This window comes from Alosa sapidissima, chromosome 21 (genome assembly GCF_018492685.1).
Source record: "Alosa sapidissima isolate fAloSap1 chromosome 21, fAloSap1.pri, whole genome shotgun sequence".
Classification (NCBI taxonomy): domain Eukaryota; kingdom Metazoa; phylum Chordata; class Actinopteri; order Clupeiformes; family Clupeidae; genus Alosa; species Alosa sapidissima.
Genome location: NC_055977.1, coordinates 22048637 through 22169410, shown reverse-complemented (window position 1 = coordinate 22169410; position 120774 = coordinate 22048637). Strand labels below are relative to the sequence as shown.

The following is a 120774-nucleotide window of genomic DNA, read 5'->3' as shown; positions in this document are numbered from 1 at the left end:
AGAAGAGATGAGAGAGGAAAAGGGATGATGCCACCATGTGTGTTGCTACTTGCCTCTTTACTTCCTGTGACTGTGAGAAGGGAGGTGGTGGTGGTGGGGGGGGGGGGGGGGGGGCTCAGTCTCTCTCTTCTTGCCAAGGTGCTATGGCGCCATCTAGTGATGAATACTGGCATCTGTTTTTTTTCTCTTTCATCGCCGCCGTCCTTATTTGTGTGGCACATGCATAGGCCACATGAGCAGTGCCGTCTGATGTCTGTGTGTGTACACACACACTCAGACACACACACACACACACACACACACACACACACACACACACACACACACACACACACACACACACACACACACACACACACACCTACTAGGCCTGCTGAAATAAAGATGGAATGTGAAATACATTTACCTCAAGGTTTTTTTCTGGGCTGAATGGATGACTCAGACCCAGAGCACGAGACTGAAAGAAGCCCAGTAAAAATCGATGCTGATTTGAAGATGCTGGTTGACTGCGGCTCTGTGAGAGAGAAACAGAGAGAGAGAGAGAAAGAAAAAAAAAGAAAGAGAGAGAGAGAGAGAGAGAGAGAGAGAAAGAAAAAAAAGAAAGAAAGAAGAAAGAAAGAAAGAAAGAAAGAAAGAAAGAAAGAAAGAGAGAGAGAGAGAGAGAGAGAGAGAGAGAGAGAGAGAGAGAGCAGAAATGAAGAAATAGCAGATGGGGGAGTTGGGGAGTTGAGGGCTTGAGGGGTGAAGAGGGTGTGTGTGTGTGTGTGTGTGTGTGTGGGGGGGGGGGGGGGGGGTGGCGGGGTTTCTGAAGGGGGCGGAATCGACAGCTGAGAATAAACTGCGAATGTAGGGCAGCAGGCAAATCTACACCTCTCAATTGAGCTGCTTCCCTCTGCTGCAGCACTCATCTCATCCCTCGCTTTTCCTTCTCCCCTCTGGCGAGGGGGCTGAACCGCTGAGCGCGGAGTGGGCAACGGCGGGCTCGACGAGAGGGGCCACGGAGGAATGCTGGGTTTTATTTCTCGTTTCTCTCTCTCTCCCTCCACCTCCTCTCTCTCTCTCCTCCTTTCTCGCCATCCTCTCTCCATCTCTCTCCCCATCTCTCCTTCACACTCTCTCTCTCTCTCTCTCTCCTCTGTGTTTCTCCCTCCCACTGCATGCTCCCTGGATCTTAACTACACTCAGAGAAATCAGCCTCCGCGCAACACAACAGCCTGCCAATCATCCATCTCTGCACGTTACATCGCCCCTTCCTCCCCCCAAGGAGCGGAGAGGAGAGAAGAGAAAAGAATAGAGATGAGGAATGAATGTGTGCTGTCTGAGCACACGTGTGTGTGTGTGTGTGTGTGTAGACAAATGTGAGTAAGTGTGCATGAGTGTGTAGACACTTGTGAGTGTATGTGCGCGTGTGTGTGTGTGTGTGTATGTGTGTGTGTATGCAGGTGTCGATGAGGAAGGGATCGGCGTGCATTGGTATGTCCATCTCCACCCACCTCTCCTCGGTGGTCTTTCTCTGAATGAGAGAGTAAGGAGCAGTGAGGGGGAAGAGGGGCAAATTGTGCTGCGTGGTGGGGGCTAGAGGGGGACCCATGGTGGAACATAAAGCTCTGCTCTTATCTACTCTCCGCATCCCCTGCCTCTCTGGGTACCAGCTCAGGCACTCTCACTCCAGACCACCATCCATTAGTGCAACCTCTGCAGCCAAGTGCACATTAGAGAACATTCTAGAGTGTTAAGTAGCATTTAGCCCATATGTTTTTATGATTTGGTCTGACGTGTCCCTGCTTCGGTAGATGCACAGTAATGGGTTTAGCTTCTGAGGCTACGACTGGTCTTCTTAGTAATGTCCTGAGATGGTCCCAATCTTAATAGTACTTTGAAGTTTTAGTGTGTATGCATCAGTGTGTGTGTGTGTGTGTGTGTATGCATCAGTGTGTGTGTGTGTGTGTGTGTGTGTGTGTGTGTGTGTGTGTGTGTGTGTGTTTGTGTTTGTGTTTGTGTTTGTGTTTTTGGTGTGCGGTTGGGGGTAAGTGAGTGTGTGAGCTTATGTGCAAAAAAGGGAAAAGAAAAACAATGGTGACAGGGACATAGAAATGCAGTCAATTAAATGATATGCCCCAAAGCCTGCAGGCAGTGCAAACACAGCCAGCCAATTAGGCTCGCAAAGCGGTGCTAAGCGGTGCAGCTAGGAGAGGCTAAAACTCATTACATGTCAATCATGTCTGTCTCATGCACCTCTGGACTCCACGAGAGAGAGAGAGAGAGAGAGAGAGAGAGAGAGAGGAGAGAGAGGAGAGGAGAGAGAGAGAGAGAGAGAGAAGGAGAAAGAGAGAGAGAGATTGAGTAACAGTGTAAATGACTGAATGAATGTAGAAAAAAATGAGACACTGACACTTGAAGCTATAAGATAAAGAAAAGGAAAAAGATACCTGGGAGAGTGAGAGAGAAAAGAAGTGACAAAGAAAAGAGAGACAAAAAAGAAAGGGGTGGAAAGAGATTTAAAAAAAAAGAAAATAACTAGAAGAAAGTGAATGGAAGAACATTTGAAGAGGAACAGCCATCCCCTCAGTAAAATAATGCTCGATCTATAAAAAAAGAGACTCTCAAGGTTAGCCAGCTGAGCGGTAGCCCTCTTCCACATGGCTGGGAGCCCGGACCCAAAGAGAGGACCGACGCGACGAAAACAGCCTGACCAACCCACATCCGTCGTCACTTGCTCTGTTTTCTGTCAGGCTGCATAACGCAAACCCCCAGCCCACCCCACCCCTTCATCTGGCCCACCCCCGACCACCTCCAAAATAAAATCAGCCCTCGCCCATTAGAAAGCCATCTGTGGCCGCCGTAGGGCCAGGGAGGGAGGGAGGGAGGGGCAGCTGTGGTGATAAGACCCTTTGGCTTCTCCGGAAAGGTGCGGTGCAGCGTTGTGCCCTGCAGTGTGGTAGTGGTGTGGGGAGAGGATGGAGTGTTTAGCCTTTAGCACCGATCACATGGGAACCCTCCAGAGAGGAGAGCCCTGTGAAGGGACAGTGAGGTTCTGAGGCCTCTCTCCACCCAGGGGCACTGACCCACAGAGAGGGTGAACCAAATGTCGGGAAAAGGGAAAAAAACTTAAACTCGGAGGCAGTGGCCTTGATATGAGGCTGGGCTGGTTTGGGAGAAGTTGGAGAAGGTTCCTGGCAGAGTCCAGCCAGTGAACCTTTGGTGAACTCCCGGAAGCAAGCAGGCCAAAAAAAAAGAGGAAAAGGCCTAAATACACGGATGGCCACAGAGTATGACACAAGTACTATGAACAAACAAAGAAAGGGTTTAAAAACCCAGACTGTGGAATAAAAGATGGACGCTCTTTGAGTCTGTGTCTATGTCTTTAGTTGGTCTCTGGTGAGTCATTTTGCAAAAGTCGTTGGCGCGAGAGGGAATGGGAGAGGGATGAGGTGGGCCTTTATGTTGTCCGGCAGCTGGGGCAGAAAGCCTAGGAGATGAGTAAAGCGGTCACACTGCTCAAGCGCTGTGCTCTATGTGTTTGGAACGCTCCCCTGGACAAAAGGGATTCTGGGATTGTGTCCGCAGTGGCAAGTCGTCTGCCGACACAAAGACTAATTCTCGGCGCACTGCCCTACAATACACACTTGCGCTCCACTGAACAGACATGGCTTGGTCAAAGAGATGGAGAGAAAAAGAAAGAGGGAAAGAAAGAGATAGACAAGCAAGAGAGAGAGAGGGAGAGAGAGAGAGAGAGAGACTGTGTTTCTGTCCACAGCAGCTTTGTTCTGGTTGCTTTAACCTTAGCAAGCTCTGGCTACATGCTTCTGGGAGACACATTGGGCATACTGACTAGCTCGCTCACTCTGTATGCCGATTTTCATGAAAACTTTGGTTTATATTTAAAAAAAAAAAACTCTTTTATTTCTCACCTTTTAATGATTATTGCAATGTGGTCAGGGAGGCTCGTTTTTAAAAAGAATCATGCTGAACTTAGCTCTAGCAGCTCAAGCGATTAGCAGGTGTTAGCGCCATGGCACTGCTTCTCATGGGGCATCCGTAAATAGCACTCAGCGCTAACGCTAATTAGCCCCTCTGACACCGCATAATATTCATACCATTGGTGCAGCAACAGGAGGGCACAGCCACCATATTGACCCTTTCCCTTCAGTGAAACTCCATCTTAGCTAACTAACTTCACCTTAAAAAGAGGGCATTCAACGTGGGGTTGCTAATCACCTGTAGCAGCCTTCTGTAATGTTACACCAGCATAACACATGGGGTCAGCAACACAGACAACCTGCTGTGGCTTGCAACCAAAAACATGTTAAAAACAAAATTAGCAAGCACTTGTCTCTTCACCTGTTATTGACTTGTCAGTCGTGGAGCTGCCAAGAAGGTTCAGTTTGCAGTGCTTCAGTGCTGTGCTGTGGCTCAACTCTGTCATAGTGTGATGGGGAGACAGGAAAGTGGGGAATGGATGTCTTATCATCTTGATATTGATTCTGAAGGTGGTGCTCACCGCTCATATCCAACCTCTGGGCTCACACCAATAATCTCAGCCTCCTCTCCATGGAGCACACTCTTGCCTCGGTTCCCGTGCCAACGGAGCAGTGGGAGTGTGTGTGTGTGTGTGTGTGTGTGTGTGTGTGTGTGTGTGTGTTATGGTGCCACGGTAGGTGAGGAGGTGATGTTGGGAGCAAGAAGAGTCATTAGCAGTGTAGTTAGTGTCAACATCCTCTTTGTCGCTGTGGTGCAAAAACAAATCCTACTGAGGGGGATGACGCACCAAACACACACACACACACACACACACACACACACACAACCTCGGCCGCTCCAAATCCCTGTTCCGGCAAAAGTGGCTCGGCTCTCAAAAGCAGAGAGTGTGGGCTGAGTGTGTGTCGGCCACAGATAAGTTTATCTGCTGACACAGGCATGCGCACACTCACTCATACATACACACACACACACACACACACACACACACACACACACACACACACACACACTCCTATCCTATCACACTAACCTGTCTGAATCACACACACACACACACACTTACTCCCAAACCACTGACTTGTCAAATGAAGTGCTGGGGCAGAAATAGTGGAGTAGGTGTAAAGTGGGGATGCAGTCTTGATGTAGGCCACTTATTCAGACCCACTGCTTCCCTGTAACACCACCCTGTGCCCTCTTTATTAGTCTGAAAAAGAGAGGTTACAAGTCACGCAAGACCTAGATAAGGAGCATTTGCAATTCAAAACAAGCAGAAAGAGGAAAGTGGGAGAAAGACAAACAAATAAACATAAATTAGGAGAGGAAAGTGGGAAATTGTGGTGCGGATTTCCATTAGTGGCCTAAGGCTGTAGGGTACTAGGGAGGGTTGCGTGGGCATCAAAACATCATGTCACAAATGACCACACACACACACACACACACACACACACACACACACGCACACCAGCAGGATTCAACAAAACCAGACACATATGTATGTAATGCACGTCTCCGTTCTAGCATTTGATGAGTGTGAGAGGGGTGAGTGTGTGTGTGCGTTTGTGAGAGAGAGAGAGAGAGAGTGAGTGAGATAGAGAAAGCGAGATGAGAAAAATAAGACTCAGGGGTACAATACAGGGATGGGAGAAGTGGGGAGCGAAAACTGCCCAGAAGAAAAAAAGGAGGATGGGAGGAGGAGAGGGGGAGTGTGGGAATAAAAATAAGGAGAGACAGGAGGCCGAGTGGTGTGTTTCAGACCCCATATTTCTACTGCCAGCGCCTCGGCACCACTGGAACGCAGAGATGCTGGGAAGCGGAAGAGGAAGAGGGGGGGGGGGGGTGGGTGGTGGGGGGTGGGGGTGGATGCTAACGGCCAGTAGAGGCAGTACCCTGAGGGCAGAGAGAGAGAGAGAGAGAGAGAGAGAGAGAGAGAGAGAGAGAGAGAGAGAGAGAGAGAGAGAGAGAGAGAGCACAAACAGCACTGATCTGATCTAGCCGGAGATTAAGTGTGGCTTTAATCCCCGCTGCCGGGCTTTGCGAGGCGAGCTCTGGAGATGGAGGGGAAGAAGAAGAGAGATGAAGGGGAGAGGAGAGAGTGAGGAGAGAGGAAGAGCAGGACGGATGCCCGCCTCGGCATCCGGAGGGCAAATGAGCTCGTGGTCGCTCAGGCAGAAGAGGCGATTAGCAGACAGAACTCATTAGGGCCTGCTGCTGCCCGCTAGCCCAGAGTGGCACATCCCAGCAGGCGGGCACACACAATGCTTTAACCTTTCGCACTGACGTGGTGCTCTGGACAACCTCAGGGGTGCCACATGGCAAGCTCTTGAGGGAAAAGCATACCAGTTTCTCAAAGTTTGTTTCTGCTCAACTGTCTGTGTTTCCAAACTATATCTGTGTGCTATCTTTCCAGTTGTTGTCTTCTATGTGTCTCATCATGCAATTCAAATGAGCTTTAGCAATTATCTCAAATCACTGGAAGGCAAAACAAAAAAAAAAAGAAATAAAAAAAGCTAGGGGTGCTGCATTTGCCATTTCACTTCATACTGGGAGGCTTTCCGCTGCTGTTTCAGTAGGATTGGAGTTTCAATGTTCCACATAATGGAGAGACAGAGATTAGACGGTCTGGCATCTGAGAACCACAAATGATACAGACAAATAGGACCTGCTCAGACAATACTAATTTACTACTACAGGTTTAATGGTGTTTATACAGCAATACTGGGAGACACAAAAGCCTTAGAAGCTCTTAAAATGTACTTCATTTTCATGATGACATACAGCAACCCTTCATCTGAATCAAAGTGGCCCTGACTGTGAAAACACACAGAAAACTCTCTCATGCTCTTATTCTGTTGGCATGTGGCAGAAACTGCTTTAATAATCCTTGAATCCACACCCAAATTGACTTCATATTTCTTCAAAAACCAATCAAAATTGAAAGGTTTCTGTTTCATAGGGAATGCGGTTAAAAGCAGTTATGCGGAGACGTGATCACTATCAGCAGGCGGAGACAAGCAGCCCACAGCCCTGACCTCTATCCTCCGCTACACACATTCTTCACATCCATCCTTTTCAATCGCCTTCCACCAAACGCATTCACCTTTCATAGGAAAAGGAATACTTTTGTATGAGCGTGTGTGCACCTTGGGAGTCTAATCCCTGACCTTAATATTGCTTCAGGGCCTTCCTCCCTCCCCTACCTTGAGCTACGGGAGCACTGTGCACGTTCCCATTCACTTCCAAGGAAACACAACATGAATCTTTTGGAGAAAAGAGAGAGAAAGGGAGAGCATACAAATGGGTGAAAGAAGGGAAAATAAATCCTTCCAACATAAACAGGAGGTGAATGAGGTCAGATGGGTACTCATGTTTACCGTTAAAGCGATATTTTTATGGCCATGGCTACCCTGCGGCCACGACCAACTCGGCTCGTTCCTAACTGCGGGGTGGGGGGGGTTACGGAGTGTGTATAATTTAGGACTGGAGCATTTGTTTTCTTTGCTCGCGGCTGTTTGCCTCGGCGTGTTGCCGGAGATCCGATCTGGAGCAGGCTGTTAAAGCCCCTCAGGGTCCTCTAAAGGCGGAGGGTCCTTCTGTAACTTTGCTTTCAGGCACTAAAGAGGACCACTAACGTGGGCCGACTGCGCCGTGGCAAAAGAGAAAAAACACAGAGGCTTGATCAATAGCAACATTTAAATAATCAATGAGACAGCGCGTGAGGCACCCAGCCAAAAGAGAATGAGAGGAGGAGATGGAGGGAGAGAGGGAGGGGAGAGAGAGGGATATGGAGGGAGAGAGGGAGGGGAGAGAGAGGGATGAGAGAAAGAGTAGAGAGAGCTTGCAGATTTGCACATCATAGGCTGACAATCATTCATGTAGACACACATATTCTCTCTTTCTCACACAAACACACACAAGGGGTTTCACAACCACTGATTTTTACCAGCTTTTTTTTTCATAACAGTTGCTGACTTTGCTTAGTCATTATGTACCGGTACAGTGCTGGTGCTAACATCGCTGCTGGTTTCCCATGTGGCATATTTGTTAATGTGTAATGCCTCCTGTACTGATCCTTGTGTTGATGTATGTGTTTACCCAGTGTGCATTGCATGTGTATGTAACTATGTTGCCCTATATTGTGGTTTATGTGTGTCTGTGTCTTCCGCTCCATTAAATCGCTCATTCTAGTTGAGATTAAGTTAGCCTCCTGCTGCAAGCTACTTTGGTGTCAGAAGTGGGATAGGCCCAACCTGGGGCTCGGAGACCCAAAAGTGAAGTTCTGCTCTGTAGAAGACTGTCGAGGACCATCTGATGACGAAGACTACTAGAATTATACCAAGAACCCTTTTAAGGGCTAGTCATCTTGCTGACCAAGCTGCGACAGGAAACGGAAGGCCCTCCAGCCCGGAGAAGGATCTGTGCAACCTTCCCGGAGAGTCGCTGTGTCATTGTCACAGATGTTGCTGTTGCCGTCGTCATGGCATCAGGCATCCCGGACTGCACCTCTGCTTCGGAACTTGGACCCCGATGTCAAGGCTTTAGTTGTCTTCAGATTCCCTAGAGAGTGTGAACTCTGGGGCGACCTCAGAGATGACCGCAGCGCCCGGGTTCCCACAGTGAGCTGCGGAATCAGAACCTCCAGAGTGACAGCCCGCCAGCGGAAACGTGTGGTGGAAATGTTGTCGCTGCCGTTCCGGCTGCCTCTGGCGCTCAGCCAGTGGCCAAGAGGACAGCGTCCAGCCGTGGTTTCCTGGGAGCTTCCATAAAGTGCCATTTGTGGACTGTTTGAAGTTTGGATTGCACACGTTCCTGTTGACGTAAGTCTGCGCAATGTTTTTTCCTGTCTTGTGTGTGGGCAGATGCTTTTGTGTGTTCCCGAGACTGCCTGAAGGAAGGGCTTCTTGTGACTCTTCGCCAGTGAGGCATCGTTGTGTTCATTTGGCAGCTGGAAGCCCTTTCAATCTGGGGGGGGGTGGCCGACTGGTAGGACCAAGTCGAAGCAGCAAGAGCAAGGAATGCTCCAGGGTCTACTGGCCCCCTGGATGTCAGCATACTTGGGGCAGGGGAACAGTGCTACAGAGCTGTCACAGCCAGCTGAGGGGCTACCGACGGCTCGGGGGTCCGATGACGGCCTGGAGGTCCAGCTGCAAGTGGGATTCTTGCTTCAGGTATCACAGCTGCACTGATGGATGGGACTGAGAGGTCTCATCACCATCATGGCCTGCGACCAGAGGGGTGTTGGACTGGTTGCGATTGCCTTGGACAGCAAGGGGAGGGGTATTGTAGCATTGGTGGGTTTGGCTAGCAATGCAGTGTGAGTGTGAATGTGATTATGTGCAATTAGTCATGTATTAAGTTGTGTTGATGTTTCCCTTGTCATTAGTTGTGTATTAAGTTTTCATATTCATGTTTTACCATGTGGTATTATTTGCTTACATGGAGTGCTTCATGTGGTTGTGCCTCCTGTACTAATCCTAACACACACAGACACACACACACACACACACACACACTTCTCCCATAACCAGTTCATTTTTCTCAGTAGCCGTCACAGTTACCAACTCATCATGTTCTTCACCTCAGTCATACTCTCCACCAACACAGCATCTATTGCTGTGATCAAACTCCTTTTGCTCCTACACACACACACACACACACACATACACACAGACACACACACTAACAAGCACACACACACACACACTAACAAGCAGCCACGAAAAAATGGACAATCCATTCCTGTCACACCTCCTACAGGCCTGATGTTAATCAACAAGATCATTTTCACAATGAGGTCTCCATTATTCTGCCAGGAAATATGCACCCGGTATCCTCTGTGACAGCAGGAAGCTGCAATCTTTAAATCATATACAGTATTATTTATGTGTTTATCTGTTCAATTCCCACATCTATCTAGCTCCTACTCCCACCACTATGCGCTCTGCATACAGCCCTTTGGGATAGTGAGTGGTGCCACACTGCCACCTTGTGGCCAACAAGAGGACTGCATGCAGGTCCAGAAGTTGATAAAGTTTTGTGTCCAAGTTTGGGGGGGAGGGGATGGGGAGGTAGGCCGGTGGCTACTGTATAGCTCAATAATGTCACAGTTGCACCTTTCATGACATGCTGTCAGTCCTACTGCAAACAACTTCCTCCATCCCCCTCTCGCTTGTTCACTCTGTCTTTGGAGTGTGTGTGTGTGTACGTGTTCACCGAAGTTGTGTTTTTCTCGTCTCTGAGTAGAGAAGCCCTTGAGCACAACTGCAGAGTTAACACTCTCCCCGTCCCACACCGCTAAAATTCTATGAATCAGTGTGACCCTTACAAATCTCCTCAACCACACACACCCACACACACACACATACACACGTGTGCATACACACATGTACACTCCAATGCATACCACCCCCTCTCAGGCGTGAACTACCAGAGACCTATTACAAAAGAGGCGCTAATTAAGTTCTGGCCGGCGGAAGCTGCCGAGTGAGAAAGTGAGAGAGGAAGAGTGTGTGTGTGAGAGAGAGAGAAAGTGGAAGAGCGAGAGAGAGAGAGAGAGAGTGAAAGAGAGAGAGAAACCGAGAGAGTGAGAGAGCGAGAGAGAGAGAGAGAGTGTGAGAGCGTGGCTGATCTTTTTCATCAGCGTCTGGGGCTTAAGAGTGTTCTGTAATTACCACTGCCGATAAATCCCACTAATGAAAAAGACACAGGGGCTGAGCACGGGGGAGGACTCCTGTTACAATATAACAACAGAGACGGAGGGAGGGGAGGAGAGGAGGGGGGGGGGGGGTAAAAAGGGGCAGGAAGCAAGAGGCAGACAAAAAAGGAAGAGGAAATTGTGTGAGTACATCTGACTGTGTTAGGTGGGGGGTAACTGGAACTGAATCCAAAACTAATAGGAGCAGAAAGAGAGAGAGAGAGAGAGAGAGAGAGAGAGCTACAGAGGGGTCTATCTGTGTAGGGTGGGGGTGGGGGGAACTGGAACTGCATTTAAACCTGATAGAGGTGGAAGAGAGAGAGAGAGAGAGAGAGAGAGAGAGAGAGAGAGAGAGAGAGAGATAGACAGAGAGAGAGACAAAGAGGGGGAGGAATAGAGAGCCAGTGTGAGGGAGGGAGAGGGATGGATTGGAGTGGAGAGGATGAGAGTGGGCGGGTGGGCGCTAATGCTCCTGCTGTGGGCCTCTCTCTGGAAGTCCAGCACTCAGCCGTGTCCAGACTCGCTCACACCAGACACAACAACGCTAATTACAGTCACTCATGTTGTTGGCAACAAGTATTATAACATCAAACAAAATGTATTAATGTACTAATGTTGACACACACACAACTATAATGTTGACACACACACACACACACACACACGCACACACAGACACAGGCACACACACACGCACACGCACACGCACACACACACTCAAAGAGGGGGTATCATCTTGGAGACTCTGGTCATTTTGCAGGAGGACATGATCCCTGCTCCAGAGTCACAGGGCAGACACCATCAGTGGGTCAACACACCCTCGGACAATCACTCCAGTGTTTCCCCTAGAATTTTTTCCAGCAGCGGTGCTATTGATTGTAGGAACCCCCCCCCCCCCCAAAAAAAAAGAAATTTTTGAAAAAATGACTCCTTCAATGGTGACTTCTGGTGGATTTTGTGAAAGAAATGGACAGATTGAGTGTTACAAATTATGACATAACCATCAACACAAGCATTTACAAAGCATGATTATTGCAGTACTTGAACAGGATTATTCATGTTTTTCTTTCACCTTTTTCATTTACATTATTAGTAATTAGCCACCATGGGCGTAGATTTAGGGTGAGACGCTAAGGACTAGTCCTAATCAAAAATTTAAGATGACAAAATTGTCCCCACCAATATTTTAGCGAACTTATTTGTACTGCTGATCATTCCGACAGCCAGCACGACAATACAAGAAACGTCAGGGTTATCTGACACGCAGGCTACACGCATGGAGAATGCCAATGCACAGGCTACTTTGCAGTGCCAGTCAAGCGAGCAGGTGCGTCAACGACAACGGTAAGTTACCAGGGCTGTCTGCAAATACATACCCCATAAAAGGCCAAAGTAAAACATTTTTATATTGAATTTGACTGACAGAGCTTTCAATTCGGCAGCCGTGGCCTACTGGTTAGCGCTTCGGACTTGTAACCGGAGGGTTGCCGATTCGAACCCCGACCCCTCATTGCTACCCGAGCGCTGCTGTTGTTGCAGGCAGCTCACTGCGCCGGGATTAGTGTGTGCTTCACCTCACTGTGTGCTGAGTGTTCACGGATTGGGATAAATGCAGAGATTATATTTTCTTAAATGCAGAGATTAAAATATACTTATACTTACAATTAACCACATTATAATCAATCATAATTGTGTATCTGTGCCGAATTTCGTAATTCAAGTCCAGTGTAGAACTGAATAAGAAAATCATAAGGCTGTATATCTTGAACTTCCAGTATGTGAGAAACTTGACTTGCCTTAATATCTCCAACCTCAAGTATGCAGCTAATAAGGAAATATAATTGTTATTTAATTAAACAAGGTGAACTTCTCCCCACTGTGCAATGCAGAAAAGGATGCTACAAGGAAGGGAATTCAAACACACTCAACATCTTACCATCTATTGATGTCATTGTGGTTCATTGAGATATCTGACATTTCTTCTGTTAATTGGCTTGGATACAAAAGGACATTGTTGCCTTTGTCGGTGTCCTTATGTGAACTTGCACAGGTAACCTTGCTCATCTTTACTTGCTTACGACTTCACACCAGTGCTTCAGGGCAGCCGTGGCCTACTGGTTAGCGCTTCGGACTTGTGACCGGAGGGTTGCCGGTTCAAACCCCGATCAGTAGACACGGCTGAAGTGCCCTTGAGCAAGGCACCTAGCCCCTCACTGCTCCCTGAGCGCCGCTGTTGTTGCAGGCAGCTCACTGCGCCGTGATTAGTGGGTACCTCACTGTGTGTTCACTGTGTAGTGTGCTGAGTGTGTTTCACTAATTCACAGATTGGGATAAATGCAGAGACCAAATTTCCCTCACGGGATCAAAAGAGTATTTATACAGTACAGTAATGAGTAATACATAATACAATTTTGAAGTAACTTGCCCAACACTGATGACAACCATCACTTTCTATGTATGTCTGTGTTTGTGTGTGTGTGTGTGTGTGTGTGTGTGTGTGTGTGTGTGTGTGGAGGGTCAATCAAATTCTATGATTGCCACTGATGTGAATGATCTCACAAATCACACAAACCAAATCAAGTTTTAAAAAAATCGCAAAAGTATCGAAATTGAGATTCTTCACTTAGTATTGGTATTGAAACACTAATGTTGGTATTGTGACAACAGGAGTTGGGGATGTGTCCCCACCAAAGCTGAGACCAAACCTACGCCCCTGTTAGCCACTGTACACTGTAGGCTAAGCCACTGTACAAACTATTACTATTTAGAATGATTTACGATACATGAAAAAATAATTGATGTCCTAACTGATGTCCTATTTTTTTAATTAAGGCACTAAGACAAAAGGCAAAAGATGTTTTTTATTCCTCCCTTTAGTCAATTTCAGCATGGGTGTCTTAACTTTTGCACAGCACTGTATAAACTATATAGACTTCTCTTTCATGTCATTACACTGTATTGGTGCTATGCAAGTCGAATTGAGTGCTTGTCACTTTAAGGCCGTGACGGCCCGTGGGGCTTGCTTGATTCTCACGGTTTTAAGCTAACTTAGCAGCGTTGTTGTGCATGGTGCATAAGAATATGTGGATGAAATGAATTATGTTTTCCATGTCATTTGGTAAAATAAATGCTCAAAAACTCGAAGAAAATCTATCTTGGATTATAGGAAATAAGTGTCTTGTATCATTTCTATAATTTTGGTGAGCTCTACAGGAATTACAAACTATCAGATGTAAATGGTTGCGTATCCTATTACTCAAATTCAATTAAACCCACCAATAGGCTAGCTAGACCTTAGTTTCACAGCCTAGGTATTTTAGCAACACAGGGCTTGAAAGCATTGCCTGTATCACAAACAAAAACGAAACAATGCGTGGAATTTATCTGGGAATAGGCCTTCAACGTTAGCCTACTATTATTTGTTGACATCAAACCTGAACGAACGGCAGCTGTTCCTGAAGTTCACATGTTTTTTTTTTTTTTTTTTTTTTTTTTTAAATTAGGCAACTTTTTTTGCAGTGGAGCTTGAATTCCAGTAGCGGCGCTGCGCCGCTGATGAATACATTGTAGGGGAAACACTGCACTCAGACGCACTGTATAAAATAGCTAGTGCTCTAAAAGGAGGCAGAGCGAATGAAGGATGGAACCGAGACAAATGGATGGAGGGAGAAAATGCTAGAAAATAGCAGCCATCATCTCCCCCTGAAGCCTCGTCCTGTGTTTGCAAAGAACAAGACAGAGCTGACAGGCAGAGATCTGGGTGATGAGAGGGAAAGGACTGAGGGAATGAGTGATGCGTATGCAGACAGAAAGACAAATAGAGAGAGAGAAAGAGAGAAAGAGAGAAGAGAGAGAGAGAGAGAGAGAGAGAGAGAGAGAGAGAGAGAGAGAGAGAGAGAGGGAGGGAGGCTGGAAGCATCCCCGGCTCCTGACCGTGTTGCTGGGAGCCGAGCGCTCGGCTGGAGCCGGAGGCCATAATTAGACACAGCGGTGCAGTAAACAAGTGGCATCGGTGTGCATCACTAGCGTCCGCATCACTGCAGCAGAGAGAGAGAGACAGAGAGAGAGAGAAAGACAGAGAGAGAGAGAGAGCAAAGGAGAGGGAGCACACAGCAAAGGCACCTAGACCTCTGGGAATCATATCTGCCTTCTGTGCACTGCAGGGGAGAGAAGGTAGTGTGGGGAGGTAGATAGGAACTGTGGGCAGTTAGCAGTGTGTGTGTGTGTCAGGAATCGTTTGATGGAGGATCTTGTCAAAAGCTTGTGGGGATATAGGGTTTACAGGGGAGCACATGTGTGGGGTTGCCTCTGCTGTGTGTATGTGTGTGTGTGTGTGTGTGTGTAGCATTTTTGTGTGTGTATAGAAATGCTACCGGATGTGTGCTTGTGCGTGAGGACATTTAGGGGTTCCTGCATAGCATATGATATGAGTATATGATTGTATGTTTACATGTGTATGTGTTTGTGCACACAAATGTGTGCTCATGTCTGATATGCCAGTACTGTATGTGTGTATGTGTGCGTGTGTGTGTGTGTGTTCTTACAAGAGTGTGTGAGGCAATGGATGAGACACCCAAAGCTTGGCTCAGCTCGCAGGCTTAAGATCGCCCTCCTCTGTCTCGATCTCGTTAGCCCCCCGCCTGGGGTATCGCCGGGCCCAGGTAGCCGGGGCAGCACCCTCCACTGCCTCGACTGATCCGGGAATCCGGTGAGGAGAGACCCCCGGGGAAGAGTGGGGAAGGGCAGAACGGAACGGAGCTGGAGGACGCTGAGCCCCTTTCTGACCACAGAAAGCCCTTGCCACAGAAACCAGATGAAACTGTTCATTAGCGAGAGCGAGGGAGAGATGGAGTGAGACAGCAAGAGAGAGAGAGAGAGAGAGAGAGAGAAAGAGATCTGGGTATGAAATAAGTCTACGTCGTAGTGAGAGCTTTTACACACTCTGCGATAAGTAAATAAGGCAATCATTACGTAAAGGCAGGATGTGGGGGAATGGGGGGTTGAGAGAGGGGGGTCTTGGTGGCGGGTGATCCACCCGGCTGCTTGTTAAGGAATGAATTGACATCTTCCATGCAGTGGTGCGGTTCAGGTCCCAGTGCTATATGAGAGGACGGTGTTTAAATATCCATTAAGGCAGGCTAATTTGCGGGAGTTGCGGCGAAGTGGGGGTCTCGGGCACTGGAGAATCTGGGACCTCCTGCGCTTACAGTAGTTCAGCTCATTTGGTAATGATCTTTAACGAAGACATCGTTAAGACATCACAGTGCAGGCAATCGAGTCGTCTGATGGCGAGAAAGCCGGGACATGCGCTGAGGCAAAAGTTGCGGTCAAGGTTGCAACATCCGGCTGATAGTATCATTGATGAGCCCATGTCAAGGCATCAATCAATTCCTGGGGTCTGAACTTGCACTGACATTAGGTTTGTATTGGGGACTGTTGTACATAGTGAACCAATTTAAATGAAATGATGATGTGGTCTCTTTAATATGGCTGTTGTGTGTACACCACTAAATTTTTTAAATAACATTCCCATTTCACAAAATAATAGCAAGCAGTAAACAGTACATAATGAGCATGTAGTATGCTTTCCGTAAAAAGAACATAATGTACTGTATTGCCCTTGGCTGTGATCAAGAATGTAGAATATATAGATTCTTACATCGCCTCTGCTTTTGCACTTTTAAATTCTAAATATCTTTTCATTTCTATTCAAAAGGGTCCTCAAGGGTTTAAAATAGCTTCCAATCACACACACAGGACATGGAATCTTGCTGCCTAATGAGGTTAAAAATCAGATAGCCTACATAAAAAAGCTGGATGTTGACATTTTCATACGCTATGAGTATATCACCTCAGGGGCCCAGAGGACTTGGTGTTCCTGCTGATGTGTTGTGCTCTAAGCATCTCGGTGGTCCATGAAGACTCTTAACAACTCTGCTTTGTCTCCCTGTCCCCGTGACATGCAGGTCCAGGGAGTAGTAAAGGTGTCGTCGACTGTGCAGTGTGGCGTTTTATAACACCCGTACGGGACGCCGTTTCCGTCGTGGCACCCCGCCTCCACGCGGTTGATGAGCTGGCACTCTGAACTACTCTCCAGAGCAACCCTGTAAAACAAATAAAAGCAACATCAAGCCAACTTCCCGGGCCAGGGCGTGTTTGTGCTGCTGGTTGGGCGGCAGAAATGACATGCCACCTTAGCGCCAATCCCCCCCCCAACACCACCCCAATACCCCCCCCCCCCCCCCCAACACACACGCACACGCACACGCACACACACACACACACACGCACACACACACACCGTGGATCCTCACTGCTCGTGTGCCGCCGTGTCTCTGCATGACTCGCCCACTGCTGTGAAAGTTTTTTACAACTCTCTACCCCTAGGAAACAAGGAGGAAGCTAGCACAGTTAGATAGAAACACACACACACACACACACACACACACACACACACGCGCACACACATACACACAAACACACACACTGAGAGAGAGGGTGAGCGCTCCATTGCACTCAAATTTAGTGTCTGGGAGCCAGAGTGGGATGATTACGCCCAGCGTGGTCTTCAGAGAGCGGGAGAGAGCGGGAGAGAGAGAGAGAGGGAGACAACAAGGGGACGCCTCCTGCTCCTGCTTGTCTTTCCTCTCTCTGTCCTCAGCAGGCCTAGAGAATCAAGAGGCCTTCTTGACATTAACCGTGGAGCACTATTACATACCCTTGAGGGTAACATCTTTATAGTTTATTATTTTGCACAGTGTTTACTGTTGTGCTTTGTTACACAAAAGGAAGTATCTGATTTAATCTTTTTTGTTGCAGTCACATTGGCCAATTATCATATTACTTTTATTTCAGTCAGAATCTTTCACACTTTGTTGTATAATCAAATATGCGGGAAGGCAGTGGGATAGTAGAAACGTTCCAGATATTCCCTCTATTCTCTACTCCTCTCCCTAGACAACCAGCTGGGAGCATGATAACAGTCATGAACACGGAGAAAACCATAAGCCCATCTAATAGAGTAGACTGCAGCGGGATAGGAAAATAGACATAGGTAGAGCCCAGTAGGTGAAAATCGACAGTAAAAACCAGTTTAAATAAAAACAAACTCAACAATCTTGCAATTTAGCAGCAGTATCCCACCTTCTAAGCATACCAAGAAGCGCACAGCTAAATTTGTATGTGTGTGTGTGTGTGTGGGGGGGGGGGGGGTTATGAAACATTGCTTCAAAAAGTGAGGAAGGAGGACAATATGAACTTGATCTCCTGGCTCCTGGAGAACAGGTCAACTCAATCCATCATTATTACATGAAACCCTGCTGACCACCAGTAAAGGAAATATGGCTGCAGGAGGCTTCAGTAACAAGCTCCAAGCACAGGCCTTTAGACTGGTCCAGTCCATTGGATTTGTTCATGCATGACTTAGAGATAAATAACACTGGGGGACCACCTTCACTAGAAAAACAATCCTGGTCAAACAAACATGGACAAAAAAGAATTCAAGTCATAGTCAGAGTCATCGTTCGTATGCAAGTCAAGATTACAGTACATAAAAGAATCCTCTCCATACACCAGCAGACTACTTGATAATGGCTGATTCTTTCACAAGAGTCTGGCTCTGGATATACTTCTACCTCATTTAGTGATAGGTGCTAAATCACTAAATAACCCCATGGACATTCACAGAGAATGCCAGATAACATTAATCTAATCACTGTAACAAATGGCATTTGGGTAAGATTTACTGGCATTAAGAGAAGAGATTACATGAGATTTATTACTTGTTTTCTCTCCTCTAAAATTCTAGGTGCTGAGAAAGTTTGGAAAGAGGAATACTGGAGCACATTTGATGGAGAAGAAGAGGGAAATTGAAGGGCCTGGACTAAGCATTCATTCCCTGCTAAGAACACTCCGGGGGGTTTGGTAACCACTCTCAGTAGCAATCTGTCATACACACCGACAAGGGAGATCGACCCTACAGTATAGCAATGAGTGTGTGTGTGTGTGTGTGTGTGTGTGTGTGTGTGTGTGTGTGTGTGTGAGTAGGTGACTGAATGGGTGAATAAGAAAGAGAGAATGAGAGAAAGAGAAAGAGACCGAGTTTGTGGGTGAATGAGTGTGAACAAATGTGTCAAGCAATCAAAGGCGCGCACACACACACACACACACACACACACACACACACTTTGATAGCGAGAGAAGCTGCCACCGGATCATTTCTCAGCTCCTGGGGAGGCTATGGTTGGTCCCTGTGCTCGGATTACAGGGAGTCTTAATCCCTTTCTTTCCTGCTCTCCCCCCCTCTCTCTCTCTTTCCCTCTCTCTCTCTCTCGCTCTCTGGCGCTAATCACACGATTGATGATGGAGCTCCACCCCCCACCCCCTTTGCAGTCTAGAAGACTCATGAGGTAGCAGACCTCTCTCTGGGCAACTAGCCAGCTGTGAAAGCTTCAATGTATGTGTGTGTGTGTGTGTGTGTGTGTGTGTGTGTGTGTGTGTGTGTGTGTGTGTGTGTAAGACATATTGCTTGGGAAAAAAGGTGACCTTGCTGGAGGCCTGGCCCTCATTTCCAATGCATAGCTGCAGAGCTTGAAGCCAAGCTGATGTTTGAGCCACACTAAGCTGCGAACATGGAGGGGTTGAGAGGCTACTTTGTGTAAACAATGAAAGTTCCTCTCTTGCTCAAGCACCAATTAACACCAGCGAAAACAACACGAACATACGGACAGGGGCTAAGATTAGGGGATATCCTGATGCCCGAGAGCCTTGAACTTCCAACTACATCTGTTTTGGCTTATTGTAGAATGGACAAAGAGAGAAAGAGGGAGAGAGAGTGAGAGTGAGAGAGAGTGAGAGAGAGCAAATACAATTTACCACCATTATGCGCTAACTAACCTGCTGTTTTTGCACAGCTACCTGGCGTGACCTCAACAGAAATGCATGTCAAGGGAAAGCACACTGCAGATGCTCAGCCCCTGAACAGGCTGGCCTTCAGGTGTAGGTCACATTTAGTCTCATTAGTGGAGTACTGGGGGTGGTGCTGGTGGTGCTGGTGCAGGAGCAGGCATCTGTGTGCTTGCTCATTACTGAAGCTGGGAAACAAAACTACAGTATACACTAACAATCATGACATGGTATGGCGCACACACGCACGCACGCACGCACGCACACACAGAGTCTAACTGACCACACTGCTCCTGCATATGTGAGAGGCCTTGGCCAGAACCTTGGCTCGGTTACTTTACATTAGCTGGCACAGTTTACATTGGTTTTACAGTTTTACTGTTCTTTGAGTGTGAATAGAGAAATAAATGCACATACATTTACCATTACTGTCCAAAGACTCACACAAACTGACACTCTCCACAGATCTTTTACATGTGTGATCAGGTTGGCTCAATAATGATTGTGTCTCATTGTGTGTTTTGGGTAACTTCCTTCCTGACAAAGGGGTTCTCTCCCAAATTGTTTGGTACACAAGTTGCCCATCGCTGGACAAGTATAGGACTGCAGCCGGACTGTTCTCCCTTGACTGCCAGAGAGGACCCTGCACAGCAGTACTACCAGAGAGGGTTGAAGTGGTTAGTACTCAAGGATCTTTGGTACTACTGTCCTAGGTATGGCATTAACTCCACGTCTATATGTAAAGCATAAAGTGAGCATGGTTAGTTTAGCCATACTGTTCAAAGCGGCTCAGTTTTTAGCATTACTCTCTTAATCTTTGCTCCTTTGTTTCTATAGTTGATGGGATTCCCTTCTCTACTGTTGTTTCTGGGTTACTCGCTGGGAGAGTGGATAAGGCCAACATAAACAAACAAAGCCTCTGTCTGCATCCATTCTGTTGGATAACCTGAGCAACCATCCCTGCAGTATTGCGATCTCCAACCATCTAAATTGAAGTGGGTTAGTAAAACTCACAAGCCGGGTCACACATGCGCGCGCGCGCACACACACACACACACACACACACACACACACACACACACACACACACACACACACACACACACACACACACACACACACACACACACACACACACACACACACACACACACACACACACACACACACAAATACTGTCTCTTCAACTAAGTTGGACACACTACTGGTCCGATGCTAATCAACACTCAAAAACTTCAGTTCAAATGAGACATGTTGACCATTGCCATAAATTAGCAATAAGAAACACTGCATTCCCACTAGGGTACCGGCTGTTTGTGTCAACTGGGCACATTTTAAAGCCAGGATGTTCATTATTGTTATTACCTTAATAATGACCAGTGGACAGAGAGCCTACCTAGGCAAAAAAGGGGGCCAGGGGAGGCCAGTGAAGGGGGATCAGATGGGGACAGTCTGCCTCCTGGGTGGCGCGCTGCCCACAAAGCCACTCACCTTCATGGGCACCAGTGCGACGATGGCTGGGCAGTGCCGCTGAGCTCCATCCCTCTGGGCAAGCACTTGGCCACCGGCCGGCCGCCAACCTTGGCACTCTTCCTGGGAGTTTGTTTTATGTGGTTTTCCATCTGCAGCGGTCTATCAGAAAGATGGGAGAGGGAGAGAGAGAGAGAGAGTGAGTGACAGTCTGATAGACGGAGAGAAAGAGGGAGGGTGAGACAGTGAAAAGGCAAGACAGAGGAAAATAAGCAAACGTAGCATTTATCTGGTCGTTGTGATTTCAAACTCAGTGAAAACAAACCATTTTCAACCCTGGGTACCTTTGGTGAAGCCGCGCCAGATGTGTGCCATCAATTTTTAGTTATTTATCTAAGATTCATTAATTATTTACCTTAACACCATTACAGGGAAATGTCAAACACTGACAGGACGTATAGTAAATACACGTTGACGTGAAGTTAATCGGACACAGAAAGGTGAAAAGGGTGGTGGGAATTAAACAACGAGAGAGAGAATGAAAGTGGACGAGGAAGACATGTATGGGTGTGAGGTTGTCTAAGAGGGTAAATGTTTGGCATATCTTACAAAAGCAAGCAATGACTACGGGGAAAAACATTTTGTGTCTCAAATACTGTAAGATCAGTCTCTCTACAAGGCAGGATTTAGGAGACAGTCAAGGGAATGAACAAAGACATGCAAAGAGTGAAACAAGACAACTGGAAAACAAGAGTAGGGGGGAAAGTAGAGTGTCCGCTACTGACAAACCATGAAAAGAGAAGGAGAGGAGTGAAGTGAAGGAGATGGCAGAGTTATCAGAGTCTGTGAAATTGAATGTGATCCAGCTGGTTGGTGGTTGGCCCACACCACTCCACGACGCGATCAATGCCAGAGGAACCGGAGTGATTCAGCAGAAAAACCTCATCCAGGCACAATCAAGAGTCCATTCTGACAACTTTCCAACAAAAGCCTACAGTCTGCTGTTGGTGGGGGGTCTGGAAAGCTGCTCCTACAACTACAATGGCGGACTTCATCACACTTAACTTTTCCCTTTTAGTGTGATTTCCCTTTCTTTCTTTGAAAAGTTTCTCCTCAAAGTATTCTGAGTCATTTTGCACTAAAGCAGCACAGCAAAAATATATAGGGACCAACAACAACAACAGGGTAGAAATGAACCCCTCTAAGAGAGAGATGGGGGTTTCATGGAGAGGACCTGAGGGCTGTGTGTGTTCATGTGTTAGGTGTGTTGAATCTGTGTTGCGAGAAGATGTGTGTGTGTGTGTGTGTGTGTGTGTGTGTGTGTGTGTGTGTGTGTGTGTGTGTGTGTGTGTGTGTGTGTGTGTGTGTGTGCGCATGTGCGTGTGTGTGTGTGTGTGCCTGTGTTTTCTTGTGAGGGATGCTGAGAAACACCAGCTTAAAAGCATCCTGGTTCAAAAGGCCTGGACTCGGCCCTTGCTCCCGGCTCAGAGGGGCCTGACCTGGATTAGAAGACAAGAGGAGAGAGGGAGAAAAATCAATACGGCAAGCAGTGCTACACTCGTTTGAGATCGGCCCGACCGCAACACAGGGCTCAGGGCAATGTCTGGGCGGCCGATGACTGTTTGAAATGGAACCTGAATTGAAAAGGCTTATATTGGATGGGACAGCGAAAGATAAGACCTCTGTCTTCCATGACCCTGATTTTCCCCCTTCATTGTATTTGTTTCAAATTGTATTGCATTGTTACTCTAAGGTTGTGACAAAAGATATGAGTATTATCTCTTTGATGAGTGTGATATATTCATATATACCAATTATTGTCACTATGCCTCTACTGGTCTTGCTAAATTATCGTTTAAACATTAATATTGTTCACACTGAAATTGGCCCTCAGAGTTAGTCTTATATTGCTAGACAGTCTAGACCAGGGGCCAGATCAGGCCAGACAGCAGATTTCATACGGCCCCCCAGCCCCCAGATGTTTTGAGTAGGAAGGGAAAATTAGAAAAAAAGATATTAACATCCAGTTGTCTTCAACAATGTGTAATAAGCAATATCTCTATGATATGATAAATTGATTAATTACAGCACTACAAACCATCCTCAGGAAAGAAGAAGTGTAAAAACTAGCATGGATGTAGGGCATTGCAAGAGAGAAAGAGCAGAATATGACAGCAGTACATTATTTGTACGTGTTTGCTCATAAGTGATATTATCATATAACACTCTGATACCCATGCAGAAAAATGATAATGTCCATGACAATGACGGCCCCCCACGAGGTCTCATTCCAACAAATCCGGCCCACTACCTAATATGAGTTTGACACCCCAGATCTAGACAAACAAACCTATCTTAGAAGATTCATCTGGATTCAAGTCATTTGTGTGTGTCAAATTAATTGAGTGACACAAAAACAAAATACATCAAGCCTATTGGACCCAGAAGGTAAACAAACCATACTGTAGTATGTTACCAACATCCACACATCAGTGACTTCCACAACTGTCTGCACATGAGACATTTTCACTAACTATTTTATTTTGCCAGTAACAGTTTAACCGGTAGCAGTTAACTGGGAGTAGCTGGGAGAGTAAGTATTATTAATTAAGGATGGAACTCCTGCCCTTTTTTTTCTAGCTGGCTAGAGAATTCCACTTATATTCCATATTCCAGAGGTTCTCTGCTATGTAAGGGTGGCGTAGTGCAACAGGTCATAGCCTAAATGCAACAGCGCCTGTTTAGGCCAGAAGAGAGAAAAAAAACCCTGCTTACACGCTATATTAGTCAGACAATATGTGGCCGTGTCAGAACAAAGTAAGCTATCGACAGTGCTGGGTCACAAAGCGGCAGGTGCGCACCTGAACAGTAAATAATGTCCCACGACTCGTGCGAGAAACCCAACGCTTCACGCTCGAGTAATCAAGCCTGCAAAAAAAAAGCAGAACTCAGCAGGAGCTGGCACGGGGGGAACTGGATCTCTCTCTCGCCCCCACCCCATTTACCCACGCTGCCTCTGTGCTGCTCTGTTCGAGACGAGCAGCAGCGGCTGGAGAGGTGCCATCCGATGATCAATAACATTGACAGCTTCTGCGGCAGGCACAGAGGCCCATTAGGCAGGCCTCCAAAACAGGCAGGCGGCCACTGTCTTTCCAGACGCGCCACTAGGCCCGGGCTCTCTGGAGCGCCTGACCTTGGGACGCATGACTCGGCTGCTTGGCTGGAGCTACTCTGCGACGTGATGAGGCGTGTTTTGGCTTTTTTTGGCCCCTTTTTCGCCGACAGTTAGCAGACGTTTTTGTTTTGGATTGCCATATATTGTGGTGATAGTGTGTGTTTATCAGTGTTAGGGGGCTCTGGGTGTTGGCCAGGCTGCTGAGCCTCAGCCACAGAAAGACAAAGAAAGGCATTTAAGACCTTAACTTGACTGCTTCAGTTCAGAATGGATTTGCAGTACAGTGATCAAGTATTCAATTCAATGCCATTTACTGTACAGAGAATACACTTTAACCACATTTACTTGGGCTCTTGGGCAATTAAGCACTTGGCTATTGTTGGCACCTACCACCATTTTTAGTACAGTGGATGTACTGGAAAGGGTAAAGAATTGTTTTTCATAGCTGGATCTGTTTTTGCAGACAGTGCCATCATTTCAATGAATTGAGTCTTGGGCGGTGACTGCTAACCTAAAAAATCCAGAATTTGTACAAAAACCTTCTTAGTTTCCCAAAAGTAGAGGTTTTGTTCTCTAGACTAGAGCTCTTTTAAAAAGTGACTGTCAGAAGGGATTATTAGTGGTAGGCTACGCACCTGTGCCAACAAAACACTGAGAGGGATAAGATCTGTCTTCTTCCAGCGGCTGAGTGACAATCTCGGTCTGCCAATGTCCCCCCCCCCCCCCCCCCCCGTTTCTTTCTTCCTATAATTGTTGTTTATTGTTTTGTTTGTTTGTTCACTTGTGCTTCCGTTCCCCGACTCCCCCATCGTGACCTGTTTAGGCGCGAGATGCACACCACAACAAGATTCGACTGCATAAGCAGAAATAAACAGGAGGCAACTTCTCAAAGTCACAGGCCCTGAAGGAGACGTAAGGAGTACAGGAAGCACAGAGGTACAGAGAGAGGAAAGGGGAGAGAGTTCGAGAGAAGGAGAGAGAGATTGGAACATTCAGAAGATTGTGTGTGTATTTATAGCTGTGTATGTGAATGAGGAAGTGTGTGTGTGTGTGTGTGTGTGTGTGTGTGTGTGTGGTGCGTGTGTGTTCGGTTCCACAGCAGGCTCTGTTTACATGGATAATGAGCAGTGGGGCTGCGCCCTGTGCCAACACACACAGCCCCTGCATGACTAATGGCAGCCGGAGTGCAGAGGCCCCGGGCTCAGGGGTCCGGGTCGGCACTGACCGGCCCCTTGGGGAGGGGACAGGTGAGCCCAGGGCCGGGAGCCCACTGCACCCTTGGCTCACCTGTACTATATCCATCCAGCACAGGTGGAGTCGTGTCAAAGTCACTCAATGCATGTATGCCAATGGAAAGTTAAACTGACTGTACTTGGAAATGTAAAATAAAACAAAGGTTTCATCGATACAATTGGTAAGCATCTAGTATCATATCGAATGAGCGGTTTCTTGTCAACTTAAGCTTTACTGATGCCATGGCTTTAAATTTCCACATAATCAAAACCACTCGAGCATACACCTACACAAACATCACAATAACAATGAAAGATAAACTATAACTTAGCCTAATGCTACTACTTGTTTATTACTTGTGGGGCAGCCGTGGCCTACTGGTTAGCACTTCGGACCAGTAACCGGAGGGTCGAACCCCGACCAGTAGGCACGGCTGTAGTGCCCTTGAGCAAGGCACCTAACCCCTCACTGCTCCCCGAGCGCCGCTATTGATGCAGGCATCTCACTGCGCCGGGATTAGTGTGTGCTTCACCTCACTGTGTGTACACTGTGTGCTGTGTGTGTTTCACTAATTCACGGATTGGGATAAATGCAGAGACCAAATTTCCCTCACGGGATCAAAAGAGTATATATACTTATACTTATACTTGGTCATGACATGCTAATAAGGTCCAGTCAAGTGTCCAGCAGTCACTGAAGCCTCTGAAGTCTGCTGGCACCTCCTTCACCAAAAGTTTGTGGATGGTGCTGCTGGGGTCCTGCGTCTCCTTCCCCTCCGGCTGCACCAATGACAGACACCTGAGAGCAGTGAGCCAGTGACTAGTGACAAAGACAGACCCAGACAGCATGTCTGACTCAGTGGCGTGATAGTGATAGAGAGGAAGACTCTAATGGAAAGGGAGGGAAGAGGATGGATTAGGTGAAAAAGGGGAGAGGGAGGAAAAAAGAAAGGGATGATGCAAGAGAGAAAGGCTAAGCACATTGGTAGGGGTATAGAGAAAGAGAGATGTTAGAGAGAGAGAGTTGTAAGACAGAGAGAGATGGAGAGAGAGAGAGAGAGAGAGAGAGAGAGAGAGAGAGAGAGAGAGAGAGAGAGAGAGAGAGAGAGAGAGAGAGAGAGACGGGTGTCATGGCCTGTCAGACTGGCACTGTGAAACGGTGCTTTCAGATCTCATCACTCTGGCAGCAAACGGGCTGAAGTGACCGGAGATGGGGAGTGTGCGGTGAGAGAGAGAGAGAGAGAGAGAGAGAGAGAGAGAGAGAGCTGAGCCCTCTTCCCCTGGGTCCCTCTGTCAGACACACCTCCACACCACTCCTTTCCTCTCCTCTCTTGCCACCTCCTCACTCCTCTCTGGCCAGACATGAGAACACAGCCCAGGTAAGGGGGGATAGAGACTAGAGAAGGTGAGGACGAGAGGGGACTGCAGACATGAGAAAAGAAGATGGGGGAAGAGAGGGAACATGGTAGAGGAAAAGAAGAGGAATGGTGACTGAAGATGGAATGAATGTAGAGAGAAAGCAGAGGATGGGAGGATGACAGAGGATGCAGGAAGCAAACAAATAAAAGAAATGCAGAGGAAAGAAAAACAGAGGAGGGGGAATTTACACTTATTAGTTCATTTTCATGTAAGAATAATTACTGTTCTGCTTCTACTAATTAGTATGCTTTTATCATGCGCCATACACACCCTCTATCTGACAATAAGAGAGAGCATGTCAGCTGGGAGCAGCTGTCATTTAGCGGGACTATTCAGCGACACACTGAGAACGGGAAATGAGGTGCCCCAAAATGACATCGGTAAACAGCCCTTTCAAGCATTTCAGTCACCATGAGTCAGCCGTGTAATGACAACAGTGTTTTCTAATTGTTGCTGCCGGAGCTGAACTTTGACGAGGTGCGAATTTGGCTGTCGCTCACATGTGTGGTTAAAGTTCTTAATGGAGAGAGTGGGAGAGGTAAATATGTGTGCAAGTGTGTGTGTGTGTGTGTGTGCAAGTGTGTGTGTGTGTGTGTGTGTGTGTGTGTGTGTGTGTGTGTGTGTTTGTGGGTGGAGGTTGCTCTTAGGTGCAGCAGCAGCAGGAGGAAATGGAAGTTTTGTATACCGTATGTGTGTGTTATGGTGGTGGCGTGTGTGTGTGTGTATGTGTGAGGATGGTGGTGGTGATGTGTGTGTGGGTGTGGGGGTGGTGGGGGGGGGGGGGGGGGGGGGGTGATTGGGACGATCAGTGCTCTGTGCTCAAGGACACACAGCAATTTCAGTTTGGTTTATTTCTTTCAGGCCATGTGCACTCGCCAGCTCTCTCTCTCTCTCCCTCCATCCCTCTCTCTCTCCCTCCATCCCTCTCTCACCCTCCCTCTCCCTGGCATCCTCACTGCAATGCAGCCATCAATCTCTTTTACGCCAGCCTCACAAGTGTATGGAGTTTACAGCGAATCAACTCTTTCTGCGCGGCTATCAATCTGCACCTTGGCGCACTGGGCACACTGCTCCGCCTCCACCCACCCCACCCCACCTTTGCCTCCACCTCCCCTCCCTCCTCCTCCCCTTATAAACCTCCCTTTACACCCAGTCAGTCACCCACATTAAGGCCGCCATCTTAACTATTCCGCGTTACCTCCCGCGTCCTCCAGGGGGCTTCTACTGCAGACAGGAGAAGACAGGGAAGTGGAACAGAGGCCAATGTGTTACATACTGAACACATCCTGAGATGCCCTGTGTTCCCTTCTGTATCACTGTCTGTGCCCGTGACTCAAGATGGTGGGTTGGCTGGTTTTGGAGTGTACCAAGTGGGCACCGGGGCCCAGACTTCTCCTCAAGTGCCAAGGGCAATAAAGAGGCATACGGCCTCCTGTCTCCAGTCCAGCCGCCCCCTCGGCCCCCCTTCCCCTTTGATGCCACTGTCCTTTGCAGAGCCATCAGCGTTTTTCCGCCAGCTTATGCTGATCAGTGCAGTAATTAAGCAAATGTCAATTAAACGGGAGGTTGAGTGGGGGGAAAAAACGCAGAACAGATGCTTGTTTTAAAACATCCATCGATCGACACTGCGCCATGCCATTTGTAAATAATATCCAATTACAGCGACATCCCCTCAAACTATGGTGGAAGGAGAAAAAGAGAGGAAATAAAGCACAGCGCAGCAACACCCCCCCCCCCCCCCCCCCCCCCAACACACACTCCTCCCAAAACTCACAAGGTACCTTAATTAGCGGCAAACTTTGGTTCTGTGGCTGCCTAATCGAGTGTGGAATAAATACCAATTATTTGGGGCATCCTGTTGACACGGAGGCGAGACTAAGCACTCTCCACTCATTCCCCCCACCACCAACATCATCTCTCTTCTCTGCCACAGGCCCCCATAGCAGTTACCATCTCGCTCCTGGGGGTCAAGAGAGGAGGAAGAGGACAGAGGTGGGGGGGGGGGGGGGGAGTGTAGTGTTGTGGTAGAGGGAAAAAAATGAAGGGATTAAGAAGAAAAACACCAACAGCTGGCATCGTAATGAGGAGAAGTGACCGCCCCCGGCCTGAGGCAACCGCAGACGGCGTCCATGCAGAATGGCTAATCGCGGCAGGAAGCCCTCGCTGTCACTCAGGCAGTGCCCCTATGTGGACCTCCCCTCCTTGCCCATACTTACCTGCTCCTGTGACACCATGGTCCTTTGTGTGACCTGTTGCTTCTCTTTAGCATGTTAATCGTTTAAGATGCAGGCTAATTGTAACTGAGGCAGACTGCGCTAGCGTGCTAGTTGCCCATGTAAATCCTCACAGCCCTAACCTTAAGAACGCTTCTAACCGCTGAGTTGGAAGCCTGGGCTTTTAGCTCAGTGGTTAGAGCGTTCGTCTCCCATGCCGGTGTGTGTGTAAAGGTGGCGGGTTCGAGGCCTGTGAGCGGCGAACGAACCGACCTTGTGACATAATGGAAGATGGGGTTTTGGTTGACAACTACGCTGGTGTGTTCAGTCTAAAATAATTAGGAGAACATCAACTGCATGCTCAAAGGGTTTTCTGGGCAGATAGAGAAATGATCATATTCTGTGTCATCTTCATCTTTAAACTTTACTGAACTCCTAGACTCCTCTCAAACTCTGTTCCGAGAGCAGTGGAGCTCTTCTGCCCCCTGCTGGCCTTGTTGGTGGTCTGCAGCAGCTACGGCTGAGCCACCATCTCCCTCCCCTCGCTCACTCTGGGGGCCATTATTACATTGCTGTGTGATTTTTATGGCACCCAGAAGATCACTCAGGGCACTGCATCAAACTCCTCTGAAAAACATCCCTGTTGGCCTGTTAGTCTTCCTCAGTCAAAAAACAATTTCCCCTCACAAAACCAACTCTTAAAACATACATTTAATGGAAGTATGTTTTTCAAGTGTAGCCAAATAGACACACACTATACACATACACACAGACAGACGCAGCCGCACGCACACACACACACACACACACACACACACACACGCAGGCAACACACAGATTTTTTCTGTGACAGCAACTATCTCATAGGGCACCCTCATTGCAGGAGGGAATGGAACAGGCAGAACTAAACGAGTTTGACAAACCAGATGGATGGAATGGAATAATTTGGAACTCATTTAGACTTCATCTGCGACCCCCTACGAGAACATTGAAGAATGAGGAGAATGGAGACAAACACCATGAGAATACACGATGGAGAAAAAAGAAACTCCCTCAGCAACACACACAAAATATGATGCATTTCAGCAGACCTGAATTAACCCCACAAACATTTTACTCAGCTCTGTACTCTCAGCTCTGGATAGACTATTCACAAAATGGTTGAGGGGTCAAGTCATAGTTTTCATTTCAGAAAAAAAGAAAGCATTGTTGTGTGTGTGACTGATTTTACAGCTGGACACGGGAAAGAAAAGGAATAAAGTGAACTATATATAAAAGCTAAAAATGGGGCAAATCAGGAGTGTCTAGTAAGACCATGCTGTCAGCACCTGTAATGACCTCTGGTGGATAGAAAGAAATTACTTTTTAAAATGATGCAATGCCACCACAATCCCTCACTGATCAAGCATGGCTTTTTGGCTTTCTGTCAACAATCCATGGTATGATTCACCAAGAAATGCCATTTGAAAGATGCTTGTTTGGATGTCTGAGAGGAGGCTTCTCCAACTCCAACTTTCTGCAGAGCTCTTAGTAATGTTGACTAGGTTTGGGTATCATTTCAAATTTGATTGGTTCCAGTTCATGGACAGGCACTGTATACAGGCAGGCATTGGGCGGAGTAGGTTCTTTGACTCCGCCTCGTCCATTAACCCTTAAAGGAGTACCGTCACACCGGTGTGACGGGAATGTTGAGAAATGAACATTCTAAAGAATATCTGGGTTCATTGAATTCAACATAGAATTTTAGAACTTTCAATTGTTGCGGAACTTAGAACGTTCAAAAACCTACACCTTTAAGGGTTAATTCCGTATCGGGACACCTCAGTGCCTGTTATCCCTAACATTTCATTTACATGATGGAATTAGAATGGATGTCACACGTCCAGACCCTAAGCATAGCATGTAATGTAGCCTAAATGGTCAGTGTGTGTACAGTAAATGCCACAATGACAGTGAGATACATAACCTAAAATAATAAATCAGATTATAAAGACTGGTGATTGGTTTGGTGCCCAGAGAAGATTATAACAAAAAGGTTGAAAAAGAGGGGGGAGAGACGAAAGCCAGGAAAGACAGAATTCAGAAAGACCTATGACCTCCACATGGGACGAAGCACGCCAACCTCTGACTCATAAGGACTACACAAGAACACAGAAGACCTGCTAAAGCTGAAACCGTCACTTTTCCAAAGCGGCAGGGAGGGGGATTTTCCAAAATGGATGGAGGAGAAAATAATGTGAAGGACTGTGAGGTGGGGGGATTTATGTCCAGGCTCAATTGTTATTCCACACATCTACTGTCCCTCTGCACACAGGCTGTTCTGGCCCTCTGGCACGGGGGTAAAATTGTTGATTTATGATCCACAGCTGTTTGCGAGAGAGGAGATGAGATGGATAGCATGTCTGTGTGTGTGTGATGGTGTGTGTGTGTGTGTGTGTGTGTCTGGTGAGGTGTTTGTGTGTGTGTGTGTGTGGGGGGGGGGGGTATCTACTGTATGAATTCATTTGGCCTGTGCATCTATAACATATGCCATGAGTGAAGAGGAGGCTGTCTTTAGGGTGAGTAGGTAAGCTATTTGGTGCTATCCGCATTGAAATCATTTTACAAATGGATACAGTCACTTGGATAACTCCTCTGAACATCCTCTGATGTTGCTGCCTAGGGGGTTTATGTAAAGTTGTTGAAGTCAATAGTATTCCAAAGGCCCTTCGATAACAACTGAACATTATCATTATTTGGGTGATTTAACAGTAATTGAGTCTGATTGTAAATACTGCCTGCAACTGAAAAGTCACAGAACTAGTCTGAAGTGGCATTTACCGTTTATCTCTGAGCTGTATGAGATCTCATCCACACACCATGAATTCAACACAGACCTTTAGTCTTGGCCTTAGTGAATTGCTGTGACCGAGCCATTGGGAAACTATCCAACTAACCTGAAGGCACAGGATAACAAGCAGTCGAATTCTTACTTAAGAGCAAACAAACTGGCAGCAGCCGTGGGCAGCCAAAATGAAAGGAGATCAATACAAGTCACAATAACACTTTTCGCTGCAAGCGCTACAGCAAAGAGAAATGTTTCCTTGGGCCATGTGTGTGTGTGTGTATGTGTGTGTGTGTGTGTATCACTATTAGAGGGAGAGCAGATAGCCAACAAACGTTCAGAAAAAGTCCTGTTGGCAAATTTGAGGAAAAGTCAGTAGGGCTATTTCACACAATTTGAGGGTGCTGAATTCAAATATTTTGTTTACCAAGCTCAATTTTGAGTTTTAAGCTTGCTAATTAGCATAATTCACATACTTTTTGGTTTTGCCATCAGATATCATAGGAATTGCAAAAAATAAGGCATTAATATACTCTTTATGTATCAGATATGTTGTAGGACAGGACAGGAATTACCCCAATGACCCTCAAGTAGCAAGTGAAAATAAGCTAAAATTAAAATATAAATTGAAATAATAGATAAAAGTCAGTATGACGTTTAGAAACAAAATAGATTCCTTGATAATAAATTGATAGAATAGTACTGTAGGTGACTGCTCATTTTTCTGTAGAAAGTCCTGTCACTAACTATTATGAACAGTTGTCAGTCTTTAAAGTAAAAAATACAGTGTAAATCCTCTGTAAAGGCGATTGTGCTTGCCTAGTTAAAACATCTCACTGCAGAAAAATGGAAGAATGTGCATGTTTGAGGAGTGCTGAAGAGTGCTATGGAGATTGCATTATTTGCAAAGAATTTAGACAAGATATCCTTTATAGTGCAACAAAAAGAAACATTCTCCAGTGCATCATTACTGCATATGATGCTGTAAGGAAAGTGGACCTAGGACAAATCCTCAGCTATGAACTGATTAATGTCCCTGTACTGTAGCTATTGCAGATAATGATGGTTATTTGTGAAGTGGAAATAAGTCTATCCTCACAGGTGCTGTCTAGCAATGTGGAATGTCCAGTAGTGATCACTGCAAAAACTGCTCATTCAACAATGGTAATAGATGCTCAAGATCTAGTTACAATATGTCTTTAGGACACCCATCTGACTACAGCACATTTAAGGGTATGCAGGAAAGTTTGTGAGAAACTTTCGTATTGTTATTTGGTATTTGTTATGTGGTAGCAAATGATAGCAAAAAAGATAATGGTGTATAGGCCTATCTGATTAAGACATGAGTGGTTGAAACATACTTATTAAATTACACTGGGAGCAAAGAAGACCATCTTCACTTTTTTTCCCCTTTGCAACGGTCAAAGAAATCCCATAAACACGGGAAGGCCTAGGATAGCCTACATCAGATGGCCTTAAGATTAGGCTCTTCTGCACAGCATTAAGTGATTTGCATGCAGTAATTTGAACACTGACCTTGATCTACCCTACTTTGGCTATTTAAAGGTAATTTATTGCCAAAACACCACACAATATAAATGAGCTGTAACAAACAATAAAGGACTTAATCACACACAAACTACTATTTTGCTGACTACAAAAATAATAACTAGATGTACCGCAGAGCAGTACAAAATATGACCGCCGCCCAGTCCAGCACATTTTTTCCACAAAAATACGGTCTCACTAAATTGCATTATCCACACTCAATTCTCACTGGTATCTGCTAGACAACAAGTACCAAGACATGATTAGTTCATAGATTTCACATGTAAAATTGATTTTATACAACCCCACCCCCATCTTGCCTGTTCATAATTCTGAGAAATTCTTGAATTGTGTGCATGTGTGCGTGTACACGTTTATGTTTATGTGTGTGGGTGTGGGTGTGTGTGTGTGTGTGTGTGTGTGCGTGCTTGTGTGTTTGCCTGCGTATTTGCCTGCGTATGTGTGTTTGTGCATGTGCATGCATGCGTACATATGTCTACTGTGTGAGTATGTGTCATACGTATGATTACTGTGAATGTATGTGTGTGCGTGTGTATCTGTTTATGCACATGTATGCACATGGAATGGGTTAACATGACCCCTGGAGGCAAACATACGGAAAAAATTGGTCATCCTAGGCCCTACGGTTCTCAAGATATTCACAGAAAACTGTGTCTGCCTTACCCTCCTTTCGGGGGGTCCAGTACAGCGGAGGGGCTACAGATCAAAACGAAAAACGATGGTTCCATGCTATCCATGTGGGGTTATATGCCCACCAAGTTTCGTGTACCCCGGTCTTTCAGTGCCCCGGGAATCCTTGTTGGTGTATGGTCACTAAATGTACACATACATTATTTTATTGTAAGGCCCCCCATGAACGAAAGTTCACAAAACTTGGCATGCATTCAGAGGGTGTCATAATGATCCTACACTTTCAATTTCGTGCAGTTTTGACCATGTCAGCCAGAGATATTGTGATGAAAACACCTAATTGTTTGCTTTTTAATTTTTAACTAGGTGGCGCTATACATGAAATAAGTGGTAATGGGATGGGTTGACATGCCCCCTTAAGACCAACATACAAAAAAAAAGGTGGACCTCCTAGGCCCTACGGTTCTCGAGATATTCACAGAAAACTGTCTCCGGCCACCTACAGGCCAGTTGGTGTATAGTAACATAAATGAATTTATTATGTGGCCCCCCATGAACGGAATTCCACGAAACTTGGCGTGCATTCAGAGGGTGTCATAATGATCCTACAATTCCAATTTCGTGCAGTTTTGACTATGTTAGGTCACAGATACCTGCGATTACAACACCTCATTTTTACTTTTTTGTGTTTAACTAGGTGGCGCTATACATGAAATGAGTGGTTATGGAATGGGTTGACATGGCCCCTTGAGATCAATATACAAAAAAAATGCTCCTCCTAAACCTTACGGTTCTCGAGATATTCACAGAAAACTGTGTCTGCCCTACCCTCATTTCGGGGGTTGCAGTCCAGCGGGGGGGCTACAGATCAAAACGAAAAAGGATGGTTCCATGCTATCCATATGGGGTTATGGGGACTCCTCCTTGAACAATGTGTCCACATCTTCATCTTAAAATAATAATGAAATAAACTGAACTGACCTGTTCCTCAGTTTGTCTGGCCACACCAGTGAAATGAAAACGCCATGATTATTTTGGTATTTGTCTGGATTAATTTCACTCTCTATGAGAAAGAAATACTCCAAATGTAAATTTTCTGCCTGAGCTCTCATTGAATGCTTTGTGAGTGCAGTCACTCCAAAGGGCTATATTGAAAAGCCATTCTAGCTCTATACTACATGTGTGATCCTTCTCTGGAACGATTCCACCACAAGATGGCACCATCCTGCGATAGCCTATTCCCTGCCTTTAGGATACTTTCGGGAAATCTATCACAAAACGTGCATAGCTTTTCAAACGTTTTCTAAAGGATACGTGTCCATGTCATGGCTACATTTAACCTGCAAGGTATACATTTGTTACAGTTACACCGTCCGTAAGCCTGCCCTGCAGTGCTCCCTTTTCTCCTAGAGGGGGTAGTGTGGTGTCACAAAATCAGCGTGCTTTACACTTATTCCGGTAGTGGTACAACCGGCATGGTTTTGAGAATAGTTCCGTTTCATTGACCAAAACTTATTTGGAGAAAAATCGCGAAACTAAATGGAAATCCTGGTGAAATACTACACTTGTCTAATAACACCAACACTTACTCTTGAATATTGTTTATAGGCTTTGACCGAAGTTAATGCACACATCATGTTGTATCCCTACGAGCGCATTTCAAGGTTACTCGGTGGAAACAGCATGGTACGGGGCATGTTGTTTCTAAATTGTGTGTAGACTTATCAAATTATTTGTACATATTCTAATTTGTTGTTTTATATTAAATGTATTTCATATAGTGCAAATTGATTGGTCATCACACTAATGTCAGTTAGATTATACGTGTAAGTTAACCTCAACGCAGTCAGTAATAACGGTAGAAGACCACCATGAAGATCAAACGGCAAAAACAAGCCAAGAAAACCATAAGTTTCTACAAATATAACTTCAGTTTTCGGGAACCTTTTCAAATATTACTTGACGGGACTTTCTGCCAAGCTGCGCTCATCGGGAAAATACAGATCAAAGAGCAAATGCCAAAGTATCTCATGGGAGAGGTGCAACTCTGTACCACCAGGTAGGCTAGGTTTGGCAAGTAGGCTAATTGCTTTAATCAGATCATCAGATGCCAACCATTTCTCACCTTCATGTTGTTATCTGTGCACTTCTTTTTCAGTTGCGCTCTGAAAGAAGTAGAATCTCTGGGGAAAGACCTGTACGGCGCCAAACTCATTTTACAGCGATTTCAGGTCAGGAGATGCCCACACTTCGATGAACCAGTTCCAGCGTCGGAGTGTCTCTTATCCATGCTGGAAGGCACTAACCCACATCACTATTTCATTGCCACACAGGTACCCATGAATTTAAATGAAAAGCTGCCTTACTTGTGTAGGTGCGGATTTTTCTATAGGACCATTTGTGTGTATTTGTTTGTGTCTTTTTGCTTTATTTCTGACTCTGGCCCCCCTCTCTGATACAGGATAATGAACTGACAAAAGGCCTCAAGGAAATACCAGGTGTGCCAATTATGTATGTCATCCAAAACACCATGGTGTTGGACAAGCCCTCCGAATGTTCCCTCAAACGTGTCCAGGCTGTCCTTGCCGGGGAGATGGTGACTCCAACTCAGCAGCAGAGCATCAGCAAGCTGAAGGAAGCACAAGGAGTCAACGCAGAGGAAGGTGTCCGACGCAAGCGTAAGCGAAAGTCGGGTAACCCAAATCCACTGAGCTGCATGAAGAAGAAGAAGAAAGGGCCCACACAACCCAAACAAAGCACAGATGGAGAGAAGAAGACTAAGAAATCTAGAAAACGGAAACGAAAACCTGCTGTTGCCGGAGCAGGAGGACAGACTGTCACAGCCAACCCAAATACGCTCTAGTTTCAGGACCAAATGGATCAAAATGTGCACGTGGACTTTGAATGTCATTTTCAAAATAGCACCCAGATGGAAAGGTGTGTGTGTGTGTGTGTGTGTGTGTGTGTGTGTGTGTGTGTGTGTGTGTGTGTGCGTGCAAAAACAAGACTGAAACAGCACATGGTTTGATGTTTTGGTAACTAAACCCGGATATCAAAATGTTGTAGGTTCATGGGTTTTCTGCTCACATGAAGTGCTTTTAGTCATGAAGTAAGTGGAAATTGAATCACCAATAAAGCTACTTGCTTAAAGCATTTTATTACAAAAACATATTACACAGTTGCTTGGATTCCAGACTACAGGCATTATAGCAAAACAGTTCCTCAACATGTAACAATTAGCTTATACTGGCAATGGTATCTCCAATGATATATTTTGGTTGTTTTAACAAAATAAAAAATGACAGGCACATCAAATAAATGTAGGTATGAACTATGGAGTCATTGTCACATTGAATGAAACTGTCTAAAGGTCACATCTTTGTTCATGAGAATTCTTTGAGAACCAAATAGCACCAGGAATTAACAATACTAAATAGTGCTGACTATGAGGAGAGGTTAACTGTTTCACAGAACACAAATTATCTCAGGTTAAATGACAGTGGGTGGACAACAAAGTCAGTCTAATCTTATAGCCTTACACAACTGGGGCAGCCGTGGCCTACTGGTTAGGACCTCGGGCTTGTAACCGAAGGGTTGCCCAGTAGGACAAATGTGGGCGGGGGAATTGGTTGAGCACCGCTCTCCCATGCCCACATCCATGGCTGAAGTGCCCTTGAGCAAGGCACCTAACCCCTCACAGCTCCCCGAGCGCCGCTGTAGCAGGCAGCTCACTGCGCCATGTTTGTGTGCTTCACCTCACTGTGTGTTCACTGTGTGCTGTGTGAGTTTCACTAATTCACTGGATTGGGATAAATGCAGAGACCAAATTTCCCTCAGGGGATCAAAAGAGTATATATACTTATACGACTGCTGTTTTGTAGATCCATAGTTGTGCTTTGCCGGCCACAATAATAACAGTAATAAGTAATAAGTAATTAACTTTGTGAATGCTACCAACATTCTGCAAAGTGACATGCAGCACTGAATAAACCTCCAGTGCATTAGGTAGAAGGTGCAATGTGTAGTGTTTTTTTCTGTTGAGAAAGGTTTCGGTAACAATGCAAGGACAATATAAAGGCGACAGATATTAGTCATCCCATGCACTCTATGTACGCTATTGATTTTGCGCTGTATCTGTATATCTGGCTCTACTTGTCAGGCCACAAAAGTTTTAAGTAAATAACTTACAGGTGTAATAAATAACAATAACAAACAAATGCAAAGGGGGATTGATGCACACGGACATTATCGTGCCAGTATGACATTATTGTAAGTCTGGAGACAACACAACTAGCTTATACTGTGCATTATTAAATTAAACCAATAGACGTGACAGCCGTCCATGTAATACTACTATGGTGTAGTAGTCATTAAAAAACAATACTTTTTGTCATGTCACATGCAACATGAAGATATAATCTCCAACAATCAGTGGTTTTAAAAGTTTGAAAAGTCCAAGGCTGAGCATAAACACAATCTAAAGCATTTTGCCCATGCTAATTTTACGGTATGCAATTCCTGTGGAATTTAAGCCATAAGTCAGCCTGTAAGACAAATGCTGGTGAGCAAAGAAAAATGTACCTATTTTTCTTAAAGATGAGTTTAAAAATCCAGGGCTAATACTGCATGCTTATTGTAAACACTATTTGAGTAAAAACTTCTTTTAAAACATTTTTTTTATCATAATAAAAAATGTCCAATCCTGCATTCAGACTGAAAACATAAGACTTCTGAACTCCAAGCTTTAAAAACAAAGCACATGGACAACGGGCACTTCATAAACCAACAGAAATAAAACATTCTGAACAGTAACAACAGTTCACCATAGAGAGAATCAAACCCCAACAAGCAGGAGTGGACTTAGGAGGATGGGTGTGGACAAGACGGCTAGACGATATGAAATCGCGGACCAGGCGTGGCAATGATGTCGCTGTAGGGCTCGGCCTGCGAAAGCTCCACGGCCTGCTGTTTCTTCAGAACCAGGAAGCTGTAAAACTTGGCGGCAGCCTGCTTCTTGTTGTTGTTCCTGCACAGTTCCAACAGGCTGATGGACTCGGCTCCAGTTTTGGCCAAAACCCTCTACACAGACACCAGATAGGGTAAAGTTCAGTTTCTTTTTCTCTACTGACTTGCCTATAACGGCAAAATGTACTAGGAGATCAATTGCGCTAAATAAAATAATTCTCGATTGGACAATAGTCAAATGAAGCAAAATACTGTGTACGATACCTGAAGGCCATGCAACATCTGCTGGGTTCTCTTGTTCCACCGCCTCTCCTCCTGATCCTGGTCACCACCCTGACCCTCCTCCTCCTGAAGAAAAGAGAAAAAGAAAGTTCAGAGTCAAGGTATAAAAATAATTTGTGTTTGCCTGTGCACTCCTAAACTGAAACATTTAGCTGTGTATCAGTGTAGTGCAATTTACCTGTGTATCGCTGTATCATAGTAACTCCATGACAATGGACAATCTATTCTACAGTATATGACACAAGCACAGACAAGTACGGTTGTGGTAGTGTAATGGTTAAGGAGCTGTGCTAGTGTGCAGTAGCCTGAAAGTTATGGGTTCAATTCCTGGCTTCCACCATTGTGCCCTTGAGCAAGGCACTTAACCGCAAAATTGCTCCGGAGACAACGTAACCCCTTGTAATATAGCTGACATAAGTCACTTTGGACAACAGTGTCGGCAAAATTAACAAATGTGAATGTAAAATGTCCACTGAATTGTGCATGATGACGTCTCACCTCTTCCTCTTCGTCATCATCCTTCTTGTCCTTGCTCTTCTCACCCAGCAGGTCCAGCTCTGGGATGAGCTGACTGAGGTTGGGTGTCTCCTCTGGGGGAAGCTCCACAGGTTGCACAGGCATCTGCGTTGACACTATGGAAGCCCGGTCATCATCAATGATCTACTCACATGAGGAAAGCGGTAGGAAACAACGGTAGTTAGCACTCAACTTTCACATAAATGATTTACCTCAAATACTACAAATATACAAATATAGAATATGATTAACATGAGAACTGTATAAAACTATCCATTATTCTGGAATTGTTCACTTCAGTACAACAAATGGCAAATCCATATGCTCAGAACCCCGTTCACTTACAGCAGTAAATACTGATGTGCATGATCATAGTAGCACTTACGGACATGTTATCCTGGACCTCCTGGGCTTTGCGCTTCTGGCCCCGATGTGAGGAGGGAGGGGGCATCATGGACTCGTCCAGGGTCCTGCTTCCCTCCATGGCCGATGTCTGCAGCACGCTAGGCTCTTCCAGGATTGTCTGGTCTGGGTGCGCGAAAAGATTCATTCTTAAAATATGCTTTATTAATACTTAATGTAATTTCCTGGTGAGTAGGCCTACTGGTGAATTAAGGGGTGATTTGGATCAATTCATTTATCAGAATGTATACAATATTAATGACAAGCAAGGCAGAGATGTTTAATCTTTCTGGACTCTGAGTGAATCCACATGGAGTAACCCTGTGGCTAATCCTGCCCATGGAATTATCGACTTTTACAACACCGCTTTGATCTGTCATGCAAAATGTTATTTATATTAAGCACATGTTAAGCCACTCATCAGCTATCAACTGAAACATTAATATGTAAAGAATATTTTTTTATATTACAGCAATATAATATACATCACTACCGGTAGTCTGATTGTTTTCCAATCAGAAAAACGCTAAATAAATAAATGAAACATACGATGCAAACAAATTCAGATTCACCACACAGAAGCAAGCACATGGTCAAGTAGGCTTGGTTATTATTGTGGATGTGAGCACATGAAGACTGATTGGCCACAAACCCACCAATGATGTCCCTCTGCTGGCCCATGGCTTCCTCCCGAGGAACCTCTGGGTTCTCCAGATCCTTAAGGAACTCGTCCAGGCTGTCGGCCTCGCCCCCTTTTCTCCTCTTTCTCAGCTCATCCGGCACCAGAGGGGTGAGGCATCGCGTAAACATCTGTGCAGACACGACACACACACACATACAGTAAGCACACAGGCTACTCAACTACTGAGCTGAACTACACAGCAAGACCTGCAGAGTCCTAAAAATGTAAAAGCAGAGTAAAAGTAATAGCACTTCCCAGCAGTAATTCATTATGGATATTAACTGCAGCTAGTGGACACAGGAGTTAAAACACAAACTATGGTATTACAATGTCATGTGCAGACAATTAACAAATTTTCCCTATTGAATCCAACATGAATCTTTCATGGAGTCTGGAGTTCTACTTTAGCTCACATAATACAGGCTAACTGAGCTTCTAATGCAAACATAGCACTCAACTAACAACACAAGTCAACCAAGTATAAAACGAGGGGCAATGAGGACAAATGAGGGTCAATATCCTTAAGGCTATGCAATGCATTATGTGTGATTACCCTGCATGACACATGAGTTACGTCGTCACAGCAGAGAGCCGCGTCCCCTGACCTTGAGGAGTCTGCCGTTCCACAGCGGCTGTGCGGGGAGGGAGAAGAGCTTCTCCACGCCACCCGTCTCTTTCCACATCATCAGCTTCTTGGTAGGGGGCGCCAGGTCCAGTGTGGTGACGATGTCCGAGTAGTCGCTCAGCTGGGCCCGGATGGTCTTGCTGTCCAGCTCCTTCACGCTGTCCACGATCAGCTTCCTCTTCCTCTTGGCCTTGGTCTCCTTCACTGTTGTTGAGCCAGAGATACAGTGTAATGGAATGTCAAAGGAGAAGCATTAGCTTTTTCTCAGGAACATCAAAGTCCTTTCAAGAGCTTTCAAGCATATCTGCACATAAACTGATTGCGGGCCTCCTGGTGCTTGTATGGTATGACATACTGATTAAAGCACGGAACAGTACAGTCATGGGGAAAAGTGCACTATTAGAAAATTCCCCTTTGTAAAAGCCCTATCCCCTCCTTCAGATGAACTTTACAGACTTTCCAAATTGTTCTTTCATTTAGGTTTCAACAGGAAGTGCCTTCCAATGCTCTGAAAAAGGAGTTGGCGATCCAGTTTTGAGAAAGAGGCTGCTCTGCGCTCTGACCTGTGATGTCGATGGGCTCCAGGGCGAAGGCCTCCTCTTCGTTGTGCACCAGTGTGGTCTGCTCCGTCTGGTCAGTCATGACAGGCAGCTGCCCCACTGGTCCAGAGTCGGGACTATCAGGGCCTCCGGCTGCAGGATCACCCATCAGAAAATACACCCATTCATAACCCAAAACATGTCAATCCTAGTCTATGACTGCAATTTGTGAGAGACACCAAATTCAAACCTTTACATTCCTAACTACTAGTGACCTACAATCCCCTTCATACAATCCTAATGATTATACATGATCTCACTCTGATTCTTTTCACCTTTCACTCTTTTACATTTCACCTTTTACCTTACACCTTTTCAACTTTCTAGTTTCAGGTTGGAAACTGGCATAGGAAAAGAGCATATTAAGTTTGTTTATTATTGCGCTTCGCAACCAGATAACCCCAAGGGCTAATCTTTTTAAGGGTTAAGGGTGCCATAAGTATATGGGTAAATTTTAGGATCAGAGATCCCTCCCAGCGAATCCGCTCACCTGACATGTTGTCATAGTCATCATCATCATCACCGCCGGGTTCTCCCGCTGGCATCATCACGTTCTCTGTGATAGCTGGAGGGTCATCAAAGATGCCACCACCATCCTCATTGCTCAGGAGCTTGTCAACTGGGAGACGTGTAAATGTTCAGCCTCTTCATCGCATTACTGACTGAGAATCACTCTTCTATTAATTCATTTGGCCTCAGTATGTGGGCATTTTTAACTTTCAACAGAGCTCATTAAAGACAAGGTCCTTAGGAAATGTGAGCTTAACACCTAAACTCTTGGATTTAAGTTAAACAAGTTTACACACACACAGAAATTCATTTAGTTAGTGCTTAATTGTCTGAGATAGGTAATGTATGCATAATTGTTTTTCTTCCAAACTTATGCACACAAACATCTAAATCAATTGGCCATTGTTTATTTATTTATTTTTACCCAGCATGCCTCCTTCGCTGCTCTCCATGGGATTGTCACCAAAGTCGTCCTTGTACTGGTCAAACTCCAGGTGGTTGGACTTGTCAGTTATCTGCCCACTGCTGGACTCTGGCTCTAGGAGCAGGTTGGAAGCAGACGCTCCATGGATAATGTCATCCTCAAAGGCGCTCGCTTCTCTCATCATCTCACGGTCATCCATCCCAAAATCAGCTGAAGGAGCAAAAGAAAAAGGTTGGTTTAAACATAATTCAACCAGGAAAGCAGGCATCACAAGACAAAGATCTTTCATGCATCTTTAGTTGGTCTAGAAAGAGTTACTAGCAGTAGACGATAAGGAGCACAGATGTAGTGCTACATACCAAAGTCATTCTCCTGAAGCAGGTTGAGGTTACCAACCTCCTCCCTCATGGTGATCTCTTCCACACGACTTTGATTCAGACTGAACTGCTGCGCAACATCTATGTCACTGCAAGACACATCAAGCCATCATGAGTATTCCATACTACATAATAATGTCCAATACTCTAGCAGTTGAGGAAAATGAAGAAAGCCCACTCACTCCAGGTCTGGCAGCTGGTCAAAGTCATGGAACTCCTCTGGCAAGGTGATGGCGTTGTAGGCAGCTTCACGGTTCTCCTCCGGTAAGTCCACAACACCTTAATTTCCAAACCATCATCAAACACCAGTCAAAGACATGCCTAAAGAAGATGTTACCTTACCTAGCACTGAATAAAAATGCAGTTCTGTGAAGAATTATTATAAAGAAGTTTCTCAGTTTTCCCATAAATGGCATAATGGCATAACTCAAACTGGGGATTTCCTAGGGCTATGTCAAGCTTTTTAAATCCATAAACAATTAATTAATCTGAACATACCTGGTCGAAACGCCATCTTGATCTTGATGAAGGCCTCGTTACAATCTGCCAGCAGATACTTAGCCTTTCTGTGGTAGATTCTCACTACACCAAGGAGTAAGTGACCGGATGTCCGTAAAGCCATCTTCACCTACAAATGAAATACATAACTTGACAACTTGACTAGTATCAGACTGCATGTATCTAACAGAAAGAAATATGTTTGTTATTTGTATTCGGCAGACATATGTGATGATTGTCAAAATTTATTATTCTATAGGTTACTGGTTCCCATAAGGACTAATGATTCCCAACATTTTCACAAGAATGCACTTGAGGCATGTCCATTTTAAGCATACTACAATGTCAAAGTACATGTTGCAGGACTTCATAAGTGTTGCATCATACTAATATTTTGGCACAGACTGAAGAGATCCACCTTACATGCAATTTTCTGAGGACCTCACCTTGGGAGAAATGATGCTCTCTACACTGCTCTCAAGGTTGCATTCAAACACATGGGCCTTGGTCAGCTTCTTATCCCAGTGGGCCGCCAGCCAAATTTTGGCCAACGGCCCACGCTTGCTGAGAACGAAGTGGGCGTAGAACATTGTCCTGGCACCTCAGACCACCAGGTGGTAGGGGTGGGGGACACCAAACCTGAGGAGTGGAAATGGCATCTTAACAGTTTGCACGACTGACAACCTACAGTTAAATGATAAGGCCTAGTTCCAAGTGTAAACAGACAGTAACAGCTCTGTAACAGTTCCTGCCCATCATTTAAAATAGGTTAGCCTACTTAAGGCTGAATTTTACACGTGACTTTTATCTGTGAAATGTGGTGTTGATCAGTGATCAGACTTTGTGTTGACGAAATCTGGCGTTTGCGTATCGGCACAAATAAAATCACTAATGTTTTGAAGATTAACAAGCGCTATTTGAATGATAGGTTAGACGCATTAGTTGACGTCATACCATCTGAATATCCGTCTAAAATTGTGGATTAGGACATCATACCATAAAAGCGACTGACACTGTAACCGATATGCTGCAGAATTTGACAGCAGTGCCCACAGCTGCGTCTGACAGCGGCCAGTAATGTCGCGAGGTTGACCGACTCGCGCACGAATAAAACCATGCAGTTCCATTTACACAGCCAGCAGTAAGGCTATCAACTCGCCACATACGAAAGAAACGGAAAGGCAAAATACCTTGCTTGCTAGATATCTATTGCTAGCTTTAAAAGCAGCGTCGGCGTTCAGCCTCAGCTGTCACTAAGTGGATACGTCAGCAAGCCATGCTGTATAACGTATTTGCAAGACAAAATGAAAACATCGCAACCATGCATGCAATAACATTGACACGTTTTATTGCATCAAATAACTAATTTCGCCGGGTTTACCCTTCCAGGCGGCCGCAATGTGGCTTTCCACCACCCCTCCTCCTACAGAATCACCAAAATAAGCAAAATGGCGCTGTCCCCCTGCTCTCCATCCGCCCGCCGAAAGGGGGTTTGAATCTACAGGATGTTTATGGTCTAATGTCATGCCAGAGTAGGCGTGGCAGATATAAGCCATGTGCATGAAGAAAATAATAAATGTCTTAGCCTAATGTGTGCCTGTCTGTATGTAGGCTATGTATCTATGTATGTATGTATGTATGTATGTATGTATGTGTGTGTGTGAATACACTAGGCTTATTATTATTTGCAAACATGGGTTCCATCTAAGCCTTTCTAATAGTTATGGAATAGCCTACTAACCACATCAAGCAAGTCCCCCCTGCTTACATCCCAACCACTAAGTGGCAGTGACAACACGCGCATCTGGCAGATTTGCGAGCGGAACGCTGTAGGGAGTAGCCTATAAGTAATTGTTACAAATTGTAACAAAGATACAATCTAGGGTGACGGGTTAGTGTGGGCAAAGAGTATAGAAGTAACAAGAGGCGAAACTCAATAGAACGTTGTCAAAACTGCAACAGAGTTTCGCCTCTTGTTACTTCTATACTCTTTGGTGTGGGTTAGATATTTTTCCAGTTGTGGCAGACAACAGTTGTTTGAGCTCTTTATGAGCTGTGGCCTATATGTATTTATGATTAAGATGATCGGCTAGGCTTCTTTACTGGTTGTAGGCTAGGTCTCTTGTGAATCACACACACACCATTTCATCATCCCCCTCCCACCCACACACCATACCACCACCACCCCTTACACACACATTTATTAGCTTTAACATATATCATTTTTATACCATTTACCTTTTACCATTTACCTTTTAAATTTATTTAAAAGGTAAATGGTAAAAATATTAGTTGTAACACTGATATACATTTAAAACAAAAATACATAGGCTATTTAGTCATCATTTTAAGAGCAAAATCTTAAACAAATAGAGTTGACACTCAAATTAAATTCTGTTGAAGACTCTGTTAGTCATTGTCAACTCTGTTCTCCTTAATCTATGTAGAATTAACACATAATTGATGATAACAGAGTTGACATTTCCCATCATTTTGGAGCTTAGTTCCACAACCTCAAATAGTTACCGCACGATAAAACCAGAGTGTCATGGATTTTAATATTGATTTTTTTTTAATTGAACGAGAGTGTCACTCCAATAACGCAATAACAGAGTTGACTGGACTATTGCCCTTCTGCTTTTATTTGCTATTACCATTTGCTTTTGTTTATGTAAAGCACATTGAATGACCTCTATGTATGAAATGGGCTATCATGCTTCATATTAAAAGTCTTTGTGGATTTTAAGCAATTTTATAAGAGTTAACATAGTTGGCAAGAACTTTGAGACAGACAAAAATTATATATTTGTTTAAATAGACTTTCTATGTAACTGATGTTATAACAGTTAGTAAATTCATCTCCGAAAAATACACTGTTAGACTTAATAACATTATTAGCTAGTAATCAAGGATCTTTGGTTCAGCCTTATCAAATTGAACCTTAAATTGGTAATATTATAATCACATACAATTAAGCTTGAACCCTCTCTGGCTGAACTCAAGCACCCCTGGCCACCCTGTGGTGGCGCCCCTGTTCCAGAAATATTTGCCTTTGAGAAAACGAGTCTGTTGTCCTTCCCCTCACATTGTGTTAGTCCAGGGGTGACACATCGTGTGATGCCATCACCCGATCATGTGGAAGATCATAAGATGTAAGTCATCATGACTTGCACCACTCCTTCAGTGCTTTGTTTTCTTTGGATTTTTACCTTTATCATTAGAAAGTCATTTAAAAAGGCAAATAAACAATAACATGCTTTTTGTGCAGCAACGCATATGTTGATGCAGTAATATATAGGCCTATATTTCAATTACTTTGAGTTATTTAAATATATTATCATATTCAATTGCCTTTTTTTGCTCACAAATGACAGTCACAGTTTCACAAATTCATCAGCAGCTTTCTATGAAGAACAGATTCTAGAAGGTGTATTTGCTCTTGAGAAGACATTGACATGTAACAGGGCGCACAGTGCTGTAACACAATAGACAGCAAATGCAGAACAAAACCGGAACAGTATTTGGCGAGACATAAAGAGCTGACATTGTCCCTGCAGTATAAATGATGTCTGCATGGGGTCTTTGGTCCCTCCTCCCCTTTCCCTGGACATGGGGACATTATCTGCTGATGATGACCAAGCAGATTCCAAGGGACTGCTTGTAGTAGTGCCACCATCACAATAAATGGCAAGGGCTGACTTAAGCAACGGCCAAGCCAAAAACGCAATGAATCAAACCAAATTCACAATCGTCACCAAGTATATCACCTAATTGAATTGACAGGCTCTGTCTGCGTCGACACAATTAGTCTTACTTCTCTGACCTTTAAGTTCAATCCCAGAAGTTCGCTTCAGTGGCCACAGTTTAAGTGCAACAATATTTCAGGCATTGGTAGACTACACTTGTCATAAAATGTGAGTACTTTCATTTAGTGTGACCTTTTCATGGTTTGTGTATTGCTGTCGGAGGAAATAAATATTGAGAATAAATTAACCCTGAGGATGGAGTCATGTAGGCCTATAAAATGTAATCTTATAGAGATGTGTATGTACCGGTAGTCTTATAATCTTACATACATAGAGTGTTGCAGTTGTGCAGTAGAAATGCATGGAACTGCAAATTTAGAGGTGGACTGGACATATATGATAAATCATTAGATTCTAAAGTGTGAGTTTTCTTGTTGTAAAAGACTTAGGGAACATTCTTTTGATGTACTTCAATTAATTATACAGCTTAAAGTGTCCAAGGCTTACTTTGTGTGTCTATAGGAGACAGCCATGGAATTGCAGGCAACTTGCCAAAAAACAGTGGAATCCCACTTCTACAGAAACTGGGCTGACTTCCACTAACAAAGGCGTGATTTTGATTGCCTTGCACTTTCCAGCCTCAGGAGCCCCAGGGATGTGCTTATTTTCCTCTAGTGTGCCAGTGTAACTGATGGGCAGACACTGTTGAGCCATCCATTACAGTTTTAAAAGTGACCCAATATTCCTCATCCACCCCATGCGGACTGTATGTCAGCAGCATATGTAAAGGAATGCTCAATCCCTGCCCACTTCTCACAGAGGGGGAAATGTATGGGAGCACATTGTATGGGCCGAGGCAGGATGAATGAGAGGTAGACGGAGAGAGTGGGGAGTGAGAGCAACAGAGAAACGGAGGGGGAGAATCTTTTCAGTTCTTTATGAAGCCAACAATGGCCTTTGTCCACAATCTCCCACCATTCTTATTGGGGTTACAAGAAGGAGGGAAAAAGGGGGGGGTGGGTGGGGGTTTGGCTCGCCATAGTAACAGTGACAAAACACGTTGGTCCCAGTGTTGGCAGGGAGGGCGATGAGAGAACAAGCTAAAGAAGTGCTCAGAGACCACGGCAGCAGGAGAGGCTGAAAGAGGGATAGAGACTGAAGGAGAGGGGTGCCACAGTGAGTTGACAGAGGCACGTGATGGGATAAAAGAGAAGGAGAAAGAAGAAACTTGAGAGTTTTTAAATCCAACGAAGAGCTGGCAGGAGCGACTGACCGGACAGAAGCAAAGAGAATACGTACATGCACACAGCTACATGCATATTCATTTACTCTGAACAAGTGACAACAGCAGCTGTCACGGTTGAGAAGAGAGATTTGGCCAGAATGAATCCAGACACACAGTGTGAGGACATGCTGTCCACCATGGTCTTGGAGAACATCAAAAACAAACTCTTGCATGCGTTTAGGGCAACAGGAGAGGCGCGGACTGTCCCGGACTGCTCAGGTGCCTCTCCCACCTGCGTTGGGAGAAGTTTTCAAGCCAATGAAGAGCTGAGAAGAGCAAAAATTGACGGAGCAATTTCTTGGATACGATCTGAGCTGGTAAGATATTTTCACAGTGAGGAAACACTTGAGATTACTTTCCTGTTTCCTTCCCTTTCCTTTATTTTCCTGTGTGCTACACTTGAGAGATGTGAATTAACTGGGCAAACTGAACATTTCACCATGTTGTGATAGTATTAAAAAATCTGGATTGGTATAACCAGAGCCATATAAAGGCCTTTATATGCCTCTGGATATAACTATATAACTATACTAGTATGTTGTACATTTTAATTGTGTTTATCTGCTGTTATCATGTTATCATGTTACTATGTTATACTTTCTTAATTGAAATGTTCATGTCATGGGTTTGTCTATTGAAAAAGCTGGGACTGGCTGCTTCTTAGGGGGGGGGGGTGGTGGAGGTGGTTGAGCCAGTGTGGGGTTGGTTAGGCGTGAAGTCCTGAGTTGTGCTCCTGTCACTGGTGTTTAGCTGGAGATGCGCTCGCAGGACCGGCAGCTGGCCCAGACGCTGCTGGGGCTCAACAGCGAGATCCAGAGGCTGAGGAGGGAGAGCAGCGCCGCCGCCGCCACTGCACCAGACCCAGAGGGTGGCCAGAACCAGAGCCACTGACCCACTCACCCGCGCAGGGCTTTCCCCTACTCAGAAAACAGAGAGGACGATTGGGAATAGCAGACTTAGGATTTGGTGAAGGCATTGGATACAGAGAGGGTATGTGTGTGTGTGTGTGTGTGTGTGTGTGTGTTTGTGTTTGTGTGGTGTGTGTGTGTGTGTGTGTGTGTTTGTGTGGTGTGTGTGTGTGTGTGTTTGTGGTGTGTGTATTAGAGAGAGAAAGAAAGAAAAAGATGGTGCGTTGGCAGCACTGACCGCAGAGTGCCCTTTTGGCAGTGCCCAAATGAACTGGAAGAATGCTTGCGTTAAAATGCCAGCATGCTTCAAAGGGCACACTGTTATGGAACCTTATTGTTAACCTGCCCGTTATGCTTTTATTGGACAATATGTTTTCCCCCCTAATGGATTAATTGGTGGACAGTGGACAGTTATGCGAAAACCATTGAGTCTGGACACGTTGCTACTGTACCTGTTGTATGATCCTCATAAAGACAAGAATTTTGAAGTGAATAATCAAGACAACATTTTTGGTAATTGTATTTCTAGCACCCAAAATAAGCATGTGTATTGTATTAGAAATGTAAATAGATTAAGACCAAAAATGGACAAGTTAATTTATTTTATAATACACATAAATGTTTACTTTGTGCAACAGAGCATCAGTCAAACAAGTGGCAGTGAACACTCTGTCCACCTGTCCTGAACATTTCCCACCATAGCTGAAAGCAGGTTGTCATCCGACATAATGGATTAACTCTTTTGCGGACACCACACAATGTCCATGTCCCAGGGGAGGGCAGCCTTTCAGTGAAAACAGATCTGACATGGTTTTATTGTCACTGCCATGGCTGTGTAATCGCTCTTTCTGCATGTTCCCTCTTTGCATTGCAGGGAAACATGATACTGGCCCAACAAGGTCGTCAGTATGATCCACACAATTACTGTCAATTTAACATCCAGAGGCTTTTTCACTGTAAGGCTGTTGGGATTCCGTCTTGGGCCAGTCAAACAATGCACCGTTTTGTCACTGAACACACAGCATGGTACAATTAAAATGTCACCCCCCCCCCTCCACTCCCACCTCATTGTGTGTATAATGCAGTGGTCTTTGGGTGGAATGTAACTTTACAATGTATGTATTTGTCATGTTGGTTACGGAAGACAGCACTGAAACATGAAAGAATTTGTTATTGTCACAGTATGACTGAGTTATGTAATCATTACAAAAGTTACATACAGTGAATGTATAATTTCTCTTGCCTGCTACATGTATTTGAATTTATGCTACTTACACACATCCAAAAATGAAAAACATTAAAGTGTGTGAGATTACAGAATCAAGCTCTCTCCTAATTACAATACTTACAAACTGTACACGTTCACATTCACACAAAAGCATCAGGCATAATTTCGCTGCCTTTTGTCACCAGGAAAAAGAAGCATTCCATCATACCACAGATTACACATGAGCTGCCTCTCCAGAGTGGCGTTGTTATAGCTACTGAGAATGAGAAAGATAAAAATGTGTGGATATTCTATTCACTGGGATGTGACTTCGATTAGATCACCATGGTCAAACTGTACATACTGTTTCAAACCCCAATAATTATATTTAAAACTGTCCAAATATGTTATCTGTGAACCAATACATAATCTTGATGGGTAGCTATTTTAGATGCTATCCGATTAATGTAAGCAAGGCACAGGTCAGAAAAAAGGATTGTTAAGGCCGTAACAAGCTATCCACGGAACATGTACCTCTATCTATCCAGCTAATATGGACTTGTCATGTAGGAAAATATAACTTATGGGACTTCCATCATGATTGGAGTGACTGTAAAGATGAACACATCTGGGCTAGCAAAATGCTTAGGGCAGAGAGCTGCGCCTGCTGAGATGACGTTTGGGTGGGGAGCCCCACAGCGAACACGGCGAGCAGGGGCTGTGGTGAGGATACAGGCAGGGGGCAGAGGGAAGGTAGCAGTCCATCTCTCCAGAGCTGGACAGTGTGCTGCCACTGTCCCCAGCATCGCTGCCCGAATCCCAGCTCGCCTCCTCATCCTCCTTGTTCTCCTCCTCTTCCTCCTCCTCCAGCTCCAACTCAGCCTCAGCACACTCCAGCTTCAGCTCCTGGATGCCCGCATGGAGGTCCATCAGCTGGCGGATGAGCACCTGATCCTGTGACCGCATCTCAATCTGCGGGGGATGGACACAACCAGCATGGTGAAGAAAAGAAGGGGGAAAAACATGGTCACAGCCATGGATATAATGAATGAGTAAACACAAGACAAAGACGCGACTCTAAATAAAGCCGGCAATGAGACAGACAGGGCCTGTTAAGCAAAAAAAACAACAAAAAAAACGAAAGAGAAACTAAATGTATTAGACAGTTTACAAAGTTCATGTCCTTTTACTGGGGCGAGAAAAGTGTTAAGACCATTTTCAGGCTGACAATACCTCTTTCAGATGCAAATCTTTTTTTCCCCTGGCATTCTTCATTTTTTATGGTGGCTGAGGCAGTCTAATTGCCTCTATTGTGAGAATATAGTATCCTGAATAAGAGTGAGTTCGGTAAACTGAGTTTGTCTCAGCCCGAGGAATGTCAGAGCAAAAAGCGCCAGAGAGTATGGAGAACAGCCCAAAAAAAAAGAACAAACTCTCTTTTACGGTTACAGAGATCAAAATAACAGTGTGCTTATATGTGTTTTTGTGCAGTGTTTATGTGTGTGACAAAGAAAGAGAGAGAGAGATTGAGAAAAACAAAATGGGAAAGAGTGAAAAACAGTGTTTGTGTTTTTGTATCTTTTTGAAAGAAATTCAAACTCACACAAAACCTGTTTAAAGACATGCCAAAACAAGTGCTTGTTCACTCTGGAGTTGTGCTCTCTCTTTCTCCTTTTCTGAGAAATCTCTTGAAGCCAAGGCTTTAAACTTGATCAGATGCCATAAGGCTGTAATTAGTAGCACTTCTACTTGGACTGAGTCATAAAGGACCGTCGGAGCACATACAGTACATCATAGAAAAGAAAGAAAAAACTCAGCAACAAAGAGAGAGTAGTCCTGAGAGGGAGGGAAACCTGTTGGTTGAGATGCTGAAATTCTGTATATTTTGGGTGACTTCTGCTAGAGAAGGGTTGTTTGAAACATGTTCTGAAGAACAGAAACTTAATAATCAAATACCTATCACGTATATGAATATGAATGGGTGCACTGAAACACAATTTCATTAGATCCTGGAAGGATTTGAAAAAAGACAAACAACCAAGATGACGGTTCCAAAGACCAGACAAGACAAATAAAAACAAATCTAGATTAATGGGATTTTAACATGTCTGTAAACACATGGTTTTAGAAATCCAAATGTGTTGTAAATAGAAAGTGAATAAGAAATTCAATTATTTTAATTTCTCAAGCATGCAAATCATGTCTGCATACTACCCATGGCATTAGAAATCCAAACATATTTTGTTATTTGTTGCTGTACAGTAAAATAAAAAGTTTCAATAATAAAGCACACAGTAGGCTGCTATGTCAGAAACAAAAAAACTAATATTGGCCAGCAGTTCTGAACATTCAGTCAGAGTCAGAGTGGCATGAATGGCCACAACTTGGAAAGCTTTCAGACAGACAGCAGTCGCAGACTAAAACTTTATTAGTCTGACAATAACTCTTATTTATTGTCTCTGTCTGACACCCCCAACACAAACACACACTCATTTTACTTGGCCTCTGTCTTCTGGTCTTTCGTGAGAAGGGAACAAATCTAGTTGATTATGACAACTTATTTTCAAAACAGGAAGAGAGGAAGAGAGAGAATGTCAACAGACATATTAATAACAGACAAGGGGCCCTCTGTATGTTTAACCCTGTCATTGCATCCTCCCAATCTTCAATTTATCTCCCTGTTACCTAGCTAGATAAGAGGTGAGTAGTAACACACTTGTTGTGAGTGTGCCTGACCTTTGTCTCACTGGCTAACACAAAGGCTACCACCTCCTCTGGGTGGAAAGCAATAGAGGAAATTCCCCGGTGGGATTCACAGGAAAATGTATTTGCTGCCCACTACCATCAATATTACATATATGTGTACATTGGATGTTTTCCAAACACTTATCGGTCAATAACCTGACTGTGAACTAAACTGAATACTTTCCAAACACTGTTATCAGTCAATAACCGTAATCACAACATTAAGGGAAATAGCCTTAATCTTCGAGCAAAATAAAAAAAAAATAATACGTTAGTATTGTATGAACACTACTTTGTCGATTTTCCTCTCATCATGTGGCCACAGCCATTGTAAAATATTAGGTATCAGCAGTTAGCTTCTGGGTGGTCTTACCAGCTCCTTCCTCAACCAGGCAAGGGCAGTTTCGATGTCCAGCTGATGGGTGCCTGTCCCTCGGGGTGGGCTACCACCCCTGGGCTCTTCGGCCAGACATCCTCTGTTCTCCATGTCACGGTGAGGCAGGGCTGCTACAGACTTGCAGGTATCAAAGGTGGCTTCTCTGCATGAGAAATCTCTCAGCCTTGTCAGGACCACTTCCATTATAGCGCTTTTTTTTTTTGTTTGTTTGTTTGGGTTAGATTAATTCCTAGTAGTCGGCAGAAGAGTTTGGTCTTATATAATCCAGCTGTGTGTTTAATTGGGTCTAAGTTCACCTGTGTGTCAGCTGTAGCGAGATACAGCGTTGTCTGAGACTCCTATCTCTCTGACTCCTGATCTGCCTGAGAGCTCCGTACTCACTGAGATCTGGACAGCGCCAGGGTTTAAACTTAAAGAGCGACCCCTCATCTCCTCCCAGTGTTTGTGTGTGTGTGTGTGTGTGTACGTTTGTGTGTGTGTGTGTGTTACGTCAGTGTGACGTAAGCCCTACCTATTGTTTGCCTAAGTGACCTATGCTTGTTTACCCCTTTGGGGCCTTTCTTGTCTTTAAACAAACAGATGTCCCTTCGAGGGGGGAAAAAGGGGAGAAACTGGACATGCAGTTGTCACGGTTACTTCCGTTGTGTCCGAAAAGGATTAAATTGTATGTCGGAATGTCCTTGGCTTGCTCTTATGACAGGCAGAACAATTAACAAGAGGCAATAGATGAGAAAGATAGATTGTTCCTCATCTACTTAAGTGCCTATAGGAATCGTGTCTGTGCATTCCACTTCATCACACCAATCTACACACACACACACACACACACACACACACACACACACACACACACACACACTCTCTAAATACAGAACTGTGACTTCACCCATCTACAGGTCTTTCATGAGGTGCCCACTTAACCACCTCCAGAACTAAAGAGCCGTGGGAGCTGGGTGTTTGTCTTGGTCGTTAAAATGGCGGCATTGCTTTTGGCCCTCAGTTCTGAGCACATCTCTCTCCTTCTCACTCTCTCCCGCGACTCCCGCTGTACAGCGACAGCCATGTGTGGCTAACCCGTCTGCGAGGCGGCACATCTCGGCCCGCTGCCCCTGGCAACCAAACTCAAATGGACAATAAATCTCTGCACAGGATCAGAATGGCTTGACGGCACAACTGAGGCTATATTTAAACTTGAATTCATTTGCTGTTTTTGGGCCCAAATGGCAACAATAGAGGGCTGACTGGATGTGAAGTCACCAACTGGATGAGTTTGTATTACAAAAGTGGGCCTCATCGAGACCATCATCCAGATATGGGCTGACAGCAGTGATGTTACTGTAACTCAATTAAGTGTTATACATTTTGTGATTTTCCCAATTCATACTAATGGAATATACTACAGTTGGTGTAAACATACCAACTCTAAACTGTGAGGTTTAAAAACAAAAAAATATTAAGTTAGCTGAAAAAGAGCCTTTTTAAAATTCAGATGCATTGGACACTCAGATAATGACTGCTATATTCTGTGTATATTCTGTGTTGTGTCCCCTATAGCTCCTGATACAAAATTCAAGGAGGTGAGGGGGAGTGTTAACTTCACACATCATTCATGCAACAGGCCAGGCCTGCCCAAATGTCTTGTCAGGTCCTGTCGCCCCCTTGTGGTGATGCATAGTTATAACACTCACACACTGCTGTTGGTGCTTTATGCATTTCTGTTTCCTGTTGAAATGCTTGGAACAGTTTGAAAATACATGAGTGTTAATTAAAAATAAAAAATATCTGAGCTTATATATATATTATTTTAAGAAAAAGGGTAGGCCTATAGATCTGTTATAACATTTAGCCTATAAAATAAATGGTAACACCTCTAACAAAACAAATAACTAAAACAGTGTGCTGGGTGAATTATTTTAACACTTAAAAGGCCATGGCTACATAAAAACAATGTGATTCAGTAGGGTAAATGCTAAAAATGTGCATCTGATCCAAATACTAGATCTGTAATTAAAAATACTCATATCAATGCTTATAGATTGTGTTCTTCTCCTTATCATGATCAAAGGAAACAAACACTGCTGCTTCCACATCATCTGAATTCATGTACTGTAATTCATGAATTCATGTACTGCATTTCCTTGTGGCCATGTTGAGTATGATGGGCAAACTTTGTTCAGCATCCACAAGGTGAGGACAAAGAGCAGGGACATTCCTTGCCAAACCACCAACACAGGTGGGTGGCTCATACCTCACCTAAGAAATACATAGGCAATATTTGCATGTTAACAAAATGATGGCAATTTTAAGTGGAATAAGGAAACCAACGCTCAACATTTTGTGTGAGGATAATTAAATATGTGAGGATATATAATTAAATATTTGTAAATATTTAAATAGGCACAATTCTATGAAATCATTCAATATTATTTTTCAACATTTTATAAAGGTCTAGATTGTGATGTATTATCATGGGCACTTTTATGTGTCTGTAATGTACTGGAAGAAACTTAGCAATAACTTCCTGCTCTCTTTATTTCTGTAGTCTCTTTATTTCATTCATGCAGAAGTATTAACTGATCTTGGTTTGATGCTTTTATCCAATATAATACCCTAAAAGTAATATGATTATATAATATTATGATTTTCAATTTATTCAAATTCTATTTTATATTATTTCTATTTAGAATATCTTTATCTCCCTCTTCATCTCTGTAAATGTCCAGTCTCCTTCCTCAAATAAAGTCTGTTTAATTGATGTTGTAAGACAAAAAGAAGGATGTTTCTCCATTCTAAGAAAAAAAAATCATGTAATGCAACAATCAGTACAACGATTAGAAGAGAACCATATTTTAAGATAACTCCTTCTCCTGAACTTGTTTCTTAACCAAACAGGTCTGGCAACCAATCTCTTTTAATAGGTCAATATGAGTAAAACTGAGAGTATGCAGCAAATTATTTGGGCTATAATACTAAAACTAATGTAAAGCATATAATTAATTAAGTTAAGGTAGTAAGGAAGTATTTTATTATTTATTATTATTAGACTATTATCGTAGTATATAATGTTGGTACAGGTAAGTATCTTTAACTGTTTTATCAATATGATACAAATGTTGCTTCAATCTCTGTATTAAACTGTTTTTTGTTTGTCCGATGTAAAGTCTTCCACAGATCCTGCACTTAATACAGTATACCAGATTCTTGGAGTTCGGACTCGTCACCGCCCAAACCGGAGCACCCAAAGAAGAAAATCGATTCTCTATAAATTTAATCGTTTTAAAAAAATCATTCAAACTTTCTTTTTTATTGTTATTAGAACCCCTACTCAAAGAAGCATGTACCAGAATATCCCTCAAATTGTTATTTCTACGAAATGCTGCAAGATTTTTAAATTGAGAAAGAGATTCCACCTGGTCCTGTGCCCTCTTGAAATTCTTTTTTACTTTTCGATTTAATGCTAGGGAAACTGAACTAAATTTGGAAACGAAAGGGACCAAAGTATTATTTTCTTCCTTTTGTCTAGGTTGAAAACCCTGATCAAAAAGAAGTTTCACCTCCACTTAAATCCCCCGCAGAAAGCTTCGGCTATAACCCCGATTTCTTAGAGCTTTGAAAAGAGTTCTCGTGGCTGTCTCCACATCTTCTGCTTCCGAACAAATTCTATAATACCTGATCAGTTGGGATTTTACAATGCCCCTGAAGGTATGTCTAGGATGGAAACTAGACTTATATAGGAGTGCATGTGTCTGTAGCTTTACAAAAAACTCTCGTCCCCAGGTCCCCCCATCCATTCGTCTCCCTAACAATAAAAACTTCAGTGTCTAAGAATTCAATCTTTTCAGATTGAAGATTCTGTTTCACTTTGATCGAGGCATGATGACCATTTAAAATCTCAATAAACTCCAAAAAGTCTGACTCGGAATGACCCCAAATGCCAAAAATATCATCCAGAAATCTCACATATAAACTAAGGATTTTGTCCATGGGCCAGAGCAGAAGTTGGTATCACCAAAGGTGGCAAAATCTAGCAATGATTTTCGTAATCCTCTATGTCTGAGAGATATGCTTTGGTATGATAACCTTTTCTAAGTGGTAGCTTAGTTGTATTTTTACTGGCTTTTATACCCATACCCAGTACAATTCACAATACATGCCTATGTGTAGGTATAGGTGTATGCAAGTGTGTGGGATGATGCGATATGTCTTAATCTATGTTATATTATATGTAGATGGCATAGGCTTTTAGAAAATATACAGTTTAGATGGATAATTTAGCTTTCCATGAATTACATAGGCTAAAATGTATCCATCATACACTTTTTCACCTATATAATATAGGATTAGATAGAGGCAAAAGACTAAAAGTGGGTGGGTCAAATCCAAACTCTTGCTATATCACATCTAGAGAGTATAGGCTTTTAGAAAATATATGGGTTAGATAGCTGAATACACTTTACACAGCTATTTTAGACCCATAACTAAGCTGTCCATTGAAAATCAATGCATTTCAATGTAATGCAAGATACATTACAGAACTAAGGTATAGTAGTATGGAGGAAGTTGGGAGATGCACATTATATCACATCTAGAATATATAGACTTCTCAGAAAAATATATTTTAGGGTAATTAATCTGTTTTCCTTAATGATGTAGATCCTGCATAACTATTAGGCCTAAATTCTGTTTTTTCAATTCGTCTGGAATTAGATTTCTTTTCTGAACATTCTACAGTACAAATATAAACTGCCAACTTTAGAGTGTGTTGGTCAGTGTTGCCAGATTGGGCTTCTTTTGACTTCGTCGGGCGGGGGAAAATAAGCTTTAGGCGGGCAACTAAAATTTTGAGTTGAATGGTTCTCTATGACAAAATCGTTAGGGCGTTTTTTTTCTGAAGAGGACGGGTTTTTGAGCGTGAATGGGCGGAAATCACTTAACCCAATTTGGCAACACTGGTGTTGGTGTTTGCTGGGCCACAGGGCCAGTATGTGGATGGAAGCAGTTTAGCTAGGCTACAGAACAACAATGGCTGTTGTAGTGTCAAAAACAGATTACAAGGTGAGTACTGTTTATTTTTATTTGTGTTATGATTCAGATGTGTGAGAATGAGTAAGGATATGACCAATGACTAGGCTACTTGTGAAAGACTAGATATAATAACCCAACCGGCCCAAGTAAGGTACTAACATCATTATCAAGCAATGATGTCTGCTGTAAACCGTACTGTAGACTTCCCCAACTTGTGTGTGAACAAAAGAAAGGACAAAAATTAGGGGCAGCCGTGGCCTACTGGTTAGCGCTTCGGACTTAGGCACGGCTGAAGTGCCCTTGAGCAAGGCACCTAACCCCTCACGGCTCCCTGAGCGCCGCTATTGTTGCAGGCAGCTCACTAGTGTGTGCTTCACTTCACTGTGTGCTGAGTGTGTTTCACTAATTCACGGATTGGGATAAATTGCAGAGACCAAATTTCCCTCACGGGATCAAAAGAGTATACTTACTTAAACAATATACAGAGATGTAGCCTATGTGTGAGAGAGCAGTTTCAGTTGGTAGGCTAGAATACTGATGAGAGTGGCAGAATACTGATGATGCACAGTCAAGCCACAGCTCAAGCCACTGCACTCTCACTCTCTTTCTCTTCCTCACATACACACACACATAAACAAACATGCTCTCTCTCTCACACTCTCTCTTTCTCTTACTCACACACACACACTTCATATATTCCCTCTGTCTCTCACACACACAGTCACACACACTGTTGCTGAGTAGGAAAAGGCCACATTTTAGCACATCATTCCTGACATATCTCTGTTGCTTTCAAATTGTTGTACATCCCAGAATAGAGAAGGCAGAAGGAAGTAGTGGTATTCAGGGGGAGTGTTTAATACATTGTTCAGATGATAAACCTTGTGGCACCTACTGTATGAACATAAAGTCATGGAACACACTACTGAGAGCAGCTGAAATAAGAGCCTATCGCCCCATCCTTGATCTTGCTAAAGGTCTCCCTGAAGGTAGAATACCATCCATATTGTATCACAGAAAATGCTGTAGCATCTTTACTATGAAGAAACTGCTTGACAAGATCCTTGCAAAAGACATATCTGCAGAACTGTCTGTCACAGAGGACCTAAGAAAATCCGCAAGGGAAGGTCCAACAACTTTAAGAGTTCATGAGGCCAAATGTATACAGGTACTGGTCATATAATTAGAATATCATCAAAAAGTTCAATCATGTCAGTAATTCCATTCAAAAAGTGAAACTTGTATGTTATATTAATTCATTACACACAGACTGATATTTCAAATGTTTAATTCTTTTCATGTTGATGATTTATAACTGACAACTAATGAAAATCCCAAATTCAGTATCTCAGAAAATTAGAATATTACTTAAGACCAATACAAAAAAAGTTTTTTTTAGAAATGTTGAAACTGAAAAATAATATGAACATGAAAAGTATGAGCATACAGCACTCAATACAATACTTAGTTGGGGCTCATTTTGCCTGAATAACAATGCGGCATGGCATGGAGTCGATCAGTCTGTGGCACTGCTCAGGTGTTATGAGAGCCCAGGTTGCTCTGATAGTGGCCTTCAGCTCTTCTGCATTGTTGGGTATGGCGTTATCACATCTTCCTCTTCACAATACCCCATAGATTTTCTATGGGGTTAAGGTCAGACGAGTTTGCTGGCCAATTAAGAACAGGGATACCATGGTCCTTAAACCAGGTACTGGTAGCTTTGGCACTGTGTGCAGGTGCCAAGTCCTGTTGGAAAATTAAATCTGCATCTCCATAAAGTTGGTCAGCAGCAGGAAGCATGAAGTGCTCTAAAACTTCCTGGTAGACGGCTGTGTTGACCTTGGACCTCAGAAAACACAATGGACCAACACCAGCAGATGACATGGCACCCCAAACCATCACTGACGGTGGAAACTTTACACTGGACTTCAAGCAACGTGGATTCTGTGTCTCTCCTCTCTTCCTCCAGACTCTGGGACCTTGATTTCCAAAGGAAATGCAAAATTTACTTTCATCAGAGAACATAACTTTGGACCACTCAGCAGCTTTCCAGCCTTTTTGTCTTTAGCCCAGGCAAGACGCTTCTGACCATGGGCGTAGATTTAGGGTGGGACGCTAAGGACTAGTCCTAATCAAAATTTTAAGATGACAAAATTGTCCCCACCAATATTTTAGCGAACTTATTTGTACTGCTGATCATTCCGACAGCCAGCACGACAATACAAGAAACGTCAGGGTTATCTGACACGCAGGCTACACGCATGGAGAATGCCAATGCACAGGCTACTTTGGCAGTCAAGCGAGCAGGTGTGTCAACGACAACGGTAAGTTACCAGGGCTGTTTGCCAATACATACCCCTTAAAAGGCCAAAGTAAAACATTTTGATATTCCCTTTGCCCTTCAGCATGTACATGTTTGCCCCTTTTTGTGGTTTGTAGATCAGCTATGCCTTTGTCGGTTGGCAACAATGTCCTTTTGTATCCAAGCCAATTAACTTGCACAGGTAACCTTGCTCATCTTTACTTGCGTACGACTTCACACCAGTGCTTCAGGGCAGCCGTGGCCTACTGGTTAGTGCTTCGGACTTGTGACCGGCGGGTTGCCGGTTCAAACCCCGATCAGTAGGCACGGCTGAAGTGCCCTTGAGCAAGGCACCTAACCCCTCACTGCTCCCTGAGCGCCGCTGTTGTTGCAGGAAGCTCACTGCGCCGTGATTAGTGGGTACCTCACTGTGTGTTCACTGTGTGCTGAATGTGTTTCACTAATTCACAGATTGGGATAAATGCAGAGACCAAATTTTCCTCACGGGATCAAAAGAGTATTTATACTTACACTTATACTTCAGACCAGAGCTGATGCTTCAGCAAAGGCCGTGACTGAAAAGCTGTGAATGTCGTTGAACACAGCTGTTCTCACATTAGCTGATTGCGATAAACATTAACCATTGTTGCCTAATTACCAATTATTCATTACACCTGTGTGTAGTATCTACTTTTTTTTAGTGTTTTTCACATATAGTATTTTGCAGTATTTTTAAAATACAAAAATACACACCAATAAAGTATTTTGATACAAAATACAGAGCCATTTCCTTCAACCCAATAAAATAAAAATGACAAAATACTATTTTGTATTTGAAATACATATTACATGTTTCAGAAATCTTGACATGCCTAAGTTTTGGGTTGCAATATACAGGTAGTGGGCTCTCTGTTAATTTTAATGAGTAGGCCTAAGCCTAAAGTTACAGCATTTCTATCACAATTGACCAGACTTTGACCTTTGGTCTGCTGTTAACAAAATTCTGGCTATGATTGTTCCTTGTATTGCATCATGAGCCATCACTGTGCCTATTGCATTCTACTGTTGTTAGCCTTAAGCCTAGCTCAGTCATTATGTTATACCACATCGCCCTCCATTAGAAGTGCAATGAGCTGCATTGAGCATAATAAACTGCATTTAGAATTCCAAATTCATATTTCTAGATATTTTGGTGAAAGTAACTCAAAAGTAATACAATAGTAGTGTAATGCCTTACAATTCAGATACATATTATAATGTAACAAATTACTTTGAAATGACAGTAATGAACACTGATGACAACCATCACTTTCTATGTATGTCTGTGTTTGTGTGTGTGTGTGGAAGGAAATTGAGATTCTTCACTTAGTATTGGTACTGAAACACTAATGTTGTGACAACAGGAGTTGGGGATGTGTCCCCACCAAAGCTGAGACCAAACCTACGCCCTTGCTTCTGACGCCGTCTCTTGTTCAAGAGTGGCTTGACACAAGGAATGCGACAGCTGAAACCCATGTCTTGCATACGTCTGTGCGTGGTGGTTCTTTAGCAATGACCTTTTGTGTCTTGCCCTCCTTGTGCAAGGTGTCAATGGTCGTCTTTTGGACAACTGTCACGTCAGCAGTCTTCCCCGTGACTGTGTAGCCTACAGAACTAGACTGAGAGACCATTTAAATGCCTTTGCAGGTGTTTTGAGTTAATTAGCTGATTAGAGTGTGGCACCAGGTGTCTTCAATATTGAACCTTTTCACAATATTCTAATTTTCTGAGATACTGAATTTGGGGTTTTCATTAGTTGTCAGTTATAATCATCAAAATTAAAAGAAGGGTCATTCCACGTTCAACCAGGGCCCACGCACTTAGGTCTCAAAAAATTCTGAAAAAAAATTACCAGGTGTACCTATGTTACCCAGGAGACACACTGTAAAATTACTCTTATGTAAGATCAATACTTTCCAAGATACAGCCAGTTTTATAGGGGGAGGGGGGTGTCGATTTTGTTCGGCCTCTTTTTTTGTCAAAGTTCACAAGCCCACAGCGCAAGAACTAAACCATGTAGGAGGCTCAAAGTTTGCATGCTGGTACATAAATAGGAATAGTATGTAGCAAAATCGTCACGTTTGGTCTGGATAATCCTGCATGGTCATAGCTGTCCCTCAAAGTTGATACAAATTTTATTGGAATTTTTGGCTGGGCTCTGTTTAAGCCTTCAGAAGACATAGTTGTACTCAACATAGTAAGGAAAGTAAATCAAGAGCCTGAGATAAGTAGAAACACTCTCACAAAAAGCAATGAACAGAAAATAAATCCCTTCAGGGTCTGAACAGCAGACCTCACAAGTCTGAAAAATCATTTTGGTTATCATTTTCAGAGCACCCAAACACCTTGTGGGAATATACAAAGAAGTTTTTCTTTATTCTCCATGATCCCTTCTTTTTGAAAACACCAATTTGACTTGTCTTATGCAAATCTTTCTTTTTTATTTCCCACCCTGAACATGGGCAAAATGCCCCATTGACATCAATATGTTTTATATAGAGTCACCACACTGCCACCTGTGGTTGTATAGAGTAACCTGTGGTAGCTCTATACAAAACATATTGATGTCAATGGTGCATTTTGCCCATGTTCAGGGTGGAAGTGTAAAAGAAAGATTTGCATAAGACAAGTCAAATTGGTGTTTTTAAAAAGAAAAGATCATGGAGAATAAAGAAAAAAATATTTAAAAAATCTTTGTATATTCCCACAAGGTGTTTGGGTGCTCTGAAAATGAGAACCAAAATTATTTTTTAGACTTGTAAGGTCTGCTGTTCAGACCCTGAAGGAATTTATTTTCTGTTCATTGTTTTTTGTGAGAGTGTTTCTACTTATCTCAGTAAGGAAAATAAATCAAGAGCCTATGTTGAGACAAATATGTCTTCTGAAGGCTTAAACAGAGCCCAGCCAAAAACTCCAATACAATTTGTATCAACTTTGAGGGACAGCTATGACCATGCAGGATTATCCAGACCAAATGTGACGATTTTGCTACATACTATTCCTATTTATGTACAAGCATGCAAAATTTGAGCCTCCTACATGGTTTAGTTCTTGCGCTGTGGGCTTGTGAACTTTGACAAAAAAAAGAGGCCGAACAAAATCGACACCCCCCCCTCCCCCTGTGAAACTGGCTGTATCTTGGAAAGTATTGATCTTACATAAGAGTAATTTTACAGTGTGTCTCCTGGGTAACATAGGTACACCTGGTAATTTTTTCAGAATTTTTTGAGACCTAAGTGCGTGGGCCCTGGTTGAATTGACGTGGAATGACCCAGAAATAAACACTTGAAAAATATCAGTATGTGTGGAATAAATGTATACATTATACAAGTTTCACTTTTTGAATGGAATTACTGAAATAAATCAACTTTTTCATGATATTCTAATTATATGACCAGCACCTGTATTTTGTGACAAATGTAGCAAGTATTTGAAAGGTCAAAAGACAAAAGACAGTCTAACAAAATGCGCAGAGTTAAGACCTGATGACAAAATCAGAAGAGCAGCCATCAGGAAAGGTTACAAAAGAGTACTATCCATAGCCAGTCGTGACTTAGTAGCAGCAGAAGGCCATTACCATAGATCCTGCTACAGGGCGTACACAAAGTAAGATTCAGACATAGACAAAGATGAAACTAACTTGGCCTGCAAATGTGTACGGACCTGCAAACTTCTGACTGCTCCTGCCTTTCAAACAAATTAAAGTGCACGGAATTGTGTAGGTTACAAACTTGTAGCAATCAGATGGAGGAAGAGGATGAGGAGAACATAAATGCCAGTCTGGATGAATATGATGATAGTGATGAAGATTAAAAATATATTTTTGAGTCCTCATTAATCATGTCTTCAAACGTTTGAGCACATCCACCTATAAATTCCACTGTAGCCTAAAGTTGAGCCATTTTTGCAGCCAAGACATTATGGTCTCTATCAAAGCCAAACATGCCTATTCAGCTATTTAATCCATATATTTTCTAAAAGCCCATACTCTCTAGATGTCACAAAACATGACATGACTTGGACTTGATCCACCCTTTTCCATCATTTTGCATGTATATATTAGTGTATTATATAGGCGAAAATGTGTACATTTTATTGAATTTAGCCTGCATCATTAATGAAAAACTAAATCATCCATCTAAATTTTATGTTTTCTACAAGCCTATGTCATCTAGATGTGATATAACATGGATTAAGACATGTCCCACCTTCCTCCAGACTTTGAGGCACCCGTATCTGTACATAGGCTTGTATTGTATAATTTACTGTGTGCAGGTATAAAAGCTAGGAAAAACACAACTAAGCTACCACTTAGAGAGGGTTATCATACCAAATAATGTCCCTCCGGCATGGAGGATTACAAAAATCATTGGTAGATTTTGCCACCTCAGGTGATACCGATATGTGATTTTTTAGGTCCTGGCCCATGGGAAGACAGTTCGCTCCCACTCCGCCATATAAATATTGGCGTAAGTGGGAGCGAACTTCTTCCCCATTGCAGTACCATGGATCTGCAAATAGTACTCATTATTAAATTCAAAATCATTCCTCGTAAGGCCTAGCTCTAAGAGCCTCAAGAGAGCATCATCCGGTCTTACCGGATCCGGATATTTTCGAAAGATCTCTTTTACTGCTCCCATCCCCAATTGAGTCTGGATATTTGTGTAAAGGGATTCTATGTCGATAGTGAATAGCTTTCCACCTGGTGGTATTGAAACTTGTCTAAATTTATTTACAAAATCGAAAGTATCTTTAATATAACTATTGTGCTTCTGGGACAAAGGATTTAAAAAGTAATCAATGAATTCTGCAACCCTATATGACTCACTCCCACAGTCCGATACTATAGGTCTGCCTGGGGGGATCTGTTTTGGGATCGTCCAAGTGCTCGGGTCTTTATGAATCTTCGGAAGAAGATACAATTTTCTGGGCCTAGGAGGATCTTCTCCAAAAAGGTAGTATTTCTGTTTCGCTGTAATCTTTTGTGTCTCATATAGGTTGTTGACCACTTCCCGAATCATCTCCTGTCCGCAGGTTTTATGATCAAATCAGGATTTGTTTTTAATCTTTTTAAAGCTACTCTTTCCCCTATCGACAAGTTGTCATCCCTTTCCCTATGACACCGAATTCCCTCAAGTTCCTGTAAATCTCTTCTAATTAGATCTTGTATGGGCTCTGAAATAGTTTCCCACTTTGGCTCCCAAGTAGAAGGATTCGTAAATGGTTCCATCGTGAATTCCGTGTCAAAATAATCCAAAATTTTCAACCTCTTATGGTACCGGTGTATATCCCTCTTTAGGTCTTGTTTTTCTACCTCAGTGGGAGTTGGAATGAAAAACAAACCTTTTTCAAGTAGCAATTTCTCATCTCGTGATAAACAATAAGTGAGTGAGAGGTTCAAAATGTTTGAATGGGGCTGCCCAGTATCTCTGGGTCCCCCTGGATTTAGTTTAACTGCTCCATCCAACTCCTTAAAATATTATTAGCTGTATTCGCAGTCCAATTATCCACTTGAAAGTTGTGGGGATCAATGCCCTTCAAGGTCCTAAAGTTTTTTTCCAGAAAAAGATTCACCTCCATTAGCCTGGTCTTAATGTCTGGATGAAGACGTGGGGAGAATTGAATAACAGGGAAGAAAAATTCAGCCCTGGGGAATGTCATTTTGGCCTGTGTTATTAGTTGACCATATTGTTTTTGAATCGTCAGTAGTTTGTTCAATCTACAACCATTAACCAGTCCCACAGAAAAAATCACTTTCTGAGTGAGGGGACATGGGTCCAATTTCTCCAGAATCGATTTGATGTGCAAAATTTGCGCCCCGGGGAAACTATCTATTTGGACTGAAGCAAAATTAAATTCCCCAATCCTTGACAGATTGGAGTCCCCCAATATCACTACAGGCTCTGCAATCTCCACCTCCCACTGTAAAATTTTGTGGAATGTGTTACAGTGCCGAGTAACTGTATTTTGAACCTCTCTCGACTCCTGAATATGACCCATGTTCCCCCCTCTGTGTCCCTCCTTTCTAGGGTTCGAGTCCTCAAAATCTGAATCCTCTACCAGATCCAGATCAAATTGAGCTTGAAAACTCAAGTCAGCCGCCGAACTGCTACTCTCTTGTACCCGATGTATCTCCACTGAACAGGATTGAACTCTTCCTCCCCGGGTATTTTCTGGATATACTTCCACTAAACCCTCTTCTATGGGGACTATCCCTGGGGCCCTGTCTTCAACCAAGGTATTCCCCACTATGGTCGAATTAGAGGGAAGAGGGACTCCGGGGCTTGAGTCCTCAGTTGGATTCTGGTTAGGTGTCACATCGGTTTCTAGAGTAGAAGTCAATCCAGACTCAAAATCAACCTTAGGATAAGAATTCTGTTCCAGGTTCAGTTTAAGGTTGGGTCTAGATTCTTAGGGAGACACAATGGTTATATTAGAATGCGGCATAACCCTATCCCTAGAGTCAGGGTCCACATCCCCATCTCCCAAATCAGCCACATCAGTTTCTCGATTCAATCCCCTATCCGACACCTGTCAACTTTCAACCTGTTCCTCCAACATAGGGTTAGAGTAAGAAGTGGGATTCTGGTTAAGGTCAGTAAAAAGATCTGGGTTAGGGTCAGTACCCGGGTTAAGATTATGGTTAGGGTCAGGGCTAGGGTTAGATGTAGAAAGCTCCTGTCCTGATTCCAGCCCCTGTCTTAATTCCCCAACAATGTCTCCCGAATTAGGGTTAGGGTCAGTACTAGAGTTTGGATTGGTTGTGATGTTGTCCTTAGGTTCCACAAAAGGAGTACCTATCGTAGCCCCCATCCCATACCCAAACTCCGGCCATTCACCGGGTGCCCTATCAGGATCCAAAATGGCTTCATTCCCCATAATTCCCCGTGGGATTTCCACTGGTGTTCTCACCATCTGTGTGAATGCATGAATAGATGTTGTTTTTAAACAATTTTTATATATTGTTTTCCCATAGGCAATGGCTTTATCCAAGGCTAGTTAGTTAGTTAGTTAGTTTGTTTATTTGTCCTTACATAGGAAATTTGTTTTCACATACCATACAAGCCTCACAGACATGAAATACATAGGTACACACAGTTACGGTTCTTCACCCACCACCCTGTTACCACATACCCCACCCACATAGATGTTAACAGCACATATACAGCCCATATATCACAACAGCACATATACATCACATTACACAGATACAAACAGGAAAACCACCACCAGTTGGCATTACCGAGGAATGAGGGCGGCACAGTGATCCATCACCGTTGTGTGTTGTTCAGTGCTGCTATTGCAGAGGGCACAAAGCTTTTCCCAAAGCGTACTCGCTTCCACCCCATAGCCCTGTATCTGCGTCTTGATGGAAGCAGAATGAAGAAGGGATTGAGGGGGTGGGTGGGGTCATGAGCGATGGTCTGTGCTCTGTTCTTGGTGAATTTACTGTTGAGATCTGATAGATTAGGGGTGGGGAGGCCTATTGCTTTGGCTGCGGTATGAGTGATGCGTGTGAGTCTGTTTCTGTTGGCAGCAGTTAGTATGTTGAAAAAGCAGGGAAGGCAGTAGAGGAGGATGGGCTGGACTATGCTTTTGTACAGAAGGAGCAGGTGACAGGGGGCAACAGAAAGTGATCTGAGCTTACGGATGGCATAGAGTCTCTGTTGACTGCGTTTTTGTATGTCAGTGGTGTGTTGCTCAAAGCTGAGTTTATTGTCCAGGGTGAGTCCAAGGTATTTGAAACAGTCCACTATTTCTACGGTGTCGTTGTTGATGCAGGTGGGGTTGTGGGTTGTGTCAGATGGTGTTCTGGTGTTGGTGATTACAAGTTCCTTGGTTTTACTGATGTTAAGCTGAAGGTAGTTGTCAGTGCACCATTGTGTGAGGTGGGAAATGGAGTCTTGGTATGCAGATATGGAGTTATTGTCAGAGAAGTGCAAGTACAGCAGTGTCATCAGAGTATTTGAAGTATGTGGTGATGGGTGTGGGACTGACACAGTCATTGGTGTAGAGGGTGAAGAGGAAGGGGCTTAGGACACACCCCTGCGGGGCGCCGGTGTTAATTGTGGTGAGTGGTGATGTGACTGTACTTATATTGACGGCTTGTGGGCTACTTGTTCAAAAGGAGGAAGACCCTGCAAGCCCACTGCTAGCACCTCATCATAATGTTGTTTTAAAATGGTCATATTGACTCGCATCCACTCATCTGTATTTAATTTAACCTTAGCTGTTGTCTCCACATTGGGAGAGGAAGGTTTGATGAAGGCCGTTAATTTATTGACTTGTCTCAACATTCCCACTGGAAATGTTTGAGAACGTATGGATCCATCGATAATATCTGCATGATGAACCGCCTGCAGTAGCTTAAAGTATCTTTTCTCCAATTTACTCTCATTTCCCCCACATGGACCTGATCAATTCAAAATCTCCCCACCTCCAGACATTTGTCTTCTAAATCTAACCCCAACGGACTGCCTATGTCTTTTATAGACCATGATAGGTTCCCAACAAGGAGTTCAAGGAAAATTAACTAGGCACACTGTGTTTTAAAGATCACAGCTGCAAAAGAGCAAATGTTTTAAGATTTCAATCACACTCCACAAAAAATTCATAAAGATGTGTCTAATCACTCCAAACAAAAGCACACACACCTCACACACACACACACCACTCCACTAAGATGACTAATCCAAGAAGCCCCTGACTGTAGGTTTCATTATTACAAGATGTTAAATTCTCCAAATGTGCAAAATTGCTAAAGTCATGTAAAAACTGCATATATGTGCAAATGGTTGTCTTGGTATACAACTCGCTTTTTCAATGAAAGGAACAAATAGTTTTTAAAAACGTGGATCCTAAATTCATCAATAAAATGTAAAAATATTGGTGATATGTTTTGTTCACTAATGCTGTTGCTTATTATTGATTTACTTAGTTCACCACACAGAGCAGTAGAAAATAGGCAACTTCCAATTAAAAACTCTCTTTTCCGCCACACACTCTTTCGCCACGCCATGTCATTTCCACTACAACACATATTTTAAAATAAAAGAAACCAACTATATTCAGTAGTGTTGATAATTGTGCAGTTAGGGGTATATGTGTATTCACTTTGAGAAATACATTATTTTGAGCTATGATAAGAAAATGAAATGTCAGTGACCTAGTTCTAGGTGTTTTTTAGTGTAAACATTGTAAAATCTTTACAGTTACATTTTTGAAAAATAAATAAATTACAAATTTGAACAGAGATGTGTGTGCTATTTAATCAAATATATTTATAGCAGAACCTATTTCATTAATTTCTCTTAAAAACGTTTTGTTATATGATGAAAATGACCATTTTCTTTGACTGTCAGATAAAAATGGCAAAAAAGATATATTATTCAATACAAATCACAGCCAACTTAAGGGAAGGTTTATAGACAGATTAAGAAACCAACTACTGAAAACTGTTTGTAGAAATGTTTTCATTTTCTGACCAGCTCAAAGAGTACCACAGTTTAAGAATTACCCATAAAAAGTGAAAAACTTGAAAGGGTCTGAAAACTTTCCGGTTGCACTGTTGCACTGTTTCCTGAGTCAAGTCAATGCCAGGGTGTGAACGTTTGCTTTGTTACAAAGATTTTGGGAGATTATGATGACCACCCACATGTTGGTGCACTATCCCATCAAACCTAAACGTCTTAGAGACAAGAAAAAGACATATTTTTCTTTGATTTTTTTTAACAAAAGAGAAACTGTCCTCACCCTATGTATGTTGGCTGTCACATGCAGTCATGTCCTGTCATCATGTCTCACAAACGAGTAATTTGTTTGGTAACAGACTGACAACATCATGCGTTTGCACTGCTGCTCATCATGACACATTTTCTCCCATGTAGAAGATGAATTTCCACCAATCACGGGTACTTCCCTAATCTCCATAAGCTTATCTCCACAGTGCTTTGTCATGGTAAGCAAGGCTTCACTCTTCAGTGCCTATCATCTTCGATCACACAGCACAGTTCACCTGAGCCCCACCTGCCCTCAATTTAGCCCACACAACAAAACCATTTCTTCGGTCTCCTCTGACGCTGGCTCGCCTTTGAGGAGGACAAATTATGCGCCAGCAAATGCCATAGACTATTCTTGAACATTATCCTGGGAATAGGCTACCCATATGACCTTTCGGCAAATTTGGGATTTGCTCTGCAGTTCCCTATGGTTCCCTCTGGCTAAGAGGCAAGACCTTCCAATGTCCCTAAAACATGGGCACGCAATAGCCTATATCGCTAATCCGAGGTGTAGCCTATTTCTTTGGAATATAGTAAACAGCTGCATTTAAAACCTTCGTTTAAAAGATTGCTACACTTTTGAAACGATTTGGTAACAGTTACCATTTTAAGTCTAATTTCACTTAGTTACGCCCCTGATGGAAGTCATAAGTCAATTAACCTTTTCCAGATCCACTCCCAATTAGGTCTGGGTGTTCCCAGGCTTGATGGTCCGAGAGGCTACTCTTGAGATTTAGTCATTGTTTGAGTTTCAGCTTACATCATTACAATAAAACAGAAAAAAACATGGAACAAGGGAAATAGGCTATAACGCATTTGACTGAAGAGTGTTCTGTGAAAACTCAAATGTAAGGTATAGCCTATGCCCAAATTTGTAATTTCTTCACAACTGATTTCTTCATTTAATCGAAACTCAAACTTTACTTCTCCAAGCGTGCTGTGTGCACATTTGCTTTGGTTGCGTTGGGCACTTTTCCTTCCCTCTCCGATGAACAGCTCTTGGCACCAGCGTTTGACTGTCAACAGCCCAACGTGGTTGAGAGGACAGTAACTCCAATAGGCTATGTAAGCTATTGACTGAGCCATTATTAACCGCTAGAAATGACATTTGCGACCGTTTTGATGGAGCTGTGGAAATACAGATCATAACGTGCCGATGCTCTTGTTGCAGACATTCTTCAAATTTGCACACGGTTCTCAGTCACAAGGCTTCAAATAACAGTGCTCGGACATTGTACTGGATATAGTACAGAGGATGCTCGACTGCCAGCATTAACAGCAAAACTTGTAGCGAACACTAAGTATTTTAGGTTATAATAACTTCCTGTTGTCCTGACACTTCTGTGGCTTTGCGACATCCCGAACTGTCACCAAAGTTACAAAACCATTTGCGCGTGTGTTTGATTTTAAGTCATGTTTAGGAAAAAAGATCCAGAAAAAATCCACTTGGTCACCGACAATGCGACCACGTATATGGGAAGGTAGGTCTTATTACATATTGAATGTTTGCTATTGTTGACTAGGCTTACTTTATTCTCTCTCTCTGCCTCCCTCTCTCTCTCTCTCTCTCTCTCTCTCTCTCTCTCTCTCTGCCTATGTGTGTGTGTCTGTCTGTGTCTAACTAAGCCGAACTTTTTAGCATCATTCTTTATTGGTGAAAAGTCGAATGACCAGCACACAAGTATGTTCTTATATGGGTTGTAGGCTGCATCAGAATTCCACGAAAAAGACAAATACACACTAAATGAAGCCTACAAGAACAACAGGTATTTACTGGGCTGGTCTTTTCCTTAAATATTTGAGTTTTCATTTGTGGGGTTGCGCTACTCTTGTCAGAAAAAGGCATTGCACAACCTTTTACACACGAACCAATCAGTAGCTGTGTGCAAATTTGCACAACGACCATCCATTGCAATGTCTCTCAAACTGGATGCTGGATGTTACTTAAGTCGAGCTCGGTCGAGGTAGCCACAGATTGAGTAGGCTATCCTACTAAAGGAATGCCAATGGATTGTGTACTAGACTTTAATTGTAAAATAAAATCATTCAAATACTTAACTGCAAAATGATGTATGTGAATGCAATCATTGGTGTTGTGGTTTGAATTGTAGGTTATAGATGTTCACATTATTTCACATTTCTCTTTCAAGGAGAGTTTTTAAATTCTATATTGAAAATGATCATTTGACTTTTTTCAGTTATTAAGGTGTTTTTTTTTTGCTCGCCTGTATTGTCATCAGGCTCATTACTCATCTGCTGTTACATGTCATGTTGTTTGACCCTTGCTTGATACATTAATGTATTTTTGAGTTGGGCCAACACAAGGCATGTTTACCAATTTTGTGTGTTGTCATGCTTACCATTCAGCCATGTAACAACATCATGATGCACGGGTGCTCAGTGATTATTTAAAGCAGCTGAGGAATGGCACGTTTTTCCTCTAAACCACGTGTAATGGAAGCTTAACATAAGCTTCTTGACAACAGCCCCCCACACACTCTCTGTCCGGTTAAGTGGTCAATTATGGCCGTATCTGAAGGTATTTGGAAGGGACTTTGAGAGTTACAATGAGGCTGCTTTGCATTCCCTGTACAGGAAACAATATATGTGATGCATGAAATACAGATGAATACTTAGTGCATATTTCGCTATCACAAGTATACTTTTTTCCCTTTTGAAATAGTTTTCTCAACTTACCTCTAAGTTAATGTTTTCTGATATCTGATTTGACAGAGCCTATACCTTTTATGTCCTGTGACATGTTGGGGGGGGGGGGGGGGGGGTCCACTGACTTTAAAGCACCTCAGGCCAAAAAATACACCTGTTTTAGTCCATTTTTGCCAGACTTAGATTTTCACACATCTTGTCAACTCAACACAGATCAATGACACTAATCGTCCCAAATGACAGTTCACGTACCGTACACTGACGTTGAAAAGTTTGGGGTCAAATTTCAATTCAACTCCATTATAGACAGAATTCCAGCTGATAAGTTGCATTGTTTTTTGAAGAATCAGAATCACAAATTTTAATGCAGGTTTTTAAGGCTTCCCAAACTGATGTGTTTGTGGCAGTGTTTGTGGACGCAGATCGGACTTGATCCGAAAACCCATGTTGAAACTGATTTGGTGTAGTGTAGCTGGGGCCTAAGTGACTCCAAACGTTTGAAAGTGGTGGTAGTGTATACCAGCTGGTACAGAAAAATGAGACGCTCATTATGCAGGTGGTTCCATCTCATTTCTCTACTACCCAACCCAACAGGAATTCTCAGAATGAAGTCAAGGAGAAACATGGGACCATCACACATTGCCATGACAACAGTCGGGCACAGGAGGACCGAGAAAGTGAGAAAAAAGTCGCCAGGAAGCGACTCTACATCGTCTCAGTTGTTTGTCTGGTCTTCATGATTGGTGAAATCCTGGGTAAGTCATCCAAACACAACTAGTAATGGCTGGTTGGGGTGCAGACACTGTAAAAGTCAGCTGAGACCTTTTGAAAGCCATTGCATTTATAAAAACACTGTAGACCCATACAATTAATTACATACTGTAATTAGGAGTTATGTGCACAAGTAAAAGAGACACAAATAATTTTTTCATACTTTTTTATGGATATTGAATTGGCACATGCATGGTTGCATTTCTTCAGTCCATTGTGCCACTATTTAATTATAGTTTTTAAGCACATCTGTCTCATTATAACAGAAATATTTTAGTTCCCTGTTATTTCAGCCTTTCTGTCAAGCTTTTATATCTGAGCTCTAAAATTCTCACCTACCCTGGTTGACCATAGGAGGATACTTTGCTGGGAGTCTGGCAGTGATGACGGATGCTGCCCACCTGCTTGTGGATTTCACGAGCTTCATCATCAGCCTGTGTTCACTGTGGCTCTCCTCCAGACCGGCTACTCACAAACTGAGCTATGGCTGGCATCGGGCAGGTAAGGAGCCATTTTATAAGACTATAGTTTGTGCGTCTGTCATCTTCTCCCCACCACTATCATCATCATCACTATTGTGGTAATTTAATTAACACCATAGCCTATACTGAACAGTCTTAGAGGTGTTTGTCTCAGCTTTAACATTTATAGAATTTCCCCTTGGGGATCAATAAAGTATCTATCTATCTATCTAGAATATATACTCCATAACATAGTGGGAGATTTTAGTATTTCCTCCCCCCCAAATCAATAGAGCTGTAACAGTGAAAACAATCATTTGTGACAGTGAGAGTTTCATACCACCACCATACCACAAGTTCTTTTCCTAGTGGCACCCAGTGATATTCCCCTATTACAGAAACTGGACACTGCATCTACCAGTGTCAGGACCTTGCAAGATCTACATTATCTGACTGGTCTTACTAACTAGCCCCTCTCTTTCTCTGTCTTGCTGTAGAGATCCTGGGTGCCCTGCTTTCTGTGTGCACCATCTGGTTGGTGACTGGCATCCTGGTGTATTTGGCAGTAGAACGCTTGATAAGTGACGACTACACCATTGAGGGGACACTCATGCTCATCACGTCAGGCTGTGCAGTGCTGGCCAACATCATGTAAGAACAAATAATAACATGAGTCAGCACATTATGAAAAATTATGCAGACTAGAATTATTGTGATTAAGAAAATATAAGCAATTACGTTTGGTATGCATTGTTTCAAATGTAGCAATTCAAGAACCACATTTTTCAAAATTCTTCAGTATTTTTTCCATGGGACCACATGATCACCATGGCATATCACACATGTGTATCATTAGAGTGCATGAAAATGCACTCTACTGTTATCCGATTTATTCTTATGTTATTATTATTATTCCGCTGACGCTTTTTGTGCGTTTAATGCAGCTTCAACCGTTTAACTTAGAAACTTCATTCAAACTGCGTTGCGTAGGTCTTACTTAGGTGACTTCAGCTATGTATTTTTCAACTTTGTAACTTTTATACTTTTTAAACTATTAATTAAAGTCTGTCTCAAGCTTTAAAGGTGCGATTTGTAGGATTGTTACCGAACGTTCTGTAGGCCAAAATCAAAACACTGGTGAACGTTCTCAAGACTACCAGAAGTGAGCCTCTTCTGGGTTGCCAGATGTAATGAAGACTTAGCTAGTTGACCTGCAGCTGCTTTAACGTTTCTCCAACCATGTCCCAGCTACACATTACGGAAACAGTGAAAACAAAAAATACCTCTCTAACGAACGTAACACATTTAGCTGAAGTTAGCGATGCAGATGAAGTTTAGCTTAGGCTGTTGTGGAGAAATATGGCCAGCTCTGCGTCAGACTTGATATTCTTCGTTTGACCAAGACGTCACCATCTCAGGAAGCTCCTCCGATGTCCACTTAATTTGTTTCTTGTTTTAATTTTGGAAATTAAAATTTGCCTGCCTCTCGTGGGCGTTCATGACTACTGACAGCTGTTGACAGTTGGCCTTTGCTAATTTGGCAACCCAAATAGGACGACGCGCTAGCCCATTATTAATACGCTATTCTAGAATTAATCGTTCAAAACATAAACGAAAATTCCAAGAAATTCCGCCCCGTAACTCATTTTTTTCATGGGTTTTACAGGGTTTTACGGGTTAGAGTAATGTTGTCAAATAAGCCATTACTTCAATTCATCGTGTTTCCTTACTCTCTGACAACATATGTTGATCATTTTTGAATTGGTTACAGTTTATTTTCCATTATTTCCTACATACTGGACCTTTAAGCATACAATCTGGCTCTCTTAAGACTACAGATCCTGTTCAACTGTTTCCTCTGCCCACAACTGTTTCAAAATAAAAGTCTCCACTACAATAATTCCCTATTAAATAATTTAACCATTTAAACTATCCAACTATTTAATTGTTCAACTATTCCAACTGTCAGTTATCATCAACTATGCCTCCAGCCTACTATATTAAACCACCACCTACCTAGCAACCAATTTAGCAACCATTGAAATTAAGCATCTATGTCAGTTTCCATAGCAACTAACAAGATTATACTAGCAAACCACTGTAGTAACTCCTTTATTTCTGATAGTAGCCACCATGGACACCCTAGCAACAACCTAGCAACGACTTCAAGTACCCTAGCAACAGCCTAGCAACCACATTCACAGTTAAAACCTAGCAACCAACATCATTAACCTAGCAACCAGCATAGCAACCACCATAACTACTCTAGCAACAGTCAGTTGTCATCAACTTTGACTCCCGTCAACTGTTTCCTCTGGCCACAACTGTTTCAAAATAAAACTCCTCACTACAATAATTCCATTTTAAATAATTTAACCATTTTAACTATCCAACTATTTAACTGTTCAGCCTTTCAAACTGTCAGTTGTCATCAACTATGACTCCTGCCAACTGTTTCCTCTGCCCACAGCTGTTTCAAAATAAAAGTCATCACTCCAATAATTCTATATTAAAAAATTTAACCATTTTAACAATCCAACTATTTAACTGTTCAGCCTTTCAAACTGTCAGTTGTCATCAACTACGACTCCCGCCAACTGTTTACTCTGCCCAAAACTGTTTCAAAATAAAAGTACTCACTACAATAATTCCCTATTAAATAACCTAACCATTTTCACTATGCAACTATTTAACTGTTCAGCCATTCCAACTGTCAGTCGTCATCAACTACAATTCCCGCCAACTGTTTCCTCTGTCCTCAACTTCAACTTCAAAATAAGTCCTCAATACAATAATTCGCTATAAAATAATTTAACTATTTAAACTACTCCACTATTTAACTGTTCGGCCATTCCAACTGTCAGTTGTCATCAACTATGACTCCCCGCCAGCTTTTTTCTCTATCTGACCTCCATCTTTTTACTTAGATTATATTTTAGACAAGATTCAACAATATTTCATTCGGCAGCCATTTTTGCATTTTCATGCACTTGTAATTCCCAGGAATTACATTCTCTAGTTTTTAATTAACCTCTTGATAACAAACATAAAAAACACTAAAACATAATACAAGTATTATTACACATCATGAGCACAGTCAAGAAATGTTTAAATAATGGAATGACATGTATGATTAGAAAAGACTATGATCAACAGTAACTCCAGTTTTGCTCTTATATTCATTTTCATGTTGCATTCAGTCTGAATTTGTTTTGATAGTTGGCAAGTGGTACAAGTAAACCTTGTCATCCTCCACCTCCCCTCTGTGTAGCATGGCGCTTACCCTGCACCAATCAGGGCATGGACACAGTCACGGTGGCCTGAGCTCCGGACATGGACACAGCCATGGCCATAGCCATGAGAAAGGAGGGAACCGGAAAGCAGAGAATGGCCACACGCATTCCCATGGACAGGGCTCAGCGGAGCATCAGGACGTGGAGGACGGCCGCGGGGTGGCGAGGCGACCTCAGGCCAACGCCAGCGTGAGAGCAGCGTTTGTGCACGTGGTGGGAGACCTTCTCCAGAGCATCAGTGTGCTAGTCAGCGCCTTGATCATCTTCTTTAAGGTCAGAGCCTTAAGGCAAAATGGGATGAAAGGGTATGTTGGGTAGGTGGGTTGTCGAGAATAATAAAGACAGAACAGCCACTTTTCACTTGTATTTTTAGCCTTTTTCATATCCAATCAATGCATTTTGTTATACCGTACACTTAAATACATTTCACATTGTTTGGAAGCTGAAGGGTAGAAGCATTTTTGTATATTATCAGTATTTAGTAAGTGTTAATCTCATGTACACAAACTCAAAATCAGGTCTCTTCTCATTCACAGCCCGAATACAAGATGGCTGACCCCATCTGCACTTTCCTGTTTTCCATTTTTGTGCTCGGCACGACCATCACTATCATGAGGGACATCCTTGTGGTGCTCATGGAAGGTAAACCCCAGCCTATGAATATCAATGTTTCTCCTGTCAATCTTAGTTCATTCTGCATGGTCTCCTACAAGGGGTGTAAATGACAGTGTCATTCCCTCGTGCAGGCAACAAATCTCAGAGCATATGTGTTACGTAACGTGATAAGATCTTAATATGCACAATATTGCTTTTTCTGCCCTGCGGTTACTTCACTGAGCATTTCAAGACTCCCACACGCATCTGTCTGTGCAGGCACACCTGTAGGGGTGAAGTACAGCGAGGTGAGGGATGTCCTCCTGTCTGTGAAGGGGGTCAAGGCAGTTCACAACCTCCACATCTGGGCTCTGACCATGAACCAGGGAGTGCTGTCCGCACATGTGGCCATAGGTGAGTTTCCAAGGAGTGTAGTGGAAATCTTTTCACAGAGAAACTTTATGGATTAAACTTCAGAAGACAAATGTTCCTTCCTGAGCTCAGATGGGAGTCACATTTGGCTTGTGCTAACATAGAGAATTGTTTAGAGATATATGTAGTTAATTCTCTGGGATCTCTGGGAGTTTGGGATTGAGCACCAATCTGAGTGTCTCATCTGTTTTCCCTTCAGATGATGCTGTGGATCCGCAGCCTGTTTTGAGGGAGATCACTAAAGTACTGTTCGACACCTACAGCTTTCACTCGGTTACTATTCAAGTGGAGCCCCAAGCTGATCAGAAGCCTGACTGCACCCTGTGCGAAGATCCAAAAATGTAGACTCCCCAAGGGCATGGACTTGTGACTACCACCCCAGGTCACCCAAAAGACAGCAAAGGAAAGTTTGGAGAACCAGGATTGTAAATCCTAAAGTCTGTTTTTGTAGTTTTCTAATTTAAACTTAAGTGTCTGGCCAGCTTTTAGTGGACCTTTGGACACCTACTGTATGTGTTCTGTTGGTGTTCATGGGCTGCAGGGTCACAAAACAGAAATACAAACAAACATCAGCTTGTCTCTTGATTAACCCATCTTAACCCCATCTCTGGGGTTTAGATAACATGCCTTATTAAGTTTAATGGGCAGACTGTGTATTTTTTTAAGAGTAAATATTAGCCCTCAGTATGGTTTAGATTTTTTGTTTTTTTATGGGATTTATTCAGCAGCTCTGTGCCAAAAATTCCGGTCCAAGTTGGAGAGCAGCTTTAATGTTATTTTAAACTGAACAACAAAACCAAAAGGGTTTGTGAGCGAGAGTCAAAGTACCACATTTTATTTTTACACAATAACAATGTCAGTTCTCACACATCTGTCAGGTCAAATGAAGAAAGAAGTTATGTATATGTGCTTGGCACTGCAAACAAATTCACTGTATTTGTATAACCGTAAAAGACTGTAGTCCTATGTTTCTTTCATGATCATGTGTACTGTAGACCTGTGGTCATGTGTCTTGTGGGAATAAAAAGACCAGTCATGTGTACTGTATCCCTACTGTATTCACTGTTCTCTACCCCGTTTCCTCCTGAGGATAAGTGTTGCCCAGCAACAAGCACAGTGGCTCATTGTCTTGTGGATCATGATGATTTCCTTATTTCTTAATAACGACCTCCTTCTTCCTTTGGAGACGCTAACATGCTGTTGTAACCACTAAGCATGCAGTCAATACCTGAGGTGAATTAGGGTTCCTCTAAGATGCAGCATAAGGTCAATGACCTGAGTGTGAACATTTATCTACCATTGATCACACTACTGAAGGCAGTATGAAACACTGGTCATCTAAGCTCAGGATATGCATACATGGGATGACGCTCAAGACATACACGAGACACTGAGGTATGGTTTACTTTCAATGTTTGTATTGCATTATTAGATAGATAGATAGATACTTTTTATTAATCCCCAATATTAGGAGGATTAACTATGCCAATGCAGAGTCAGCAGGGCAAAAACATTTTTGGTTTGTTATGTAAGTAAAGCTGTTTACACTAGCAATATTTTTGAGGCTCAAGGGAAAGGCTAATCTGTGCTTAAAGTTTTAGGAATTTCATATTTCTGGTCTTGAATATGAGCAGAATTGCCCTAGAATGCCTCATCAACAACCCGCTCAGTTCTATAGGACTCCATTCCTGCAGTAAGAGTGCACCCTGGTCTAAGGCAATCTGCATGTTTCATACACCCTCTTAACAAATTGACAATATTTCAGCCTCTCCCCAGACTCCTGTACAGTAATCCTCTTACCGTCTGCTGGATCAGAGTGATCAAATACACTCAGAACAATGGCCAACTGAGCTGGGTGCACTCTGCTGTATAATGGACATCTGCGGATAGCAGAGAGAGGTGCTGTGCGCAGAATAAGTGCACTCGTCCACCACTTCTGAACCTTGGCCACAAAGGGAAAAGACTGGCCGTTCTGTGTTGTTTTTTTTTACTTCTCTTTTTAATTAAAGCTCCGGATCACTTCGGCTCTAAATTACTTTTCAATGAGGGTAATTTTCCTCTGTAATCATGCGGCTCACAGACTGGTGTAACTCTTCATTCCCCTTGTTGTTTGAGAGACAAGCGTTGTTGCGGGGGTTGCTTATTCACCACAATTCCCCACTTGTGCAGTTCTCTCCATCTTAGACGAGATAAGGAGTACATGAGTGGCATTTAGTCAACAGCTAAGTTAATGAATGTGACGGAAATGAACTGATAATGTAATGTTGTTTAAGCTTCAGTTAAGCGGTTAGATATATCTCAGTAATCTCATTCTAATTTTCAATCATTTATTAAATACAGCTATTGTGCTCCGGATCAAGATGGCCACAGAAGATCCTTTTCGAGAACAAACTTCATAGTTTATCCAGATAATAATCACGTTATTTCACTGTTGTTTCCCTGCAGAGTGTTGTCATGACAGCAGATACAGTAATTAACTTTTTATAGATAAAACAAAAACAATGCTTGAACGTTCTATTTGGGCCCCAATCTACTTCCTCTGCATTAAAGGTGTGATTTGTAGGATTGTTACCGAACTTTCTGTAGGCCAAAATCAAAACACTGGTGAACGTTCTCAAGACTACCAGACGCGAGCCTCTTCTGGGTTGCCAGATGTAATGAAGACTTAGCTAATAACGTTAGTTGACCTGCAGCTGCTTTAACGTTTCTCCAACTATGACCCAGCAACACATTACGGAAACAGTGAAAACAAAAAATACCTCTCTAACCAACGTAACATATTTAGCTGAAGTTAGCGATGAAGTTTAGCCTAGGCTACCTGTTGTGGAGAAATATGGCCAGCTCTGCGTCAGACTTGATATTCTTCGTTTGACGAAGACGTCACCATCTCAGGAAGCTCCTCCGATGTCCACTTAGGCCTAATTTGTTTCTTGTTTTAATTTTGGAAATTTTCCTGCCTCTCGTAGGCGTTCATGACTACAACTGACAGCTGTTGACAGTTGGCCTTTGCTAATTTGGCAACCCAAATAGGAGGACGCGCTAGCCCATTATTAATACGCTATTCTAGAATTAATCGTTCAAAACATAAACGAAAATTCCAAGAGATTCCGCCCCGTAACTCATTTTTTTCATGGGTTTTACGGGTTAGAGTAATGTTGTCAAATAAGCCATTACTTCAATTAGTGGTGTTTCCTTACTCTCTGACAACATATGGTGATCATTTTTGGAATGGTTACAGTTTATTTTCCATTATTTCCTACATACTGGACCTTTAAGATAACATATGGAATGTTAAAAAGGAAGCCTTGTGGGGCCAACTATGATGCTGATAATGGAACTCTCTTGAAAGGGTCCATATGAACATCATGAAGTGAATACAAGATTATCACTCCGGGTAGATATCTGACAATATGCATGCACTCATTCTATCTTCTCTTGTTTCACATACTCCCTAGCTCAATTATATGTGAATCCTTTCCCTTTTATTTATCACATTTACAGTATTCCACTGAAATGCCACTCAAGTGTTTGTTCTAGTTGCTCTTTAGATTAGCCCCTTTAAGAAGTGAGACTGGGTGTCAAAAACCTATTTATGATAAACACTCCAGACATCAGGTTGATTCTCGTAAAATTCATAACACACATGAGACACATCAGTTCAGATCCTCCAGTCTAGATAGTCATGCTGTATATTTGTAAAATGTAATTAGATTAGGTGATATTTCAGGCCTGTAACATTGATGTCCTTTATGAGAAATGACAAACTACAACAAAAGCACAAATGTATCAGGGCATAAGTTTAGTGGTTTAGCGATTTATTTACCATGTCTTCTAAAATACAGTGAGGGATAACTATATATATTTACTATGTCATCTAAAACACAGTGAGGGATTACTATCTCTCTCTATGTTGGCTCCACACATGGCAGAATGCAAGAATCCCTTATAGTCCATGAGCCAGGGGGGTTGATCAGTATCATCGGGGGGACAAATGCTATCATTGTTTTTTGGCAAGGTATACACCCCTAGTACTAGAAAAATCACGATAGCAGTGCAGGGGTGGTAGCGAAATCACTTTTTTCAGCTCATGAAGTTTTTTAAATCTGGTGTCTTGTTTATGCTCATGGTAGGGATATTGTCAATATTCTATAATATGGTGCTTGGTATCATTGGAAACGGGACCTTTTAGGCTTTCATTTAAGCCCAGTGCTGAATCTGTCTGACAAACACAGACGTCACATGACTTCTTTAAACCAGAAATAACACACATTTTCTCACAATTTCCGCCTAAACTGTATGCTTTCTTTTATCCCTGTGGCTTTAAAGATTACCAGGGACACAAAACTCAACAACTTCAATACTCAAGGTACTCTGATGATTCAGAAAATGTACAATATATACAATATAGCCATACTATTTATTTGTGAGAGCCTTAAATTAGACTTGTGTAGCCAGCACAAGTCTTCAAAATAGAATGGAGCCAATAGAACGGACAAATAGAATACCCTATTAGTCCAGGGCCAAATGCCTAGTTTTTGAGATACCTCCACCCAATCATGTTTTTTTTTATCTTTAATATGTCTAGTTAATGAAATGGATTGTTGTATAAAAATATTTTACTGCACAACTAGTTTTTTGGATGGTATTTGAATCCTCCCCAAAACCGGATCTTGTGAAAATTTCGGATTCTGAAGAAGGACATTATTTGCTTTGTCACATATATCTTTGGAACACACTATGTGTGTTTGTCAGACAGATTCAGCACTGGGCTTAAATGAAAAGCCTAAAAGGTCCCCTTTCCAATGATACCAAGCACCATATTATAGAATATTGACAATATCCCTACCATGAGATGAAACAAGATATACACCAGATTTAAAAAACGGAATTTATCTTAGGGGGTTAGTAACTAACCTGACTCTCGCCAGATGAATTTCGTTCCGCCTAGCTCCACTCATCCATCTGGGACCAATCCATTGGAGTGTTGCTTCAGAAGGCTGGGCCTAATCAAAAAATACTTGCATATGATTGAATAAGCCACTTGTCCATCATCTATTGACGTGCTACTTCAACCACTCACATCGAAGCCAACCCGTGACGCTGATAACAGTCTCACAGTCGCTTCTACGCTATGTCACATCTATGAAACTCCCGCCCTGCGTTCTGATTGGCTGTACCGTAAAATCGGGTGCAGAAATCACTCTCAATGGAAGAGGTCCCAGATGGATGTGAGTGAAGCTAGGCGGAGCTAAGCGGAACGAAATTCATCTGGCGAGAGTCAGGTTAGTTAGTAACTTCATGAGCTGAAAAAAGTGATTTCGCTACCACCCCTGCATTGCTATCGTGATTTTTCTAGTACTAGGGGTGTATACCTTGCCAAAAATCACTATGAGACTTAGTCCCCCCAGATGATACCGATGGCCCAAATTTGGGGCCCTGGCTCATGGACTATTACAAGTTTCTTCAACATTTCTGGTAGGCTATGGTAAGAATAATGCAATGTTTCAGAATGACATACATTAGACAGAATGTCAGACAGAGGCCAAGCTGTGAGAACTTGATGAAGTCACCTGAAAGAAGGACTACCTTTTCCAGTTTGACATGACAAAGAGTCTCAGTTTGGTATAGTGGACGCTAGGTGGAGCCAGAGACTTTATAAGGGAAAGTCATTTACTTGACGCGGTATTGGGCCTACCACATTTTCTCTATTTATTCGTATTTTACGTTTTATGAAACCACTCAAGTGGTGACGATAGTTTTTAATCGGATACCTTTTCTTTTCTTTTACCGATAACAACACAATTACAAAAGTACAACACTGTATTTTTATATTATCAAGAACCGATGGTATTATAGTGCGCTTGTTTTACACACTATACGGCTTAAATTTGTATCGCGAGGTTTCCTTGAGACAGCTGAACACATTAGAAGCAAAAGAAGAATGTCATTTTAACAAATGAAACAGAACTGAGGGGGGAAAATCTTCAAAGGTTGGCTAATCTCCGTTGCACTCTTACTGGATATGAATGGTTGTAGTTTTAAAAGATATCCTGGTGACAGGCTTATGTGAATGAATCCAAACTATAGGAACCGTCATCTCTGCAAATGTGCAGACAACATAATACCGTTAACTAGCCAGCAAGGATAACATAGCTAGCTAGACAGTTTGTTACGTGGTTGACAGACAGTAACGAATTAGTTTAAGTTATCAAGCCAGTTGGCACGATAATTATCCAAGCCGTTACCATTAGATGCAGTCAAGTAAAGTTCATAGCCCAATTTACTCTATAAACTGTCAACGTGACCTAGATCAACGTGACCATGCGTAGCATTAGCTGATGTTTGTTAACTTCACGTTACAGTCTGGTATTGTAAACATTGTTAGACGCATGGTATTGTCAACACTGTTAGATTACGTTAACTTGAATTAAGTTTACGAGTTGTAGCTAACGTTCACTAACGCCAAGTTTTGTAGCTAACGTTCACTAACGCCAAGTTTTGAGCTTACACCCTATGTTGGTATTGGCATTGGCATATGGACTGTACGGTACAGTAATTCAACTCAAGACTCAGCTCTGCTAACGTAAGTTACATGCTAGGAGTTGCCAGCGTGGATGTTGATGCTGACTGTGATGTCTTGGCTGCACTCTGTCAGTCCGAGTAGACCTGGTGGGTTATACAAACTGATAAGTAGGCTTAAATAACTAATCGGTATCAATGAAATTCGCTCTGTCAAGACCGATTATTCACATGACGCGTCTCTTTCTTTACCTTATCGTTTTTATATAGGCATGCGACAGTGTGCATCCGCCAGTAATCCAGTTTCCCTGTCTCCATGACAACGCCTCCTCTTGCCGCCGGCGGCATGACATCTCAGTTCCCCGGGCAACAGGCGCAGGCTGCCCGAGATGTTAACACAGCCTCCCTCTGTCGCATCGGTCAGGAGACGGTGCAGGACATCGTTTTAAGGACCATGGAGATTTTTCAGCTGCTGAGAAACATGCAGGTGACCCCACCCCATCATGGCTATCAAGAGCCAAATTAGATTACCAAGTCTGGAAATGTCACAGCCTACCACAGTTACCACAAGTCAAGACTCCTCAATGTATTTTGCGCTTTAGGAACTGAGAGGGCTAATTTTCTTACAAAAGCTATGGATTTTTGATTATACTGAACATCACAGCATGAGACCTGTTAGAGTTGATCTGTTGCAGTTGTTGCAAATATTCTTGTACAGGCCATAGTTCTGACCAAACTGGGTTATTGCAATGCATTGTTAGCTGACCTACCTGCTTGCGTAGTGAGACCATTGCATGATTCAGAATGCAGCGGCACGTCTAGTCTTTAATCAGCCAAAAAAGACACATGAAACTCCTCGGTTGGTTACTCTTCACTGGCTTCCTGTTGCAGCCAGAATTCATCCAGCCAGCCTCTTAAGACTGATCTGTTTACCTTGTTTCTAAGTAGGGCTAATTCATTTTTCCTTATAGAGTCGCAGTTTTTCATTTAAATTTTATTCAGTCTGTTGATAATATTGGTGTTTTTAGAATATTTGATTTCACTATAAACTGTTAATGTCATTGTAAGTCGCTTGGGTGAAAAGTATCTGCTAAATACCATAAACATAAACATCTGTAGTCAGGAATAGGGTTGGGCACCAAAACTATGGCATCGGTGCTGACGCAAATGATCATCGAATAACGGTGCCACTTCAATCTCTGGCATTTTCTTTTTAAATATGAGGCATCACTGCACATCATGCGCCATCTCAAAGGTATTGCTCTGATAGCACCACATCCTATACAGTTAGCTAACATAAACACTTCAAGATGAATTTGCTTAAAGCAGAGGGGTATTACACATAGGTTAGTAGACTGTGTTTGACAGCTCGTGTGAGCCCATGCCATGTAGTCTACTTTAAAAGCACAAGCTCTAGTCAAAATCTAGCAATAACTATGCACAAGCAAAAGGCTATGAAACAACATCAACAGCCTAGTTTACATACAAAGCTTGCAAATGCACTAACTGACTTTTATCAGCAAAGTTGTAATGTGAAAACTTCTGCACTAGGCTACATAGTGACATTATGACATTCATCTTTTATTTGCATGAGGCCCATACAGCATCACAATGAATTTGAAGATCATGCTTAAAGTTTTCTTGTAAAAATATTAATATGCAGGTTACAAACATACCTCTACTTTGATATTCTGGAGCTGTCAAAGAGGCTACGGAACCACCACTGCATGTTATTGATAATTAAGCTGCTCTGAGAGGAGGTAGCCTAATGTTAGAGCATAGTTGCAAAGTTAAAAGGCCTACTAGCACTGTGAATCAAAACATTCCCAACACAGGCATATGGGATATGTTTTAATTAGGCTGCAATTGCTGACGTCCATGACCAGTATATAACTTGGCAGGGCCATGGCAAGCTGTTTTAACATTTAAAGGTATGGCAAGCCATCTGCAATTAGAATTATGCCTAGAAGCAATGAAACTACAGGTATTAATAATACATTGAATACAGTTCAATTTCATGTTCAAATTTGTCTTATCAATCAAAAATCAATTTTATGCTCAAATGATACATACCTGGCATCAATGTTTTTGGCAGCGTTGGGGTCTTTTATAAAAGCTTGAGGCACCAAACAAGCACGGACCCTAAGTTACTGGTTTGGGCATTTCTGACCGGAAATGTAAATGTACAAATTCACACTTAGCCGCTGGGGTAAATCGTACTCTGCATTAAGGATGATGTCTCCAGGAGAAGGAGTTCAATTCCATTCAGTGTACATGAAAGGTTGCGTCTTCTCTCTCTTTGCCCTAAGCTGCCGAATGGGGTGACATACCACCCCACCACGCACCAGGACCGACTGGGCAAGCTGCAGGAGCACCTGCGCATGCTCTCCGTACTCTTCCGCAAGCTGCGGCTGGTCTACGACAAGTGCATCGAGAACTGTGCTGGCCTGGAACCTGTACCCCCAGAGGTGAGCAATGGTTGTGTTGGAGTGTGCCTGCCTGCCGGCCTGCATGCATGCCTGTGTGTGCTAATTTGTAGTTGGAGTGTTACAGCTAGAACCTCATCAGCACATAGATACTCTAGGTTTTTCTTTGAAAGTTTATTTCCATGGTTTCTGTCTGCCTGTTTTGTTTTGCGCACATGTCAGCAAGAAGTCTCACTAAGGATAATCCTCAAAGTAGAAAGCCTGGCAGTAAGAGTGCTATCTCTTTGGGGTTTTTTTTGTGCATAGTCAAATAAAACACAAAATGAAAATGGAACTAACATAGCAAAGGTAAAAGCTGGGTCACAAACACATTTTGACATAATCTGTATAATGCTCAATTACCTGGATTATGGTGAAACCGAGAAATAGAGTGGAGTTCACAATGTGAAAGTTGTGCTGTGCTCCTATGAATACAGATAACATGGTAACAGCATCCTGCTGCTGAGGCAGACGGAAAACAGTATCCAGCTGTGTGTGTGTGTGTGTGAGAGAGCGCGAGCGAGTGAGAGTGTGTAAAAGTGAGAGAGTGTGTACGTTCGAAGGGGTGGCAGTGCGAGTATTTGTGTGTGTGTTATCCAGTAAGTGTGTGAGGGGAGAGGATAATGAGAATGTTGTTTGGTTTCATGTATGTAGGTTATTTCCACTGGGAGACGGTGGTGAGAAGAAGCTAGCTGAAAAATCCTGTTTTTTCGCCCCCTCTCCCCTTCCCATCTTCCCCCATCTCATCCCCGCCAGATACACGACTGCCTGCTTGTCAGGACCACGTTGCGGGAATCTCCATCACAGATGATGAAGTGCACAATTTAATTGCCCGGCGCATTTCACCGCTCCCAGTGTTTCCTCCCAATTTACTGACACCAGTTCCCCAGTCATGTAGGTTGTCTGATGAAAGCACTCGGCACCCAGGTGACCTGTACCATTGCTCACATGCTGTCTCTGGCTCCTCTAATTACTGAGCAGAACGAACGTGTGAGCCACCAGCCCCATAAGGAGAATGGTCCGTAATGACCGGAGCTCGGAAATCACAAACAAAACGGTCGACCTGCTGCTCATGCTGTGCCCCTTCTTTAAATTGGTCTGGGCTGGGTGTATTTTCTAAAAGCGTTAAATAGTTAGTGTTTTTAAATTACAGACTGTCATTTTGAATATTCTCTTCCTTAGTTACTGTGGTAGCTGCTCAATGATCCTTCCAGGAAACTCAAGTCTAGGAGGAGGCTTCACTCTACTGTTTGTAGTAGAAAGTGACATATGTAGAAAGAGAGAACGCTGGTTGCCTTACTTAGCTGTGAACACTCTGAGATGCTTGGTGGGTGAACAGCAGGAGATGTTAACTGGGGATACGGATGCTGGTCCAACTAGCAGCCTAAGTTATGAATTGTCAAGTCGATAAATTGTAAATTCTGTAGTCCGGGTCAGACCCAAACATGGACAGCTACATTGCATTGTAGTCTAGCACGTCTTTACTAGTGGCAACTTCTGGTGTTTGTAAGGTTTTTGCTCTCATGCCTTTTCAGTAGTTGGATTGCTTGTTTTTTTGACTACACACATCCCTAATGCTGCTTTTAGGCACCTGCAGAAAGGAGCCTTAATGGTATCAGTCTGGGGAGACACAGGTGCATGTGGCACAGCTGTTGTATAAATCAGTAATGCGTGAGGTATCTCTATGGGGTGACACTACTGCACAGGTGACTAGGAATAATTCTCAGTGTATCTATTTCCACCTCCAGATCTATTTTTTTTATTCACCAAACAAAAGCAATATGGGAGGAAAACTGCCAAATGCTGGTGCTAGTTATGGAACCTTCCAGTTTCACTGCACTTCATTGTTGCTGCTGCTTTGGCAGAGTTTGTGGAACTCCTTTACATTTTCTGTCCTATTTGTGCATAAATCCAGAGATGGTGGGGCTGCTGCTGCTGCTGATGTTTACATTGGCTTCCTGCTGCCGTCTGACATTCAGGTGTGCTCTCTCTCTCTCTCTCTCTCTCTCCGTCTCTCGCGCACTGGAGATGGAATAATTGATTCTGTCAGCGCTGGCTCACGGCTGGCTAATTAAGGCGGCAGTCGGGAGAGAGGGGGAACAGCTGGCGGAGCGGTGCCGACGTCAGCGCTTTTTCCGAGCGGGGAAGGCTGAGCGCGCCGGGGCCTCCTCAGCAAGCTGGAATTTCCTGCGCTGCATGCGGCCATGTCATTTCATTTCAGTTCATTTCAATTGCTCTTGGTTTGCTCTCTCTTGCCATCCCCCCCTTCTCTTTCTCACTCTCTATGTCTGCCTTATTCTCTCCCCCACTGTTGTGCTCTCTCTCGGTCTCTCTCTCTCTCTCTCTCCCCCATCTCTCTCTTTCTCCCCTGCCTGCTGTCGCTGTTTCTGTGGCATATTCATCTTTGTCAGGCCGACAGGAAACCGCATCTCTCCCTCAGCATCATGCCTATAAGCTACACGTCTCCATAACCCCCCCCCTGCGTCTGCTGCCAAGAGCGGCCTTCTACCTTCGTCCTCCCCTTGGCCACAGAGCTTCCACTGAAGCTGCGAGTCTTCATAAAGCCGCCACCCAATAAGCTTCAGCAGCAGCCCTTTTATAACCATCTCGCATATAGCCATATATTTTATTGACTTGTAGTCTTAATGTATTTTCTTCTCTCAAACTCGCTCGTTATTCACAGTGTTGCCTGTTTGCCAGGGGGTGAGTCATAGCTTTGCGGAGCGCACACTGGCAGATGAATGTAAGGCTGAGTGAAATGAATGTTGCTGGCGGATTATATATGCCCAGTTGGCATTGGTCGGCGAGGCTACTTGCCCCTGCCCGTGGCTTTGCTGTCAGTCCAGTCAAGCGCATGAGTCAACTTCCTGGATTGCTTTTCGGAGCCCTGACGCACGGCGACGGAACTTTGCCAAGCCGGGCTTCAAGTGCACCCAGAGCTCCCAGTTGGCATGTTGCGAGATGATGCAGTGACTTCAAACAAACTTGGCTCCCGCACCACCCACCCAGCCCGTTTTTATTTTGTAAGCGCAACAAAAATGTTTCATTTGGTGGACATCTGGAGAACATCTTTGGATGATGGATGGTTTTGTGTATTATGACACATCCTCTTCATCCAGAGCAGTGGTCCCCAAACTACGGCCGGCCCGCGGGCCGGATACGGCCCGCCACCTCATTTTGGGTGGCCCCCCAAAACATGTCTGTGTTATATAGCATCTGGTCCACACGATAGTACGACATCGTCAAACTATAACCTCCGTAATTTCCCCCATTCATTCTCTATGGCGAGTCTTAACAGTACACATGTAATACTCTTTTTGTCCACTGGTGGTTTTGGCGCTGTTTCACATTTACCATCGAAAACGGAATAAGATGTAGGCTTACCTACAAACAATGTAAGAGGCCTATGCTGACTGCATCAGTGCTAAAAGTATTCTAAACGTTTATCAAATGAATTGTTAATAACTAACTAACTTCTATTCAAGTCATATTTCTGGGACTTCCTGGGATAATTATTTCTATTTTTTATTCACTCGTTCAAATTTTCTTCCAAATTCACAATTCACAAAGTTCTCATCAGGTGAGTGAAAGTTCGAATGGTGGTCATTCGAACATGAAGTGCTGTTTTTGCCAGCACTTCATAAAACTCTCATAGTTTGAGAACTTTAAATTATTTGTAGAATATTGCTTGTTCACAACTTGAGACACAGAGTTCACACATTTTAAATAAAATATACTTTTGGGACTCCCTGCTAATACTTTTGGAAATGCTAAAGTCTTTTTTAGTATTTTTCATTTGAGCTACATTTTACACTGATATGGCATGATTGCAATATAAACACAGCTAACAATGGTATTAAATTGCAGTAGCCTATGATTAAATGTAATGGAATATTCAACTAAGGTAGACTGTTGTTGTTCACAGCACTAAGCTATTTAGTTACGGATATACTCCGAGTCTCTGGCCCTCTCTTAGAGCCAGGCATAGTAAGCTGGCCCTCGGAAGAAAAAGTTTGGGGACCACTGATCCAGAGTGACCAACTTCAGGACTTAGCAGCGACGGTCTTTCCTCACCCTCCTCTCATTACACCAGCAGGTGTCAGTGTGTCAGTACAATTCTTACTTGGGCTTGGAGGTGTGTGTGTGTGTGTGTGTGTGTGTGTGTGTGTGTGTGTGTGGGTGTGTGTGTGTGTGTGTGTGTGTGTGTGTGAGGGATGGAGAAAGGGGCTGGAGTGAGTCCAGACAAATTCATCAAACTACTGCTTTTCCGCCCAAACAGCATATCAGGAAATGGTGCAAAACAACACCTTCAGATTTCTCTCTCTCTCTCTCCCACTCTACCTCCCTGAATAATAATGTGTTCCCATTAACATCAATGCAAAGGGAAGATGGCAACATCCTCGCGTGTCATATCGCATTGTCAGTTGTGTCATGTCAAAGTCAAACTGAGTCTGAGTCCCCACCGAGCCGATTTGACAGTGTTGAGAAAGAAAGCCCTTTGTGGTTGAATTTAACTGTGTCATCAGGGATAAATTATTCCTCGGCCCTACCCTCTCTCCTCCTCCATTTTGAGCCACCATGACCGGTGCTCATAATAAGGTCGTTTTCTTTATAGGTAGGAGGCTGATGAATGGCCAGGCGATATCTCTAGCCACCACCACTACTGCACAAACACACACAGACGCACACACACACAGACGCACACACACACACACAGACACACACACACACACAGACACACACACACACAGACACACACACACACAGACACACACAGACACACACACACTCTCCTACCTCAGCCCTGATATGTGTCAGCCTGCAGATGAAGTCTCACTCCACCCTCCCCCTTTCCTTTCCACAGCAGCTCATTCCGTACGTGGAGGATGACAGCTCCAAGCTTGATGAGCGATCAGCCAATCAGACGCGTGCGGCCAGCGAGGAGAGGAGGGAGGTCCTGGAGGTCAACAAGGTGAGTGCGCTCTGACCTCTGTGGAGTGGTGCTCTGTGTGTTAACCTGGGATGTGGAGGCCTGCTGTGGCTGTTCTGATCAGCTACAGGGAGTCGGGATTGTGGTACATTATTGGAATAGAGTAAGGCTACTTTTTAAGTCACATAGTCCTGTAGTTTAACAACTTTGTTAAACTGTTCCTGGTATGCTTTCTCTATTTCTCCATTCTCTTCTTTGTCATCTTCACTCTCTTTTGATTCCTTTCCTTATGTTTTTCTCTCTCTCTCTCTCTCTCTCACTCACTCACCCACACACACACACACACACACAGTCTCTGCTTGTGATCTGCATCCTTCTGTCTCTCAATACCTCTAATTCACACGCACCCAGCTGACACAATCTCTCTCACACACAAACACAAACACACACACACACACGTTTTTTTGCCTGCAATCTTCATCTTGTCTCTTACTGCCTCTACCTTACACGCACACAGCTGACACAATCTTTCTCTCTCTCTCACACACACACACACACACAGTCATGTCATGCTGATGTCTCTTCAGTTCCGCTGGGCTGCTGGCTGTCCGGGCTGTCCAGCTGCTCCCGACTGCTCGAGTGAAGGCCAATATGTTCGGGGAATCAAATCCAGTTAGCCCGGCAGGCGCGCAGCCACGCATGTGGAATGCGCTGAACAGATGTTCCGGCAGCTTCTCTGCATCTGTCCGCACCGGCAGCATCAACAGCAGCAGCAGGAGCAGCGGCACTGACTGCACAGTGCACACCTCTCGTCAGGCAGACCTGAGCAAATAATCTGCTCTGAGGGCGAGCTGGAAGAGAGTCGTGCTGAATGAGAGGAAAGGCCGTGGTGGACACGATGGAAATGGTTGGGATGAGGGAGGTGTTTGTTTTCGTTTTTGGCCTTGCGTCTAGGGAGAATCAGATCCCGTTTGTAGGACACACACCAGACTGCTTTTGTGTTGGTTCAAACCATGGCACATTCGGCAGTAATGCCATTATTTGGAATAATTCACTCTTTGTTTTGCTCTTAAGTGATTTTGCTGCTGCAACGACCACAGTGTCTGTGTTAAAAGGAGTCTTTCTTTTCGCTCTGAAGACCTTCTACACAATCTATCAGGTCACCTAATTGTTTCCATGAGGACTGCCATTGCCTCCCTAATTCCGTGATTGCAGTGAAATGCTACTTGGTAATCAAGCTACTAGTGAAAACCCTTAGGCTTGAATATGACCTTCTCCAGTCAGAACAATGCCTCCTCTGTTCGAGAGTGACACAGAAAAGGTATTTGAACACATCAGGCTAATGTCAGCAAAGTCATTCCAGAAGAATGTGATGGTTTGGTCTTCAGTCCCTGCTTGAGGTTTATTATCTAATTTTCCAAGGACAAGAGCTACAGTATGCAATCTTTTCTGTGCTCCCTCGCTTCATCTATCTCTCTCGCTGTCTTTTTTGCTCCTCCATCTCGTCTCTTTCTCTGAGATGGACCGTCCCCAAGGATCCCCCAATCAGATGTGAGAGGCCATCCACAGTGCATCCTCAGTAGTCCGCTGTCACCACTAGGCCTGCTCTTTGATTTAATAGCAGCCTAAGTGTGAATAAATTCCTGTCACAGCCCATTAAGAAGGCCTTGGAGAGATCTTGGCTGTTATTAATTCTCCACAGCTCTCGTCCCTCTCCCTCTCTCTCTCTCTCTCTCTCTCTCTCTCTCTCTCTCTCTCTCTCTCTCTCTCTCTCTCTCTCTCCTCCTCACTCCCTCGCTGTCTCGCTACTTGTTCGCTCCATCCCTGCCCTCACCCCACCTCACTCCACCCCGTTCCACAACCACCACCACCTCCTCTCCCGCCCTGCTCGCTATTTATTAATACCCTGTTAATTACCGCATCTGTCCTCTTCATTCCAATGAGAGAGAAAACGGGGAGAAAAAAGAATGTTAATGGTAATTTCAAAATTGAGCCTCTCCAGAATTGTGGATGCATGCATAATGAATTTTGCCAGCCAGCTAGTGTTGCGGCTTGGCCCTTATCTGAGGTGCGAAGGACCCTAAGGTCCGGGCCGGCGGGCTCTGTGCCAGCCCCGGCGCGCCGTGGTAAATAAACAAGCTGACCGTGCCGCGGTAATGAGACTCTGAGAGTGGGGATGAGCGGGGAGAGAACACACAACCCCCCCCACACACACACACACACACACACACACACACACACACACACACACACACACACACACATGCAGTTTGTGCACCGCATCTTACAAATACATAGACATGTGCCATTATTCACATACCCAGCCAGACACTTCATTGCATCCTTTACATATAAACATATATAGGTTATACACAAGAACAAGCTGTGTGTTGGTCTCTTGCGTCATTAGCCCATGTAGCCCATTAGAGTGTTTTGCTCAACAGAACCCTTTAATTGGAACACAGAGGGTCAGAGGCGAAAGAACATGGCATGTTTAGAGGTTGGAGTGGGGTGGGCTGGGGGTGTGTTGTCGGTTCATCTAGGGAGCAATTTCCAGATCGAGAACACACTTCTTGGCCAAGTAGCGTCCAGAGTGGAGTTAATTTCAAACCGTGTTTTCATTGTTGTGCTGTGTTCCGGGTTTATGCAGACGCCCACTCTCTCCAGGGTCAGCTAATGGCAGGGAAGACGAGGCTAAAAGACCATTTAATTGCCTAGTCAGGAGCTCAAGTTGCGTTAGGGTAGGAAACAACACCATCATTGGACCAGTGGTGATGTTTCCACCTGTTAATGACCAGCAGAAAGACGGAGAGAGAGAATTTGAGAGATGTAGTGTCTGTGTGATCTGAGACAGCGGCAGGGTGAGTGTATAGCGCACCAGCAGGCAAGGTTGGTGGAGCTTCTGGGTCTGAAGTGCGATCAAAACAAGAACTCCGCTGGCTCGTTTGGCAACCCCTACAGCTCTGTGGGGTCCTCGGGGCGGGAACAGAGTGAAAAAAATCGCTGGCTTGTTTGAGACTTTAAAGACAAATTACTCAGCCTTTCATCTTCTAAGACATCCCAAACCTTGCTTTTTTTTGTAAGTCATCTTCAGCATGATTTTTTGCATGCTGCCATTGAACTGATGATCGGACCTAGATGCTGTAAAGTCCTGACAGCCAAGACAAAGATGAAAGGCCTCTCTCTCCCTCCTACCTCTCCTCCATCTCTTATTTTCTGTCTCTACCTGTCTTTCTCTCTCTTCACTGTTTCCTCCAGCACCTCTCAACCTCTCCCATGGTCTACCTCCAAACCTCACCCACGTTTTTGCTCTCCACTGCCACCTACCAATTTGAGATCCATCTCAGTATTTGTGACGATTTGACTGGGAGTCAAAACGTGGATTCTTGAAAAGAAGATCTTGAGTGCTTCGCGTTCAGAGCCTCCCTTTAAGTGGAAGTGACGGTGTATGAAATTCAGCTGTATTGCTGCAAATGAAATGTAACAGAATTGACTGTTTTTCATTGGCCGCCTGTCACGAGTGTCAGTCTCTTCAGAAGTCAATGCAGCTGTTTTATCACAAAGACGAGTGGAAAGAAAACAGCCCTCTCAAATGGAATTGGAAAGGTATTGATTTCATTGATTAGCTCATCCATCTACCTTAAGCTGTCGTCTCAGTCGTCTCAGAATAGCAATGAAAATTGCTATTCTGGTTCTTCCCTCATTCTCCTGTACTTGACTTTTGCTCTTTTACCCTGACCCTCAGAGCTTGTTGACCTTGCTCCATGGTATAAATCAGATTGCTGCTGCAGGGGGAATAAAATGGCCTAATGTTCAGCAGATGTCATGAATCTCTTTCCATCAATCGAGGAGTGCTTTGTTTCTGCCCTTCGGGACATGTCTGTTTGATCTTACCTTGTCCTAGTTGAAATCCTAAACGTCGCTTTGAAGATTTCATGAACTTCTGAACTTGGGTATATCCCTTTTTTAAAAGTTACAAAAAGATAGATGGGAGAAGATGTTAAGAGAAAGTAACTTCTGTTGAAAGCTTGGGGTGTTTTCATTCTTCTTCCGGTGTTCTCTTTTATCTGACAAGACATGTTGTGTCATAGGTTATAAAATAAGTGAAGGCCCATGTTCCAGCTGAGCCATTTCCATGATTTCTTTTGCACTTGTAACCCAAGGAATTGCCACTTCCCATTATGATGCGCAATAATTCCCTGGTAGCCCCTACATGCGTGCACGAGACAAATGTTAAAAAACAACAACAGAAAACCGGTAAATGAAGAAGAAGTAGCACTACGTCTGATGAGAGACGGAGAGAAAGATTGAGAAGAATTAAAATACGGACGACTTCGAAATCATAATAGATACTTGGAACTACGGACACTTGGACACGAACATTGGAAAACAATATAAAGATCCTCTTCCCCCGCACAAAGCTTTGATGATCTCTTCCCTTTGAAAAGAAAGAAGAAAGAAGACTTGTCCCTTGTATTTTGTACATGGTACTGGACTCCTGACTGGTTTTTGTTGTACCCCGAACAAACCCCTGTTGCCTTGCCCTGGAACTCTTGGATACCTTCTGGATTTCCCTCATCGTCCTGGATTCACCATTATCACCATCTACATCAACTTGCCCCTTCCTTTTGGACTGCCTGTTAGGCTACACATCCCCTTACCCTTGTGATTGTGGTAGGATCTGGACATTGCACTTTGCACAAGTTGGACTGAACCATTTCCCCTTTCCATTTATTTTCTTTTCTTTATTATTTTCTTGAGTGCACTCACATTTTGTTTTGGGTTGGGTTTTATTGTGTTTAATTTATAGAATATAATAATATTGGATAATAAATATAAGACAAGATATTAGGTAATATAGTATAAGGTTAGGATGATATATTAAAAGTATTTTAAAAAGGAAAATACAATTAGATATTAAATAGAACAAAAATATAAAGTAGTACATGGATATATAAATACAATAAATAGAATATTAGAATAGAACAATAAAATATAAAATAGCATAATAGAATAGTAAACATTCAACTGAATTGAATGACTTTGACCTGTGAAATAAACTATATATTTTTATTATAAACTTTATCCACAGGTGCGTGTGTTGTCTTTGGGGTGAGTACTAGAATCTGGTCTAGTAAAAACCTACACCAATCTCCACTGAACTTAGACTATAGACTGTCCCTGCACAAGTATAGGCCATTACCCTGTCGTGCAGGTTACACACTCATGAATTTCAGTCAAAGGTACCAGTTCCAATAAAGATCATGTCTTATCCTGCAACATTTTATTATACTTGACTATATTTGTATGTTGACAATTCTGCTCTCCCTAGTGAACCTCAGTCTTCAGATTTAGGATTAGATATATCATGTGTTGTTCATGGACAAAACCATGAAACTATGAGTCACCAATTGGCCATGAAGCCATGAGGAACTCAGTTCAATCTCTAGGCAACTCTTCATTTGTCCTAACACTCGGTTTCCTTCCCAGAAATCATCTGGGCTCTTGGGAGAGTTATGGATTTGAAAAGCATATAGCTGACATACAATCACTGTAAACATGGTAACAAAGACGCTAACCGAGAATGATCAATATCATTCATCCCGATGAAAGCCACACGGAGAGGGAGTTCACATGAGCCCTGAACAAGGATCAATGAGCGCATTCTGCTTAGGCAACTACTTTTTGCACTGAGATTAAATAGAGATGAATGTAGCTTCAGAGCATTCATCTCCAGAGGTGGGTTTATTTGGCTGCTGCTGTGAAAGTTAGTGGTGTTGTTATTGTTGTTGCTATTTTCAAACATGCTGTGCTACAATCACTCTGTCAATGTTATCTTTACCATCGACATCGTATGATATTACTGGCTGTGATGGTTTATATGGTAACGATGCACCATGAATTGGCTAAAAATATATAAACACGTGAAAATTACAACTGGTTGAGAAAAAAAAATGAATTGCGAACTTCATAGTTTTTTCATTGTAGAGCTTTGTGCAACTACCAAACACAACACTATTCTGTTAAAATCTACGCTGTCCGCCAGTAAGCACACAGTGCACACAGGGTGTACAACAACACCTAGGTTATACTATCAGCATAATGTGTGCTGTCATGAATAAATAATAAGAAATACAGTATTTTTTTCTTTTTATATCAGTAGTTTATATAATAATAATAATGAATATTATAATACAAGCTACATAGCTCAATATGCCCCAACCTCCCGATCAGACACCTTAACTAACATATTTCTTGCGGGAAACACTGACTGCAGCTTATTCAACTAAAACAATTGAGAAAATCGCATTGTGAACTTAAATCATGAAACGAATCTTGAGTTGAGTGTATGATTACATACCTAGTAAAATGTGAGAGTAAGTGAACCCATTTCTATTTTTCATTGTTGCCATTTATTTTTTGTCCACTAGTTCATATGTTGCGCAACAGAAAATCCTCACAGTCACACATGCAAAAATCAGTCACAATTCTGGATTTTTGACACCGCAGCATTTGCTGCAACAATACAATGTCCAGCATCATAAAGCCACCTGGTGACGCAGTGAATTTAAAGATTTTGGTTCAGCATTTTGTTCTTGTTTTTCAAGAGTCTTTCTTTTTTCAGCAGAAAGAAGCCTCTGGTTTCCCACTAAGGTGAAAATATCAGCAACGTAGGGAAACACACCTTCCCCCCACGTACACTCTTTACACCTCAAACACCTATTACACAACAGTGTCACCAGCTCCACAAGAACTCGCTATTCTGCTCTATTTTGAGATGGACTCCCAACATAGCCTGTGATATGCCAGAGACAGACTACGCTGGGAGGAAAGACAGAAAGGAAAGCCTCTCGACTTTGGGGTTGGGGATGCGGTGTTATCACATCCATGCACTTCCATACCCCAGCAGGACTCCAATTACCAGCGTGTGATGGACCAAGCCTGGGAGGTGGCGCAAGTGATAGAATCCACCAGGCGGAGACGAAGCCGAGCCAACTCGTCTCGCTCGGTCTCTTCACCGCCCACCCGAAAATTCTGTCGTGGTGGTGACAGCTAGTGACGGATGATCGAGGAGGCGCTACAGCGGTATTATAAGAACCCCCCCCCCCCACACACACACACACACACCCTAACACACACACACACACCCCTCCGTCTTTGCATCTGCCTAATCCTTTTGCTGCACATGCAGACGCTTACACTTGTAATTCTGAGCCATATCCGCTGGAAGAAAAGAGGCGATTTGAGTTGCAGTGACAGGGCGGATTAGCCGAGCCTAAATCCAAAGTGAAGCACTGCTTTTACCGCTAAAAGTTTACAGCCCGAAAACCTTTTTGACAGTCACACCTGTTTTGGACAGTCAGTTCCAATCTCATAGAAGGTTTTTGCTGCATATTGGAAATGGGCATGGTTTGACTTGTTGCAACAAATCTGCTGTATTGATTACAAAAAAACAGCATCTGCACACCTATACCACATAACCAGTCAATCAATTTTCCAGTGCTACGTGGTCCTAAGCAAATGCGCAATAAACCAAGGATTTGACATTTGGCATCCGCCAGGGAATCGTAACTGTCAGACAGATGTGTTCAGTGTCGGATGGATGTCTCATCACAGGCCACAAGCCACGCTGCTGCTTTAGCTTCTAAAAACGAGCCTTTGGAGGCAAGCAGGGATGTCTTGCTCACAGAGCCGAAGTGCAAATCTCTAGCTCTGCTCTGTCAGTCACTCGACCAGACCGGCTGTTTTTTTGGCAGGGCTGAAAGAACCAGAATTTTAATAGGAAGCCAGTGGATCAAAAAAAGCTCCTCCCTGCCCACATTACCGAGGACCGCTCTTTTCTTTTGATGTATTTCTTTCCTTGTTTGAGTCACAGAGAAGAAAAGAGCAGGTAGAAGAAGAGATGAGTCTCCCTTGTTCAGCCCTAGCTTGGTTTTCCTATGACAAACTGTCCCCCATTGAAGTTATCAAAGCTCGTTAGCATTTTCCTTTCTTCTTTTTTTTTGGCTAAGGTCTTGAGGAAATATCCATGTTGATGACTCAGGCAATTTGTTCAAAGTCTGTTTCTGTTGAAAGATCCTGTCTGCATTGGTTGTGCTTGTACATGTCGATTGAGGATGCTTGACTCTTGAATGTTGAAACTTGATTCGTGGAAACTTGATTTGTACCAGAATACTTAACACAAGAATGTTTGGCTCTGGTGACTGTGCACATGTTGGAATGTTATTTTTACCAGACAACTGTAAAATGTCTCATCATTTTCACCCAGACGGCAGGGGTAAAAAAAACTGACTGAAATGGCTGTCTGCCTGTCTTTTCTCTTGCTCTGTTTCTTACTTTCTCTTTTAATCTTTAAGTTTTTCTTTTTTAAATCTATCTCAGACACTCTCTCTTTCTCTGCGGTTCTCTCTCTCACTTTACCCTTCTAATGAGAAGAGTCTACAGTGCCCTCATCACATGTCCATCTGACTCAATTGGTGAGTCAAGCCGAGAAAGAGGAATCTGACAACCATGCTTTCAAATCCCAAGGAACCGACAAGTATTGCATTACTTCCTTCCTTACTCAGCCGTTGCAAAATAGGAAGATATATTAAGTAAAATTCGTCATACAATTTTGCCAGTTCAATTGAATATACATTACCCTAGATATTATTAATATCCCCCAGGATAGTTGTATATTATTTCTGCATATCTGAGGTTATTAGTTAAAAATCTTTAAAATCATCTTTAAAATACATCCGTTGGGGCCACCAGCAGGATGAAAACAAAAGCTGAGGTGCCTTGCATGCAGATGTGTGGTTGCAAAACCGGGATGGCAGGATTGGAGGGCAAAGCGCTCTGAAAGGTCAAGCCAAAGACCATTGGTTGGCTGCACAGACGTGCAGACCCCTCTGGACTGTCATCTTGCTTGCCGAATGGGCACGCTAAAGTTCAGGCTCTGTTTGCACCCTACAATCACTGTGACTTCGAGATGCCTGCCTCTTCAAATGCACTGCTAACAGAAAGTGACTTCGAGATGCCTGCCTCTTCAAATGCACTGCTAACAGAAAGTGACTTCGAGATGCCTGCCTCTTCAAATACACTGCTAACAGAAAGCACTTTCTTAACTCTTGCTGTGCTACTCTTCAAGTGAGTGAGTTATTGACTGCGTTGGCAAAATGGCTAGTCACAAAAAAATCCTCATCTATTTTTTTTTTTTAATCAAACTTTTAGAAGTAAAACTAGCAACCTCAGTGAAATTAAGTAACTCTTACAATCATTCATCCGCCCACACTCTCCTCCACTTCTCCTCAACCTTCCTCTTCACCCCACAGCTGTGTTTGCCTCTGCATCCTTAATAGGAAAGATAAAGCAGGAAAGATAATTTATTTTCAGGTGTGTGTGTGAGCGAACCCCCTGGAGAGACGCGCCAGAACGATCCCAAAACGTTCCGATGCCTCCAAGGGGTCAGCTAAAAGGCACGCATTAAGGGGACCATGAAATTGATTGTAGGAATTGTTATCTGTGCCGCAAAATGGCTCGTAATTAGTCACGCTTAAAGGAATGTGACAGAGTCAGGAATGGAGCTTGAATGGATTTTCAATATGGTGGCACAGTGCCTCGTCACACGGGGGGGGGGGGGGGGGGGGGAGTGTGGAGGGGCTGATTTCAAGGCCGAATTGCAGGCTTCCAGCCAGCTACTGATGGATTTCCCAAAGCAAGGGAGTGAAACGTGCTGATATGGCCATGAACTATTAGGCTACACTTTATAAGCGTATCTTCTGATAAATGTGTTGCGTATTAGCGAAAGACTTAGTCACACATCAGTTGACATCTGAACTGAAATGTCAGCAGGCGTAACAGAAAGCACTACTGAAATATTATCATTTTAAACATTTAGGATCGAACACAAAGTTGGACGGCATCCAATCCCAAATGGCCTCCAAATTTAATTTGCCTTTTAGAAGTTGGGCGGCTTCTAAGAGCCGTTTGCTCAAGATCATAGGTGATGGGCTAATTGGCGACTGTCAGCACATCTAAGAACTTCATCAACAAAGAGTAGGGGCATGTGACGGCACCTTCTGGCCCAGTTCTCTTCAGTGCTGACAGCCCTAAAAAGGGAAAACAAAAGCAGGATTGCTGGGACTTTCTCTTTTTTCCCCATCCCTTAAAGAAAACATGAAATAAAAGCTCCCCTCGTCTGCTGGCGCATACTGAACACTTTGATTCCACCTTTCGCGAGTCAGAGACATGTGGGCACAGCCGACATGCTCTAACCACTTAAGGGAAAGCACTAGTCCACACATTTAGTGGCGGCCTCCAAGCAGCACTATCTGATGCCCCTTTCCTTTCTCATTTGCAGAAGCTCCGACAGAAGAATCAGCAGCTCAAGCAGATAATGGACCAACTCAGGAACCTCATCTGGGAGATCAACTCGATGCTTGCTGTGAGAAGCTAAAATCTCATCTCTCTCTCTCTCTCTCTCTCTCTCTCTCTCTCTCTCTCTCTCTCTCTCTCTCTCTCTCTCTCTCTCTCTCTCTCTCTCTCTCTCTCTCACACTCTCTCTTTCTTCCTCATTTCCTTTCTCTTTTACTCTGAAGATAGCTGCTGTATTTTTCAAAGGGGAAAAAAGGTTCATCTAATTGAGCTAAAACTACCTTGTTCTAACCATGCAAAGAAACGAACTCACGGTAGAGATTAGACTTCTACCATGTGGAAGAGAGAGGATAATAATGGAAAATGGGGGAAGAAGTAGAGATTGTAAAGAAGATAAGGATAACTAGAGCTTACACAGACCAGAATAGTTAAATGAGGGTGACACCTGGGGTTGAAGTTGGTATGATACGAAAGCAACCTGTATTTATTTATCCCTGGAAACTGAGTGATTTATGTAGTGGTATATTTAAAAAAAAACAATTATTTAATGTAGAGGTATTTCATATCTTTAAAATAATGAGTTAAAATAGATTGTGAATTATGCATCTGTTACATTTTAAATATCACCAACACAATGGAGTTGTAGCTAAGAAGTAACAAGATTTTTTATCACAGAGAAGGATGGTGTGTGTTATTTGTTGTGTGTGCCTGTTTATTGCCACAAGTCAGTAGCAGGCCATCAAGTGGATTTACTGTTTTCTATTTTCTAGCTGTCTAAACCTCTTAAATGTCTTAAATCCTGCTATGATTTTAATGCAATGCTTCTCTCTATTATTTATATCTGTTTGGGAACCTCATAATACAATAGCTTTTCTAAAGGGGAAACTCAGCTTTGGCTGGCAGCTTTGGATAGCTCTTACAACAGGGGAAACTGTCTGTAATAGTCCTCAACATCCCACAAAGGCCCTCACGCCATATTTCAGTCTAGGGGAACAGATATGTCTTTGATATGAATGAAGGGGCAGATTTGAACAAGCGTGGCTTGTGTTCTGTCCATGCTCCTCATTAAGCAAATCGGCGTGGCTAAAAAGACTACCCTCTCGATGCCTTTGTGGTATTATGCAAACTGTTGGTGAAATAAATACAGACTGTAAAATGAGTTGTTTGGACGGTTTCTTCCTTTTTTGCCAAAGATAACAGCACTGAAATTTGAACATTTGTGACTAACACAAATCAAACCTGTGTGTTCTGTGAGCGATCAAATTCAGGATTGACTCAAAGAACTGAAGCAACCACTGCAGCACAGCATGATGTCCAGATCTCTAATTAAGGTGTTGTTAAGGGATTGAGTTGTAATGGATGTGTTTTTTCTAAAATTTGAAAGCCAATATACTTTCCATAATTCCATATTCTTGTTTTAGTTAAACTTGACAAGAGTCCAATAATTTGTCACGACCCCTTGATTACTTTGTTGTTGGTTGCCCATTATGCTTTAGACAATCAAATACTGAATTAGGTATGGAATGAGTGCAAAGAAAAAGATCACATTGTCACCTTAACATACACCATCAAATATGACTTTATTTCATTTATATATAAATCATTCATACAAAATTGACATTTTTCTATTTCTTTTATTACCTCTATAAAAAAGTAATTTGTTAATTCCCGGTAGTTCAGGGAAGAGGGTGTGCAGGAGGGAACAAGTAAACAAAACAAAAATCTGAGAATGTTTATAAATAATTGCAAAGTCATGCAGGTCAGGGATATCTTCAGCACAATCTCCAAAGTCTAGATGACATTTGATGTTTGAGGTCACCTATGACTGCAGTGGGATTCCAGTGTTTGACAAGGTAAAACCGACTGATATGGGCTATGCTCTCATCTATAGGCCTCCCAGCTGAGGCACCATCACTATTCCTAATTCTGTCACAAGGCACAATCAAGAGATGGCACATGCTCAAACGATGAAATGCGTCAGATGAGATCAAACCTCTATATGCTCCTTGCAGAGAGGAAATGTCTTGCTAACTAGAATTGTGAGTCATGGTAGACTGTTAAAGATATTTTTGATGGGTTCCTTTTAGTTAAAAGTGGGTATTTTGAAGAGCCTGTGGAGAGCTCTATACAGGGGTTGCACCTAGTCAACCCACGCAAAACATTCAGCCAGATTATATTTGTTTTTCCCCTTCAACAGAAAACCCAACGTTAAAGCAGACAGAAGTGTCTTTGGTGGTTTTTAAAAAAGAATCTTGTCTGAGAGCAGCAGCATTCAAACCATCAGTTACATATGAATGGCTTTGTCGCATCACAACGGTAGCACTGAACTGGGGCACAAAGAAAAGAAAAGTGACATTAAGCTCAAAGGACTGTGAAATGTCTCGTCTTTTTTTTTTTTTTGTTTAATTAAATGGGCAGACGTAGAAAAAAAAAAAAAATGCATTGGCACCAGCATTGGTATTAAAAAATAGACAAATACACAAATGTACATCTTTCAACAAAATATTTTTTTTACACTTTACAGATGTCATCCTGTCATAAGATATGCAGAATGCACATGGTACTGCAGATGGTTTTCTTGGTGCACTGTGAAAAATAAATACACAGGATATGTACAATGAAACTCTGGATTACATATGAAACTGTGTGGCCAGGTATTTCCATCACAAGACAGTTTCAGCCCAACGCAATTGCAGAGGCTCGATATCTCGATACACTTGCACTAGATGGTCAACTGAACTTCAGTTTCAGCTGCGAGTCAGTATATTACGCTGATTACCATTTATTTTCATCAGGATTATGGTCTCACTGGGTCTTCAATAGAAAACCCAATAGCTCAACACTCCCAATAAAGTCAGGCATACAAGCTCTAGCATCAGCTGTCTGATATTGACTGATTTAAAGGAGTTGAACTTTGGTGGCCAAATAAGTTTGCTGTATCAGAGGCTTTCCTCGCAAAGTTTCAGCCTATGCCTGAAATAACCTGTGTGAAAATAATTGATAAAGTCAGCATTAATCTTAATCAAACATTGCATTTCATTGAGTGTAAATGTGAGATACATCAAAGTACACATCCGACCAATGTAGTGTAAACCTTTTTTTGTCCTACTCACAGTTTCAACATGGACCTAACAGGTCAAGTGTTACCAGTAAGAACTAGTAGTAAGAACACTTCCAACATCATATCTTTTGATCTTCTGCAGGCAATGAAACAAACGTCTTTGTCCAGAATCCAAAACGGTAGTGTTACAATGCACACACTGGTCACACTGGTTTGATGGCTACACAGTTAGATATGGCTAGCTCTTAGTTTTTTCCCCATGTTGTTCCCAATTAGGATACAAGATACTGCTAATGTAACAATGCAAGTCTGGCTCACAGCTGGCACTACTAAGTCCATTCACCTCCAAGATTTAAAAAGGTCATACATACGCATATATATATATATATATATATATATATATATATATATATATATATATATGGCACTCCTTCAAGTTAGCAGACATTCAAGTACTTGTTGGATCACATGGTTGGCTAGCTCTTTAATTCGTTTCTTGAATTATTTCATGGGATAATACATGAGAAGAGATGAGAACTTAGAAGGTGCTGATCACTATAGTGCCATTCCCAACAAAAGAAAAACAAAATGTAGATTCAGGTTTTGTCTGAAAGTAGTGTGTAGAAAGTTGAAGAGTTTAGGACGGGTAAATGGCCTCAAGACTACATTCAGTGTTTTAGTAGGGGACACTCAGTCCTGATTCCTAAGAAAATGATCTTGGATGGTTTCAGCTTGTGCCATGAACAGATTGAAGCGGTCTGCATTCCAAATATTTAAGCTTTGTAGGAGGAGGATTTGCTATATTAGACAAATTAAGGTGTTACATGTTTTTTTCAGCTGTTGAAGCCAGTCTATGACTATAGAATGGCCATCTGCTCATTGACTAATTACAGTACATAACGAAGTGTTGCAGGCTACCAAAAAACATACCGAGTTATTTAGAAAAAATAAAAACCTTTAAACTAAGTAATTTAGTAGGCTGTGACTTGAGCAGTTTTACAAATCACTTCTTCAGAGAAACAAACAAATTCCCCAGGGCTTAGGCCTAACTGACAACTTCAAGAAAATGGCTGTGGCTTTAAGGCAAACTTAAGTGTAAAATATGTTCTGATGCATCACATATGGGAAAACGTAAAAAAAAACAAAAGCAGTTGTATTTGGATGTGATTCAAATTGGCGCTAGCAAATTTCTGCACCTCTGATTTACCACTGATACTCTGACTTAATGAATGGACAAGACATTATTGATAGAAATATTAAAACTGGGTCAAAGAAAAATAAATCAACTTTAAAACAAGTGGAAACAATAACAGAATATGGCACTGACTCCGATCCGAGACCAAAAGAAAGAAAGAAAATGTAAGTGGGGATATCCTGCTGGGGATACATGGAAGTGTGGGTTGTAAGGGGAAAAGCTGTGGTTCGGATCCAGATCCTGCTTTCCGATCCTGGCTCGGTGGATTGGAAATCAGGGATGCGTGTTGCGTTGCATTGCAGCCACCCCCCCCCCCCCCACCTCAGATTTCCGGGGACCAGAGGGATTCGTCCGTTGCGCGTCCTCCTTACAATGAACATTTGCGGCGAGAAAGCCTTTAGTCTTGTCAGCTGGTTTATGCATTCGGGATATACATTTTGAAGAAGTCTCCTGCGGGTAGGAGAGTGTGTGAGGCGTGTTTCCCCAGATGAGGGCTTGTCGAGTGTGCATGAGTGTGCGAAGTTCCCCAGACACCGCTCCTGGCCTGGCACCTTTTTCTGTCATCATTGGCAATGTGCTGAGTGGAAGACAAAGAGTCTGGGACCTCCCTTTGCCCCTCCCCCCCCCCCCCTCCCTGCTTCTTTTAAGGGGGGTGGAGGGGGCATTTTAGCGGGTCCTGTGTGGTCCTCCTCTCAAAGTAGTCTCTCGGGGCCCCCTGTGGTCGGTCGGTCGGCCGACAGGGGGCGCCAGTCTTGTCAGAGCCTCTCGATCTCCCTGTATTTCTTGCGGAGGATGGAGACCTGGTCCTTGAACAGGACCGGGTCCAGTCTCATTTGGGAGTGCACCAGAGGCATGCCGCCAAACCAGCTGGCGAACTTGTTCATGCAGGTCTGCCGCTGGGCAAAGTGGTCCGGGTCGGCCCAGCGAGATGCCCTGGAGGACTGCGAGGAGGAAGGACAAGAGACAAAGCACATGGTCACCGTACTGGACAACTTGCACTGAATTTCAGCACTGAGGTATTTTGGCCTCAGACCCACAGCTACAGTCAGATATCTGTGAAACTAGTTTTTGTTGGCCATTAGGTGTAGGTGCATTCAAGTGTTCTTAACGTAATCTCACAGATTTTGGTCAAACAGATGGCACAACTTCCATTGATTTACTCAGTAACTCAAGCATGCATAACTCACAAGCCAACCTTCCTCATTAATTTTTAATCATGTTCACCATACAATTATTTTGTTATGGTAACCTAAGGGTAGAAAAGCTCTTGGTGGATAAAAGTTATATGATTTTAACCTTAAACTACCTCCTAAAAACCCTGGCTTACAATGATAAATTAGCAGAAGACGTAATGATGTTTTTAAGAAGGAAAATGGAGCCTTGATGGATTGCGAGCTTTATTCAGCTTTATGGGAGATTTTAGGTCCTTTATGGCTGAATTCTATAAATTTTGCTATTGAACAAGGGCATTTCCACAAAGACCTTAACACTGCACTTTTTTCAGTCATCCCCAAACCAGACAAAGACCCTTCTGAATGTGCAAGCTACCGGCCAATATCACTTATTAATGCTGACCTTACAATTTATTCCCGTGTATTAGCCTGCAAACTAGTCAGTATTGCCAGATCTAATACATCCAGACCAAACGGGATTCTCGAAGGGCAGTTTGGCCGCAGACAATATTAGGCGACTAATTCACATTTTAGGTGAAGCACAGAAGATTCCCTCTTCTTGTGGCCTTCTCTTTCTTGATGCAGAGAAGGCCTTTGATAGGCTTGAATGGCAATACCTATGGCCTGTCCTTAAAGAATTTAAGTTTGGTCCTAAGTTTATTAAAATGATTCAGGTGTTGTATGCAAACCCTTCTGCTAGAGTCTGTATAGGAGGTGTAATTTCAAATTTGTTTACTATAAACCGTGGTACAAGACAGGGCTGCCCCTTGTCCCCTTTACTCTTTAATCTCTCTATAGAACCTCTTGCGCAGTATATTCGTAACTGTATATCTATTTCTCCTATTCAAATTGGCTCTTCTATTCACACAGTGTCAATGTATGCAGACGATAACATTAATCTATATGTCAGATGTACAGAACTCTCTTCCCAACACTATTAATGTGTTAAATATGTTTGGTGCACTATCCGGTTTTAAAATTAATCTCTCTAAATCTGCCCTGATGTTAGTTAACAGAGATAGTAGAAGTCAGCTAGTTTTACCTACTAATATTGTAATTACCAAAGAGGTCAAATATCTAGGGGTGCTAATTCAAACATCGGTCACAGCCATAACTAAACTGAACTACACCAATGTTTTGAGAAAGGTTGAGGAGGATACAAAAAGATGGTCTGCTCTCCCTGCATCTGTCCCGTCTCGCATAGCAGTAGTGAAAATGAATATTTTACCAAGCATTAATTTCATCTCCTCTATGCTGCCACTATCTCCGCCGAAGGATTACTGGTCCAAAGTTGACTTACTACTCACTAAATATATTTGGAATGGGAGAGGACCACGTATAAAACGGATCACACTACAACATAACAAACTAGAAGGAGGCTGGGCACTTCCTAACTTTAAATACTATCACTGGGCATTTACCATGCGCCCACTGAAGCACTGGCTGGATCCAAATTCTATATCACCATGGCAGACAATAGAGCAATACATAATTGCTCCCATTAGGCTTAAGGATTTTCTGTTTTCTGGTCTCTCCATTAAACATTGTACATTGAGGTATGGCCCAGTATTGACATACATGCTTCAAACATTTAGAAAAGTTGAGAAACTTGTGGGATTTACATCGAAATGGCATGAATCATCTCCTGTTTGGCGTAATAATAATCTATTGTCTAGAAATAAGCAATTCACTCAAGGTTTATGGGCAGAGAAGGGTATATGGGTCATTGGAGACTTAAATGGTAGTCACTCTTTACTAAGCTTTAATGAGTTGGTTTCACTTTATGATATCCCTAGACATTCCTTATTCTTTTACTTCAGACTTAGGTCAGCTCTTAACGCACACAAGGTTGTATGGGGCTCAGAGATGAAAGAGCATCCTCTAGTCAGTTGGATACACGTGGCCCCCTAAAAGCGTTGTCTCTTTTCTGTATGCCAGACTTCTCTCATATTTATCACCTAAGCCTAGTACATTGGCATGGGATCATTCAATGGCACTCAGAGGTAGAGAAATAGACTGGGAAGCAAGCTGGGATAACATATGTAGCTCCTCTCATAATCCTAATCATCAGTTTATTCATATGAAGATATCTCATAGAGCTTATCTTACTCCTAGAGTCAGACACTTAATCGGTCAAGCTCCACATCCACTTTGTACTTTGTGCTCACAAAATGCTTTGGGGACTTTTATGCATATAATGTGGGACTGCCCTAAGATTTATGATTTTTGGAATAAGGTGTTACAGTCATTGTCTGATCTCATTGATATTCAGCTTCCTATGGATCCTGTTTTACACCTTCTCAATGATGACTCTAAACTTGAATGCATGAATGAAAGGTCTAGAAAAATTTGGTTAGCTGGTCTAACAGCAGCCAAAAAGATCATTGTTCAAGTTTGGGTTCCACCCCACAACCTAGCCCATAAGCATTGGCTGAATACATTCTTAGAGATTCTTTACTCTAGATTCTACTCCTCGGACAATACAAACTTGGAGAAATGGAATTGCCAGAGTTCAAGACATTTTACTGGAGAGAAACTAAATGGACTGTTCTATACTGACTGTGCTACTATGATAGTTGTGTTGTAACAATGCCTTTCATATATGTTGTTACCCACCAAATACAATAAAAAATGAGTACAAAAAAAAAAAAAAAAAAAAAAAGAAGGAAAATGGCCTTGGGTGTTTGTGAAATGAGTTATGGGAACAGGTCATGTTTATGCACCTCCTAGCTCACACAATTTACTGATCTTCCCTTTCCTTGGGTCAGTTGGGATAAAACAGGCCAAAGCACAATCAAGGAGTCAGATAACTCTATTGTTCAATCCTCCACCCAGCCCATGATTAGACAAAGCCCCACACACCTGCCCCATCATGGTCTCCTTGTACTGCTTCTTTTGGGTGACCTTGATCGGAGGCAGCCTGGTGACCGCTGACACCAGAAAGTTCATGAGGATGTCTTCACAGTTTGCCAGCTGGTCCACCATGCTTTTCAGGCTGCTTGGCAGAAAGTGAGTGTACAGGTAGTGGTAATATCTGTGAGGGAGACAGAAGGCAAAACAGACTGAGTAAAACTGCATAGAAACATTACTCGTACAATCTCAAACATGATTAGAAGTATTAGCAACTTTAATCGTTTAGCTTTGTAAGTGGGTACCTCATAACTATAATCTCGGGTTCAACGTCAGGAGAGAGCAAGTTAGAGACAGATTCATAAACAAAATCTGACTGCAATGAAATCTGATTTCAGATGACAAAATATGATCATAAATAAGCCTTGATGACATTTAAAAAGCCCTTTTACTATATATTATTATGTTAATTAAATGCCGGCGCTGTGTTGGTGTGGTACCTATGGTAGATGGCCGCTCCTGTCAGGACCATGGAGTAGTCATTTGTCCACTTGGAGGTGTAGCCCCAGCGCTCCTTGTTGCTGTCCCAGAAGTGGCTACGGGCGGGGTAGCCCACGATCCTCTCTGGGAAGCTCTGCCACACGGTGAAGGCAAAATCCACCTGAGGGGGAGGAGAGGGAAGGGAGATGTTAATACCCCCCTCACATGAACAAACAAACACAGGGGGGACAACATAATTGGCAAAAAAAAGCAACTGATGGTTCAGGCACCCAGATTTCAAAGCCACAGCTGGGGAAGACCCCCCCCCCCCCCCCCCACACACACACACCCCTCTTTCTCTTGCTCATCAAAGCTCCTTGATTACCGAATAATTACAGAAAAAAACATCAGATGCTTCAAAAGAGGAATAAAGGAAGAAATAACAGTCTGGCAGGCTTATACCAGAGACCAGGTTGGAGATAAAATAATCAACTGAGTCTCAACCAGCTCTGCTGACGCACAGCGCAAAGAGCCAGGCAGACTAAACATCTGGGCGTGCACCTCTGCCAAACACTGAGAGTGAGTGGAATAGAGGAGAAAGGGAGGGAGAGAGAGAGAGAGGAAGCCAGCATGATGGAGAAAACAAGATTTTTTTCAAGGAATAACAGGAAGGGTAATTTCCTTCTTTTCCAAATGATATTTAGAAACACCACCAATCCTGATTAAAGGAAACATCTAAGGGGAGAGGGTGAGGAAGGATGTGGATTTGGGAGTCTGTGTGTGTGTGTGTGTGTATGTGTGTGTGTGTGTTGAGTGAACTGGCGACATGAAGGAAGAAACCGGCTGGCTCTTATCTGTGAGAGCTGGATCGGTCAAAGCCACTTAAGGTGATTCCTCGCTGGGACTGAGAGTCAGAGGTTGACCGACTGTGAGAGTGTCGGAACAGACAAGTTTGATAAGGGGGAAATGTCTCATTGTCAAGCTGCCTGAGATGAAGCTAAAAAAATAACTATGAAACACTATGAAACCCAGTATGTGGGTAACAGTATGTGCTTGCATGTTTTCCATGGTTAGTTTTAGCAGTAGTGGTGGTATACCCTTGTGACTGCTTGCTAAGCTACTTCCCGTGGCACTTTATGCTGCGTGACAAAAAAAAAAGTAGGACAACAGGCAGACTTCATGTGGACTTAAAAACTAGATGGTGGTTAATATGGGTTGAAGGATCCCAGGATACTGAAAGAGGGAGGCGGGAGAGTGAGAGGAAGAGAAAGGCAATGTGTGAGGGAGAGGGGGAGGAATGGAATTAGGGAGGGAGAGAAAGAAGGTACATCCTGACTCAAAAAGAGGACTCCAGCCAAATTGGAAACGGGAGGGGGGGGGGGGGGGGGGGGGATTGGAAGATTGTGGTATTAAAAACATGAGTGAGGGAGCTGCAGAGATAAACAGATCAAGAATGGATGGAGGGAGGGAGAGAGAGGAAAAAGAGAGAGAAAGAGATCTGGGGCAGCATGAGGAGTTAGTGCTGAGGGCTTAGAGGCCTGTGTGTGTGTGTGTGTGTGTGTGTGTGTGCTGACGCAGCTCCATCCAAAGCCACACTCAGGAAACTAGCCAAGCGGTGACATCACCACCCTCATCAGACTTAACCGGCACTTAGGTCAAACCACAGGCAGGGAGAGTGAGAGAGTGAGAGGGAGAGCAAGAGACACAGTGAAAGAATGAGTGAAAGCGGGAGAAAGAGAGACTGATTAAGAGAGGCAACAAGTTAAGCCAAGTGAAAAGGGCTGAGGGAATAAAATGCGAACGACAGAATAAAATCCGAAGCGATGGAAGGATAAAGTGATAGAGACACGAGCAAACAGAGGGAGCCAGAGCGGTCAGTGGGGAACAGACAGCCGCCATGGAAAGAAACCAGAGGACACACACACACAAACACACACACACACACACACACACACACACACACCTCTGTGGTGGACAGCACGGTGTCCTCGTCCAGGCTCAACACGGCGTCTGTTTGGATGGTCTCATACGGCTGGAACCTGCTGCTCATCACCTGTAAACAACAGTACAGAGATCAGATTCACACACTGGCCAGGTCACACGTCAATCACAGCAAGCAGCCAATCACATCAAGCAAGGCATTATCTGCCACAGAAATTACAATTCATTGCTGCCAGATTATGTTTTTGAACTTTTCAGAGACAGGAATGTCTCCTTTAAGTCTAACCCTGCTGGACTCAAAATATGGCTTGTGTTTAAATATGTACACAGTAGTCTGGGGTGTACAGTGAGTAAATGGATGGGGGGTGAAAAGAGAGGGATAGAGAGAGTGAGCGAGGACGACAGCAGCGGAGAGAGGAGAAGAGATGTCAAGTGACAGCAGACTGGGAGGCACAGCTTGGTGCGCTGCTGAGTTGCGTAGGCTTTTTTCTCTTCTTTTCAGATGCGCTTTGAAGTAGCAACACAAAAACAACTTTGTGTGTGCTGTGTGTGAGAAAGAGTGTGTGTGTGTGTGTCTCACGGGTAGCGTGCCAGATTCAAAAAAAGCAGCTCTCCCACACGTTTTTGCCACGTCTCTGTACATCTATATCTCTTTACCTCTCTCCAACTCACTCTCTCTACCTTTCTCTAAGTTTCTTCTCCCTCTCTCCCTCTGACATACATATGGCAAGAAATTCAGCAGCCCACAATACTAGCACATGGACTCCTCATAGCACATGTGCATAAGCACACCCTTTTGCGAGGTTTGCCTTTGCTGTTTTCCTAACACACGCCGGTTAAATAAAGCGTGAGCCATAAGCCATGATGTGGAGATTTCAACATCATGAGCACACACAGGTGGCCCCATGTTTGTACTGTAGGGGGGGCCTCTGACTGACACACACACACACACACACACACACACGCACGCGCACACACACACACACACACACACCTCGGTTTCAACTGATCTAACAAGCAGAAAATCCTCCTGTATACAGATTTATCGACGAGTCAAAAACCCTACCGCACAGAGGGCCAGCCAGAGTCAACAAACACACAAGCGCATGTACAAATACAAAACACACACACACAGACAGACAAAGACACACAAGCATGTATACAGATACAAAACACTCACACACATACACACACACACACACACACACACACGTGTAGTCCATTAGCTGCAAATGGATGCTGAATAATGAATGCAATACCAATTAGCAGCTTGAGCCAAACACATGCATGTATTATCCTCCTCTGTTGTCATGAAGAGAGGGCAGCTTGTAGCCAAAAGCTGTCAAGGTCACCTCTACGCCTCACTACACTTTCTCTTTCTGTGGCGGCGCGTCACGGTCATATGACAGAACCGTGATATGCCGCTTACATGGTCTCAAATGACCTGAACCGCACCCCGTCGCGTGGTAAAAGAACTTTCCAGAAAAAGTAGGGTTGACGTCATCTGCTTGTTTACATGGGGGGTTGAGATTCCACAGGCTGGACCACTGATACAGAGACTGGCTCGCATGTCCAGCTGTTGGGTAATACTATAGGGTCACTCATGAGGCAGCTGTGTGTGTATTTGTGTGTGTGTGTGTGTGTGTCTGTGTATGGGTATGTGTGAGCGGGTGTACTCTTCAAGGTGGAATCTGCCTGCAGTGCATTTCTCCACTTTTTTTTTTTTTTTAACACGGCACACACACACGCGCACACCAGGGAGTGAGCGAGTGGTTCTTTTTGAAAACTCTCCAAGCCCAAATTAGCTGAAATGTCAGCAGAGGTGTGGAGATGCACCGGGTAAGGGTCAAGGTCAGAGAGAGTGGAGGAGAGAAGAAAAAGAAAGGAGGATGGGAGCGAGAGAGAGAGATAGAGAGAGAGAAAGTACAACTGCAGTCACTGCAGTTATGCAGATATGAAGCATTTGACCTTTAACAGCGGCAGCCTCATGAACATGACGAGCACATCTCTGCGTGGAGAGTGTGCTGAAGGAAACGAGGGCGATAAATAAGGGAGGTAAAAAAGGTCAGCCAAAGCATAAAAAAAGAGAAAAGTGAGGCCACCGAGCCTCCGGCACTGCCCCGTAGTGCCCCCCACAGGGGCCCCGCCGCTGGCCCGACGGAGGCAGACGTAGTGCTGCGCTGCGCTGCTCTGTACACACGGCCCGCCGCAAACACAACAAACCGCAGCCGCCACCAAACACCCAGCGCCACTCCAGGGGCCCCCTGAGACAGAAACACGATCCCAGACGTCCTCCTCCTCCTCCTCCTCTCTCTCTGTGTCTGTCTCTCTCCTTCTCCACACTTCTCTCCTCTGCTCCCCTTCTTTTACTCTGTCATTCCCTCTCTGTTTTTCTCCCTCCCTTTCTTTCTTTCTTTCTTTGTTTCTTTCTTTCCCTCCCTCTCTGTCCACTCTCTTACTCTCTCGCCTTCCTTCTCTGCTTCACTCTGTCTTGCTCGTGCAATTGCACACTCCATGCAGGCGAAAATGACAAGACTGCAAAGCAAGTTCATAAGGATCTCTCTTCTTCCCTCATTCCATTCATTCCTTTTTTCTTCCCCCCTCTAACTCACTCTATCCCTTCTTTTTTCCCTTCTCTTCCCCTGTGTCATGGAGAGGGGGGTACAGGGTGGCCTATATCTGCAGCAGTCTCTGCTAGCTTTATGCTGACTAGGCAATGCAGGGCAAGGCAGATAGGGCTAGACCGCTTAAGTGCACACCTGCTCAAGAGTGGTGCAGCGGCTTACATTAGGAGAGCTGTGTCTAAGAGAGGGTCGGAGAGTGTGTGTGTGTGTGTTTTGGAGGGGGGGGGTGTCAGAGTGAGTGTGAGTATAACAGGGTGTCTGTGTGTGTGTGTGTGTGTGTGTGGTAATACCTTGTTCTCTCCCTCGATGACGACAACAGGAATAGAGGTGGCAGGCCAGCGGTGCTTGGCAGGGAGAGGCTTGTCACAGTTCCACAGAACGATGATCTGAAGGAGGAGAGGAAGAGAGAGAAAGCGAGAGAGAGAGGGGGGGGGGGGGGGGGGGGGGACATGAGTCATTCACACAACACAACACTTCCGCCATTCTCCACACCATCTCACCTACCACAGATGGTGGCACATTTCCACCGTCACACTGGCATCTTCAGAGACGCACAAAAAAACAAAACAATACCTCTTTCTCACACACACACACCATTGAAACTGCTTCCTTGTAACCAGACCCTGAAGCCCAACCACTCCCCCCCCCCAAAAAAAAAAAAGCAGCAGTCGGCTCTTGACGTGAAGTGGAAAGAAAAGCCCAGATTGGCTTTGCTCTTTCAAAGGCTACGCTCTTTACATGAGGCATGTAATTACTCCACTGGTTAACCTGAGCCACTGACTGCTCCTACATTAGCCCTCATGAATGTTTGATGCGGGAGCAGAGAGAGAGAGAGAGAGAGAGAGAGAGAGAGAGAGAGAGAGAGAGAGAGAGAGAGAGGGAGAGAAGGAGAAAGGGGGAGGGGAGGGACATGTATGTGATGCCACATAGGCAGCCAAGCCAGTGGCCTGGTGGGGAACAGGGAAACTGGGCGTTTATGTGGAGCTATACAGGGGGACACAGAGAGAGAGACACAGAGAGTGATGGCAATCTGAGAGCAGAGAACGGTAGGAGGACGAGCTCAGGAGAGAATGAAGGGAAACGGCAGAAGGGACAGAGCTGAGGCAAATACAGTCAGGAGCACTACAGAGTGGCAAAACAAACGTTGGCGTACATACGTGTGTCTGAGAGAGTGAGTTAAAGTTAAACAAAAAAACAAAACAAAAACAAATAAAGGGCACACTAAAAGAAGAAAAAAAAAAGAGCGATACACTCGAGGAGTGAAAGACAAAGAGAGAACCGTCTGAGAGAACCGTTTGAGAGAACGTGCGGAAGAGAGCAAGTGACAGAACCCTCCAGGCTCCCATGGCCCAGGACCAGGCCCACTCAGGGAGGCTCCGTGGCCTGGCTGGATGATGTGGGGGGATGTGTCTGGCCACTGGCAGCATCAGGCCCTCCAACCATCTCATCATGAGCCCTCCAACCCTCATCTGAAATATGATTAGCCTTGCTTCCGTTCACTGATGAGAGCGGACACACAGATGGCGTTTCCATCAGGTTCAGTCATTTTATTAAAGTGAGTGAGTGTGTGTGTGTGTGTGTGTGTGTGTGTGTGTGTGTGTGTGTGTGTATGTGTGTGTATGTGTCCGTATTTATGCATGTATTCGTTAGATAATGTGTGTGTGTTAGTGTATGCATATGTGAGTGATTGGGGTGTATGTGTGTCTCCGTACACGCTCTCAAACATTTTTTGAAGTCGAACGGTACACATGTCCACACACAAACACACACACCCTCTCTCAGAACCGAGGAACACAGTCTCACAGCAGGAGGTCTCAAGTCATAGAGGGAATGTGCTTGCCAGAACCGGCTCTCCCCCTTTCCTTTCCCCTCCTTTTCTCTCCCTCATCCCTTTCTTTCTGTCTTTTATTTATGTCCCGTCTTCCTCCACTTCCTGTACTCCATCATGCCCAGGCCCCTCTTAATGAAACACAGCAGAAGTGTGTGTGTGTGTGTGTGTGTGTGTGTGTGTGTGGAATGGTGATGGTATAAGCTTGTTGTTTAATTCTTCTGGGCTTCTTTTCTCTGCTGCTTCCTGTCCCTTCATTTGTGTGCCAGAAGCAGCACACATTCCATTTGAGAAAGATGGAGGGTAGGGAGAGAGAGAGAGAGAGAGAGAGAGAGAGATGGAGAGAGAGAAAGAAAGGGGGAGAGATGAAGAGCAACACTGCCTCGCCGGTGGTGTAAATGCATCCCTTTCCAGTGGGCTCAGTTTATGTGAATTATGCTCCCATGATCTTATCCTTGAAACCCATTCTGCCACACACACAAACACACACACACACACACACAGAACTACAATGAACCATACAGCTAAGCCACATTGCTGCAAGCTCAGGCCAGTCATCCCTGTGGGAGACTGGATACCATGGAAACACGCAGTGGTAGTTATGTGGATTCAGCAATGTAGAACAGGTCAAGGTACAGAGGTCTTGTAGAACAGAAACAAGCCAAAAGAAAGAATGACAGATCGATACGGAAACAAACCAAGTTGAAAGAACACGAAGATGAGGAGGATGTAGTGCGGCTGAGGTGAGAATAGTGAGACATCACTGCTTTGCAAGAAAAGAGAAGGAGAAAGAAAGGGTTGATGGAGGGGTGGAGACACAAGATGAACGAGAGGCTTTCTTTACCTGGGAACAGTACTGGGACTTGGCCACAGCCACCAGCAGCTTGAGGATGGGTTGAGACTGGGAGACCAGGGGGGTGACAGCATGGATGACTGCGGTGAACTTGGGCTGCGGTCTGATACCTGAGGAATAGAGAAATGGAGAGAGAGAGAGAGAGAGAGAGAGAGAGAGAAAGAAAGGAGAGAGAGAGGCAGACAGTCAGATATAGAGAAATATAGTAACTTTCAGCCTGGGAAACAACACATGAATTCATTCATGTCAATAAAGCATCATTTGATTTGATAAAGATTAACCCAAGCTTAATGCAAGAACGAAACTGACTAATTGCTATTTGACAGCTGACTCTGTGCCCTTGATACTGGGAACGCTAGACAGCAACAACAAGAAAACAGAAATATCTTACACAATACAGTATAATCATACTGCATCATACAGAACACAGTATAAATAATTCTTGATCTGGATACGGTGATATTATTTTGGAACAGCTTGTACATTTGGTGAATCAAGCCTCTGGCTTATCGAGGGGAGCCCCAAGGAGATTTATTCAGTCCTTGAAGGTTCCCGCAGTCGAGTTTTTTTTTGTTTTTTTTGTATTTTAATCTCGACACGCTGCTTCAAAATGCCACCTCCGGCTCATTACAACGTCGCCTCCATGACAAACGGGTGCCACGTTTCATGCTGGTTACAGCAGCCCTCCCCCCCTCTCTCCCTCCCTCCTCCCTCTCTCAACCGCCTTCATCTTTTACAAGCTAATGAGAGGTGCTCAATCAAGTGCCTTATATTGATCAAGCCGACAGCCGCATCCATATTAAGATGAAGAGCGATTCCAGGATGGTATTTAGGTTTGCACTCCATAATGCTGTGAATTGG

At 43.4% G+C, this 120774-nt stretch overlaps 6 protein-coding genes and 1 long non-coding RNA gene across 17 annotated transcripts in view; 4 read left to right on the top strand and 3 right to left on the bottom strand.

The window, feature by feature from the left end:
• Positions 1 to 16168: 16168 nt before the first annotated feature.
• On the bottom strand, positions 16169 to 36370 carry LOC121696171. Its single transcript, XR_006026248.1, has 3 exons — positions 36234 to 36370; positions 21068 to 21208; positions 16169 to 16776 (listed from the first exon to the last, which is right to left on the bottom strand). It is a non-coding gene; the product is annotated as an uncharacterized LOC121696171 (long non-coding RNA).
• On the top strand, positions 35766 to 37446 carry utp23 (UTP23 small subunit processome component). Its single transcript, XM_042077513.1, has 4 exons — positions 35766 to 36167; positions 36267 to 36441; positions 36570 to 37045; positions 37094 to 37446. The coding sequence occupies exons 1-3, from the start codon at positions 35980 to 35982 to the stop codon at positions 36969 to 36971; spliced, it is 765 nt and encodes a 254-aa protein (XP_041933447.1). The 5' UTR covers positions 35766 to 35979; the 3' UTR covers positions 36972 to 37045; positions 37094 to 37446.
• Positions 37447 to 37849: 403 nt separating this feature from the next.
• rad21b (RAD21 cohesin complex component b) lies at positions 37850 to 45468 on the bottom strand. The gene is made up of 14 exons (XM_042076580.1): positions 45370 to 45468; positions 44435 to 44627; positions 43989 to 44118; positions 43673 to 43769; positions 43473 to 43579; positions 43114 to 43323; positions 42670 to 42798; positions 42144 to 42272; positions 41561 to 41784; positions 40930 to 41083; positions 40257 to 40399; positions 39854 to 40015; positions 39338 to 39421; positions 37850 to 39187 (listed from the first exon to the last, which is right to left on the bottom strand). Exons 2-14 carry the CDS (start codon positions 44576 to 44578, stop codon positions 38996 to 38998), a joined length of 1905 nt encoding a protein of 634 aa, XP_041932514.1. The 5' UTR covers positions 44579 to 44627; positions 45370 to 45468; the 3' UTR covers positions 37850 to 38995.
• A 3348-nt stretch (positions 45469 to 48816) lies between these two features.
• Positions 48817 to 50074, top strand: si:ch211-153f2.3. The gene is made up of 2 exons (XM_042076754.1): positions 48817 to 49336; positions 49770 to 50074. The coding sequence occupies exons 1-2, from the start codon at positions 49034 to 49036 to the stop codon at positions 49908 to 49910; spliced, it is 444 nt and encodes a 147-aa protein (XP_041932688.1). The 5' UTR covers positions 48817 to 49033; the 3' UTR covers positions 49911 to 50074.
• Positions 50075 to 58989: 8915 nt separating this feature from the next.
• On the top strand, positions 58990 to 80686 carry LOC121696164 (zinc transporter 8-like). 9 transcript variants are annotated; one of them, XM_042077496.1, is made up of 9 exons: positions 58990 to 59331; positions 67672 to 67880; positions 74683 to 74843; positions 75214 to 75360; positions 75818 to 75971; positions 78592 to 78886; positions 79150 to 79255; positions 79487 to 79621; positions 79839 to 80686. In XM_042077496.1, the coding sequence occupies exons 1-9, from the start codon at positions 59299 to 59301 to the stop codon at positions 79982 to 79984; spliced, it is 1386 nt and encodes a 461-aa protein (XP_041933430.1). In that variant the 5' UTR covers positions 58990 to 59298; the 3' UTR covers positions 79985 to 80686. The 9 variants fall into 9 exon arrangements, with proteins under 9 accessions (XP_041933430.1, XP_041933439.1, XP_041933438.1 ...); XM_042077504.1 differs by lacking the exons at positions 58990 to 59331; positions 67672 to 67880 and adding exons at positions 71745 to 72269; positions 72833 to 72902; XM_042077499.1 differs by lacking the exons at positions 58990 to 59331; positions 67672 to 67880 and adding exons at positions 71747 to 72269; positions 72355 to 72902.
• A 4820-nt stretch (positions 80687 to 85506) lies between these two features.
• Positions 85507 to 105068, top strand: med30 (mediator complex subunit 30). 3 transcript variants are annotated; one of them, XM_042077076.1, is made up of 6 exons: positions 85507 to 85629; positions 86429 to 86645; positions 88468 to 88626; positions 93488 to 93595; positions 103896 to 103998; positions 104047 to 105068. In XM_042077076.1, the coding sequence occupies exons 2-5, from the start codon at positions 86475 to 86477 to the stop codon at positions 103989 to 103991; spliced, it is 534 nt and encodes a 177-aa protein (XP_041933010.1). In that variant the 5' UTR covers positions 85507 to 85629; positions 86429 to 86474; the 3' UTR covers positions 103992 to 103998; positions 104047 to 105068. The 3 variants fall into 3 exon arrangements, with proteins under 3 accessions (XP_041933010.1, XP_041933008.1, XP_041933009.1); XM_042077075.1 differs by adding an exon at positions 86239 to 86308 and having other exon boundaries at positions 85591 to 85629; positions 103896 to 105068; XM_042077074.1 differs by having other exon boundaries at positions 103896 to 105068.
• Positions 105069 to 105464: 396 nt separating this feature from the next.
• Positions 105465 to 120774, bottom strand: part of ext1b (exostosin glycosyltransferase 1b) — a 77606-nt gene continuing 62296 nt past the window's right edge. Inside the window, exons 6-11 of the mRNA XM_042076763.1 lie at positions 119905 to 120023; positions 117523 to 117618; positions 114631 to 114720; positions 112688 to 112848; positions 112200 to 112371; positions 105465 to 109106 (exon numbers count right to left, since the gene is read on the bottom strand). Coding sequence (XP_041932697.1) covers positions 108921 to 109106; positions 112200 to 112371; positions 112688 to 112848; positions 114631 to 114720; positions 117523 to 117618; positions 119905 to 120023 — 824 coding nt within the window. The 3' untranslated portion in view covers positions 105465 to 108920. The remainder of the gene's footprint in view (positions 109107 to 112199; positions 112372 to 112687; positions 112849 to 114630; positions 114721 to 117522; positions 117619 to 119904; positions 120024 to 120774) is intronic.

What these genes read in the sequence shown, in the direction of transcription:
- utp23 (XM_042077513.1), top strand. Translation starts at nt 35,980, where the DNA reads ATGAAGATCAAACGGCAAAAACAAGCCAAGAAAACCATAAGTTTCTAC. An exon ending in GTGCAACTCTGTACCACCAG is followed by an intron (nt 36,168 to 36,266) that starts GTAGGCTAGGTT and finishes CTTCTTTTTCAG; the next exon opens with TTGCGCTCTGAAAGAAGTAG. An exon ending in ACTATTTCATTGCCACACAG is followed by an intron (nt 36,442 to 36,569) that starts GTACCCATGAAT and finishes TCTCTGATACAG; the next exon opens with GATAATGAACTGACAAAAGG.
- rad21b (XM_042076580.1), bottom strand. Translation starts at nt 44,578, where the DNA reads ATGTTCTACGCCCACTTCGTTCTCAGCAAGCGTGGGCCGTTGGCCAAA. An exon ending in GGAGCCCATCGACATCACAG is followed by an intron (nt 41,785 to 42,143) that starts GTCAGAGCGCAG and finishes GCTCAACAACAG; the next exon opens with TGAAGGAGACCAAGGCCAAG. An exon ending in ATGATGACGAAGAGGAAGAG is followed by an intron (nt 39,422 to 39,853) that starts GTGAGACGTCAT and finishes TCTTTTCTTCAG; the next exon opens with GAGGAGGAGGGTCAGGGTGG.
- si:ch211-153f2.3 (XM_042076754.1), top strand. Translation starts at nt 49,034, where the DNA reads ATGCACACAGCTACATGCATATTCATTTACTCTGAACAAGTGACAACA. An exon ending in CTTGGATACGATCTGAGCTG is followed by an intron (nt 49,337 to 49,769) that starts GTAAGATATTTT and finishes ACTGGTGTTTAG; the next exon opens with CTGGAGATGCGCTCGCAGGA.
- LOC121696164 (XM_042077496.1), top strand. Translation starts at nt 59,299, where the DNA reads ATGGCTGTTGTAGTGTCAAAAACAGATTACAAG. An exon ending in CATGATTGGTGAAATCCTGG is followed by an intron (nt 74,844 to 75,213) that starts GTAAGTCATCCA and finishes GGTTGACCATAG; the next exon opens with GAGGATACTTTGCTGGGAGT. An exon ending in GTCCGCACATGTGGCCATAG is followed by an intron (nt 79,622 to 79,838) that starts GTGAGTTTCCAA and finishes TTTTCCCTTCAG; the next exon opens with ATGATGCTGTGGATCCGCAG.
- med30 (XM_042077076.1), top strand. Translation starts at nt 86,475, where the DNA reads ATGACAACGCCTCCTCTTGCCGCCGGCGGCATGACATCTCAGTTCCCC. An exon ending in TGGAACCTGTACCCCCAGAG is followed by an intron (nt 88,627 to 93,487) that starts GTGAGCAATGGT and finishes TCCTTTCCACAG; the next exon opens with CAGCTCATTCCGTACGTGGA. An exon ending in AGGTCCTGGAGGTCAACAAG is followed by an intron (nt 93,596 to 103,895) that starts GTGAGTGCGCTC and finishes TCTCATTTGCAG; the next exon opens with AAGCTCCGACAGAAGAATCA.